The sequence below is a fragment of the Lepidochelys kempii genome, chromosome 14 (assembly GCF_965140285.1).
Source record: "Lepidochelys kempii isolate rLepKem1 chromosome 14, rLepKem1.hap1, whole genome shotgun sequence".
In the NCBI taxonomy this organism is placed as follows: Eukaryota; Metazoa; Chordata; order Testudines; family Cheloniidae; genus Lepidochelys; species Lepidochelys kempii.
The window spans coordinates 31,531,650-31,674,904 of record NC_136393.1 but is presented as its reverse complement, the minus strand read 5'-3'; the positions used below and the strand labels follow the sequence as shown (position 1 = coordinate 31,674,904).

Below are 143,255 nucleotides of genomic sequence, written 5' to 3'. Positions count from 1 at the left end.
TAATGTAATGACTGTCACGGAGTGTGGGGGAGTCCAGGCCCTGCACCCCTCTTCCTAGGATTCACTGAGACTCTCAGCCAGCCAGTAAAACAGAAGGTTTATTGGACAACAGGAACACAGTCCAAAACAGAGCTTGTGAGTGCACCCAGGACCCCTCAGTCAAGTCCTTCTGGGGGAGCAGGGAGCTTAGACCCCAGCCCTGGGGTTCCCTGCCTTCCTCCACCCAGCCCCAAACTGAAAAAACTAAACCCACGCAGCAGGTTCCCTGCTGCAGCCTCCGTCCACATTCCTGGGCAGAGGTGTCACCTCCCCCACCCCTTCCCGGCTCAGGTTACAGGCTCTCAGGTCTTCCATCCCCAGGGCATATTCCCAGGTCAACACTCCCCCCTCCCTGCTGCAGCACATCCTCACATCTCTCCCCCCTTCAAGACTGAACTGAGCCGGGTCACGCTGACCAGTGACCTGGGGAAGTTCAGGGCCCCTCTCCGGGACAGCGCATCCGCTATCAGGTTGGCACTTCCCTTCACATGGACCACGTCCATGTCGTAATCCTGCAGGAGCAGGCTCCATCTCAGGAGCTTGGCGTTGGCTCCTTTCATCGGGTGTAGCCAGGTCAGGGGAGAGTGGTCGGTGTACACGGTGAAGTGTCGCCCGAAGAGATAGGACTCTAATTTCTTGAGGGCCCACATCATGGCCAGGCACTTCTTCTCAATGGCCGCGTAGTGTTGCTCCCGGGGTAGCAACTTCTTGCTCAGGTACACGATGGGGTGTCTCTCCCCCTTTTCATCCTCCTGCATTAACACCGCCCCCAGTCCCGTGTCTGAGGCGTCGGTGAACACCACAAAGGGCTTGTCAAAGTCTGGGTTTGCCAGAACTGGGCCACTGACCAGAGCCTCCTTCAGCTCCCGGAAAGCCTCCTGGCACTGCTCGGTCCAGAACACATTGGCTGGCTTCCCCTTCTTGCATAGCTCAGTGATGGGGGTGGCTATGGCGCTAAAGTGGGGCACAAATCTTCGGTAGTATCCTGCCATCCCAATAAAGGCTTGGACCTGCTTTTGATGTGGGGAGTGGGCCAGTCTCTGATCACCTCCACCTTGTCTGGTTCTGGTTTTAGGCGGCCGCTCCCCACCCGATGGCCCAGGTAAGATACTTCAGCCATCCCCACCTTGCACTTCTCCGCTTTTATAGTCAGCCCAGCCCCCTGGAGTCGGTCCAGCACTTGTCTAACCTGGGACACGTGGTCCTCCCAGGTCTGGCTAAAGACACAGATGTCATCAATATACGCCACGGCAAAACTCTCCATCTCCCTCAGTAGCTGGTCCACCAGGCGTTGGAAGGTGGCCGGCGCTCCCTTGAGGCCGAAAGGCAGGGTCAGGAACTCATAGAGCCCCAGAGGGGTGATAAAGGCTGATTTCAGCCGGGCATCTGCATCCAGCGGCACTTGCCAGTAGCCTTTGTAAGGTCCATGGTGGTAAAGTACCGAGCTCCTCCCAGCTTGTCTAGGAGCTCGTCAGGCCTGGGCATGGGGTAGGCATCAGATACTGTGATGGCATTGAGCTTCTGATAGTCCACACAGAACCGGACCGACCCATCCTTTTTGGAGTCCAGCACCACCAGCGAGGCCCAAGGGCTGGCAGATGGCTGGATCACCCCCAAAACCAGCATGTCCCGGACCTCTCTTTCCAGGTCCTGAGCAGTTTTCCCTGTGACTCAGAAGGGGGAGCATCTTATCGGTGGGTGCGACCCTGTCTGCACCCGGTGGACAGTCAGATTAGTGCATCCAGGCTGGCTGGAAAACAGCTGTCGGTACAGATGCAGCACCCCCTGATCTCAGCTTGCTGGGCAGAGGTTAGCTGATCCGAGAGGGGAATTGTTTCCAGGGGGGAACCAGGTCTGGTCCCAGAGAATAGATCTACTAAAAGGTCATCTCCCTGCTCCTCCCACTGTCCACACACGGCCAACACCACATTCCCCCTGGCATAATATGGCTTCATCATATTCACATGATACACCCGGCGGTGGTGCGCACGGTTCGACAGCTCCACCACATAGTTTACCTCATTGAGCTGCTTGACAACCTTGAAAGGGCCCTCCCGGGTGGCCTGTAGTTTGTTCTTTCTCACCGGGATGAGAACCATCACCTGATCCCCGGTGGTGTAGGCAGGGCCCACGCCGTGCAGTCATACCAGACCTTCTGCTTCTTCTGGGCTCTGGCCAGATTCTCCCTGGCCAGGCCCATGAGTTCAGCAAGTCTCTCTCGGAAGATCAGGATATACTCCACCACTGACTCTCCATCGGGAGTGGCCTTCCCCTCCCACTCGTCTCTCATCAGGTCCAGGGGGCCCCTTACTCTCCTTCCATATAACAGTTCGAAAGGCGAAAATCCGGTAGACTCCTGGGGCACCTCCCTGTATGCGAACAGCAGGTGAGGTAAGTACTTGTCCCAATCCTGCGGGTGCTGGTTCATAAAGGTTTTCAGCATCATCTTTAGCGTCCCATTGAACCTCTCCACCAGCCCATTGGACTGGGGGTGATAAGCTGAGGTCCAGTTGTGCTGGATCCCACATTTCTCCCACAAGCACCGGAGCAGGGCCGACATGAAGTTGGACCCTTGGTCTGTCAAGACTTCCTTGGGGAAACCCACAAGGCTGAAAATGGTCAGGAGCGCATCTGCCACAGAGTCTGCTTCAATGGAAGCTAAGGGCACTGCCTCGGGGTAGCGGGTGGCAAAATCTACCACCACCAGAATGTATTCTGATGAGGTTCAATAAGGATAAGTGCAGGGTCCTGCACTTAGGACGGAAGAACCCAATGCACAGCTACAGACTAGGGACCGAATGGCTAGGCAGCAGTTCTGCGGAAAAGGACCTAGGGGTGACAGTGGATGAGAAGCTGGATATGAGTCAGCAGTGTGCCCTTGTTGCCAAGAAGGCCAATGGCATTTTGGGATGTATAAGTAGGGGCATTGCCAGCAGATCGAGGGACGTGATCATTCCCCTCTATTCGACATTGGTGAGTACTCCTCATCTGGAGTACTGTGTCCAGTTTTGGGCCCCACACTTCAAGAAGGATGTGGATAAACTGGAGAGAGTCCAGCGAAGGGCAACAAAAATGATTAGGGGTCTGGAACACATGACTTATGAGGAGAGGCTGAGGGAGCTGGGATTGTTTAGCCTGCAGAAGAGAAGAATGAGGGGGGATTTGATAGCTGCTTTCAACTACCTGAAAGGGGGTTCCAAAGAGGATGGCTCTAAACTGTTCTCAATGGTAGCAGATGACAGAACGAGGAGTAATGGTCTCAAGTTGCAGTGGGGGAGGTTTAGATTGGATATTAGGAAAAACTTTTTCACTAAGAGGGTGGTGAAACACTGGAATGCGTTACCTAGGGAGGTGGTAGAATCTCCTTCCTTAGAGGTTTTTAAGGTCAGGCTTGACAAAGCCCTGGCTGGGATGATTTAACTGGGAATTGGTCCTGCTTTGAGCAGGGGGTTGGACTAGATGACCTAGATGACTAGGTTTTTTGGTACATAATTCTAAATTTGTAAGTCAACTTTCTTGATAAAGAGATTGCACTACAGTACTTGTATTAGGTGAATTGAAAAATACTATTTCTTTTGTATTTTTACAGAGCAAATACTTGTAATAAAAAATAAATATAAAGTGAGCACTGTACACTTTGTATTCTGTGTTGTAACTGAAATCAATATATTTGAAAATGTAGGAAACATTCAAAAATATTTAAATAAATGGTGTTCTATTATTGTTTAACACTGTGATTAATCACAATTATTTTTTAATCGCTTGACAGCCCTACTCTGAACCCCTCTGCACTTGCGCAACTTTTCCCACCCCCAGTATGCTCAAAATGGCATCTGCACCAGAGACTTTAAGGTCCAAAGGGTTTATTTCCCCTAAGTATCAAGTCTCACAACCATCAGCCAAACATGCCCTCTTATGTGTCACATGTTATTCCCTTCCCCGTCCCCCTTGCCTGCAGCCCCTCTTGCTCCCAGTTAAGATGGAGACACTGAGGTTAAAGTCCAGCAGGTTGCAGGGCAGGTCTGTTTATTGCACTGGCAGTTACAAGAGGAAAAGCAACAGAGAAAGTCCTTTGGTTCACAGTGTGATCAGGGCCCTGAGCTTTTAGCTTCCTTTACATTTCTAAATGCTTGCTGTCAGCAGGGGTGCTAGAACAATTTCTATAGTGAGGGTGCTGCTGAGGGAGACAATTGATTTGGTGTTTTTTATTACTACTTCAAGCCAGGGGGTGCAACAGCACCCGCAGTTCCAGCACCTCTAACTGTCAGAGGTGATAATTGCCCAAATGAGGCTACAGAGCCATTTCATATTGCATACAGATAATAAGGCATTTGTGGCTACATTGTTAACCTCTTGGGCTCAGACCAATTGCTGCAAAAGTCCATTCATTATGCGTTGCTCTTACTGCTGATCTGTAGGGATAAGGAAAGAGCATTTAAGGCACAGAGAAGAGTGCTCTTATTTGGCATGCACATTGCCAGGCCATACTGTTGTACCTTAGGTACTGTGCTATATAATTGATTATGTTTTGTTATACACATTGCATGTTTTGTAGTAAGGGGTAAGGTATTAGAATTAATGAATAGAATAGTTGATATTAGTATTAGCCATTTTCTTTTTATTCATGCCTTGTAAGTAAAAAGACAGGACCTATGTTAGTTAGATTAGAGGAATTTTGAAGGTCCAGGCCCCAATGGAAGGCAAGATAGTTAAAAGATTTAGTAAAATTTAATTTACTATGCCTTTCTTGTTCAACATAAAACACTGTTATTCGTATACCTTTGAAGGTCCCTGTAAAGAACTGTTTGTGTGAATGAAGAATGTATGCATCAGGAAAGGATAAGGTGTGAAGGCCATTGTTAGAGTCGGATGGTCAAGGGAGGAGGAGTGAAGATGCTTAAGAACACCAGAAAACCATCAACGCGCATCCATGATTGAGGAAGGGCAGATTGACGACCCTGAGTTGGAGGCTAGCATCCCTAAACACAAGATAATTGATTGAATCGAAACCAGGACAGGATGACCCTCCCGGAGGTGTTTTGGAATGCTAACCATCAAAACATAACACCGACTGAGGAGTAACCAGTCATAAAATGACACAGCAAAATCCATAGACTTCAACTAAGAGAAAGGATTATACGACCAGGGTGCTTTGCCATGGGACTTTGGGTTAGTCTTGCCAACAATCCTAGGAGCCTCGGATCACAACCGACAGAGCCCAGCTCCCCTCTGTGACCAATCTGGCTGGCCACTAGATTGTGGTTTTCATCCTGGAGCTTTAGATGGCGTTTTAGATATCCTAGGCCCTGGACATGGAGATAAGGACTGAGATCTTGAACTTGATTTGATGTTCTATGGCCTGATGTATCTGCGATAGCCTGTGTTGCTGAGCAGACAAGCTGCAGTGTTCTGTAGTAGTTGGAATTTCCTACATGCTGATGGGTTCATGCCTGTCTGCAGGGTCAACCCTGTGCATCTCACAGGCATTCTCAAAGGCCGTCAGGAAGCTATGTATGTCCTCCCCCTCCTTTTGCTGGGCCAGGAAGCACTTATGAAAGCTCCTTGCAGTCTTGGGTCCCCCCCACTCACCGCAGCCAGGGCCCCACTGCTCCTCAGCCTGGCCAGCTCCAGTTCATGCTGTCTTTGTTTCTCCTTCTCCTGACGTTCCCTCTCCTTCTCCTCCTGCTCATGCCTACGTTGCCTCTCCTTCTCCTGACGTTCCCGCTCCTTCTCCTCCTGCTCATGCTTACGTTGTTTCTCATGATCCTCCAGCTCCCTCATTTTCATCTCCCTCTCCCATTCCAGCCGCATCCGCTCCAGGGATGGGGAGCTCCGCCGGGAGGATCCCCTGCTGGTTGCCAGGGTCAGGCTGCCCTCGGTATTCACCAGGCTTCCCCCAACCCCTCCCCCAGGCATAGGTAGGAGGGGTCTTGGGATGTCCTCAGCAGCAGTCTGACCCCTCCCAGCCCGGTCAGGCCCCAGGGCCCAAGCTGCGTCTGCCAGGCGGCTTCCCTCAGGGACAGGGATCGGGTCATCCAAGTGATCCCTCTCCTCCAACTGGGCAATCAGCTGTTCCTTGGTGGACCTCCCGATGCGCAGCCCCCTCTGCCTGCACAGCTCCACCAGGTCGCTCTTAAGGCGTTTAGCGTACATCTCCCTGCTGGCCACTCACAGGCCTGGGCAGCTGTCCACGGTTTCCAGGAAAAACCCCTAGTGTGCCAGTCCTTCTTGAGGTCACCACCTCTTTGCCAGGGTCAAGCTGCAGTCTCGTCCACCCCTGGGACCGCACGCTGCAATCCCCCGGGGGACCCTGTTGTTGCCGGCACCCAGTGCCGAGAGGCTGAACAACACCTGGAGTGGTTCGTTACCCGGTGTGCTACACCCAATAATCACAACGGGGTGGAGAAGCAGAAAAATTTATTTGCAGCTGCAAAAAGGTACAGGGAGAATAAAATCTCAAATCCTGCACAACAGAGCAGGAAGTTACACAGGCTTTTATACATCCTTTTTCCCAGCATACTTATCCAATAGCAAGCTGCTCCAAGTATCCATATAGCCAGCCAATCCAGTTCCCAGCTAGTTCCCTGATTCTCTGTATCATTTGTTAAACTATACATAAAGCTGCTTTATTCAGCATTGTTCTTCCATATCTCCCCTGTTTGGCCTTGCTTAGTTTCAGGCAGTCTGACTCTGCAACATACTGTTGCAGATTCTCAGCATAACTGCTGTGTGTGCCTCCAGGCGGGGGGGCCAAGGACATTTGGGCCTAGCACACAGAGCTGCTGCGAGTGCCTCCAGGCAGGAGGGGGGGCCAAGGACACCGGGGCCTAGTGCGAGGGGGCTTCATCGACACTCGTGGTCTTCCATCCCCTCGAGTTACCTAGTGGCCATGCCCCAGTGTTCCCAACAACTCCCCCCTTTGAGAACACTCAACAGCCTTGGCTCTGAGTTTTCTCACTTGGGCTTGCTACATTGGAGATATTAACTGGACGGCAAGTTACATTTTCAAACCCCTTTTTTGTGGTAAGATTATTTGTAAGTGTTTCCCTAAAAGGGGAGGAACCATTACACCCACACCGTTGGCCTCCCCTGTTGGTCTTTATTCAATACCCATTAGCCCACTGTGTAATAACACAGGAGCTCTTTCCCACAGGATGCCCATAGTGATCAGATTGGTTTCGGGTAAAACATAACACTCCCTCAGTGAGTACTGCAACTGAATACTCCTGGTCCTGATAGGTGGCCTGCTGTAAAGAGGTCTTGTTCCAGAACGGTGAGTCCGTTCTTTCCTGCTCTTTGGTGGTGGCTAATTCTGCTAGGGTCAAGGGCAGCATGTCAAGGGGCATTCCCGTTTTGGGGGATAGTGGAGTTGGAGCACACACCCAGCAATCAGTCTGGTTTGTTAAAGTAGCAACATGGTGCGCAAGCAAAACAAAGGAGTTATGCTCCCGATATGCACAATTTGGAAATATTAATACAAAGAATATCAATGTTACCCAATTAATTATTACCAGAGTCTTCCCAACCCAGGGTCTCCAGTACCTGGGTGGGCCCATTTTAGCATTAAGGTGCCCGCTATTTGTGTCTTTTAAACAGTAGCTTTAGCCCGAGATCGTCACTAGATGAGGAGTCAGCAGGTTGGACGGTCCACTGTTCTGCTGACGAGGGGGCAGGTACTGCCTTCAGACGAGAGTGATGGATCCAGTTCTTGTGTCTCTCGATCTTTGCCGCTGTATGGGAGATCAGCAGGACGGTATAGGGTCCTTTCCACTTTTCCTGGAAAGGCTCGTCTTTCCAGGTCCGAACAAGCACGGAGTCACCGGGCTGTAAGGAGTGAACGGGAGAGTCCAAGGGGAGAGGCTGGGAATCCTTGGTATACCTGTGAAGAGACAAGAGAACAGCAGACAGGGAACACATATACTGTGACAAAAAAACATTACCCAACTCCCATTCCCCTGACAGAACCGGGGTGCCATTCATGGGCCATGCCCTTCCAAACATAATTTCAAAGGGACTGAGCCCTAATCTACCCTTTGGGAGAACGCGGATACGGAGTAGGACAAGGGGCAAAGCATCAGGCCATCGCAGTGAGGCTTCTTGGCACACTTTTGAGAGATGCCGTTTAAGGGTCTGATTGGTACGCTCCACTACCCCACTGGCTTGCGGTCTCCAGGGCGTATGGAGTTTCCAGGGGATCTGTAAGGCATGTGAGATGCTTTGAATGATTTTTGACGTGAAGTGTGTCCCGTTGTCAGATTCCATCCACAGGGGGAGTCCAAAGCGAGGAACGATCTCCTTAACAAACTTGAGGGCCACTGTTCTGGCAGTGCAGTTACAGCATGGGAAGGCTTCTGGCCATCCGCTGAACCGATCCACTATGACAAGGAGATATTTGAACCCTTGGGTCCAGGGAAACTCAGTAAAGTCTATTTGCCACACTTGTCCGGGGCCCGGAGTGGGTTCTAGGGCAGCTGGTGGCACAGGATGTCCCGGTCGGGGGTTATTCTTTTGGCAGACTAAGCAGTCCGCTTGTACTTGGGCAGCCAGGGGTCGGAGTCCGGAAGTGATAAAGTATTTTCCGATTAGCTGGTGCTTCCCTGCCAGCATGAGTGGTTTGATGTAGTTTCTGCAGCACTGGCCGGATTAGGCCCTTTGGTAAGAGGACCTTTCCTTCCGGGGAATGGAGCCATTCCTCCTTTTCCCGGAGACTGAGTTTGTCAGTTAGCTGTCTCTCCTCCCCAGAGTACTGAGGGGTTGGAAGCTCCCCTACTGATGGGATAAGGGCATGCATATGGGCATTCTTAGTCTGAGGGGATGGCAGGGTGGCAGCATGCTTAGCCTCTCTATCTGCTCGGGCGTTACCTCTGGCCACATCTTGATCCTCCCTTTGATGGGCTTTACAGTGTACCACCGCCACTTCCGAGGGGAGTTGTACAGCTTCTAGGAGCCGGAGGATTTGGGGCCCGTACTTGACTGGGGAGCCTTGGGCTGTCAGCATTCCCCTTTGCTTCCATAGGCCAGCATGAGCATGCAACACACCAAAAGCATACTTTGAATCAGTAAAAATGTTGACCCGCTTTCCTTTTGACAGTTCAAGTGCACGGGTCAGGGCTATTAGTTCGGCAAGCTGGGCAGAGGTCCCAGCAGGCAAACCTTCAGCTTCCACAGTGTCATGGAGGGTCACAACAGCATAACCCGCCCTCCTTTGCCCATCTATTACAGTACTGCTACCATCAGTGTACCACTCATAATCTGCATTTGGGAGAGGTACATCCTTTAAATCCGGACGGCTGGAGTACTGGACATCTATGATCTCTAAACAGTCATGTTTCTGTTCCTCTGTTTCTTGCAAGAGGGTGGCTGGGTTAAGGGAGGGGCAAGGCTGTAAGGTGACTTCAGAGTTCTCTAACAGCTTAGCCTGGTACCGAGCAATCCGAGCCTGGGTGAGCCAAAGCCCTCCCTTTGCATCCAATAAGGCTCGGACCATATGGGGAGTATAGATTTGCATAACCCCTCCCAATGTTAGCTTCTCAGCTTCCTCAAGCAATAGGGCAGTAGCTGCGACCGCCCGTAAACATGCCGGCCAACCCTTTGCAACCTGATCCAATTGCTTAGAAAAATAAGCCACAGGACGCTTCCATGCTCCTAACAGCTGTGTGAGCACTCCTAGGGCCACCCCCCTTTGTTCATGTACATACAACTGAAATGGCTTAGAGAGATCTGGCAGGCCCAGAGCCGGGGCTTCCATCAATTTTCTTTTCAGGATTTTAAATGCCCTGTCAGCCTCTGGGGTCCAATAGAAGGGGTCATGATCTGCTCCTTTTACACAGTCGTACAGGGGTTTAGCCCACAGTCCAAACTCTGGGATCCATATCCTGCAAAAGCCTGCCATACCCAGAAATGCCCTGAGCTGCTTACAATTATTTGGAGAGGAACTTGACAGATAGATTTCTTCCTTTTTTTCGCTTGAACGCTGACGCTCCCCTTGCCTTAGCTGTAACCTGATCCCTTTCCACCTCAGACAACAGGGTTCTCAGGAGGATATTACAGTCGTCTCAACCGGCTTGTGACTACTGAGGCACCCCTTAAAGACAGATATAAACCTGCTTGGGTTCGTTGAGAATTCCCCAGCCTGTGTTTTAAAAGCTGCTAAGTCTATTGGATTGAATGGCACATGGATGTAAACTTGCATAGTGGTAGCCTGACGTCCGTCTGCCCCTGGGCAAGCCACAACAGTCTCGGTAAGCAAAGGATAGAGTACCACTGAGGGGGCAATCTCTGTAACCCGAGGCATCCCACCCTTATATGGTGGGAGTGTGGGGGCCAAAGGGGACACCGGCTCTGCCATTACAGTGGGGGTGGGGGTCTGGGACTAACATTAGCTGCTACCAAACCAGTTGGAGTCAGATTACAGCGCTGTAAAATATCTGGTCGAGTACATAAAGTCAGAAACAAATGCGCATACATATGTTTATTCCATTTCCTTGTTCTCTGACAGAACAGGAGTAACTGAAGGATCGTGTTGTAATTAATTGACCCTCCTGGTGGCCACCACTCCTGGTCCTCTAGTTGATATTGAGGCCAGTCAACTGTACAGAATCGTTTTAATTGGCTCTTAGTCATCGGATCCGCACCAAATACCTTCCAGTTTGCTAGAATGCACTCTAGGGGCGTACACCGTGCCCTAACCTCTGAGCTCTGTCCCTGTCCCATACCTACAGGGTAACTCTGGGCGTCCCCAGGTTCCAACAGAGCATATAATCCGGATTTTAAAAGGATCCTACCTGATCCAAGGGACCGGTTCTTCACCGTGGCCCTGCAGCTGCTCCTCCCCCACGTCTAAGGGACCGGTTCTTCACCGTGGTCCACAACAGCTTCTCCACTATATGAGTGCGTTGCACCGTTGTGCCCTCTGGGGTCGATCAAATCGCGTCTCCTCCGAGGCCCCGATGAACTCACCGGTGCGCGCTGGGCGTCGGTTCTCGCCGCAATCCTCGACCTCCAGGAGGGGTCCGGGCAAGGCTAAATTGCAGCCTCGAGCCCACCCAGGGACGCCAAAAGCTGTTGCCGGCACCCAGTGCCGAGAGGCTGAACAACACCTGGAGTGGTTCGTTACCCGGTGTGCTACACCCAATAATCACAACGGGGTGGAGAAGCAGAAAAATTTATTTGCAGCTGCAAAAAGGTACAGGGAGAATAAAATCTCAAATCCTGCACAACAGAGCAGGAAGTTACACAGGCTTTTATACATCCTTTTTCCCAGCATACTTATCCAATAGCAAGCTGCTCCAAGTATCCATATAGCCAGCCAATCCAGTTCCCAGCTAGTTCCCTGATTCTCTGTATCATTTGTTAAACTATACATAAAGCTGCTTTATTCAGCATTGTTCTTCCATATCTCCCCTGTTTGGCCTTGCTTAGTTTCAGGCAGTCTGACTCTGCAACATACTGTTGCAGATTCTCAGCATAACTGCTGTGTGTGCCTCCAGGCGGGGGGGCCAAGGACACTTGGGCCTAGCACACAGAGCTGCTGCGAGTGCCTCCAGGCAGGAGGGGGGGCCAAGGACACCAGGGCCTAGTGCGAGGGGGCTTCATCGACACTCGTGGTCTTCCATCCCCTCGAGTTACCTAGTGGCCATGCCCCAGTGTTCCCAACACTGTTACTGAAAAAGTCCTTCTCTCTGGTCACACACTCCCAGGGGTTAACCGCCCCCTGAAACTGTCTCTCTCTGAATCTTCAGCACGCCTGGTCCCCGTCAATCCCCCCCCTTCGTTTTACTGCTCCCCAGTCACTTACCACAGGAAGCGCCGTTCACAGGGTGCAGTACATCCCACCGCTACCACCAGTTGTCACAGAGAGTGGGGGAGTCCAGGCCCTGCACCCCTCTTCCTGGGATTCACTGAGACTCTCAGCCAGCTAGTAAAACAGAAGGTTTATTGGACAACAGGAACACAGTCCAAAACAGAGCTTGTGGGTGCACCCAGGACCCCTCAGTCGAGTCCTTCTGGGGGAGCAGGGAGCTTAGACCCCAGCCCTGGGGTTCCCTGCGTTCCTCCACCCAGCCCCAAACTGAAAAAACTAAACCCAGGCAGCAGGTTCCCTGCTGCAGCCTCCGTCCACATTCCTGGGCAGAGGTGTCACCGCCCCCTCCTCCTCTCCCTCCTGGCTCAGGTTACAGGCTCTCAGGTCTCCCATCCCCAGGGCACATTCCCAGATCAACACTCCCCCCTCCCTGCTGCGTCACATCGTCACAATGACTTTTGGGTGCATAACATGATTTTTTGAATTCTTGACAATTTTTTGTCAGTCTATCTTGGGGTTGTAGATCTATATTAACTAAAAATTATAGCAGAAATTTACCTTTGAGAAGGTTTCCATACAAGATAGTTTAATGCCTTTAGGGCCAGATTTTTAAAGGGATGTAGGTGACTAGTGGGATTTTCAAAAGCAACCTTTAAAAATCTGGTCTGTGGCAAATATTTGGGAGCCACGTTCTACACAGAAGTGGTGCCACTTTCTTTAAGCACTAGAATGTTGGATAGAGAGACAAGATAGCAGTTGACAAAGGTAATCCCCATTAGCAGATCAAAGGAAACTGAAGAAGTTTTGACAACAACCCAGAAAATCAGTCAGCCTTAGCATGATATGAACCCCTAGAACAAACTTGTGTATGAAAACAAAACAAAAATTTTGAATTAAAAAATCCCAATCCAAACAGGAAGTGCTCTCCTAGAAGCACAGTGAGAAGTGAGCGCTTAAGCGGCTAGCAGCTATTAATATTTTCAATGATTATTTGCTATTAAAATATAAATTCAAAGGCACTGGGGCCTCCATCTACACAATGTTAATGAAGGTAAAGGATGAAGTGCTAAGAGTAATAAAAATAATTAACAAAATAATTTAATGCCACAAAACTACAGTTACAGTGGATTACAAGACAAAGGCAGTCCAGTTATTTTTGCAACCACTGCAGATGGCTCAGCCCATCTGAGGTACCTGTTGCCCGCTCTGCCCCTCCAATCATGGGGTTTTCCCCTCTCCCCCTACCCTGCAGAGCCTCTACCCTAGGGGTCGGCAACCTTTCAGAAGTGACAGGTTTCAGAGTAACAGCCGTGTTAGTCTGTATTCACAAAAAGAAAAGGAGTACTTGTGGCACCTTAGAGACTAACCAATTTATTTGAGCATGAGCTTTCATGAGCTACAGCTCACTTCATCGGATGCATACCGTGGAAACTGCAGAAGACATTATATACACACAGAGACCATGAAACAATACCTCCTCCCACCCCACTGTCCTGCTGGTAATAGCTTATCTAAAGTGATCACCAAGTTGGGCCATTTCCAGCACAAATCCAGGTTTTCTCACCCTCCGCCCCCTCCCCCCCACACACACAAACTCACTCTTCTGCTGGTGATAGCCCATCCAAAGTGACCACTCTCTTTAAAATGTGTATGATAATCAAGGTGGACCATTTCCAGCACAAATCCAGGTTTTCTCACCCCTCCACCCCCCTCCAAAAACCACACACACAAACTCACTCTCCTGCTGGTAATAGCTCATCCAAAGCGACCACTCTCCCTACAATGTGCATGATAATCAAGGTGGGCCATTTCCAGCACAAATACAGGTTTTCTCACCCCCCACCCCCATACACACACAAACTCACTCTCCTGCTGGCAATAGCTCATCCAAACTGACCACTCTCCTTACAATGTGCATGATAATCAAGGTGGGCCATTTCCAGCATAAATCCAAGTTTAACCAGAATGTTGGGGGGGGGGGAGGGGGTAGAAAAAAACAAGGGGAAATAGGCTACCTTGCATAATGACTTAGCCACTCCCAGTCTCTATTTAAGCCTAAATTAATAGTATCCAATTTGCAAATGAATTCCAATTCAGCAGTTTCTCGCTGGAGTCTGGATTTGAAGTTTTTTTGTCATAAGATAGCGACCTTCATGTCTGTGATTGCGTGACCAGAGAGATTGAAATGTTCTCCGACTGGTTTATGAATGTTATAATTCTTGACATCTGATTTGTGTCCATTTATTCTTTTACGTAGAGACTGTCCAGTTTGACCAATGTACATGGCAGAGGGGCATTGCTGGCACATGATGGCATGTATCACATTGGTGGATGTGCAGGTGAACGAGCCTCTGATAGTGTGGCTGATGTTATTAGGCCCTTTGATGGTGTCCCCTGAATAGATATGTGGGCACAGTTGGCAACGGTACAGACAGCCCCCCCAACCTGAAGCAAATACTCACCAATAACCACATACCACACAACAGAACCACTAACCCAGGAACCTATCCTTGCAACAAAGCCCGTTGCCAACTGTGCCCAGCAGTGGCTTCAATACAGGTTACTGAGCATGCTTCGTTTTCAGAGTAGCAGCCGTGTTAGTCTGTATTCACAAAAAGAAAAGGAGTACTTATGGCACCTTAGAGACTAACCAATTTATTTGAGCATAAGCTTTCGTGAGTTACAGCTCACTTTAGTTCCCATAATGCGCATGCTCAGACAGAGCAAAGTATCAAATGGGTTTCGTATTACACTGGAGAAAGACCTGCATTAACTCGACTCTGTGCCCAGCTGAGGGGATTTTCGCCGGGGCTCTGCCGACACCAGCCCCTGAGCCGGAGCCTGCAGGTGAGGGGAGAGAGACCCAGGGAAAGGGCTGGGGCCGGGCAGGAAAGTGACTCTGCACCAACGGCCCCTCCTTGCCCCAGCTCTGCTCCCGGGGGGGCGGGGATCTGCGAGTCCCAGAGCTGCTGCCCTCCCTGACCCCCCCAGGCTCTGCCCCCCTGAGCGCCTGCAGGAGCTGAGCCAGCACTGGGAGAGCGACCGCCCCGCCCCGGGCCAGGCCAGGGACCGAGTCTCCCAGCCCGAGGGGGGGGCAGGGGCAGGAGGGAGTCCGGCGCAGAGACTGGCAGGGGCAGCAGGAGCAATCAGTGGGGAGGGAGGTTCCCGGCTCCCAGCCCTGCCCAGCCCCATTCCCTGCAGCACCCCGGGCAGATTGACTTCCTTGGGACAAGGGGAGGCACAGGGAGAGGAAAAGCCAGTTCCTGCCTCTGCCTGGTCCCCGCGCTGCAGGGGGGATGTGCTGCCCTGGGGACAGTGTAGGGGGAGCCCCCAAAGCGGCTCCTTTGGTTCTGCTCTTTCCGTATAGCTGGAGCGTACAGTGACACTGACAGTGTTGGCTGCACAATTTCATTCTAAAAGGACCTTTTTGGTTGCTTATAAAATGTTCAAAGTTACTAGATGGACTACGTGTCCAATCCATTTTGGCAATTCTTATTTTCATCTTTAGGGCTGAAATTCTCTTTCCACGCTGAATTTATTTTATGAACTTTCAGAAGAACCACTTAGCCCGTTTTTGTTAGAAGGGGATGAAGAGCTCTAGCACCTTAACCAGTTTTTCTAGACGTTTTACAGTTGATGGAAAGAATTTCAAATGTCAGACACTGTCATCTCTGTCATCTGGTAAAAATGTGTTACGTGTGTTAGGAGGGCTGAATAACGCTCTGTTGTGCATACTCACTGGTTTTGTTTTCATTCAATATGATTTTTTTTACTCAGGGATAGCTCAGTGGTTTGAGCATTGGCCTGCTAAACCCAGGGTTGTGAGTTCAATCCTTGAGGGGGCCATTTGGGATCTGGGGCAAAAATTGGGGATTGGTCCTGCTTTGAGCAGGGGGTTGGACTAGATGACCTCCTGAGGTCCCTTCCAACCCTGATATTCTATGATTCTACCAGCATTTACACACCTGCTTGCCTTTGAACATGTGAGTGGTCTTGCTGACTTCGTTTCTTTCTGTTACTGGGAGGGCTTAACAGTGTCTCAGTAGACTTAATCCTTGTGGGAAGGGCTGTCTGGCTCTGCCCTGCAATAGAACCATAGGACTGGAAGGGACCTCGAGAGGTCATCTAGTCCAGTCCTGTGCACTCATGGCAGGACTAAATATGATCTAGAGACCATTCCTGACAGATGTTTTTCTAACCTGCTCTTAAAAATCTCCAATGATGGAGATTCCACAATAAAGAGACCAAGGCCAAGATCTTTAAATAGAGGAGTCTAAAATTAAGTTTTTTATATTCAGGCACCTGTTTGCAAAATTGCTGGGCACTCAGAATTGAACCCCAATGTTACATGCTCACATTCTTAAAAATCAAGCAACTTACTGAGATGAATGAATATGGATTTAAGAGCTTAATTTTTAGGTTGCTCTTTTTTAATATCTTGGCTCCAGTATTTGTCCTGGCAGAGTCTAGAACTTGTCTTTAGAGAAAGAACCTATTGGGAATCAGAGTGTGAAATAGATTAAAGCCCCTTCTGAAACTTCCCTAGTCACCCTGCTCTCGTGGATAAATGTGAATGTTATTTTGCAGCCTGACTCTAGATTGTCCCATGATTCTGGGGGATGGAGAAAGGAAATGGCTGAAGTGGAGCTGGTGACCTTTGAAGAGGTGGCTGAGTATTTCACCTAGAGAGTGAGTGAGCTTCACCAGACCCCAGTCAGAGAGCCTGCTACAGGATCATTATGCAAGAGAATTATGAGATTGCAACCTTGCTGGGTAAGGATTCCTGTTCCCCCGGGCATTACAAGCTGGGAGGTCTCTGAAGCATCTGGGTCAGCTTCTGTGCAGAGTTCTTCACTCATCCGTCATATGTCAGGGGGATCAGCCCCTATATCCCTCAGATTCTGTGTGCAAGAGACTGTCCCCATGAGACAGTCGATTCAGGGGCATCATGATAGTGCTACTTTTCCTGATGACAAAGGCTTTGACATGGGACAAACTCATCATCTTCCCGACCACCACTTCCCTGAGCAGGTTCCATCCTCTGGGGCCTATGACGCTTCTTCTGTCTCGTAGATGGGCAACTGGCTCATGACTCAGCTCTGCTTAAGTCCCCAGTGGCCAGATTGTCAGATGTTCTTCACCTTCATCTTATCTGTGATCTGCCACAGCCAGCTGCGTTAGCGAAAGGCCCCAGATGTTCGATTCTCTTTCACCACCCAGGAAGGACATAGATCAAAGTCACAGGGCTGGAACTGGTTGCTGTTAGCTCTTCCAGGGCTACCTCTTCTGCCCATATGCTTAGGGTGACCATATGTCCCATTTTGGCCGGGACAGTCCCTTTTTTTAAGCCCTATTCTGGCCGTCACGACTTTTTTGGGAAAAGTGGGTATTTGTCCCATTTGCTCTTGCCAACTTGATCAGTTGATAAGAGCAAATTGGGCAAATGCCCACTTTTGTCAAAAAAGTGGGGTGCGGATGAACCTGCAGACAGGCAGTGCTCGGGAAAGCAGCAACGCCAGCCCCAGCCTCACACAGGGGGCAGACAGGACTTGGGCGAGCAACAACGCAAACCCCACACGGGGAGTGGGAGTGGGCAGGGTTCAGGTGAGTAGCTCAGGCCAGCCCCATGCAGGGGGGTGGAGGGGAGGGCTTGGGCCAGCCCCACAGAGTGTCCCATTTTCCCTTTGGGAAATATGGTCACACTATGCTGAACTCTTGGAAGGAGGTATGCTTTCCTGGCCGTGGTTTATCTTTGTGAAATAGTTCCTCACAGTGAAAGGGGCTGGGTTCTGGGGGAGAGTTTATGAAGTAATTTATGGACTGGAGGAATTCTGTGGGATGTACTAATACAGTAGGAAAACAAGTGAGAAAGGTTGGTCTTGTGATTCAGGCACTGCACTGGGCCCTGTGGGAGTCTTGTGCTCAAACTTCTGCTTCTATCTAGAACTCCCAGTCTGAGCTCTTATAAGTCACTGAAGGCTTATGTTCCCGAAGGGTCCCAAATGAGTGAGGTGTCCATCTTCCAGTGACTTGGGTGTCAGGACTTTTTCAAAAGTCCCTGTTGTAAGCCATCTAGGCCTCAGTTCTCTCTCTCTGAAGTGGAGAGAACAATCCACCCTTTGGCTGTCTTGACTGCTTAGTTTAAAAGCTCTTTTGAGAAGGGTCTCTCTCTCACTAGGAGTATCTGGTACCTTGTAGAAGAGAAAAGATGATCCAGTGGGTAGGGATGTCAACTGAAACTTGGGAGATGTGGGTTCAATTTCCTGCTATAGAATCATAGAAAATGTAAGGCTAGAAGGATCTTGAGAGGCCATAAAGTCCAGTCTCCTGCACTGAGGCAGGACCAAGTAAACTTAGACCATCCCTGACAGGTGTTTGTCCAACGTGTTCTTAAAAACCTCCAATGATGGGGATTCCACAGCCTCCTGTGGAAGCTTGTTCCAGAGCTTAATTACCCTGACAGTTAGTTTTTTCCTGCAAGGTTCCTTCCCAACGCTGAACTCTAGGGTACAGATGTGGGGACCTGCATGAAAGACTCCCTAAGCTTATTCTTAGCAGCTTAGGTTAAAAACTTCCCCAAGGTAGAAACTTTGCCTTATCCTTGAACAGTATGCTGCCACCACCAAGCGTTTTAAACAAAGAACAGGGAAAGAGCCCACTTGGAGATGTCTTTCCCCAAAATATCCCCCCAAGCCCTACACCCCCTTTCCTGGGCAAGGCTTGATGATAATCCTCACCAATTTGTACAGGTGAACACAGACCCAAACTCTTGGATCTTAAAAACAATGAAAAATCAATCAGGTTCTTAAAAGAAGAATTTCAATTAAAGAAAAGGTAAAAGAATCACCTCTGTAAAATCAGGATGGTAAATACCTTACAGGGTAATCAGATTCAAAACATAGAGAATCCCTCTAGGCAAAACCTTTAGTTATAAAAAGACACAAAAACAGGAATATACATTCCCTCCAGCACAGCTTATTTTACAAGCCATTAAACAAAAGAAAATCTAACACATTTTCTAGCTAGATTACTTACTAACTTTACAGGAGTTGTAAGGCTGCATTCCTGATCTGTTCCTGGCAAAAGCATCACACAGACAGACCAAACCCTTTGTTCCCTCCCCCTCCCGATTTGAAATTATCTTGTCCCCTCATTGGTCATTTTGGGTGAGGTGCCAGTGAGGTTATCTTAACTTCTTAACCCTTGTACAGGTGAAAGTGTTTTGCTTCTGGCCAGGAGGGATTTTATAGCACTGTATACAGAAAGGTGGTTATCCTTCCCTTTATATTTGACACATACAAAGAAGGTGGAAGTTGCCATACAAACTGTAAGAGGCTAATTAATTAAGATGAGCTATTATCAGCAGGAGAAAAAAAAACTTCTGTAGTGATAATCAAGATGGTCCATTTAGACAGTTGACAAGAAGGTGTGAGGATACTTAACATAGGGAAATATTCAATATGTGTAATGACCCATTCACTCCCGGTCTCTATTCAAACCCAAGTTAATGGTATCTAGCTTGCATATTAATTCGAGCTCAGCAGTTTCTCACTGGAGTCTGTTTTTGAAGCTTTTCTGTTGCAATATTGCCACCCTTAAATCTTTTACTGAGTGGCCAGAGAGGTTGAAGTGTTCTCCTACCGGTTTTTGGTAGATGTGCAGGTGAACGAGCCCCTGATGGAGTGGCTAATGTTGTTAGGTCCTGTGATGGTGTCACTTGAATAAATATGTGGACAGAGTTGGCATAGGGCTTTGTTGCAAGGATAGGTTCCTGGGTTAGTGTTTTTGTTGTGTGGTATGTGGTTGCTAGAGAGTATTTGCTTCAGGTTGGGGAGCTGTCTGTAAGCAAGGACCTAATTACATTAGCCATTCCATCAGGGGCTCGTTCACCTGCACATCTACCAATGTGATATATGCCATCATGTGCCAGCAATGCCCCTCTGCCATGTACATTGGCCAAACTGGACAGTCTCTAAGCAAAAGAATAAATGGACAGAAATCTGACATCAGGAATCATAACATTCAAAAACCGGTAGGAGAACACTTCAACCTCTATTTCCCTATGTTAAGTATCCTCACACCTTCTTCTCAACTGTCTAAATGGGCCATCTTGATTATCACTACAGAAGTTTTTTTTTTCTCCTGCTGATAATAGCTCATCTTAATTAGCTTCTTACAGTTTGTATGGTAACTTCCACCTTCTCTGTGTGTGTGTGTGTGTGTGTGTGTGTGTGTATATACTATATACTATACTATATGTTCCATTCTAAGCATCTGATGATGTGGGCTGTAGCCCATGAAAGCTTATGCTCTAATAAATTTGTTAGTCTCTAAAGTGCCACAAGTACTCCTGTTCTTTTTGCGGATAGAGACTAACAAGGCTGCTACTCTGAAATCAGTTCATGGTATGGCCATCCGCAAATGTGGAAATGGACATTGTCTATGAGAAATCAGAGGAGAGATTTTGTGCTGTTGTGTCTGAGGAATTCTCTGTGGTCAAAGACTGCCAACAAAGTCAGCCTTATGTATCACCACTGGGGACAACTTCTTGTTTTAGAAGGTGGGGGAAGTAAGCATGGGTCAGCCATTTGAGAGATGATTCTAACAGGGAGGAACTTGGTTGTGAATCTGATCATGAAATGATCTAAGAAAAGGAAGGAGTGAGCAGCAGAGTAAGGACAATGGACTTAAAAATAAAGCAGACTTTAACAAACTCAGAACTGGAAGGAAGAGTCCCCTGGGAAGAAAATCAAAGGGAAAAAAGTAGTTCAGGAGAGCTGGCAGTTTCTCAAGGAGACAATATTAAAGGCACAACAAACTATCCCAACATGAAAGATAGGAAGATAGTAGGAGGCCAATTTGGCTGTATCAGGAGCTCTTTAATGATCTGAAGAATTCTACAAAAAGTGGAAACAAAATTTTGTTTTGAAGAAGGTCAGGGAAAGTGTGGGACCCTTGCTGAATGGGGGAGGCAACCTAGTGACAGGTGATGTGGAAAAAGCTGAAGTACTCAATAAATTTTTTGCCTCAATCTTCACAGACAAGGTCAGCTCCCAGGCTGCTGCACTGGGCAACACAGCATGGGGAGGAGGTGAGCAGCCCTCAGTGGTGAAATAACAGGTTAAGGACGATTTAGAAAACCTGGACGCATCGTGCACAAGTCCATGGGTTTGGATCTAATGCATCCAAGGGTGCTGAGGGAGTTGATTGCTGTGATTGCAGAGCCATTGGCCATTATCTTTGAAAATTAGTGGCGATCAGGGGAAGTCCCGGATGACTGGAAAAAGGCTAATGGAGTGCCCATCTTTAAAAAAGGGAAGGAGGAGGATCCGGGGAACTACAGGCCAGTCAGCCTCACCTCAGTCCCTGGAAAAATCATGGAGCAGGTCCTCAAGGAATCCATTCTGAAGCACTTCGAGGAGAGGAAGATGATCAGGAACAGTCAACATGAATTCACCAAGGGCAAGTCATGCCTGACCAGACTGATTGCCTTCTATGATGAGATAACTGGTTCTGTGGATATGAGAAAAGCGGTGGATGGGATATATCTTGACTTTGGCAAAGCTTTTGATATGCTCTCCTACAGTATTCTTGCCAGCAAGTTAAAAAAGTATGGACTGGATGAATGGACTATAAGGTGGATAGAAAACTCGCTAGATTGTCGGGCTCAATGGGTAGTGATCAATGGCTTGATGTCTAGTTTGCAGCCAGTATCAAGCAGAGTGCCCCAGGGGTTGGTTCTGGGGCTTGTTTTGTTCAACATCTTTATTAATGATCTGGATGATGGGATTAATTGCACCCTCAGGAAGTTTGTAGATGACACTAAGCTGGGGGGGAGAGGTAGATACGCTGGAGGGTAAGGATAGGGTCCAGAGTGACCTAGACGAATTGGAGGATTGGGCCAAAAGAAATCTGATGAGGTTCAACAAGGACAAGTGCAGAGTCCTGCACTTAGGAAGGAAGAATCCCAAGCACCACTACAGGCTGGGGACCGACCGGCTAAGCAGCAGTTCTACAGAAAAGGACCTGGGGATTACAGTTGATGAGAAGCTGGATAGGAGTCAGTACTGTGCCCTCGTTGCCAAGAAGGCCAATGGCATATTGGGCTGTGTTAGTAGGCGCATTGGCAGCAGATCGAGGGAAGTGATTATTCCCCTCTATTCGGCACTGGTGAGGCCACACTTGGTGTATTGCTTCCAGTTTTGGTCCCCCCACTACAGAAGAGATGTGGACAAATTGAAGAGAGTCCAGTGGAGGGCAGCAAAAATTATTAGGGGGCTGGGGCACATGACTTACGAGGAGAGGCTGAGGGAACTGGGATTATTTAGGCTGCAGAAGAGAAGAGTGAGGAGGTATTTGATAGCAGCCTTCAATTACCTGAAGGAGGGTTCCAAAGAAGATGGAGCTAGGCTGTTCTCAGTGGTGGCAGATGACAGAACAAGAAGCAGTGGTCTCAAGTTGCAGTGGGGGAGGTCTAGGTTGGATATTAGGAAACACTATTTCACTAGGAGGGTGGTGAAGCACTGGAATGGGTTACCTAGGGAGGTGGTGGAATCTCCATCTTTAGAGGTTTTTAAGGCCTGACTTGACAAAACCTTGGCTGGGATGACTTAGTTGGTGTTGGTCCTGCTTTGAGCAGGGGATTGGAATTGATAACCTCCTGAGGTCTTTTCCAACCCTAATATTTTATGATTCTATAAATTGCTAACAATGAATGTAAAAGAATAGCACAAGCATGTAGGGACAAAATCAGAAAGTCTAAGGCACAATGAGTTACATCTAGCAGGAAATGTAAAAGACAATACGAAGAGTTTCTATAAATACATTAGGAGCAAAATTAAAATAAAGGGAAGCGTAGGACCAGACTACAGGAAAAAGGCAAATGTTGTACCTATCTTTAAAACACGTAACAAGGAGCACCCAGGAAAAATATAGCCAGTCAGACTAACTTTGATACCTGGAAAGATAGTGGAACACATTATTAAACAATCATGTGGTAATCATTGAGAGGATAACAGAATGATAAATAATAGCCTAACTCCTTATGTGTGTCCAGGCCTTTGTGGACAATTTGGAGAGAGTCCAGAAGAGAGCAGCAAAAATTTATAATTGTTTTAAAAAACCTGAATTATGAGTAAAGGTTAAAAAACTGGGTATTTTTAATCTTAAACAAAGGAGATTGAGTGAGAGCCTGATAATGGTCTTCAAATATTTTAAGGGTTGTTTTAAAGAGGACAGCAATCATAGAATCATAGAATATCAGGGTTGGAAGGGACCTCAGGAGGTCATCTAGTCCAACCGCCTGCTCAAAGCAGGACAAATCCCCAACTAAATCATCCCAGCCAGGACTTTGTCAAGCCTGACCTTAAAAACTCCTAAGGAAGGAGATTCCACCACCTCCCTAGGTAACGCATTCCAGTGTTTCACCACCCTCCTAGTGAAAAAGTTTTTTTCCTAATATCCAACCTAAACCTCCCCCACTGCAACTTGAGACCACTACTTCTCGTTCTGTCATCTGCTAGCACTGAGAACAGTCTAGATCCATCCTCTTTGGAACCCACTTTCAGGTAGTTGAAAGCAGCTATCAAATGCCCCCTCATTCTTCTCTTCTGCAGACTAAATAATCCCCCTTCCCTCAGCCTCTCCTCATAAATCATGTGTTCCAGTCCCCTAATCATTTTTGTTGCCCTCCGCTGGACGTTTTCCAATTTTTCCACATCCTTCTTATAGTGTGGGGCCCAAAACTGGACACAGTACTCCAGATGAGGTCTCACCAATGTCGAATAGAGGGGAACGATCACGTCCCTCGATCTGCTGGCAATGCCCCTACTTATACATCCCAAAATGCCATTGGACTTCTTGGCAACAAGGGCACACTGTTGACTCATATCCAGCTTCTCATCCACTGTAATCCCTAGGTCCTTTTTCTGCAGAACTGCTGCCTAGGCATTCGGTCCCTAGTCAGTAGTGGTACATGGGATTCTTCCATCCTAAATGAAGGACTCTGCACTTGTCCTTGTTGAACCTCATCAGATTTCTTTTGGCCCAATCCCCTAATTTGTCTAGGTCCTTCTGTATCCTATCCCTACCCTCCAGCATATCTATCTCTCCTCCCAGTTTAGTGTCATCTGCTAACTTGCTGAGGGTGCAATCCACACCATCCTCCAGATCATTAATGAAGATATTGAACAAAATCGGCCCCAGGACCAACACTTGGGGCACTCCAGTTGATACCGGCTGCCAACTAGACATGGAGCCATTGATCACTACCTGTTGAGCCCAACAATCTAGCCAGCTTTCTGTCCACCTTATCGTCCATTCTTCCAGCCCATACTTCTTTAACTTACTGACAAGAATACTGTGGGAGACCATGTCAAAAGCTTTGCTAAAATCAAGGAATAACACGTCCAATGCTTTCCCCTCATCCACAGAGCCAGTTCTCTCACCATAGAAGGAAATTAGATTAGTCAGGCATGACTTGCCCTTGATGAATCCATGCTGACTGTTCCTGATCACTTTACTCTCCTCGAAATGCTTCAGAATTGATCCCTTGAGGACCTGCTCCATGATTTTTCCAGGGACTGAGGTGAGGCTGACTGGCCTGTAGTTCCCAGGATCCTTCTTCTTCCCTTTTTTAAAGATGGGCACTACATTAGCCTTTTTCCAGTCGTCAGGGACCTTCCCCCACTCGCCATGAGTTTTCAAAGATAATGGCCAATGGCTCTGCAATCACATCTGCCAACTCCTTTAGATCAGCTGTTCTTCCTGTCCACCTAAGGTAAGACAAATAGAAACAGGCTTAATCTGCAACAGTGGACGTTTAAGGTAGATATTAGGAGAAACTTTATAGCTAAAAGGATAGTAAAATATTGAAATAGGTTTCCACAGTAGGTTTGATTAACCATTTCTATGTTTCAGAGTAACAGCCGTGTTAGTCTGTATTCGCAAAAAGAAAAGGAGTACTTGTGGCACCTTAGAGACTAACCAATTTATTTGAGCATGAGCTTTCGTGAGCTACAGCTCACTTCATCACTACATCTGATGAAGTGAGCTGTAGCTCACGAAAGCTCATTTCTATGTTATACACTGGTATGGCTTCTAACCCAATACTAGCTGTAGTAAGGAAGTCCTCTCTGGCTGGCTGGTTTGGTTTGCCTTGGTGTGCATAGAAACCGCAGCCTTGGGCTGTAACTACCCTGCTTGAAGCTATTTGCCCTGAATTGGCACTCTCATTTGGGTCCCACCAGAACCAGCATCGTTACAGGGGGTCATGATGGAAACTAACAATATGAGCTTCCAGTAGGATGCTGTAGGTATGACAGCAACTTGCCAACTTGCCAGCTTCTCTGAGGAAGCTCATAGTAGGAAGGTGATATGGAAGGGAGGGGGGTTCAGCTGTTGTGACCTGCACTGGATGTGCCATGTTTGTCTTTCTTCCACAGGACAGAAGCGACTTTGTCTGTACAAAGTGCAAGCTGGTCTCCATATTGGAAGAGAAGATTGAAAGTCTGGAGCAACAGATAACCCTGCGTTGCATACGAGAAACTGAGGATTTTCTGGACAAAAGTCAGGATATGCTTCTACGGGCACAAAGCTCTAAAGATTTAGAGCAGGTTGCACAGCGGAGCCAAGAAGCCAGTGAAGAAGCTTGGCAACATGTGACCTCCAGAAGAAGAAGGGGGAATGTCCGGGTTCCAGCAACGTGGACACAAGTAACTAACCGCTTTCATGTTCTCTCCACAGGTACCTTTGCGGAGGGTGGACCAGATGATATGTCTGGCGGGAGAAAGCAGAAGGAGACTCCGCTGGTTGGAAGGCATGAGATGCGCTGTCCTGAGATGGGGGGGTTCCACAACCACCACTCCCAAGAGAAGGAGGCGGGTGGTGGTGGTCAGGGACTCTCTGCTACGGGGGACTGAGTCATCTATCTGCCGCCCTGACTGGGAAAACCGAGAAGTCTGCTGCTTGCCAGGGGCTAAGATTCGCGATGTGACGGAGAGACTGCCGAGACTCATCAAGTCCTCGGATCGCTACCCCTTTCTGCTTCTCCACGTGGACACCAATGATACTGCCAAGAATGACCTTGAGCAGATCACTGCGGACTACGTGGCTTTGGGAAGAAGGATAAAGGAGTTTGAGGCGCAAGTGGTGTTCTCGTCCATCCTCCCCGTGGAAGGAAAAGGCCGGGGCAGGGACCGTCGAATCGTGGAAGTCAATGAATGGCTACGCAGGTGGTGTCGGAGAGAAGGCTTTGGATTCTTTGACCATGGGATGGTGTTCCATGAAGGAGGAGTGCTGGGCAGAGACGGGCTCCATCTTACAAAGAGAGGGAAGAGCATCTTTGCAAGCAGGCTGGCTAACCTAGTGAGGAGGGCTTTAAACTAGGTTCACCGGGGGAAGGAGACCAAAGCCCTGAGGTAAGTGGGAAAGCAGGATAGTGGGAGGAAGCACAGGCAGGAACGTCTGTGAGGGGAGGGCTCCTGCCTCATACTGAGAATGAGGGGCGATCAGCAGGTTATCTCAAGTGCTTATATACGAATGCACAAAGCCTTGGAAACAAGCAGGGAGAACTGGAAGTCCTGGTGATGTCAAGGAATTATGACGTGATTAGAATAACGGAGACTTGGTGGGATAACTCACATGACTGGAGTACTGTCATGGATGGTTATAAACTGTTCAGGAAGGACAGGCAGGGCAGAAAAGGTGGGGGAGTAGCACTGTATGTAAGGGAGCAGTATGACTGCTCAGAGCTCCGGTACGAAGCTGCAGAAAAACCTGAGTGTCTCTGGATTAAGTTTAGAAGTGTGAGCAACAAGAGTGATGTAGTGGTGGGAGTCTGTTATAGACCACCGGACCAGGTGGATGAGGCTTTCTTCCGGCAACTCACAGAAGCTACTAGATCACATGCCCTGGTTCTCATGGGTGACTTTAATTTTCCTGATATCTGCTGGGAGAGCAATACAGCAATGCACAGACAATCCAGGAAGTTTTTGGAAAGAGTAGGGGACAATTTCCTGGTGCAAGTGCTAGACAAGCCAACTAGGGGGGAGCTTTTCTTGACCTGCTGCTGACAAACAGGGAAGAATTAGTGGGGGAAACAAAAGTGGATGGGAATCTGGGAGTCAGTGACCATGAGTTGGTTGAGTTCAGCATCCTGACACAGGGAAGAAAGGTAAGCAGCAGGATAAGGACCCTGGACTTCAGGAAAGCAGACTTCGACTCCCTCAGGGAACGGATGGGTAGGATCCCCTGGGGGACTAACATGAAGGGGAAAGGAGTCCAGGAGAGCTGGCTGTATTTCAAGGAATCCCTGTTGAGGTTACAGGGACAAACCATCCCGATGAGTCGAAAGAATAGTAAATATGGCAGGCGACCAGCTTGGCTTAATGGTGAAATCCTAGCAGATCTTAAACATAAAAAAGAAGCTTACAAGAAGTGGAAGTTTGGACATATGACCAGGGAAGAGTATAAAAATATTGCTTGGGCATGTAGGAATGAAATCAGGAGGGCCAAATTGCACCTGGAGCTGCAGCTAGCAAGAGATGTCAAGAGTAACAAGAAGGGTTTCTTCAGGTATGTTGGCAACAAGAAGAAAGCCAAGGAAAGTGTGGGCCCCTTACTGAATGAGGGAGGCAACCTAGTGACAGAGGATGTGGAAAAAGCAAATGTGCAAAATGCTTTTTTTGCCTCTGTCTTCGCTAACAAGGTCAGCTCCCAGACTGCTGTGCTGGGCATCACAACATGGGGAGTAGATGGCCAGCCCTCTGTGGAGAAAGAGGTGGTTAGGGACTATTAAGAAAAGCTGGACGTGCACAAGTCCATGGGGCCGGACGAGTTGCATCCGAGAGTGCTAAAGGAATTGTCGGCTGTGATTGCAGAGCCATTGGCCATTATCTTTGAAAACTCGTGGAGAATGGGGGAAGTCCCGGATGACTGGAAAAAGGCTAATGTAGTGCCAATCTTTAAAAAAAGGGAAGAAGGAGGATCCTGGGAACTACAGGCCAGTCAGCCTCACCTCAGTCCCCAGAAAAATCATGGAGCAGGTCCTCAAAGAATCAATCCTGAAGCACTTACATGAGAGGAAAGTGATCAGGAACAGTCAGCATGGATTCACCAAGGGAAGGTCATGCCTGACTAATCTAATCGCCTTCTCTGATGAGATTACTGGTTCTGTGGATGAAGGGAAAGCAGTGGATATATTGTTTCTTGACTTTAGCAAAGCTTTTGACACGGTCTCCCACAGTATTCTTGTCAGCAAGTTAAGGAAGTATGGGCTGGATGAATGCACTATAAGGTAGGTAGAAAGTTGGCTAGATTGTCAGGCTCAACGGGTAGTGATCAATGGCTCCATGTCTAGTTGGCAGCCGGTGTCAAGTGGAGTGCCCCAGGGGTCGGTCCTGGGGCCGGTTTTGTTCAATATCTTCATAAATGATCTGGAGGATGGTGTGGATTGCACTCTCAGCAAATTTGCGGATGATACTAAACTGGGAGGAGTGGTAGATATGCTGGAGGGCAGGGATAGGATACAGAGGGACCTAGACAAATTGGAGGATTGGGCCAAAAGAAATCTGATGAGGTTCAATAAGGATAAGTGCAGGGTCCTGCACTTAGGACGGAAGAACCCAATGCACAGCTACAGACTAGGGACCGAATGGCTAGGCAGCAGTTCTGTGGAAAAGGACCTAGGGGTGACAGTGGATGAGAAGCTGGATATGAGTCAGCAGTGTGCCCTTGTTGCCAAGAAGGCCAATGGCATTTTGGGATGTATAAGTAGGGGCATAGCGAGCAGATCGAGGGACGTGATCGTTCCCCTCTATTCGACATTGGTGAGGCCTCATCTGGAGTACTGTGTCCAGTTTTGGGTCCCACGCTACAAGAAGGATGTGGATAAATTGGAGAGAGTCCAGCGAAGGGCAACAAAAATGATTAGGGGTCTGGAGCACATGACTTATGAGGAGAGGCTGAGGGAATTAGGATTGCTTAGTCTGCAGAAGAGAAGAATGAGGGGGGATTTGATAGCTGCTTTCAACTACCTGAGAGGTGGTTCCAGAGAGGATGGTTCTAGACTATTCTCAGTGGTAGAAGAGGACAGGACAAGGAGTAATGGTCTCAAGTTGCAGTGGGGAAGGTTTAGGTTGGATATTAGGAAAAACTTTTTCACTAGGAGGGTGGTGAAACACTGGAATGCGTTACCTAGGGAGGTGGTAGAATCTCCTTCCTTAGAAGTTTTTAAGGTCAGACTTGACAAAGCCATGGCTGGGATGATTTAATTGGGGATTGGTCCTGCTTTGAGCAGGGGGTTGGACTAGATGACCTCCTGAGGTCTCGTCCAACCCTGATATTCTATGATTCTATGATTCAGCTAACATGAGCCATGGAAGTATAAGCAGAGGAATGTCAAGTAGGAATAGGGAGGTGGTAGTACTTCACTATACAGCATTAAGGAGACCATTACTGGACATTGTGTCAAAAAAGAGATGCTGATAAATTCGATGTGGTTTGGTTAAGAGAATGATGGGAGGCTGAGAAATCCTGCTTTGTAACGAGAGACTTAAGAAGCTCAATCTATTTATCTTATCAAAGAGGAGGTTAAGAAGTGACTGGATCATAGTGAGTAGATTTCTGAGAGCAGAAGGTTGTTTAAGCTAGTAAACAAAAGCAGGAAGATGCCCAGTGGCTGGAAAGTTTGTCTAGATATATTCAGGTTGTAAATATGTTTAACAGTCATTGTGGTAATTAATCACTGCAGTAAATTTCGCAGGGATATGGTGGACTCTCCATCATTTGAGGTCTTCAAATCAACACTGGATGCCTTTTTCAAAAAAATCCACACAGTCTAACTCAGCCACAAGACACAGGTTGATACAGGAATTATTGGGTGAGGTTCTCTTATGAAGGAGATCAGACTAGATGATATTGGTCCCTTTTGGCCTTTAAATCTATTAATCTTTGCGGGTGTCTACATTAGCCAGATACCCAGTTAATTGTGTCTCTGGACTCGGGACCAAGTTCAGCAAACCATGCCTATTCAGCAAAACACTGAAACAGAAGGGGGGGTTAATTGGCAGTGATGGAGACTTAGTTGTACCTCAGATACCTAGAGAGGGTAGCAACTCTGCTCTACTTCCCAGGGGAGTAAGTCAGGGCCATTCCCTAGACAGAGTGGATGAACCCTTGCTCCAGATCAGTGCATCAAGTGAACTTGTATAATTTATAGCTCAGTCCCTGTAGTCTGGGGTTGGGAAGAGTAAGGATCCTTTCAGGGTAGGCTACTCAGACGCTCGCTCTGGAAGCAGTAACAGCACTGAGCTTAATGAACAAGATCAAACACTTGTTCCCTTCAACCCCGTGCAGGATTTCCATTTTTCAAACCTGACCTGATCTCCCAGCTGGAATGAGGGCAGAAGTCATGGGTCCTCAACACAGGTGCCAATTCCATGGGTGCTCCAGGGTTGGAGCATCCACGGAGAAAAATCAGCAGGTGCTCAATACCCACCAGCAGCCAAGCTCCCCCCTCCTGCCCACAGGCAGCCCTGCCAATCAACTCCTCCCCCTCCCTTCCAGTGCCTCCTGGACACTGCGTAACAGCTGTTCCACGGCATGCAGGAGGCACTGGGAGGGAGGGGAGAGGCATGGGGAGGGGGTAGAAAGAGGGCGGGGTGGGGGTGAAGCCTTGAGGGAAGGGGTGGAGTAGGGTGGGACAGGAAGAGGCAGGTCAGGGATTGGACCGTGGGGGAAAGGGCTAGGGCTAAGTGGGGGTTGAGCACCCCCAGGGAAAATCAGAAGCCAGTGCCTGTGGTTCCCAATCTCCAGGGCTACAAGGAAAAGGATCTCAAAAGGCACCCAAACAGGAGAGGAATTGGTGAAACTGACTCAAAAAGAATTTAGTTATATCCCCTTGGCAGACATCACTGAGTTTTCACCAATCTTCAGCTATATTCAGATAGGATAGGAGGTTGAATTGGTCCCTTCCTCTTCCTCCTTTGAAATAAAGTTGGGGTGGGGGGGATTTTTCCTCCTGATGTCTTTTAAGTCCCCAGTAATTAGTTTTTTACCCTCCCTTTGCTATTCCCCTTCCCCTCAGCACAGTGAATGATTCCTGTCTGGATTCTTTCTCTACCCCAGCAGGGGACGGGACGGTGAGGGAGAACAAGAAGGAAGATTCTGAGCAGGTAGGACCAAAGGTGAATTTATCGGGTAGAGCCACAGGGAAAGGTTTCCAGAGCACTGAACAGGGAGAAGCCCGTCAGGGTCAGCGTAGGCCAGAGAGGCAGCTGCGAAACCAAGCAGGGGAGATCCAGCATGAATCCACTCACAGGAGCAGAGCGTTCAAAGAAACCAAAGAGCCTGTACTACAGAGAATCGCCTCTGGAGAGGAACTGAACTTATGCAGTGACTGTGAGAGAAGCTTCCTTTGGAAATCAGCCCTTATTACTCACCAGCGAATCCACAAAGGAGAGAAACCCTATAAGTGTCTAGACTGTGAGAAAAGCTTCAACTGCAGCTTATTCACACCTTATTTCACATCAGAGAACCCACACAGAGGAGAAACCATATAGATGCTCTGAGTGTGGAAAAAGCTTCAATCAGCAGTCCAATCTTCTTATACACCAGAGAATCCACACAGGAGAGCGGCCCTATAAATGCCCCGACTGTGGGAAAAGCTTCAGTTACAACTCAGTCCTTATGACACATCAGAAAATGCACACTGCAGAGAAGCCCTATAAGTGTCTTGACTGTGAGAAAATCTCTAGCCAGAGCTCAGACCTCACTAAACACCAGAGAACCCACACCGGGAGAGACCCTACAAATGCAACGAGTGTGGAAAAAGCTTTAGTCTGAGCTCCCACCTTATTTCACATAAAAAAACCCATAAGGGGGAGAGACCCTATATATGCCCCAACTGTGGGAAAAGCTTCAGTGACAGCTCAAACCTTATTACGTGTAACCCTTCTGCCCGTCAGAGTTGGCAGCAACAAGGGCCGGGTTCAATATCTAGGGGATCCATTCCAATAACACAATGCAAACTGGCTCGAGCCCCTACCCAGTGACCTGGGACAAATATATACCACTCCCGCTGGGCGCCTCCAAGAGGCAATACTTCCCCTCTCGCAAGCACCTAGTCTGAGTGTAGCAAAAAGCCTTTTAATAACAGAGAGAAACAATGTGGGGAAACACCACCAAGAAGATTCATAACACAACCCATGAGCAAAAAAACCCACCCAAAGCAAATTGGGGCATGCCCTTTCCCTTTGGTTCTTGAGTCCAGCAACCCCAAATCACCCATAGTCCCAGAAGTCCAATGACCTAAAAGTCTCTGTCCCTAGTCAGGGCAGCCCCAGAGTTCAAAAGTTTATCTACAGAGCTTTACCTCCCAACCTGGGTGGAGATGGGGGCGGGGGTAAAAGGCATCTTACATGATCTGAAGTTGACCGCTCCACAACTCCATAGGCCTTCACTCCACTCCACCAGCCACCCCACAAACTGCTTTGCTCAGATCTGCAGCCCACCAGCAGCTCCCGACGGCCCACGAACTGCTTCACGTCCCACCAGCAGCTCCTGCCATCCTATGAACTGCTCTACCAGCCTGTCCACAAGGCACTCCAGCTGTGCCACAAACTGCTCCACAATATATCTTCAGGCTCCCCCGCTACTTAACACAACACTCAGTGATGTCAGCTCTGCTCTTTGATGAATTCAGCTTGTAGTATGGGAGCCTCCGTGCTGGTGCATCATTAGCCCAAAGTGAGCTCAGCAGCCTGTAACTAGACTCCTAATGAAATCAAAGTTAGCTCTGACATTCCACAATGGAGAGAGGAGGAAGTGCAATTAGCATGTAAGGCCCTCACCACCAAGTATTAATACTTATCCCCATCCTCTCTCAATTCACAGAGTTTTGGAACCCATGACCCTTGCCTAGTGAGTGCTACTTAGATGATGGTGAGTCCCTCCATCATAACAAAAGGCCAAGTACAGTTCCAAGCACAGTTCCCATAATCAGGGTAATAACAATTTATTCTTCCTGCCCCAATAACAGAGACAGTGGGGATCCCACAGCAGCCAAAGTGACCATTTGGGCAGCTATGGCTTCATTCTAGGCGGGGTGGGTGTGCCTATGCAAATGAGATCAGCCCCTGAAGTTCTTTTCCACAACTTGCCACACCTTACCACCAGATGTCAGGGTGGAGCTCATCCTGACACTGCTTACATCCTCTCCCCAGCCGAGAATTTGTCGTCCCAACAAATCACACTCCCTTTATACCAACTCATTGGTTTCCTCCAAAGGGCCTCAGGAAGCCCACTTTAGCTTCCACAAGCCTGTATGCTAAATGTATTGGCTCCTCACTAGTCACCCCAGGTGCATCATAAGTTAACCGTTTTACTGGTCTTATCACCCTGTCTCGTCTATTGAGAATCTCTGTTGCCGAGGTAGGGGGAACATCCTCTTGAGTGACGGATGGAGAGGCTTCCTTTGAGGGTCCCTTGACTACTGGCATAGGCCCCTGCACTCCTAGTTCTAACGCTGGAGGGTCCAAGGTGCCCAGGACATCCTCTACCTGTGTGTCTCCACTGTCCAATAACCTGTGTGTGTCATCACAGGGGGGTCTCATCAGGGGCACAGGGGTGTCAGAAATGGGCCTAAATAATTCCGCCATGGGGTTTAGGGTGGAAGAGGGAAAACTCTCGTTTGGTTCAGCTGATCGAGACTGAAATCTTGTCTCCATCCCAGAATACACCAGGGTTGTGTCTTCCTCCTCAGACTCACTCTCAGATGTGCAGAATAGGGGTAAGTTAGCAGCACAGGGCCTGCTGTCTATGTTGGATGCTGGCTTTGGTCTAGCACCTCTGTTCTGCCCGGCTGCCCTGTCGTGGCCCATCTCATAAGGGGTGCTTACCAATTCCCCCACAGGGAGCAAAAGGTTTCTATGCACCATCTTTATTTGCCCTGGACCGTCTTCAGGTTTGATCTTGTAGATTGGCAGATCTCCCAGCTTTTCCATGGCCAGGTAAGGTATTGCCTTCCATCTGTCAGCTATCTTGTGTTTGCCAGCAATACCCAAATTTTGCAGCAGGACTCTGTCCCCCAGCTGGAGCTCCTGCAAATGCACTCTGGCATCATATTGATGTTTGTTGCGGTCTGCGTTCTTCCAAGCCGCAGCGGTAGCTAAGTGATAAGCATCCCGCAGCTTTTCTCTTAGTCGGGATACTTATTGCTGATGAGTTTCATAGCTATCTCCATCCTCTGATACACCAAAGCACAAGTCTATGGGTAATCTTGGTTCTCGCCCAAACATCAAGAGATATGGGGTGACTCCCGTAGCATCGTTCTTTGTGGCATTGTAGGCATGCACCAGAAATGCAACATGCTGGCTCCAGGTTGCCTTCTGCTCTGGTCGCAAAGTTCCCAACATATCTAATAAGGTTCGGTTGAATCTCTCTGGCTGAGGATCACCTTGGGGGTGATCATAGAATCATAGAATATCAGGGTTGGAAGGGACCCCAGAAGGTCATCTAGTCCAACCCCCTGCTCGAAGCAGGACCAATTCCCAGTTAAATCATCCCAGCCAGGGCTTTGTCAAGCCTGACCTTAAAAACTTCTAAGGAAGGAGATTCTACCACCTCCCTAGGTAACGCATTCCAGTATTTCACCACCCTCTTAGTGAAAAAGTTTTTCCTAATATCCAATCTAAACCTCCCCCACTGCAACTTGAGACCATTACTCCTCGTTCTGTCATCTGCTACCATTGAGAACAGTCTAGAGCCATCCTCTTTGGAACCCCCTTTCAGGTAGTTGAAAGCAGCTATCAAATCCCCCCCCATTCTTCTCTTCTGCAGGCTAAACAATCCCCGCTCCCTCAGCCTCTCCTCATAACTCATGTGTTCCAGTCCCCTAATCATTTTTGTTGCCCTTCGCTGGACTCTCTCCAATTTATCCACATCCTTCTTGAAGTGTGGGGCCCAAAACTGGACACAGTACTCCAGATGAGGCCTCACCAATGTCGAATAGAGGGGAACGATCACGTCCCTCGATCTGCTCGCTATGCCCCTACTTATACATCCCAAAATGCCATTGGCCTTCTTGGCAACAAGGGCACACTGCTGACGCATATCCAGCTTCTCGTCCACTGTCACCCCTAGGTCCTTTTCCGCAGAACTGCTGCCTAGCCATTCGGTCCCTAGTCTGTAGCTGTGCATTGGGTTCTTCCGTCCTAAGTGCAGGACCCTGCACTTATCCTTATTGAACCTCATCAGATTTCTTTTGGCCCAATCCTCCAATTTGTCTAGGTCCTTCTGTATCCTATCCCTCCCCTCCAGCGTATCTACCACTCCTCCCAGTTTAGTATCATCCGCAAATTTGCTGAGAGTGCAATCCACACCATCCTTCAGATCATTTATGAAGATATTGAACAAAACCGGCCCCAGGACCGACCCTTGGGGCACTCCACTTGACACCGGCTGCCAACTAGACATGGAGCCATTGATCACTACCCGTTGAGCCCGACAATCTAGCCAGCTTTCTACCCACCTTATAGTGCATTCATCCAGCCCATACTTCCTTAACTTGCTGACAAGAATACTGTGGGAGACCGTTTCAAAAGCTTTGCTAAAGTCTAGAAACAATACATCCACTCTTTTCCCTTCATACACAGAACCAGTAATCTCATCATAAAAGGCGATTAGATTAGTCAGGCATGACCTTCCCTTGGTGAATCCATGCTGGCTGTTCCTGATCACTTTCCTCTCATGCAAGTGCTTCAGGATTGATTCTTTGAGGACCTGCTCCATGATTTTTCCAGGGACTGAGGTGATAAGGCGTTGTCCTAGACTTTTTAATTCCTGCTATCTTCAGCACCTCCTTCAGAAGGTGACTCTCAAAATCCCGCCCCTGATCAGAGTGTATCCGAGCCGGGAATCCATAGTCTGAGAAATATTTGTCCCACAATATTCGAGCGACGGTGGTGGCCCTCTGATCACGTGTGGGATATGCCTGTGCATACCGTGTAAAATGGTCAGTCACTACTAGAATGTTCCCAACATTCCTCTTATCTACCTCTACAGACAAGAAATCAATGCATACCAATTCCAAAGGTTTGTTGCTGGTGATGTTCTTGAGATATGCAGCCCCCGTGGGCAGAGTTTTCCTTTGAACACATCGAGCGCAAGTCTCACATTTCCTGCGAACATCTTCAGTATTTGGGGCCAATAGAACCTACTACGAATAAGTTCCAGGGTCCTCTCCATCCCTAAATGCCCAAAGTCATCATGCAGGGCCCTCATGGCCAGGGCTCTGTACTTTTTTGGCAGTACTAGTTGTGCTCGTTGTTTTTGTAAAGGATCGGTGGTCATTCGGTGTAGCACTCCCTGAATCAGTTTTAGTTTGGTCCATTCTCTCAATAGTAGTTTACCCTCCGGGTTAGGTGGGACAACCACAGCTGGGCTTCACCCCTTCGTTTTGGCAAGTAGTGTATCATGAATGTCAATATCTTGCCGCTGGGCTTCTTGCCAGTCAGCCGCATTGAGCATGGGCAAAGGAGATTGGTCCAATGCAATATAGTTCACTGAAGCAGAAGGCATGCATTCAGGGGGCCCAAAGCTTCTGCAACACATCCCTGAAGGCTCTCACGGGCCTCTGGCTCTCGGCGACTCACACTGCAAATAGCTCTCACTCTATTTGTGGGTATCACAGCAACTTCTGGAGCCTGCGGACGCCTGGACAATGCATCTGCATCTACATTGCTTCTCCCTGATCGGTACTGAATGCTGAACTCATAGATAGCCAAGGCGGCCACCCATCTCTGCCCTGTAGCATCCAGCTTAGCACTTGTTAACACATAAGTCAGTGGATTGTTGTCTGTCCACACCTGGAACTGAGCACCATACAAGTAGTCTCAAAATTTCTCAGTGATGGCCCATTTCAAGGCCAAGAATTCCAGCTTGTGGGTGGGATAGCGAGTTTCACTATCAGACAATTCTTGGCTGGCAAAGGCTACAGGTTTACGTTTGCCTTCCACTTCCTGGTACAGGACTGCTCCCAGACCCTCCAAACTGGTATCAGTATGCAGGATAAATGGTTTGCTTGGGTCAGCAAAAACTAGGACTGGAGCATGAGTTAGGCAAGTCATGATTTCTTGAAAAGCCCTTTCACATCTCTCATCCCACCGTGGCCCAAATGGTTCAAAGGGGCCATAGTGTCTCTACACAGGAGGCTTTGGGGAGCTCCCCTTATTCTTGGTCTTAGATTTGTTCTTGCTGGACTGATGTCCCCTGGTACGATCGTTCAGAGGCTTTACAATCGTAGCATAGTTTTTCGCAAATCTGCAGTAGTAGCCACCAAATCCAAGAAAGGTCTTGCGTTCTCTGTAGTTACTTGGACACGGCCATGTAGTGAGTGCTTCTATTTTATCAGGATCAGTACTCACACCCTCTTGGGACACGATGTGACCCACATACTTCACTGAGGTTCTGCAGAACTGGCATTTGTCAATTGAAAGCTTCAGACCATAATCCTCCAACCTATCAAGCACTTTAAGAAGTCTTTATTCATGCTCCTCTAAGGTTCTTACAAACACAATCAGGTCATCCAAATAAACTAACACTTGCAGTAAATTCATGTCTCCCACAACTTTCTCCATGAGACGTTGAAAGTTGGCAGGTGCTCCAGAAATCCCTTGGGGCATGTGTTCGAACTGATAAAACCCTAATGGGCAGATGAAGGCTGTCTTCTCCTTATCTTCTCCTCCCAGAGGGATCTGGTAGTATCCACTTTGAAGATCCAACACAGAGAACCACTGGCTTCCCAGCAAACAGTCTAAGGCATCTTGCACTCGAGGCATAGTGAACTGGTCGACCACAGTACGGCTGTTTAGGGTGCGGTAGTCAATACACATCCGGATTTTCCCATTCTTTTTATGGACTACCACAATAGGTGAGGCGTATGGGCTGCGGGACTCTGTAATGATGCCATTCGCAGCCAGCTCCTGAAGATGATGTCACACATCTTCCATCTCAGAGAAAGCAATCTTCCTAGATCTCTCCCTGAAAGGTCGAGAGTCATGTAGTCTGATATTGTGCTCTACTCCTTTTGCACATCCCACATCCCACTCATGCAGTGAGAACACCTTGGATCTTTCACAAAGTTTCTTCCTCAGGCGAGCTTTCCAGTCCTTGGACACTGGTGAATCTCCAAAGTCAAACTTAGCTGAGTCTATTGTCAGAACTTGAGTTTCACACTGGGGTTTTACAATCGACTCAGGCTCAAAGAGGTCTGCTATCTTTTGTCCTTGCTTCACAACAACATCACTACTCATTTCATTAGCAATCAGTATAGTCACCCTTTTCTGGGCTTCAGCAGGTAGGGTTATGACTCCACTGGGGACCAGCACTCCTTCAGGGAGCTCTCCTCCCATTGGCTGCTCTATCATTGCTAATGTCCGTTTACTGCCTTTCAGCCAGGTACTCATGACAAGCACTTCTTGCTCCGTCCTTGGAGGCACTACTAAGGGGGTCGTGCCCGCATACTTCAGTGCCCCAAGCAGTAGCTCAGATGCGTCCCTTTTAGCGCTCTCAATTTTCCTATAGGCTTCAGCACAAAGCATATGAATCATCAGGGTATTCAGGTACTGGTCCCCAGCCCGCCTTCTGCAGTAATCTGCAAGTACCTTGAAGAGACTGGAGTTGGTCCCTATCAGCACAGACACATCAGAAGTCCCTTTAGGGTCAGGGCATATTAAGACAGCTGTGTCTACCTCTTCTCTTACCCCAGCAACCTCCTCTGTGAATTCCAGGTGCACTATGACATACCCTTTGTAGGGGTATTCATCCATGCTGAGGCCACACAGGCCAACACCAGTCAGTGGCTGTATAGGCAGGTGCCTAAGCATCTGTTGGTAGAATGACTGAAATATAATAGTCATTTGAGATCCAGTGTCAAGCAGTGCTTTACTCTCCACCCCTTCAATCCTCACTGTGACTTCTGCTTGAGGCCCTATCAGTCCTGTGGGGATCTTCAAATTCTGCAGACCTGGGGGGTCCCCGTCCCCAGATCCTCTGGCACCTACCGGATCTCTCCCACAAACTGCTCTGCGTCCCACCAGCAGCTCCCACGGTCCCATAAACTGCTCCACCAGCTTGTCCACAAGGCACTCCAGCTGTCCCACAAACTGCTCCACAATATAACTTCAGGCTCCCCCACTACTTAACACAACACTCAGTGATTTCAGCTCTTAGTCAGTTCAGCTCTCTGGTGAATTCAGCTTGTAGTAGGGGGAGTCTCAGTGCTGGTGCACTGTTAACCCAAAGTGAGCTCAGCAGCCTGTAACTAGACTCCAAATGAAATCAAAATTAGCTCTGATGTTCCACAGTGGAGAGAGGAGGAAGTGCAATTAGCATGTAAGGCCCTCACCAAGGGACCCACACCACCAGGTATTAATACTTGTCCACAGCCTCTCTCAATTGACAGAATTTTGGAACCCATGACCCTTGCCTAGCGAGTGCTACTTAGATGATGGTGAGTCCCTCCATCATAACAAAAGACCAAGTACAGTTCCAAGCACAGTTCCCATAATCAGGGTAATAACCATTTATTCTTTCTGCCCCAATAACAGAGACACTGGGGATCCCACAGCAGCCAAAGTGACCATTTGGGCAACTATGGCTTCATTCTAGGCGGGGTGGGTGTGCCTATGCAAATGAGATCGGCCCCTGAAGTTCTTTTCCACAACTTGCCACACCTCACCACCAGATGTCAGGGTGGAGCTCATCCTGACACTGCTTACATACACATCAAAGCATCCACACAGGAGAGAAGCCCTACAAATGCCCTGAGTGCAGGAAAAGCTTCGGTCGTCTCTCACACCTTAATAGACACCAAACAATCCACACAGGAGAGAGACCCTTTAAATGCTTGGACTGTGGGAACAGCTTTCGTGACAGCTCATCCCTCATCAGGCATCAGAGAATCCACACAGAAGAGAAACTCTAGAAGATGGGTGAAGTGAACAACAATACAGCTGATTCCAATGAATATCAGAGGGTCGGGTAAGACAGTACTGGCCATCTAATGAGGACATGTTATTAAAGTAGATAATGAAATCACATTCCTAGAACAGAGGCATGCAGAGCAAGAGGCAGAGATAAGATTCCCATGTTGTGAAGAGATTTGATTATTATGTCTCAAGAAGCTCTGAACGTCCTCTGATTAGCTCCTGCTCTGAAGTTTGTTGATACAGACCTAGAACCATCTTTATCTTACGTGGTGTGACTATGATTTATTCTTGATACTGTTTTAGTTAATTGATACATTCAGGAGCAGAGATGGATTCAGGTCAGAAATGCAGTGATACTTCGGCTCTGGGCACTGAGTTGGGATGATGGTTTATTTGTGACTTTCTTGCTTTGAATGAAGAGGAGTAAAGTGGGTCCCAGTTTCTCAAACTCTGAGACCTTTATCTGGAGATGTCAAGAATGTGAAGATGGGTCACTGTGTAATGAAATAGGGTCTCTGGGAAAGTCTCTTTAAAGGTTTATTTTATATTGTATAATCTAGCCAGTATAATTACACTGGGGTTCTGCTTTTTACTCCCTGTACTTATCATGAATTCATAGATATAAAATGTCTAACTAGATGACTGAATTATTGATTATTACCAGTGGAGTTACATGCTTTCATTGCTATGGGTCTGCAGTTGTCCTTTCTGATATATGTATCCACTACAAAAGTCCTATATTAAAGTGGTAAAATCCCTGACCCAATTACTTGTGCTTAATCCTTCTACATTTAGAATCTAGGTTTATTAAATACACTGTATTTATGAAATTAGTTTCATATTTCATTTTTAGACAACAGGCACTTAGCACAAAACTATCAAAAAGTTTACTTCAGAATCATGAGTGTAAATACACTGAAACTAATACCCTGGAATCTGGGGTACACATGTGGGGACCCACATGAAAGACCCCCAAGCTTATTTCTATCAGCTTAGGTTAAAAACTTCTCCAAGACACAAATCCTTTCCTTGCCCTTGGACGGTATTGCTGCCACCACCAAGTGATTTAGACAAAGATTCAGGAAAAAGACAACGTGGAGTCCCTATTTCCCCAAAATATGTCCCAAAGCCCCTTCACCCCCTTTCCTGGGGAGGCTTGAGAATAATATACTAACCAGTAGGTTAACAAAGTGAGCACAGACCAAACCCTTTGGTTTTTAGGACACTAAAAATCAATCAGGTTCTTAAAAGAAGAACTTCATTATAAAGAAAAAAGTAAAAGAATCACACCTGCAAAATCAGGATGGAAGGTAACTTCACAGGGTAATAAAAGATTTAAAACACAGAGGACTCCCCTCTGCACTCAACTTCATAGTTACAAAAAACAGGAATAAACCTCCCTCTTAGCATAGGGAAAATTCACAAACTAAAACAAAAGATAATCTAACGCATTTCCTTGCCTTTACTTACAATTTCTGTAATTTTAGATGACAGCCAGGAACTGTTTCTCACCCTGGACCTGGAGCCAGTACCCCCTGAACCCACCCAAGGCTGCCTCCTGGACCCAGCAGGCGGAGAAGGGACCTCCGGTGAGTGTACCTTTTAAAATACTATACATGTGAAAGGATTACTTTGCCCTGGCATTCGCGGCTCTCCTGGATGTACTCCCAAAGCCTTTGCAAAAGGTTTCTGGGGAGGGCAGCCTTATTGTGTCCTTCATGGTAGGACACTTTACCACTCCAGGCCAGTAACACGTACTCGGGAATCATTGTACAACAAAACATTGCAGTGTATGTTTGCTGGCATTCAAACAACATCCGTTCTTTATCTCTCTGTGTTATCCTCAGGAGAGTGAGATATAATTCATGGTCACCTGGTTGAAATAGAGTGCTTTTCTTCAGGGGTCACTCAGAGGAGCCCGTTCCTGCTGGGCTGTTTGCCTGTGGCTAAACAGAAATGTTCCCCACTGTTAGCCACAGGGAGGGGGGAAGGTTGAGGGGGTAGCCACGCAGTGGGGAGAGGCAAAATGCGACCTTGTAACAAAAGCACATGTGCTATGTATGTAATGTTAACAGCAAGGATTACCCTGAAAGAGTGTAGCCACTGTTTTATAAGATGTGTCTTTTTAAATACCGCTGTCCCTTTTTTTTTCTCCACCAGCTGCATGTGTTTCAATGATCACAGGATCTTCTCCTTCCCAGAGGCTAGTGAAGCTTAGAAAGAAAAAAAAAACGCACTCGCGATGAAATGTTCTCTGAGCTCATGCTGTTCTCCCACACTGACAGAGAACAGACGAATGCGTGGAGGCAAATAATGTCAGAGTGCAGGAAAGCACAAAATGACCGGGAGGAGAGGTGGCGGGCTGAAGAGAGTAAGTGGCGGGCTGAAGAGAGGGCTGAAGCTCAAATGTGGCGGTAGAGTGATGAGAGGAGGCAGGATTCAATGCTGAGGCTGCTGGAGGACCAAACCAGTATGCTCCAGTGTATGGTTGAGCTGCAGCAAAGGCAGCTGGAGCACAGACTGCCACTACTGCCCCTGTGTAACCAACTGCCCTCCTCCCCAAGTTCCATAGTCTCCACACCTAGACACCCAAGAACGCGGTGGGGGGGCCTCTGGCCAACCAGCCACTCCACCACAGAGGATTGCCCCCACCAAAAAAGGCTGTCATTCAATAAATTTTAAAGTTGTAAACTTTTAAAGTGCTGTGTGGCATTTTCCTTCCCTCCTCCATCACCCCTCCTGGGCTACCTTGGTAGTCATCCCCCTATTTGTGTGATGAATGAATAAAGAATGCATGAATGTGAAACAACAATGACTTTATTGCCTCTGCAAGCGGTGATTGAAGGGAGGAGGAGCGGGTGGTTAGCTTACAGGGAAGTAGAGTGAACCAAGGGGCGGGGGGTTTCATCAAGGAGAAACAAAGAGAACTTTCACACCGTAGCCTGGCCAGTCATGAAACTGGTTTTCAAAGCTTCTCTGATGCGTACCGCGCCCTCCTGTGCTCTTCTAACCGCCCTGGTGTCTGGCTGCGCGTAACCAGCAGCCAGGCGATTTGCCTCAACCTCCCACCCCGCCATAAACGTCTCCCCCTTACTCTCACAGATATTGTGGAGCACACAGCAAGCAGTAATAACAGTGGGAATATTGGTTTCGCTGAGGTCTAAGCGACTCAGTAAACTGCGCCAGCGCGCCTTTAAACATCCAAATGCACATTCTACCGCCATTCTGCACTTGCTCAGCCTGTAGTTGAACAGCTCCTGACTACTGTCCAGGCTGCCTGTGTACGGCTTCATGAGCCATGGCATTAAGGGGTAGGCTGGGTCCCCAAGGATAACTATAGGCATTTCAACATCCCCAACAGTTATTTTCTGGTCTGGGAGTAAAGTCCCTTCCTGCAGCTTTTGAAACAGACCAGAGTTCCTGAAGATGCGAGCGTCATGCACCTTTCCTGGCCATCCCACGTTGATGTTGGTGAAACGTCCCTTGTGATCCACCAGAGCTTGCAGCACTATCGAAAAGTACCCCTTGCGGTTTATGTACTCGCCGGCTTGGTGCTCCGGTGCCAAGATAGGGATATGGGTTCCGTCTATGGCCCCACCACGGTTAGGAAATCCCATTGCAGCAAAGCCATCCACTATGACCTACACATTTCCCAGGGTCACTACACTTGATATCAGCAGGTCTTTGATTGCGTGGGCTACTTGCATCACAGCAGCCCCAACAGTAGATTTGCCCACTCCAAATTGATTCCCAACTGACCGGTAGCTGTCTGGCATTGCAAGCTTCCACAGAGCTATCGCCACTCGCTTCTCAACTGTGAGGGCTGCTCTCATCTTGGTATTCATGCGCCTCAGGGCAGGGGAAAGCAAGTCACAAAATTCCATGAAAGTGCCCTTACGCATGCGAAAGTTTCGCAGCCACTGGGAATCGTCCCAGACCTGCAACACTATGCGGTCCCACCAGTCTGTGCTTGTTTCAGGCAGGACTTCAAGGAGGGTTCCAATAAGAAATGGTGCACCTAAGTTACCGTTCTTATTGGAACAAGGAGGTTAGCCTGGCCTCTTATTGATACATGGCTAGATTTACCTCGCTGCACCTTCTCTGTGAGTGACTGCAGTGTGACCTAGAGGAATGAGTCCCCTAGACAGGGGAGGGGGGGAAGCAAATGAGTACAAAACAAATCTGGTCTATTTCTTGTTTTGATCCACTCCATCTATCTTTTACATCTTTGGCTGGCAGCAGACGGTGCAGAAGGACTGCATGCCATCCACATCTCATGGCTGCTCGGCAGAAGATGGTACAATACGACTGCTAGCCATCCTCATCTCTTGCCTGCCTGGCAGAAGATGGTACAGTACGACTGCTAGCAATCCGTATCGCCTGCCTGCTCACCATAAGACGGTTCAATAGGACTGACTGCAGGACTAAAGAGAATGACCTGGTCAAGTCACTCCAAATTTAGTCCCTGTGCCCATGTCTGACCAGGCGCTCCCAGCCGACATGGCCAGGAGCACCTCGGACACGACGAGGACGGCTACCAGTCGTATTGCACCGTCTGCTGTCAAAAGGCAATGGGTTACTGCTACTGTGTAGCAATGCCGTACCGCGTCTGCCAGCACCCAGGAGACATAGGGTGACAGTTACCTGAGATGGGCTCCATGCTTGCCGTGGTATGGAGTCTGCACAGGTAACTCAGGAAAAAAGGCGCGAAACGATTGTCTGCCCTTGCTTTCATGAAGGGAGGGAGGGAACGGGGGCCTGACGATATGTACCCAGAACCACCTGCGACAATGTTTTAGCCCCATCAGGCATTGGGATCTCAACCCAGAATTCCAATGGGCAGCGGAGACTGCGGGAACTGTGGGATAGCTATCCACGGTGCAATGCTCCAGAAGTCGTCTCTAGCCTCGGTACTGTGGAAGCACTCCGCCGAGTTAATGCACTTAATGCACTTAGAGCATTTTCTGTGGGGACACACACACTCGAATATATAAAACCGATTTCTAAAAAACCAACTTCTATAAATTCGACCTTATTCCGTAGTGTAGATATACCCACAGACAAACAAGTTAGTTTACATTTGCAGGAGATAATGCTGCCTACTTCTTGTTTACAATCTCACCTGAAAATGAGAACAGGCATTCGCATGCCACTGTTGTAGCCAGAGTCACAAGCTATTTACGTGCCAGATATGGTAAAGATTCATATGTCCCTTCATGCTTCGCCCACCATTCCATGCTGATGAAGGGTTCTGCTCAATAACAATCCAAAGCAGTGTGGACTGATGCACGTTCATTTTCATCATCTGAGTCAGATGCCACCAACAAAAGATAGATTTTCTTTTTTGGTGGTTCGGGTTTTGTAGTTTCTGCATCGGAGTGTTGCTCTTTTATGACTTCTGCATACATGCTCCACACCTCGTCCCTCTCAGATTTTGGAAGGCACTTAAGATTCTTAAAACTTGGGTCAAGTGGTGTAGCTATCTTTAGAAATCTCACAATGGTACCTTCTTTGCATTTTGTCAGATCTGCAGTGAAAGTGTTCTTAAATCGAACAACATGTGCTGGGTCGTCATCCAAGACTGCCATAACATAAAATATATGGCAGAATGCAGATAAAACAGAGCAGGAGACATACAATTCTCCCCCAAGGAGTTCAGTCACAAATTTAATTAATGCATTTTTTTTTTACGAGCATCATTGGCATGGAAGCATGGCCTCTGGAATGGTAGCCAAAGCATGAAGGTGCATACAAATGTTTAGCATATCTGGCACATAAATACCTAGCAATGTCTGCTACAATGGTGCCATGCGAACACCTGTTCTCACTTTCAGGTCACAATGTAAATAAGACGTGGGCAACATTATCTTCTGCAAATGTAAACAAACTTGTTTGTCTTAATGATTAGCTGAACAAGAAGTAGGACTGAGTGGACTTGTAGGCACTAACGTTTTACATTGTTTTGTTGTTTTGTTTTTGAGTGCAGTTATGTAACAAAAAAAATCTACATTTGTAAGTTGCACTTTCACGATAGAGATTACAGTACATACTTGTGTGAGGTGAATTGAAAAATACTATTTCCTCTGTTTATCATTTTTACAGTGCAAATATTTGTAATAAAAATATAAAGTGAGCCCTATACACTTTGTATTCTGTATTGTAAATTGAAATCAAATATTTGAAAATGTAGAAAAACATCCCAAATATTTAATACATTTCAATTGGTTTTCTATTGTTTAACAGTGTGATTAAAATTGTGATTAATCACGATTAATTTTTTTGAGTTAATAGTGTGAGTTAACTTCAGTTAATCGACAGTCCTAGATTAAACTAATCCAAAGAAAGGCACTCTTATATTGTAATAAGAGTGTCCATATGGGGAATTTTTTTGGTATAGATACACTTGTATAACTGGTCAAACTTTCTAGCAGAGACAAGCCCTAAGGTGCTGGAGAGAGAGAGGCAAAATAATAGCTGAGAAAGGCAGTCCTCCTTGGTGGGTCAAAAGAAATGGAAGAACTTTTTGGTGGCAGCCTTGAAGTCATAAGATAGCAAAGAAAAAAAAACTTGCTACTGGAAGAACAAACATTTTGAAATCAAAATTGTACATTAAAAAAAATCACAATAAGAGCATAGGCAATGTTGTACTAGAAACCATTATGTGATGTGAAGGCTTAGCTACTAGCATCAGTTATTGTTTTCTGTGATTATTTACTATAAAACTATACATATACTGTAGCATGGTTAGCACAATGGTAACCAAGGTAAATGATGGCATGACAAGAAAAATAAGAGTAATGAAAATACCATTCTAAAAATAAATAAATGGAGGAGTGAAACTACATTTACTGTAGATTACAGGAGGTTGCGTGCCATTTAGGCAATCAAAATAGCAGAATAAGACCCACTTGTGAGCTGCAATGAGGCCTTGTGCAGACATACACCTTTCTAAACTGGCAAGGAATTTTAAACTCCAGTAGCATATGAACAAATTTAGGAGGCTGAGTCAAATATTTCACTGAATCAAATCTCCTTTGACAGCTCAAGACATTGTTACAGATCAAGAAGCACTGTCTTGTCTAGGCATTGGGGTACTCTGCACCTTTAACACCACAGCCCTGCCGGAGAGGGGAGGCTGAGATGAACAATCCAGTGAGGAACATAAGCCCCTCTGCCACCTACACCCTATCTCGGCAACCACTGCAGACAGATCACCAAATCTGTGGCAGTATTGCCAACCCCAAATGTTCAAAACGCAAATATTATGAGGCAGCTTCATCAAAAAATCATTAGATTGGCTTTTGTAACTTTCATCTCCTCTGCTTCTCCTTATCCTGAGGTTTCACCCTCTGGCACTGTCTACCAGTGCATCTCCCTCCCCCTGGCTTTCTGAACTCCACCTCCTGCACTCTGTCCCCAATTTAACCTGTCTGACCCTCTCCTCCGCTCCTGCCACCTGTTTCACCCTCCTCCCAATACATTTTGCCCCCTGCATAAATTCCGCTGATCCTACCCCTCCAAGTGGTAGCGTGACCAATTTTGGCTGGACATACAGTAGAATGTCAGAGTTATGAACTGACTGGCCAACCCCACACCGCATTTGGAACTGAAATTACATGATCAGGCAGCAGCAGAATCCTCCCCAAAAGCAAATACAGTACAATACTCTGTTAAACATAAACTACTAGCCAGGATGGGCAGGGATGGTGTCCCTAGACTCTGTTTGCCAGAAGCTGGGAATGGGCACCTGTTCCCTTCATTCCTTCTGGGACACCTGGGATTGGCCACTGTTGGAAGACTGGATACTGGACTAGGTGGACCTTTGGCCGTTCTTATGTACTAAAAAAATTAAGGGAAAGTTTTTTTAAAAATTAACACGGTAAAGAAACTTTCTGTGCTTGTTTCATTTAAATTAAGATGGTAAAAAGAATTTGTCTTCTGCAGAGTAAAGTTTGAAAACTGTATTAAGTCCATGTTCAGTTATAAACTTTGGAAAGAACAACCATAATGTTTCATTCAGAAAAAAGAAAAGGAGTACTTGTGGCACCTTAGAGACTAACCAATTTATTTGAGCATGAGCTTTCGTGAGCTACAGCTCACTTCATCGGATGCATACCGTGGAAACTGCAGCAGACTTTATATACACACAGAGAATATGAAACAATACCTCCTCCCAGCCCACTGTCCTGCTGGTAATAGCTTATCTAAAGTGATCATCAGGTTGGGCCATTTCCAGTACAAATCCAGGTTTTCTCACCCTCCACCCCCCCACACAAATTCACTCTCCTGCTGGTGATAGCCCATCCAAAGTGACAACTCTTTAGTACAAATCCAGGTTTTCTCACCCTCCACCCCCCCACACAATTCACAAAGAGTTGTCACTTTGGATGGGCTATCACCAGCAGGAGAGTGAATTTGTGTGGGGGGGTGGAGGGTGAGAAAACCTGGATTTGTACTGGAAATGGCCCAACCTGATGATCACTTTAGATAAGCTATTACCAGCAGGACAGTGGGCTGGGAGGAGGTATTGTTTCATATTCTCTGTGTGTATATAAAGTCTGCTGCAGTTTCCACGGTATGCATCCGATGAAGTGAGCTGTAGCTCACGAAAGCTCATGCTCAAATAAATTGGTTAGTCTCTAAGGTGCCACAAGTACTCCTTTTCTTTTTGCGAATACAGACTAACACGGCTGTTACTCTGAAACGTTTCATTCAGAGTTATGAACGTTTCAGAGTTATGAACAGACGGTTCCTGAGGGGTTCGTAACTCTGAGTTTCTACTGTATTCCTGGAGGTTTCATCACATGACCTACTCTTTAATTAAAGAGTAATCTTTAATTCCTGGAGAGTCCCGGACAATCCTGGAGGGTTGGCAACCCTTCCAGCTTGCCCCCTCTTCTCCGTTTAGCCCTTGTTTATAGCAGGAAGCAGAGTTCCATGATAATAAGGGCAGAGTGAGGGCAGAGGCTTCAGCAGCTGTTACTGAGCATCCTCAGCTCACCGGAGCCTGCTCACTAACAGCAAAGTAGAGAATGCAGACGGGAAGCAGGTTTTGAAGGTAATTCTGGGCTCTGCCGGAGCATTGACCCCTCAACTGGGGACTTCTGGTAATAGAGAAAGTGCTGGGAACGGATAGGAAAGTGACTCTGCACAAAGGGCCCCCCAGGAACCTCAGCTCCCTTTAGAAATCTGCTCCCTTGTGGATGTATCTAGGGTCGGAGCTGAGCTGCAAGGAAGCAAGTGCTTCCTGTTGGGAACTGCTTAGGGGTAAAACCGTGGTAGGCTGTACGGGTTAGCTAGAAAGGGGACTACAAGGGCGCTATGATCAGGCCCCAGGGCGGGTCCCCTTTTTCTGTGCGGGCGGGGAGGGAGCATCAGGAAGGGGAAGAAGAGGAAAAATAAAAAACGGAGAAGAATGGGGCGGGAGAGGAGAGGCAGCATGAGATGTAGCATATTTATCCATTTGCGCAGTTAGGGGAGAGGAAACAGTGGGTGGGGGGAGGCTAATTCATTTAATAATCTGACCCCATTACCGCTCCCTCCCACACCCACAGAGACAAGCCCTGGGGCCCCCTCAGATTCCAGAGTGAGAAGTAGATCTCAATATTAAAGTGAGAACAGAGATGTGTTTGTTTCATCAGGCACATCAAGTCTAAGAGGTCTTAGTCTTAGATCCTGAGTCTTTATAGGCGCACTTCCACACTGCCAGGTAAATAGGCTTGGCAGACTTCGATTTTTATTTTATTATAGTTTTTTGCAGATAGTATCTATGTTTATTTTAAAGCTTTTTATTTTTATTGATTTAAATTGTCCTAGCTGCGGGAAATTATTGGAGGAGGGGCGGGCAATCGTGGAATCAGGCAATTATGTGGTGACAGTAGGTGCTGAAATTCAAAATGTTAAAGCTTCATAACTGTTCAAACTAAAAATTGTCAGCAGCACATGTCAAAATCTAGACAAAGTAAATATCTATAAATCAAACTCTAATAAGTTCTCAGGCAGCATTTTTCTTAGTTTGCCTATTTGTTAATTTGGATTATCGATGGAAATATTTTTTGTGGGTTTGCCTGTACGGTGAAATTGACGTTTACAGATGTTAACTGATAAAAATCTAATCTTTCTAAACCTACTTGTAGATAACCTAACAGCACCCTCTCCCTCTTTTTAGGGAACTGTGGGTTAAGACTCAAGACAAATGGGTTCTATTCCTGGCTCTGCTGCTGGGTGCCCTCGGGCATGTCACTGCCCCACTCTGTGCCTCAGTTTCCCCCCTCAAAATGGGGCTAATGATACTGACTCCTTCTGTAAAGTACTTTGAGAGCCACTGATGAACAGGATGATGAAAGCTAGGTATATAATTAATGACCCACTCTGACCCTTTTGCAAGATTGTGGCCACTGTTATTTATTTAGCTAATTTTAGTAATTTGATGATTTGTTATTGATGGCTCTAGCCACATCCAGCTAACATTCAGCTTCTTTTCATACATTTTGCACTTCCAAATAAGTCTCTTTTTAAAAAATAAATGTTAGTTTAACATGATTTCATAACATCTTTGAAAAGAGTTGTTTTCCAGAAATGCCTGTCATATTTAATCCAAATATTGGATTACATGTTGGATTGGATTAAGTGTCCCTGTGATGGGGGCTGCTGTACTCACCACTGGAGGGCACCGCCTCCTGGCAGTTCTGGGGATTTGCTTGGTCAGACTGGTGCCCCTTTCAGTGGTTGCACGCCATCCCTCAGTGGCTCTCTCAGGTCTGCAGCCCTTCTCTCATTCCAGGAAGCACAGCCTCTTCTTCGTGATTCAACCCTCTGGGCTAGGTCACTCAGCATTTCCCCCCTTCCTGGGTATAGTCCCCTTCAATTCTCTGTCACTACTACAGTGACCCAGGCAGTCCTCCCATTCACTGACCCACACTTGGTCTATGCCATGCCCATGGTGACTGGTGGGGGAACCCGGGCCCATCCTCTACTCCAGGTTCCAGTCCAGGGACCCTACACCCAGCAGTTCTGGGCTTTCCCCTCCCGGCCCTCACTGCTCCTTTCCTGCTCCTAGATAGGAAGCCCAAAACTGTAATCAATGCCGGGAAGATTGGAGCCAAATGGATGGAGGTGGTGGAGAAGAAGAAAGCTAGTAGCAGTTGGTGCAGATACCAGAAGGGGCAACCCAAGACAACACCCCATCATTGGGGTCAGCCCAAAGCCCCACCTCACAAGGAGGAGCCCTCCACACAGCCAGGGAGACCCAAGATGCCCTCTCCTCCCACCACCCCACTCTCCAACCACCCACCTCGCCCCAGCACACAGTCAGCTGCATGATGCTTTAAATGTAATGAGCTGAGGCATGTGAAGGCCAACTATCCCAAGAGCACCAGCCAACTGCAACTCATCACCATGGGGTCCCACTGACAGCCTTTAGGCCGAGATGCCTCGCACATACCCCCAGAGCAAAGGTAAACTATGAGTGTGGGAGGGAGGAAGATTACTGCGTGGAGAGAAACTGGAGCACAGGTGTCAGCTATCCACCAATCCCTGGTGGACCCCAAATTGATTGACCCAGAGGCCCAGGTGACGGTGGAACCCTTTAAGGCCAACTCTTTTAACTTGCGTACAGCCAGGTTGCCTGTCCAGTACAAGGGCTTGTCAGGAATATGGACTATGATGATTATCCCATTCCCATGCTGCTGGGAGAAGACTTAGCAAATCATGTGAGGTGAACAAAACAGGTGGGGATGGTAATCCGCAGCCAGGCTAAACAGGCCTCCACACCTAACTCCATTTCTGAGCCTCCTACAGGGACCCAGCCAGAGGTGGGAAAACCAGACCCCAGAGCAGAGTCTCTGGGTATGTCTACACTACAGAATAAGGTTGAATTTATAGAAGTTGGTTTTTTAGAAATCGGTTTTATATATTCGAGTGTGTGTGTCCCCACAGAAAATGCTCTAAGTGCATTAAGTGCATTAACTCGGGGGAGTGCTTCCACAGTACCGAGGCTAGAGTCGACTTCTGGAGCGTTGCACTGTGGGTAGCTATCCCACAGTTCCCGCAGTCTCCGCTGCCCATTGGAATTCTGGGTTGAGATCCCAATGCCTGATGGGGCTAAAACATTGTCGTGGGTGGTTCTGGGTACATATCGTCAGGCCCCCGTTCCCTCCCTCCCTCCGTGAAAGCAAGGGCAGACAATCGTTTCGCGCCTTTTTTCCTGAGTTACCTGTGCAGACGCCATACCATGGCAAGCATTGAGCCCGCTCAGGTAACCATCACCCTATGTCTTCTGGGTGCTGGCAGATGCGGTACGGCTTTGCTACACAGTAGCAGCAGCAACCCCTTGCTTTGTGGCAGCAGACGGTACAGTACGACTGGTAGCCGTCATCGTCATGTCCGAGGTGCTCCTGGCCACGTCGGCTGGGAACGCCTGGACAGACATGGGCGCAGGGACTTAATTTAGAGTGACTTGACCAGGTCATTCTCTTTAGTCCTGCAGTCAGTCCTATTGAACCGTCTTATGGTGAGCAGGCAGGCGATACGGATTGCTAGCAGTCGTACTGTGCCATCTTCTGCCAGGCAGGCAAGAGATGAGGATTGCTAGCAGTCGTATTGTACCATCTTCTGCTGGGCAGGCAAGAGATGAGGATGGCTAGCAGTCATACTGTACCATCTTCTGCCGAGCAGCCATGAGATGTGGATGGCATGCAGTCCTTCTGCACCGTCTGCTGCCAGCCAAAGATGTAAAAGATAGATGGAGTGGATCAAAACAAGAAATAGACCAGATTTGTTTTGTACTCATTTGCTTCCCCCCCTCCCCTGTCTAGGGGACTCATTCCTCTAGGTCACACTGCAGTCACTCACAGAGAAGGTGCAACGAGGTAAATCTAGCCATGTAACAATCAGAGGCCAGGCTAACCTCCTTGTTCCAATAAGAACGATAACTTAGGTGCACCATTTCTTATTGGAACCCTCCGTGAAGTCCTGCCTGAAATACTCTTTGATGTAAAGACACCCCCTTTGTTGATTTTAGCTCCCTGAAGCCAACCCTGTAAGCCGTGTCGTCAGTCGCCCCTCCCTCCGTCAGAGCAACGGCAGACAATCGTTCCACGCCTTTTTTCTGTGCGGAAGCCATACCAAGGCAAGCATGGAGGCCGCTCAGCTCACTTTGGCAATTAGGAGCACATTAAACACCACACGCATTATCCAGCAGTATATGCAGCACCGGAACCTGGCAAAGCGATACCGGGCGAGGAGGCGACGTCAGCGCGGTCACGTGAGTGATCAGGACATGGACACAGATTTCTCTGAAAGCATGGGCCCTGCCAATGCATGCATCATGGTGCTAATGGGGCAGGTTCATGCTGTGGAACGCCGATTCTGGGCTCGGGAAACAAGCACAGACTGGTGGGACCGCATACTGTTGCAGGTCTGGGACGATTCCCAGTGGCTGCAAAACTTTCGCATGCGTAAGGGCACTTTCATAGAACTTTGTGACTTGCTTTCCCCTGCCCTGAGGCGCATGAATACCAAGATGAGAGCAACCCTCACAGTTGAGAAGCGAGTGGCGATAGCCCTGTGCAAGCTTGCAACGCCAGACAGCTACTTGTCAGTTGGGAATCAATTTGGAGTGGGCAAATCTACTGTGGGGGCTGCTGTGATGCAAGTAGCCCACGCAATCAAAGATCTGCTGATATCAAGGGTAGTGACCCTGGGAAATGTGCAGGTCATAGTGGATGGCTTTGCTGCAATGGGATTTCCTAACTGTGGTGGGGCCATAGACGGAACCTATATCCCTATCTTGGCACCGGAGCACCAAGCCGGCGAGTACTTAAACCGCAAGGGGTACTTTTCGATAGTGCTGCAAGCTCTGGTGGATCACAAGGGACGTTTCACCAACATTATCGTGGGATGGCCGGGAAAGGTCCATGACGCTCGCATCTTCAGGAACTCTGGTCTGTTTCAAAAGCTGCAGGAAGGGACTTTATTCCCAGACCAGAAAATAACTGTTGGGGATGTTGAAATGCCTATATGTACCCTTGGGGACCCAGCCTACCCCTTAATGCCATGGCTCATGAAGCCGTACACAGGCAGCCTGGACAGTAGTCAGGAGCTGTTCAACTACAGGCTGAGCAAGTGCAGAATGGCGGTAGAATGTGCATTTGGACGTTTAAAGGCACGCTTGCGCAGTTTACTGACTCGCTTAGACCTCAGCGAAACCAATATTCCCACTGTTATTACTGCTTGCTGTGTGCTCCACAATATCTGTGAGAGTAAGGGGGAGACGTTTATGGCGGGGTGGGAGGTTGAGGCAAATCGCCTGGCTGTTGGTTACGCGCAGCCAGACACCAGGGCGGTTAGAAGAGCACAGGAGGGCGCGGTACGCATCAGAGAAGCTTTGAAAACCAGTTTCATGACTGGCCAGGCTACGGTGTGAAAGTTCTCTTTGTTTCTCCTTGATGAAACCCCCCGCCCCTTGGTTCACTCTACTTCCCTGTAAGCTAACCACCTGCCCCTCCTCCCTTCAATCACCGCTTGCAGAGTCAATAAAGTCATTGTTGCTTCACATTCATGCATTTTTTATTCATTCATCACACAAATAGGGGGATGACTACCAAGGTAGCCCAGGAGGGGTGATGGAGGAGGGAAGGAAAATGCCACACAGCACTTTAAAAGTTTACAACTTTAAAATTTATTGAATGACAGCCTTTTGGGGGGGGGCAATCCTCTGTGGTGGAGTGGCTAGTTGGCCGGAGGCCCCCCCACCGCGTTCTTGGGCGTCTGGATGTGGAGGCTATGGAACTTGGGGAGGAGGGTGGTTGGTTACACAGAGGCTGTAGTGGCAGTCTGTGCTCCAGCTGCCTTTGCTGCAGCTCAACCATACACTGGAGCATACTGGTTTGGTCCTCCAGCAGCCTCAGCATTGAATCCTGCCTCCTCTCATCACGCTGCCGCCACATTTGAGCTTCAGCCCTCTCTTCAGCCCGCCACTTACTCTCTTCAGCCCGCCACCTCCCCTCCCGGTCATTTTGTGCTTTCCTGCACTCTGACATTATTTGCCTCCACGCATTCGTCTGTGCTCTGTCAGTGTGGGAGGACAGCATGAGCTCGGAGAACATTTCATCGCGAGTGCATTTTTTTTCTTTCTAAGCTTCACTAGCCTCTGGGAAGGAGAAGATCCTGTGATCATTGAAACACATGCAGCTGGTGGAGAAAAAAAAAAGGGACAGTGGTGTTTAAAAAGACACATTTTATAAAACAGTGGCTACAGTCTTTCAGGGTAATCCTTGCTGTTAACATTACATACATAGCACATGTGCTTTTGTTACAAGGTCGCATTTTGCCTCCCCCCACCGCGTGGCTACCCCCTCAGCCCTCCCCCCTCCCCGTGGCTAACAGCGGGGAACATTTCTGTTCAGCCACAGGCAAACAGCCCAGCAGGAACGGGCTTCTCTGAGTGTCCCCTGAAGAAAAGCACTCTATTTCAACCAGGTGACCATGAATTATATCTCACTCTCCTGAGGATAACACAGAGAGATAAAGAACGGATGTTGTTTGAATGCCAGCAAACATACACTGCAATGCTTTGTTCTAGAATGATTCCCGAGTACGTGTTACTGGCCTGGAGTGGTAAAGTGTCCTACCATGAAGGACGCAATAAGGCTGCCCTCCCCAGAAACCTTTTACAAAGGCTTTAGGAGTACATCTAGGAGAACCGCGAATGCCAGGGCAAAGTAATCCTTTCACATGCTTGCTTTTAAACCATGTATAGTATTTTAAAAGGTACACTCACCAGAGGTCCCTTCTCCACCTGCTGGGTCCAGGAGGCAGCCTTGGGTGGGTTCGGGGGGTACTGGCTCTACGTCCAGGGTGAGAAACAGTTCCTGGCTGTCGGGAAAACTGGTTTCTCCGCTTGCTTGCTGTGAGCTATCTACAACCTCATCATCATCATCATCTTCTTCGTCCCCAAAACCTGCTTCCGTATTGCCTCCATCTCCATTGAAGGAGTCAAACAACACGGCTGGGGTAATGGTGGCTGAACCCCCTAAAATGGCATGCAGCTCATCATAGAAGCGGCATGTTTGGGGCTCTGACCCGGAGCGGCCGTTCGCCTGTCTGGTTTTCTGGTAGGCTTGCCTCAGCTCCTTAATTTTCACGCGGCACTGCTTCTGGTCCCTGTTATGGCCTCTGTCCTTCATGCCCTGGGAGATTTTGACAAAGGTTTTGGCATTTCGAAAACTGGAACGGAGTTCTGATAGCACGGATTCCTCTCCCCAAACAGCGATCAGATCCCGTACCTCCCGTTCGGTCCATGCTGGAGCTCTTTTGCGATTCTGGGACTCCATCATGGTCACCTGTGCTGATGAGCTCTGCATGGTCACCTGCAGCTTGCCATGCTGGCCAAACAGGAAATGAGATTCAAAAGTTCGCAGTTCTTTCCCTGTCTACCGGGCCAGTGCATCTGAGTTGAGGGTGCTGTCCAGAGCGGTCACAATGGAGCACTCTGGGATAGCTGCCGGAGGCCAATACCATCGAACTGTGTCCACAGTACCCCAAATTCGAGCCGGCAAGGTCGATTTAAGCGCTAATCCACTTGTCAGGGGTGGAGTAAGGAAATCGATTTTAAGAGCCCTTTAAGTCGAAATAAAGGGCTTCATTGTGTGGACGGGTGCAGGTTTACATCGATTTAACGCTGCTAAATTCGACCTAAAGTCCTAGTGTAGACCAGGGCTATGACAACAGTTGTAGATCCAGTTCCTGGGACCCAGTCAGAACCAGCCTAAAGATCGGAACTGGCGGAGCAGTCAGCACCAGAGCCTGTACTTGCAACCCCACCAAAGTCAGAGGAGTCAGCACCAAAGGGCGCCACAGAGCCTACACCTGCAGCAGCAGCTACATTGGCGCAAGAAGCTCAACTGGAGCCTGAAATACAACCCAGTGCACTAGTGGAGAGTGGTTCACAGTCAGTGGAGACACCCCCGTCACCTGTATCGCTTCTAGTGGGACCAAGCCCAAGTCCACAACCCAGCAAGGAACTAATGTCTCCAGCATCAATGGAGCAGTTCCAGGCAAAGCAGGAAGCAGATGAAAGCCTCAAGGGAGCTTGGACAGTGGCACGGAGTGACCCACCACCTCTCAGCTCTTCCAGTAGGTCCAGGTTTATTGTAAAAGGAGGACTCTTGTACAAGGAAACCCTTTCTGGTGGGAACAAGGAGAACTGGCATCCTCAGAGACAGTTGGTAGTTCCAAGTAAGTTTAGGAAAAAGCTCTTGAGCTTAGCCCATGATCACCCTAGTGCCCATCCTGGGGTGAACAAGACCAAAGACCATTTGGGGAAGTCATTTCACTGTGAGGGAATGGGCAAGGATGTTTCTACCTATGTCCGGTCTTGTGAGGTGTACTAGAGGCTGGGAAAGCCCCAAGACCAGGTCAAGGCTCTTGACTCTTGTTTCTTGACTTTAGCAAAGCTTTTGACACGGTCTCCCATAGTATTCTTGTCAGCAAGTTAAGGAAGTATGGGCTGGATGAATGCACTATAAGGTGGGTAGAAAGCTGGCTAAATTGTCGGGCTCAACGGGTAGTGATCAATGGCTCCATGTCTAGTTGGCAGCCGGTATCAAGTGGAGTGCCCCAAGGGTCGGTCCTGGGGCCGGTTTTATTCAATATCTTCATAAATGATCTGGAGGATGGTGTGGATTGCACTCTCAGCAAATTTGCGGATGATACTAAACTGGGAGGAGTGGTAGATACGCTGGAGGGGAGGGATAGGATACAGAAGGACCTAGACCAATTGGAAGATTGGGCCAAAAGGAATCTGATGAGGTTCAATAAGGATAAGTGCAGGGTCCTGCACTTAGGACGGAAGAACCCAATGCACAGCTACAGACTAGGGACCGAATGGCTAGGCAGCAGTTCTGCAGAAAAGGACCTAGGGGTGACAGTGGACGAGAAGCTGGATATGAGTCAGCAGTGTGCCCTTGTTGCCAAGAAGGCCAATGGCATTTTGGGATGTATAAGTAGGGGCATAGCGAGCAGATCGAGGGACGTGATCGTTCCCCTCTATTCGACATTGGTGAGGCCTCATCTGGAGTACTGTGTCCAGTTTTGGGCCCCACACTTCAAGAAGGATGTGGATAAATTGGAGAGAGTCCAGCGAAGGGCAACAAAAATGATTAGGGGACTGGAACACATGAGTTATGAGGAGAGGCTGAGGGAGCTGGGATTGTTTAGCCTGCAGAAGAGAAGAATGAGGGGGGATTTGATAGCTGCTTTCAACTACCTGAAAGGGGGTTCCAAAGAGGATGGCTCTAGACTGTTCTCAATGGTAGCAGATGACAGAACGAGGAGTAATGGTCTCAAGTTGCAGTGGGGGAGGTTTAGATTGGATATTAGGAAAAACTTTTTCACTAAGAGGGTGGTGAAACACTGGAATGCGTTACCTAGGGAGGTGGTAGAATCTCCTTCCTTAGAGGTTTTTAAGGTCAGGCTTGACAAAGCCCTGGCTGGGATGATTTAACTGGGAATTGGTCCTGCTTTGAGCAGGGGGTTGGACTAGATGACCTTCTGGGGTCCCTTCCAACCCTGATATTCTATGATTCTATGATTCTAAGGCCTCTCTTCAGCCTCTCCCCATAATTCAGGAGAAATATATGATCATAATTCATAATTCCCCATCCATTTCAGCATGTAGCTGTAGATATTCTGGGTCCTTTCCCTAAGAAGACATCCAGAGGAAAGCTATACATACTGACCTTCATGGATTTTGCGACCCGATGGCTGGAAGCAGTAGCTCTAAGCAACACCAGGGCTAAAAGCATAAGGCAGGCATTGGAAAAAATTTTTGCCAGGGTAGGTCGGCTCTCAGACATCCTTATGGATTTGGGAACTAACTTTCTGGCAGGGATCATGAAACATCTTTGGGAAGCTCATGGAGTAAACCACTTGGTTGCCACCCCTTACCACCATCAAACAAATGGCCTAGTGGAGAAGTTTAATGGGACTTTGGGGGCCATGATATGTAAATTCATGAATGAGCACTCCAATGATTGGGACCTAGTGTAGCAGCAGTTACTCTTTGCCTACAGGGCTGTACCACATCCCAGTTTGGGGTTTTCACCCTTTGAACTCGTTTGTGGCCATGAAGTTAAGTGGCCATTACACTTGGTGAAACAGCAATGGGAGGGGGTTACATCTTCTCCAGGAACTAACATTTTGGACTTTGCAACCAACCTGCAAAACACCCTCAAAGACACTCCAGCCCTTGCTCGAGAAAACTTACGGGATGCTCAACAAGAGCAAAAGGCCTGGTATGATAAACATGCCAGAGAGTGTTCCTTCAAAGTAGGTGACCAAGTCATGGTCCTGAAACCGCTCCAGGCCAATAAGATGGAAGTGTCGTGGGAGGGGGTATTTACGGTCCAAGAGTGCCTGGGAGCTGTTAATTACCTCATAGTGTTCCCAGCCCCTATCCTAAAACCTAAAGCAGGGGTCCCAAACTCAATTTACCTCAGGGCCAGTGCCAGTCCTCAAATTCTCCTAGCGGGCCAATAATGTCACTGAAGATGGTGTTCAGAAAAGAAAACATTTATATTGTATTTTTATTTCGAATTTCTTAGAAATAATAAAACTGTCATACAACTTTGTACAATTCTTCGCCTGCCAGAGAGTTTTAAGTATTTGCCAGACACCTGGCAATGTTTCAGTTCTGTGAGTTTGTTGGTGTGATAACTGGTTCTGTTGATGAAGGGAAAGCAGTGGACGTGTTATTCCTCGACTTTAGCAAAGCTTTTGACACAGGTCTCCCACAGTATTCCTGTCAGCAAATTAAAGAAGTATGGGCTGGATGGATGCACTACAAGGTGGGTAGAAAGTTGGCTAGATTGTCGGGCTCAACGGGTAGTGATCAATGGCTCCATGTCTAGCTGGCAGCCGGTATCTAGCAGAGTGCCCCAAGGGTCGGTCCTGGGGCCGGTTTTGTTCAATATCTTCATTAATGATCTGGAGGATGGTGTGGATTGCACCCTCAGCAAGTTTGCAGATGACACTAAACTGGGAGGAGTGGTAGATACGCTGGACCTAGACAAATTGGAGGATTGGGCCAAAAGAAATCTGATGAGGTTCCACAAGGACAACTGCAGAGTCCTGCACTTAGGACAGAAGAATCCAATGCACCGCTACAGACTAGGGATGGAACGGCTAGGCAGCAGTTCTGCAGAGAAGGACCTAGGGGTGACAGTGGACGAGAAGCTGGATATGAGTCAACAGTGTGCCCTTGTTGCCAAGAAGGCCAATGGCATTTTGGGATGTATAAGTAGGGACATTGCCAGCAGATCGAGGGACGTGATCATTCCCCTCTATTCGACATTGGTGAGGCCTCATCTGGAGTACTGTGTCCAGTTTTCTCCACACTACAAAAAGGATGTGGAGAAATTCGAGAGACGTTCTTGGGGCGCAGATGGCTCGCGGGCTGGGACTTTGAGACCCCTGACCTAAAGTATACCTTGTTAATTCTCTAAAGCCCTTTTATTCCCGAGAAATCAAGGTTCTCCAGTTTACAGCCCAGGAGAGAGATGACACTGAGTGGCCTGAAGGAGTCTACTATGAAGGGAAAAGCAACGGTGGTTTTGAAGAGATGAGCCTTTCCATCACCCTTGGGCATAAGCAGCAACAGCAAATCCAGGAGCTGTGCACCAGCTTCACGCCAATGTTTTCAGCCATCCCAGGACGGACAGAACAGGCGTACCACTCCATTGACACAGGTGATGCTCGCCCAATTAGAGCCCAACCCTACCGGATGGCTCCTCAAGCCAAAACAGCAATAGAACGGGAGATCAAGGACATGTTACAGATGGGTGTAATCCGCCCCTCTGAGAGTCCATGGGCCTCTCCAGTGGTTCTGGTTCCCAAACCAGATGGGGAAATCCAGTTTTGTGTGGACTACCATAAGCTAAATCCTGTAACTCACCCAGACAACTATCCAATGCCACGCACAGATGAGCTATTGGAAAAACTGGGACGTGCCCAGTTCATCTCCAGCTTAGACTTAACCAAGGGTGTAGGGAGCCAGGGTGGCTTCCCTCCAAACCAGACGGTAAACAGCCACTCTCTCAGCCTGAGTGGGCGGGGTCAGACCAAGCCCTTAGCCCACTATTTGCACCAGGGAGGGAGACAGACACAGGCTGCTGGCTGTTCCCTCCAGACCCTGCTGCCGAGCCAGGGAAGGCCCTGGGCCAGGAGAAACCTGATCTGGAGGAAGGACTGGGGCTACCAGGACTTCCAGCTGCCGAGTACCCAGAGGAACTGGAGGAACCAGGCAGTAACCCGGGCCAGCGTGAGCCACAGACTCTTGCCGGCGCTCCCCCTGCCTGAGGGGCGTGCCACAGACTCTTGCCGGCGCTCCCCCTGCCTGAGGGGCATGCTACAGACTCTTGCCGGCGCTCCCCCTGCCTGAGGGGCGCGCCACTGACTCTGGCTGGCACACCTCCCTCTGCTAATTCCCTAGTGACAGAAAGGTGTGACCAAGGCCTGTCAGTGAGTCAGTAGCTCCCCACCGCCCTCCAGCAGCTTGGTGGACCAACTGAAACCTGTCACAAAGGGGTACTGGCACGTACTGCTAGATGAATCCGCCAAGGAAAGGTCAGCCTTCATTACCCATGTAGGGTTGTATGAATTTAATGTGCTCCCTTTTGGACTGCAAAATGCACCTGCCACCTTCCAGAGACTGGTAAATAATCTTCTGGCTGGATTTGGGGAATTTGCAGTAGCCTACCTTGACGATGTGGCCATATTCTCAGATTCATTGGCAGAACACCTCCAAACTGTCTTCCAGCGCATAAGGGAGGCAGGATTAACCATTAAGGCCAAGAAGTGTCAATAGGCCTAAACAGAGTAATGTTCCTTGGACACCAGGTGGGTCAAGGAACTATCAACCCTCTACAGGCTAAAGTAAATGCTATCCAATATTGGCCTGTCCCTAAGTCAAAGAAGCAGGTCCAATTCTTCTTGGGCTTGGACGGGTATTACAGACGATTTATACCACAATACAGCCAAATTGCCACTCCACTGACAGACCTAACCAGGAAAAAACAATCAAATGCAGTTCAGTGGTGTGAGCAGTGTCAGAAAGCCTTTAACCAGCCCTTACGACTAACCCTGTACTAAAGGCCCCGAACTATGACCAACCGTTCGTCATAACCACAGATGTGTCTGAGTGTCTGTGTAGGAGCAATTTTAACACAGGAAGGACAAGATCAACAATTCCATCCTGTTGTGTTTCTCAGCAAAAAACTTTCTGAGAGGGAAAGCCACTGGTCAGTCTCAGAAAAAGAATGTTACGCCATTGTGTACGCTCTGGAGAAGCTACTCCCATACATTTGGGGATGGCGGTTCCACCTATGGGCTGACCATGCTGCACTGAAGTGGCTTCACACAGTCAAAGAAACTAACAAAAAACTTCTTCAGTGGAGTTTAGCTCTTCAAAACTTTGATTTTGAAATACAACTCATTTCAGGAGCCTCTAACAAAGTGGCTGATGCACTCTCCTGGGAAGGTTTCCCAGAATCAGCCAGGTAAAAATGTCCCTGCATTCTAAGTCATTGTAGTCCTTGAAATGTAAAAAAAAAAAATACTGTTTAGTTCTTCATATAATTATTAGTGAAATTAGAGGTGCATGTAACTTATTAACTCTGTTTCCTAACCCTCCAGGAAAAATCACAGCCCGTGTGGACCTGACCTAAACCAGGCTGGCCAACACCATCTGTGGTTTGGGGGGCGTGTAATAAATGAATTGGCGGAGTAGCTTCCTTTTATGGACACCCACCTAGCCACTTAGCTATAAAATCCCTCTTGGAGCTGTTCTCTACGTACTTTACCTGTAAAGGGTTAACAAGCCCACAGGTAAAAGGAAAGGAGTGGGCACCTAACCAAAAGAGCCAATGGGAGGGCTAGAACTTTTTAAAATGGGGGGAAAAACTTTCCTTTGTCTGTGTGTTGTTCTCCGGGAAAGGGGGGAACAGGGAGCAGTTATGCTGTGAGAAGCTGAAGGCCAGGTATGAAAATCATCAGCTCATGTCTAGAACAACTTATTTAAGAAGCCAGATATGTAAAGAGATCAGGAATGTTTAGAAAGACGCGATTAGGTTTATTTCTGTTTATTTCTTACTGGCTTGTGGACTCCTCTGTGCTAACCCCAAATGTTTTTTGTTTTGCTTGTAACCTTTAAGCTGGACCTCAAGAAGGTTATTCTTGATGTTTAATTTTTGTAAGTGGGTTTTTTAAATCTAGCAAAAGCCTACGTTCCAGGTGTATTTCCTTTCTTTTTGTTTTTTTAATAAAATTTACCTTTTTTAAGAACAGGATTGGATTTTTGGTGTCCTAAGAGGTTTGTGCATATGTTGTTTAATTAGCTGGGGGAAACAGCTAATTTCCTTTGTTTTCTTTCTCAGCTCTTCCCCGGAGTGGGGGTGAAACGGCTTGAGGTTACCGCACAGAAAGGAATTCCCAAGTGCGTCTTCCTGGGTTCCAAGAGGTTTGCATTTGGGTGGTGGCAGCATCTCCCATCCAAGGTCAGGGAAAAGCTGTAACCTTGGGAGGTTAATACAAGCCTGGAGTGGCCACTATTAATTTTTAGAAGAATTGCGGACCCCCACCATCTGCACTTGAAGTGCCAGAGTGGGAAATCAGCCTTGACACAAGGTGAGACAGCTGAAACAGAAGAGACCTACCCCAGACTATCCCATAGCCCACTGGCTAGGGTTCCCAGCCAATGGGAGCTGCGAAGCCAGTGCTCTGGGTAGAGGCAACATTCAGAACTGCCTGGCCACACCTCTGCCTAGCAGCTGAGCGAGGGGGATGTCGCTGCTTCTGGGGAGCCCCCAGGTAACCACCGCTCAGAGCCCACTTCACCCCATCCCGTACCCCAACCCCCTGCCCCCCTCCCTCACCCAAACTCTGCTGCTGCTGTGAGGGAGGCGCAGTCAGGTAGGGAGCCTGCTGGCCCTGCCAATCCCCGCCCCGCAGCACTAGTGCGGGTCCCGGGCCACACAGTGCCACCCATGCCCCCCTAGCACCAGCAGTGATCCCAGGCCATGCGCCACTGCCCGTGCTGCCCTGCAGCACCTGGGCCACCCTCCCCCAGCACCCATAGTGCCCCCCCTTCCCTCCCCAAGTTTTAGTCACTGGTATTTTTAGTAAAAGTCATGGACAGATCATGGGCCATGAATTTTTGTTTACTGCCCGTGACCTGTCTGTGACTTTTACTAAAAATACCTGTGACTAAAATGAAGCCTTAATTATCTGTCCTGCACTGCCTCTACCTGTCCCCTGGTATGTGTCCACTTTAAAAGACCCATTTGTTTTTGGTCAAAACAGCGGCATACTTATTTTGTTCATTCTCCAAACATAACAGTTCATTATAAAATTGTCTTGATTGGGGAGGTTTCATGGCTATTTTTCTTCTTTCTTATGAATAAAAAAGGACCAAATAGTTACTTTATTCATTTATATTTTTTTCTCCTCTTTTCATATGGTAGAAATTTTGGACTTATAGTCCACAATAATTTTTGTAAAAGATTCTGTGGAGAACTGGACAAACTAGTAGGTTTATAACATTCCCCAGAGGGATAGCAGATGAAATCAAATGAGACCAGCCTCTCCCCTCCTTCAGGGATACAGAAACAAGAAGAGATTGCCAAACCCACCAAAGAAATTGCAGAACTTAGAAGTGCTACCAGTCACTTAGACCAGCCACAACAAGTAGGCTGTCCCCTCCTCCAGGACTAAGAAGAAGTGCTGAGAGTTCATTTCAGAGACTAAATTTCTCTCTGTGTTCTTAATATAAACAACTGAAAGTTACTTAGGGCATGGCTACACTTGCAGATGTAGAGTGCTTTGAGTTAAACCAGCCTTCGGAGAGCGCAGTAGGGAAAGAGCTGCAGTCTGTCCACACTGACAGTTTAAAGCGCACTGACATGGCCACATTTGTGGCCCTTGCAGTGGAATTGGGAGCGGTGCATTGTGGGCAGCTATCCCAGCATGCAAGTGATCGCAACGTGCTTTTCAAATGTGGGGTGGGGTGGGGTGGGGTGTGACAGGGAGTGTGTTGTGTGTATGTGGGGGGAGAGAGCATGTCAGCATGCTGTCTTGTAAGTTCAGACAGCAGCAGACCCCCTTTCTCCCCCTTCCCCCCCCCACCTCTCTATATCACACACAGCATTCCACACTAATGGCTTGCTTTGTCTCAGAGCAGATAAGCAGCCGGCTGTCAGAAACGGAGCTTTCAAAGGGCATATCCACATTCCTGCAGCGATTCAAAAACAATGACAAGAGTGGCCACTTGACTTAAGGGGATTATGGGATGTTTCCGGAGGCTGATCAGAGCGCAGTAATGCAACACCTCGTCCACACTGGCGCCGCGGTGCTCCAGCGGGGGCGCAGCAAACGTTATTCCACTCGCCGAGGTGGAGTACCAGCAGTGCTGTAGTTGCAGAGTCAGAGCGCTCTACATGCCTTGCCAGTGTGGACAGGGAGTGAGCTAGTGTGCCTGGGGCTCCTTTATTGCGCTGTAACTCGCAAGTGTAGCCAAGCCCTAAATTGAGTCTCCAGCCTTTTTGGTGAGACCTCAAGGAACCATATTTTAGATTTTAACTAAATAATGCTATATGCGTGTTTCTTCTTTGTGAGTCCAAGTAAATTGGCCTCAGAGAGCCTCAAACAATAACTTTAAGTAACTGCTTTTGATATTTTCACAGAGTCATAGAAATGCAGGGCTAGAAAGGATCTCATTAGGTCAACTAGTCCAGCCCACCTAGGCTGAGGCAGGATTAGGTATACCCTAGACCATCCCTGACAGGTGTTTGTCTAACCTGTTCTTAAAACCCTCCAATGATGGAGATTCCACAGGCTCCCTAGGTAGCCTGTTCCAGTGCTTAACTCTCCAGACTGCTGCGCTGGGCATCACAAAATGGGGAAGAGATGGCCAGCCCTCTGTGGAGATAGAGGTGGTTAGGGACTATTTAGAAAAGCTGGACATGCACAAGTCCATGGGGCCGGACGAGTTGCATCCGAGAGTGCTGAAGGAATTGGCGGCTGTGATTCCAGAGCCATTGGCCATTATCTTTGAAAACTCGTGGCGAACCGGGGAAGTCCCAGATGACTGGAAAAAGGCTAATGTAGTGCCAATCTTTAAAAAAGGGAAGAAGGAGGATCCTGGGAACTACAGGCCAGTCAGCCTCACTTCAGTCCCTGGAAAAATCATGGAGCAGGTCCTCAAAGAATCAATCCTGAAGCACTTGCATGAGAGGAAAGTGATCAGGAACAGCCAGCATGGATTCACCAAGGGAAGGTCATGCCTGACTAATCTAATCGCCTTTTATGATGAGATTACTGGTTCTGTGGATGAAGGGAAAGCAGTGGATGTATTGTTTCTTGACTTTAGCAAAGCTTTTGACACGGTCTCCCACAGTATTCTTGTCAGCAAGTTAAGGAAGTATGGGCTGGATGAATGCACTACAAGGTGGGTAGAAAGCTGGCTAGATTGTCGGGCTCAACGGGTAGTGATCAATGGCTCCATATCTAGTTGGCAGCCGGTATCAAGTGGAGTACCCCAAGGGTCGGTCCTGGGGCCGGTTTTGTTCAATATCTTCATAAATGATCTGGAGGATGGTGTGGATTGCACTCTCAGCAAATTTGCGGATGATACTAAACTGGGAGGAGTGGTAGATACGCTGGAGGGCAGGGATAGGATACAGAAAGACCTAGACAAATTGGAGGATTGGGCCAAAAGAAATCTGATGAGGTTCAATAAGGATAAGTGCAGGGTCCTGCACTTAGGACGGAAGAACCCAATGCACAGCTACAGACTAGGGACCGAATGGCTAGGCAGCAGTTCTGCGGAAAAGGACCTAGGGGTGACAGTGGACGAGAAGCTGGATATGAGTCAGCAGTGTGCCCTTGTTGCCAAGAAGGCCAATGGCATTTTGGGATGTATAAGTAGGGGCATAGCGAGCAGATCGAGGGACGTGATCGTTCCCCTCTATTCGACATTGGTGAGGCCTCATCTGGAGTACTGTGTCCAGTTTTGGGCCCCACACTTCAAGAAGGATGTGGATAAATTGGAGAGAGTCCAGCGAAGGGCAACAAAAATGATTAGGGGACTGGAACACATGAGTTATGAGGAGAGGCTGAGGGAGCTGGGATTGTTTAGCCTGCAGAAGAGAAGAATGAGGGGGGATTTGATAGCTGCTTTCAACTACCTGAAAGGGAGTTCCAAAGAAGATGGCTCTAGACTGTTCTCAATGGTAGCAGATGACAGAACGAGGAGTAATGGTCTCAAGTTGCAGTGGGGGAGGTTTAGATTGGATATTAGGAAAAACTTTTTCACTAAGAGGGTGGTGAAACACTGGAATGCGTTACCTAGGGAGGTGGTAGAATCTCCTTCCTTAGAGGTTTTTAAGGTCAGGCTTGACAAAGCCCTGGCTGGGATGATTTAACTGGGAATTGGTCCTGCTTCGAGCAGGGGGTTGGACTAGATGACCTTCTGGGATCCCTTCCAACCCTGATATTCTATGATTCTATGATTCTATGATTCCTCATAGTTAGAAAGGTTTTTATAATATCTAACCTCAATCTCCATCACTGCAGACTAAGACGATTCTTTCTTATCCTACCCTTGCTGGATATTGATCATTGTCCTCTTTATAACAGCCTTTTAAATATTTGAAAGCTGTTATCATGTCCCCTCCTCAGCCTTCTCTTCTCTAGACGAAACATGCCCGGTTCTTTCAATCTTCATTCAGAGATCAGGTTTTCTAAACTCTTATCATTTGTGTTCCTCTCCAGTTTGTTCACGTTGTTCTTACAGCGTGGTGCTCAAAACTGGACACAGTACTCCTTCTGAGGCTTTTCCAGTGTTGAGTAGAGTGGAACAGTTACCTCCTGTGTCTTATATACAACACTCCTGTTTCTTCATAATGTATGTGCAAAGTGCCTCAGGTGGCACGTGACCAGGATTCATCACTGAATTTGCTCTGCTGGATGGATCATTAGCTTCCCTGACCTATCCCAGAATTACATTTGCCTTTTTTTTAACAGTGCCTCACTTTTAAACTAGTCCCTTTCAGGCCAAACACTATAAATAGCAGGGATCACATCCTTAAAAGTGCCTTAAGAAAAAAGGCATCCTTACTCCATGGAGAATTACAGTGTGATAAACGTATTAGAAATTCTGAAGAATAGATAAGTGATATGAGATAATCTAATCAGAGATCTTGGAGATTTGTATTGTTCTATGGTATAAGTGCTTGGCCTCCATGCATCTGGAGGGGCTTCCAAAGTAGCGCACAGCAGTATGGCATGCACACAAACAATAGCCTGCACTAATTCAATTCAATCCAACTTAGTACACTTTGAAAGAGGATTCCAGAATTTGCACCAAATAGGCAGTTAGAATGTTTTATGGGTTTGCACCATAGGTGCACAGGCCTTTTCCATCTGCACTAAATCGAGGTAGCACAGACTATCACCCCCAACGCTCCAAGAAGACAAGCCCCAGAGACAGTCCCTGCCTGCGGATAGTGTGGGGGCAGAGTGAGGGCAGCTGACTTCAGCACTGTTACTGAGCATGCTCAGTCCGTGTGAGCATGTTCAGTAGAAGCCAAACAGCAAATCTAGAGGGCACGTGACCCTGCGTGCAGTATTTTGCATTCAGGACATGCCTGGAATATCTGATATCCAAGCTTAATGTATAAAACAGTTGGCTACATTCCTATGAGAGTCTTGGTGAATTAATAAACTTGTTGATTAATAACTATCCTGATTTGAGAAGTACTGTCCAAGGTAAAAGTAAACCTGAGAAAAACCTAGCATTGAAATTAGTGAACTAATGCTCTTGGGTTCTGCTCCAACCTCTGCCACTTGCCTGCCAGGTAACCTTGGACAAGTCACTTCACCGCTCTGTGACTCAGTTTCCTCATCTGTAAAATCGGGATAATGACCCTGCCTTCCTTTTAAAAAGTACTTTGACATCTACTGATGAAAAGTGCTAGACAAAAGCTTGGCATTATTATTATGATGAATAATGATTTCCCTTTCTTAGGGTTTTGAAAATCTCACTCGGCACCTACATATCTTAAAAAATGTGGCCCTATATTCTTGTCCAAGAGGGGACGTAATTTTTATTCACACACTTCAAACCTATTTGTATTGGTTTATTGCTCTAATATCCATTTAAATCCAAACACTTGACGGAAAAGATCAATTTAAGTGAAGTGAAACTTGGGGGTATACAAGACAAATCAGACTCCTGAAAGGGGTACAGTACTCTGGAAAGGTAGAGAATCATTGGTCTAGCAGACCAGCATTCCTACGTTGGTAAAGCGCTCCTAGTGTAGACTTTAGCTGTAGGTGCTTCTGAAAATGTTAAACTTGGTGCAAGTTATCTGGACCAACTGAATTTAAAATATCTCACTTTAGTATAATAGTGTGTTGCTGTGTATAATTCTTCAGTGATGAATGTTTGGCTGTATTATTTTCCCAACAGAGCTGTTAATAGTTCAGTTTCCGCAGTAGGAGAGTGTCCAGAAACTGTGATTTAGAAATGGTCTGGGTTTAAAAACATGAAATATTTTTGTAGCAAGTATTCCCTAATAGTGAGACTTATTTTCACCATTTTCCCCCCAGCACAGGATTTTCCATTCCCAAACCTGATGTGATCTTCCTGATGGAGCAAGCGTGGGTCCCAGTTCTCCAAGGCTCTGAGGAAAGGGGCAGCCTGAGCAGCACTGACACAGGTGAGGATTTGGTGAAATGGACTCCAATACTATCTTTGAGTGAAAGGAACAGCTGGGATTTCCACAAAGGGCTTGTGAGCTCCCCAGCTTCTAGCTCATCTTGCCCGAGACAGGATGGCCCCCAGCAGGTGTCATATCCTCTTGGCAGATGTCACTTATTGCTGCCCACCCACCCTGATGGACACCTGCCTGTAGCTCTTTCCCCCTGAGTGTTTGGATGGGATGTGGAGACAGAACTCGCCTCCTTTTCTCTTTCCTCTGGGGAAGGGTTTGGGGATTCAGCTCCTGATATTTCTACCAGGGTTGGAAGGGAGGTTAGGAGGTCATCTAGTCCAACCCCCTGCTCAAAGCAGGACCAATCCCCAATTTTTGCCCCAGATCCCTAAATGGCCCCCTCAAGGATTGAACTCACAATCCTGGGTTTAGCAGGCCAATGCTCAAACCACTGAGCTATCCCTCCCCCCAGGTAACTTTGGTTTCCCACTTTCCTGTTCCCCTTTCTGAGGTTCCCTGTCCCCCGGCCCAGGGAGTGACTCCTGCCTGGATTCTCTCTGTCCCAGCAGGTGATGGGACGGGGAGTGAGAACCAGGAGGAGACCCCTCAGCAGGAAGGTCCTGAGCGAGTGCAACCACAGGGGACGGTATCAGGACTATCGAACAGGAACATCTCCCAGAGATCTGGGAGGAGAGACACCTGTGAGGGTCAGAGCAGGCCAGAGAGACAGCAGAGAAACCAGCCAAGGAAAATGAAAGGTAAATCCACTCCTGTTGGGGGAGATTTCACGGAATCCATTGATACCACAATTCAGCAGAGAATCAATATGGGAGCAAAACCTCACACGTGCCACATCTGTGGAAAAATATACAGGTCGAACTCATCCTTTACTAAACATTGGAGACTGCACACAGGAGAGAAACGTTATAAATGTACCGACTGTGGGAAAAGCTTCATTCAGAGCTCGCACCTTATGCAACATCAGAGAATCCACACCAGCGAGAAACCCTACAATTGCAATGACTGTGGGAAAGGCTTCAGTGACAGCTCGCATCTTATTAAACATCAGAGAACCCACACAGGACAGAAGCCCTATAAATGCCCCGAATGCGGGAAAAGCGTCTGTGACAGCTCAACGCTCACTAAACACCGGAGAATCCACACAGGAGAGAAGCCCTACAAATGCCCCGATTGCAGGAAAAGCTTTGGTCGGAGCTCAGACCTTATTATCCACCAAAGAATCCACACGGGAGAGCGGCCCTATAAATGCAATGACTGTGGGAAAAGCTTCACTGATCGATCAACCTTTATTAAACATCAGCGAATCCACACGGGAGAGAAACCGTATGAGTGCCCCGAGTGTGGGAAAAGCTTCAGTGACAACTCAGCCTTTATTCGGCATCAGAGAATCCACACGTGAGAGAGCCTTGTGCCAATGAGGGCTAGGCAAAAGGAATAAAACCACTGCCATTTGCCACAGATCTCAGAAAGCCTGGCAAGGCTGGAGTGGCCCTCTCATGAGGCACACAACAGCCTTATTAAAGCAAACAATGAAATTATTTCCTGGAACAGAGCACAGCAAGAGGCTAAGATAAGTTTCCCATGCTGCAATGGGATTTGATTATTACTTCTCAAGAAGAACATTACATAAGAATGGCCATACTCATAGAATCATAGGATATCAAGGTTGGAAGGGACCTCAGGAGGTCATCTAGTCCAACCCCCTGCTCAAAGCAGGACCAATCCCCAACTAAATCATCCCAGCCAGGACTTTGTCAAGCATGACCTTGAAAACCTCAAAGGAAGCAGATTCCACCACCTCCCTAGGTAACCCATTCCAGTGCTTCACCACCCTTCTAGTGAAAAACGTCCAACGTCCTACTAAACTAAACTAAACGTCCAACGTCCTAACTTTTCCTAACGTCCAACTTAAACCTCCCCCACTGCAACTTGAGACCATTACTCCTTGTTCTGCCAAAGGTCCATTCAGCCCAGTATCCTGTCTATCGACAGTTGCCAATGCCAGGTGCCCCAGAGGGAGTGAACCTAACAGGTAATGATCAAGTGATCTCTCTCCTGCCATCCATTTCCACCCTCTGACAAATAGAGGCTAGGGACACCATTCCTTACCCATCCTGGCTAATAGCCATTGATGGACTTAAACTCCATGAATTTATCTAGTTCTCTTTTAAACCCTGTTATAGTCCTAGCCTTCACAACCACCTCAGGCAAGGAGTTCCACAGGTTGATTGTGCGCTGTGTGAAGAAGAACTTACTTTTATTTGTTTTAAACCTGCTGCCCATTCATTTCATTTGGTGGCCCCTCGTTCTTATATTATGGGAACAAGGATATAACTTTTCCTTATTCACTTTCTTCACACCACTCATGGTTTTATATACCTCTATCATATCCCCCCTTAGTCTCCTCTTTTCCAAGCTGAAAAGTCCTAGCCTCTTTAATCTCTCCTCATATGGGACCCATTCCAAACCCCTAATCATTTTAGTTGCCTTTTTCTGAACCTTTTCTAATGCCAGTATATCTTTTTTGAGATAAGGGGACTACATCTGTACCCAGTATTCAAGATGTGGGCATACCATAGATTTATATAAGGGCAATAAGATATTCTCCGTCTTATTCTCTATCCCTTTTTTAATGATTCCTAAGATCCCATTTGCTTTTTTGACTGCCGCTGCACAGTGCGTGGACGTCTTCAGAGAACTATCCACAATGACTCCAAGATCTTTCTCCTGATTAGTTGTAGCTACATTAGCCCCCATCATATTGTATGTATAGTTGGGGTTATTTTTTCCAATGTGCATTACTTTACATTTATCCGCATTAAATTTCATTTGACATTTTGTTGCCCAATCACTTAGTTTTATGAGATCTTTTTGAAGTTCTTCACAGTCTGCTTTGGTCTTAACTATCTTGAGCCGTTTAGTATCATCTGCAAACTTTGCCACCTCACTGTTTACCCCTTTCTCCAGATCATTTATGAATAAGTTGAATAGGATTGATTCTAGGACTGACTCTTGGGGAACACCACTAGTTACCCCTCTCCATTCTGAAAATTTACCATTTATTCCTACCCTTTGTTCCCTGTCTTTTAACCAGTTCTCAATCCATGAAAGGATCTTCCCTCTTATCCCATGACAACTTAATTTACATAAGAGCCTTTGGAGAGGGACCTTGTCAAAGGCTTTCTGGAAATCTAAGTACACTATGTCCACTGGATCCCCCTTGTCCACGTTTGTTGACCCCTTCAAAGAACTCTAATAGATTAGTAAGACATGATTTCCCTTTACAGAAACCATGTTGACTTTTGCCCAACAATTTATGTTCTTCTATGTGTCTGACAATTTTATTCTTTACTACTGTTTCAACTAATTTGCCCGGTACTGACGTTAGACTTACCGGTCTGTAATTGCCGGGATCACCTCTAGAGCACTTTTTAAATATTGGCATTACATTAGCTATCTTCCAGTCATACTAGAACATCTTCTCTTCCGGGCATATGCTCTGCTGCTGCTGTCCACTAACCTTCTTCATCTTAATTAGTTTTGATGTCTGATTTATTCCTGATAGTGTTTTCATTAATGAAATTAATTCGAGTGCTTAGAGGAGGTTGGGGGAGAGGAGGAGGAACGCTGTTTCTCACCCAATTTGTATTTCATAGAATCATAGAATATCAGGGTTGGAAGGGACCTCAGGAGGTCATCTAGTCCTACCCCCTGCTCAAAGCAGGACCAGCTTGTTACCGGCTGCCAACTAGATATGGAGCCATTGATCACTACCCGTTGAGCCCGACAATCTAGGCAGCTTTCTATTCACCTTATAGTCCATTCATCCAGCCCATACTTCTTTAACTTGCTGGCAAGAATACTGTGGGAGACCATGTCAAAAGCTTTGCTAAAGTCAAGGATCAACACGTTCACTGCTTTCCCCTCATCCACAGAGACAGTTATCTCATCATAGAAGGAAATTAGATTAGTCAGGCATGACTTTCCCTTGGTGAATCCATGTTGACTGTTCCTGATCACTTTCCTTTCCTTGAAGTGCTTCAGAATTGATTCCTTGAGGACATGCTCCATGATTTTTCCAGGGACTGAGGTGAGGCTGATTAGCCTGTAGTTCCCAGTATCCTCCTTCTTCCCTTTTTTAAAAATGGGCACTACATTAGCCTTTTTCCAGTCATCCGGGACCTCCTCCGATCGCAATGAGTTTTCAAAGATAATGGCCAATGGCTTTGTAATCACATCCACCAACTCCTTTAGCACTCTCAGATGCAGCGCATCTGGCCCCATGGACTTGTGCTCATCCAGCTTTTCTAAATAGAGATTGGGCAAGCAGGGGGCCCACTACTCATGGATTCAGCATACTCTGATCCGGTTCCAACAGTGGACATGAAGGAAGCATGGCCTCCTTCGTTAAGTGGGCTTTCCATTGGTAGTCCCTGTGCTTTTTTGTTCTAAGGGGAAGGAAGTGCAATTCCCTCACATGCCCTCCCCCTAGGTAGATCAAACAGCTTGTTTGCCTGTTCGTGACAGGGAACAGAGTCCTGCATGTGTTTAAAACCCAAGAAATGTTTCATAATAAATCCACAGGACTTACGCTAAAGTCTATAGCTAAACTATACAAATGCTGAGAACTAATTAAACTAACACCACTATAGAACTATTTACAGAATTAAGACTGTAAGCCTGGCTAACCATTAGCAAAGCTATAGGGAGCTCCGATTCTCTCCAAGAACGGTGAGAAGGAACTGAGAGGGAGGTGGTGGACATGTGCCTTTTATGCCCCAGCTGGGCACGAGGGATGAGGGGCAGATATCACCCAGTGTTACTGCTGGCAAAAGTCTCAGATTCAAGTGCATTGGGTGCACGTGCACCTAAAGTGGAGTGTGTGCATGCATGGTTACTCGAAGGAGAAGGGATATTTCTCTAGCTCTCTCTTTCTTACCTTGCTTTTTTCCTCTGATCAGGAGTCAAGGATTGAGTATCCCAGATCATTTCTCCGGCTCCCTCCATGGTGATCTGGAGCCAGGACTGAGCAGCTGCTGCTCCCCAGTGGGGTCTGTGTTGGGTAGAGACCTTCATTAAACCTCCTATGTGCTCAGCCCAGGGAGGACTTTCTGCAGTGGCTGGAACCGGCTCCTGGGGAAGGCATGGGCTCTGCTGACACCAGCTCCTGAGTCAGTTGTTTGAGAGAGAACTCAGTGAAAATGCTGGAGTAGGGAAGGAAAGTGATTCCCCTGCACAAGTGGCCCCTCCTCACTCCCACGTGTCTGTGAGTTCCAGAGCTGCTGCTTTTACTGAACACTCACCCTGTATAGCCTCAGATCTCACAGCCCTGCAGAATTTGCTCACTTGATAACATAGTTCTCGTTCCTCTCACCAGCATATTAACAACCAAGAAGGCACAACACCTTGCTCAGATCCAGCAGGCATCTGGTAGGGGAGCAAACCCCCGGGGGGGGCGGGTGGCTCAGATACAGGGAAGAAGTGGGGAAGAAGGGGCAGAGATGATTCAGAGGGTTTTCTCTCAGAGCTTGTGTGTGTGTTGGGGGTTTTATGAAAGGAAGGGTGAAAATTAACATGGAGATGGAGGAAAAGGAGGGAGGTGATGGGAGAGACAGCCTGAAGTGTGTGAGATTTAACCATTCCTGCACAGTCAGAGAAATCACTGAGTGCAGGTTTTATTCTTTGTTTAAAAGTCTAACCAATCTTCCCTATATCCAGGTAAGCCATGGAACACTCTCCAATTCTGCAATGACTGTTAAATCTATGCTAGGGTAATATTAATAATAATGATGAATAATTAATAATCAACAGCAGCATTTAAGTACTGTCATGGATGCATTTGCCCCATACAGAACATCAGGCCTTACAGGACTTGAATTCCCCAGGCAAAATGGGTGAGGTAATATTTTTTATTGGACCAACTTCTCTTAGTGAGAAAGATGAGCTTTTGAACCACATGGAGAAAGCTTGCCTCTCTCTCACTGACAGAAGTTGGTCCAATAAAAGATATCACCTCCCTGACCTTGTCTCTCTAGTATCCTGGGACCGACATGGCTACTACTACACTACATCCCACAACGGTATTCCACAAACATTTCCACACACACTGTTTTGTTGTAACACCCGTTTCTCCTTGCACTGTTGGGGCCCACAGTGTTTTGGCTAATTTTAATCAAGGGTCCAGCTACATGCAGAGGGGGATCCTCAACATTCAACGCCGCTCGGGGAAGTGATGTTACTAAAGTGGGCCTAGAGAGGCACTTATGTCAGTACTTGTGGCACCTTAGAGACTAACCAATTTATTTGAGCATGAACTTTCGTGAGCTACAGCTCACTTCATCGGATGCATACCATGGAAACTGCAGCAGACTTTATATACACACAGAGATCATGAATATATAAAGTATATAAAGATCATATACAGAGATCATGTATATATAAAGTATATAAAGTCTGCTGCAGTTTCCACGGTATGCATCCAATGAAGTGAGCTGTAGCTCACGAAAGCTCATGCTCAGATAAATTGGTTAGTCTCTAAGGTGCCACAAGTACTCCTTTTCTTTTTGCGAATACAGACTAACACGGCTGTTACTCTGAAACCTGTCACTTATGTCAGTGGGAGCCAGATTTAAGTGAAGACACTTTCGCACCTAGGTCAACGCCAGGCAGCTTACTTCGACCTAACCCTGTAGCGTAGGCCAGGTCTTATATTGGACTTGGAGATTTTGGGGGAAATGGAGGGTAGGAAGTGACCTAGGAGGGCAACACCTGCGGCGCACTCCAGAATGCTTGACTTTGTGGTCTCTCGTAAGGCCCTGGGTCAAAGCCTGGTGGAGCAGGAGGGCTCCGGCTCAGCTACTAACTATCCTCGTTGCAGAAGGGGCATAACCCTCTAGAAAGGAGAGTAAAGACATTGAAAACCCTTATGTGAGGATAAGCCACAAATAAGGGTTAGAAAGTAGATGGAAGGCCCTTCCTGCTGGGATGCAAGAGACTGGAATCAGGGTATGCTAACTACTAAGCCATCTGAGGACTGTACTCCACAATCTAAAATCCCTTTTGGAAAAGATGCACAAAACTATTCACACATGAACAACACACACTGATCAGCCTGGTGTATGAGTCCATATTCACTTTAAATCCAAACAAATATATTGTAAGTTACTTAAAGTATATCTTCTGCAGGAGGCACAAGTAAATTCATTCCTGTTCTAAAGATGTTAGCACTTCGTGCCACATTCCCCATTTTACATATGGTTATGGCCATATCTCTAAAATCAGAGTGAACTAGGTAAGTATATGCTCTGTAACAAAAAAAACAGGGAAATGTACAGCTAAGCCACAGAACTGAATGAATAATGGATTTTTTGGTGAGGGTGATGAACCGAAAACTAAGAAAGAAAAAGATAGGTCAAATAAAGAACTCAGAAATGTTTCATTTTGAATCAACCAAAATATTTCAAATCAACTTAAAAAAAATCTTGTTTTTTTTTTTAAACAACTTTTTTCTTAAGTTTTCCATTTTGATTCAGCTATTTCAGGTGTCTTTCCGATTTGTATGTGTTTGGGTTTGTTTGTTTGTTTTTAATTGACCAAATTTTGTATCAAAATATCATTTTGAATAAAAAAATCAAAATGAAACATTCTGATTCTTTCAAAAACTTATTTTTCAACTGGAACCATTAGCCAACTTGAATTTGACAAATGGTGTCATGTTCCGCAAAATGCAATTTTTCAACAAAAATAAAATGAATTGAAAAAAGTTTGCCCAACTCTACTAAAACATTGGCAAACAGCCTCCCAAAAGAAATATCAAATATTATGTTTACATTGCACAGAGTACATACATGCCCAGTGCCACAGCTCCATAATGTGACTACACAGAAATTACAGCCTTACTGCCCAACTTTCGTATCACTTTTCAAATGTACACTTCATTGCACTGAAAATTATCAAGCCAACACCCCAGATTCAAACACTTGCCATTTATTTTCTTTTTTAATAACCTTCATTTCGCTGATGGAGAATGACAGAAAGAAGGAAATATGTGATCCCTTGAACAGACCAAGAATGGGAGGAGAGGACCCCGCATACACAGTGTAGGAGGAGGGGACATGTGCATCTTGCAACACAACACAATGCAGGTCATAATCTGTTTTCCAAAGGACCGCATAGTCCACAGTTAAGCTTGGGAGAGGAGAATTCACTTAGTGGAAGTCTAAGGAGGTGAATTCACCTGAATGGAAGTCTGCCTTCCTATCCCTAATCCCCCATCCATAGAGACTGAGAGAAAAGATGCTTGGACCAGATTCCATGCTCCTTCCAGTGACGTGTCCCCACTTTTCCTCAGCACCTGAATTAATCTTCCCTACTTACTTAGAGCTGTTCACTGTTGGGAGGGCTGCCCAAAGGTTACAGAAAGTGGAGAAAGCTAGGCCCTGGGCCAACCACCTCTGGAGCCCCTGCTGGTAATATGGAAAGGGACTGGAGTTTCACTAATAAGATCTATGATAGTTGCAAGGAAAAATTTGGAATGCTAGTGATGGTTCGGAGTTCAGAGACCTTGCAAATTCTCTTCCACAGATGAGCAGAGCTCAGGGCTTCTGTGACAAAGTAGGAGTTTTCTGTGATATTTTTATGATGTCTGTGCATGCCTCAGTTTCCCTCTATGCTTTGCATTGCTATCCATTGGGTGCAAAAGGGCAGCTCAGAGGACAGGAGGTGAGCGTGTCACCTAGCTGTTGGGTGGAATGAATAGATTGTTGAAGAACAGGTTGAAACTGACCCATATTACTGGAGGATCTAGAGAGACAATGAGAACTCCAAGGACTAGACAATTGATACCAATAGCATAGGAAAACTCCAGCAGGCATGCGTTCCAAAATCATCCACTGACTGTCCATACTAAAACCCAAATCACTTCCCAATCTTTCCCCTGGGGAGGCTGTCCCGCAGCTCCACAGATCTTACTGACAGAACATTTCCCCTACCCTCATTGGATTAAAATCTGCTAGGTACCAATGTGATGGTGGGGGGCGAGGGGGAACCCTCAAGAATAAAGTGTTTAGGGAGGTCGGGCAGTGTTATATCTTCAGTTTTCTATTAGGCAAAAATCCCTTGATCTCATGATTTGATCTTTAGGATTTCCAAGCTGAAGCCTCTCTTCATTCTGCTGCCCCATAGAAATTCCACCTGGAAGTTGGTCTGGCTTCAGGATTCCGAGGTGCTTGCACCTGTTTGTGTCTCGTGCCCGGGCAAAGTTTCAAGAGGGGTGGTTTCCATTTTAGGGGGAGCTGAATACAGTAGAACCTCATAGTTAGGAACCCCTCAGGAAGGGAGTTTGTTGGTAACTCTGAAATGTTTGGTTTCAGAGTAGCGGCCGTGTTAGTCTGTATCCATAAAAAGAAAAGGAGTACTTGTGGCACCTTAGAGACTAACAAATTTATTAGAGCATAAGCTTTCGTCAGCTACAGCTCACTTCATCGGATGCATCGGATGAAGTGAGCTGTAGCTCACGGAAGCTTATGCTCTAATAAATTTGTTAGTCTCTAAGGTGCCACAAGTACTCCTTTTCTTTTTTCTGAAATGTTTGTAACTCTGAAAAAAGAAAAGGAGGACTTGTGGCACCTTAGAGACTAACCAATTTATTAGAGCATAAGCTTTCGTGAGCTACAGCTCACTTCCTCATCTGAGGAAGTGAGCTGTAGCTCACGAAAGCTTATGCTCTAATAAATTGGTTAGTCTCTAAGGTGCCACAAGTCCTCCTTTTCTTTTTGCGAATACAGACTAACACGGCTGCTACTCTAAAACCTGTAACTCTGAAGAAAATGTTATGGCTGTTCTTTCCAAAGTTTACAACTGAACATTGGATTAATGCAGCTTTGACACTTTACTATGCAGAAGAAAAATGCTGCTTACCCTTTATTTTTTTTTAATAGTTTACATTTAACACAGTACTGTCCTGTATTTAGAATCATAGGCCTGGTTAGGTTACACTACGGTGTTAGGTCGAATTTAGCCACGTTAGGTCAATTTTAAAATGAATGCGTCCACACAACCAACCCCATTCCATCGACTTAAAGGGCTCTTAAAATCAACTTCTGTACTCCTCCCCGGCAAGGGGAGTAGCACTAAAATCGACCTTGCTGGGTCGAATTTGGGGTAGTGTGGACGCAAATTGATGGTATTGGCCTCCGGGAGCTATCCCAGAGTGCTCCATTGTGACAGCTCTGGACAGCGCTTTGAACTCCGATGCACTAGTCAGGAGAGAGCGAGAGGGGAGGGCCCCTGCCCCATACTAAGAAAGCAGGACAAACAGCAAGTTATCTCAAGTGCCTATACACAAATGCAAGAAGCCTGGGAAACAAGCAGGGAGAACTGGAAGTCCTGGCACAGTCAAGGAATTATGATGTGATTGGAATAACAGAGACTTGGTGGGATAACTCACATGACTGGAGTACTGTCATGGATGGATATAAACTGTTCAGGAAGGACAGGCAGGGCAGAAAAGGTGGGGGAGTTGCATTGTATGTAAGAGAGCAGGATGACTGCTCAGAGCTCCGGTATGAAACTGCAGAAAAACCTGAGTGTCTCTGGATTAAGTTTAGAAGTGTGAGCACCAAGGGTGATGTCGTGGTGGGAGTCTGCTATAGACCACTGGACCAGGGGGATGAGGTGGACGAAGCTTTCTTCTGGCAACTAACAGAAGTTACTAGATCGCAGGCCCTGGTTCTCATGGGAGACTTCAATCACCCTGATATCTGCTGGGAGAGCAATACAGCGGTGCACAGACAATACAGGAAGTTTTTGGAAAATGTAGGGGATAATTTCCTGGTGCAAGTGCTGGAGGAACCAACTAGGGGCAGAGCTCTTCTTGACCTGCTGCTCACAAACAGGGAAGAATTAGTAGGGGAAGCAAGAGTGATGGGAACCTGGGAGGCAGTGACCATGAGATGGTCGAGTTCAGGATCCTGACACAAGGAAGAAAGCAAAGCAGCAGAATACAGACCCTGGACTTCAGAAAAGCAGACTTTGACAACCTCAGGGAACTGATGGGAAGGATCCCCTGGGAGAATAACATGACGGGGAAAGGAGTCCAGGAGAGCTGGCTGTATTTTAAAGAATCCTTATTGAGGTTGCAGGGACAAACCATCCCGATGTGTAGAAAGAATAGTAAATATGACAGGCGACCAGCTTGGCTTAACAGTGAAATCCTTGCTGATCTTAAACACAAAAAAGAAGCTTACAAGAAGTGGAAGATTGGACAAATGACCAGGGAAGAGCATAAAAATATTGCTCGGGCATGCAGGAGTGAAATCATGAAGGCAAAATCACACCTGGAGTTGCAGCTAGCAAGAGATGTTCAGAGTAACAAGAAGGGTTTCTTCAGGTATGTTGGCAACAAGAAGAAAGTCAAGAAAAGTGTGGGCCCCTTAATGAATGAGGGAGGCAACCTAGTGATAAAGGATATGGAAAAAGCTAATATACTCAATGCTTTTTTTGCCTCTGTTTTCACGAACAAGGTCAGCTCCCAGACTACTGCACTGGGCAGCACAGCATGGGGAAGAGGTGACCAGCCCTCTGTGGAGAAAGAAGTGATTCAGGATTATTTAGAAAAACTGGACGAGCACAAGTCCATGAGGCCGGATGCGCTGCATCTGAGAGTGCTAAAGGAGTTGGCGGATGTGATTGCAGAGCCATTGGCCATTATCTTTGAAAACTCATGGCGATCGGGGGAGGTCCCGGATGACTGGAAAAAGGCTAATGTAGTGCCCATCTTTAAAAAAGGGAAGAAGGAGGATCTGGGTAGCTACAGGCTAGTCAGCCTCACCTCAGTCCCCGGAAAAATCATGGAGCAGGTCCTCAAGAAATCAATTCTGAAGCACTTCGAGGAGAGGAAAGTGATCAGGAACAGTCAGCATGGATTCACCAAGGGAAAGTCATGCCTGACTAATCTAATTGCCTTCTATGATGAGATAACTGTCTCTGTGGATGAGGGGAAAGCAGTGGACGTGTTGATCCTTGACTTTAGCAAAGCTTTTGACATGGTCTTCCACAGTATCTTCACGGTCTTCCAGATCATTTATGAAGATATTGAACAAAACCGGCCCCAGGACCGACCCTTGGGGCACTCCACTTGATACCGGCTGCCAACTAGACATGGAGCCATTGATCACTACCCGTTGAGCCCGACAATCTAGCCAGCTTTCTACCCACCTTATAGTGCATTCATCCAGCCCATACTTCCTTAACTTGCTGACAAGAATACTGTGGGAGACCGTGTCAAAAGCTTTGCTAAAGTCTAGAAACAATACATTCACTGCTTTCCCTTCATCCACAGAACCAGTAATCTCATCATAAAAGGCGATTAGATTAGTCAGGCATGACCTTCCCTTGGTGAATCCATGCTGGCTGTTCCTGATCACTTTCCTCTCATGCAAGTGCTTCAGGATTGATTCTTTGAGGACCTGCTCCATGATTTTTCCAGGGACTGAGGTGAGGCTGACTGGCCTGTAGTTCCCAGGATCCTCCTTCTTCCCTTTTTTAAAGATTGGCACTACATTAGCCTTTTTCCAGTCATCCGGGACTTCCCCGGTTCGCCACGAGTTTTCAAAGATAATGGCCAATGGCTCTGCAATCACAGCCGCCAATTCCTTCAGCACTCTCGGATGCAACTCATCCGGCCCCATGGACTTGTGCACGTCCAGCTTTTGTAAATAGTCCCTAACCACCTCTATCTCCACAAAGGGCTGGCCATCTCTTCCCCATTTTGTGATGCCCAGCGCAGCAGTCTGGGAGCTGACCTTGTTAGTGAAAACAGAGGCAAAAAAAGCATTGAGTACATTAGCTTTTTCCACATCCTCTGTCACTAGGTTGCCTCCCTCATTCAGTAAGGGGCCCACACATTCCTTGGCTTTCTTCTTGTTGCCAACATACCTGAAGAAACCCTTCTTGTTACTCTTGACATCTCTGGTTAGCTGCAGCTCCAGGTGCGATTTGGCCCTCCTGATATCATTCCTACATGCCCGAGCAATATTTTTATACTCTTCCCTGGTCATAAGTCCAACCTTCCACTTCTTGTAAGCTTCTTTTTTATGTTTAAGATCCGCTAGGATTTCACCATTAAGCCAAGCTGGTCGCCTGCCATATTTACTATTCTTTCGACTCATTGGGATGGTTTGTCCCTGTAACCTCAACAGGGATTCCTTGAAATACAGCCAGCTCTCCTGGACTCCTTTCCCCTTCAAGTTAGTCCCCCAGGGGATCCTGGCCATCCGTTCCCTGAGGGAGTCGAAGTCTGCTTTCCTGAAGTCCAGGGTCCATATCCTGCTGCTTACCTTTCTTCCCTGTGTCAGGATCCTGAACTCAACCAACTCATGGTCACTGCCTCCCAGATTCCCATCCACTTTTGCTTCCCCCACTAATTCTACCCGGTTTGTGAGCAGCAGGTCAAGAAAAGCACCCCCCCCCCAGTTGGCTCCTCTAGCACTTGCGCCAGGAAATTGTCCCCTACGCTTTCCAAAAACTTCCTGGATTGTCTATGCACCGCTGTATTGCTCTCCCAGCAGATATCAGGAAAATTAAAGTCACCCATGAGAATCAGGGTGATACGCTGGAGGGTAGGGATAGGATACAGAGGGACCTAGACAAATTAGAGGATTGGGCCAAAAGAAATCTGATGAGGTTCAACAAGGACAAGTGCAGAGTCCTGCACTTAGGACAGAAGAATCCCATTCACCACTACAGACTAGGAACCGAATGGCTAGGTAGCACTTCTGCAGAAAAGGACCTAGGGGTTACCGTGGACGAGAAGCTGGAAATGAGTCAACAGTGTGCTGTTGTTGCCAAGAAGGCCAATGGCATTTTGGGATGTATAAGTAGGGGCATAGCGAGCAATCAAGGACGTGATCGTTCCCCTCTATTTGACATTGGTGAGGCCTCATCTGGAGCACTGTGTCCAGTTTTGGGCACCACACTTCAAGAAGGATGAGGAAAAACTGGAAAGAGTCCAGCAGAGGGCAACAAAAATTATTAGGGGACTGGAACACATGACTTATGAGGAGAGGCTGAGGGAACTGAGATTGTTTAGTCTGCGGAAGAGAAGAATGAGGGGGGATTTGATAGCTGCTTTCAACTCCCTGAAAGGGGGTTCCAAAGAGGATGGCTCTAGACTGTTCTCAGTGGTAGCAGATGACAGAACAAGGAGTAATGGTCTCAAGTTGCAGTGGGGGAGGTTTAGGTTGGATATTAGGAAAAACTTTTTCACTAGGAGGGTGGTAAAACACTGGAATGCGTTACCTCGGGAGGTGGTGGAATCTCCTTCCTTAGAAGTTTTTAAGGTCAGGCTTGACAAAGCCCGGGCTGGGATGATTTAGTTGGGGATTGGTCCTGCTTTGAGCAGGAGGTTGGACTAGATGACCTCCTGAGGTCCCTTCCAACCCTGATATTCTATGATTCTATGATGTCCCAATTGCCACAGCCCATGCTTTCAGGAACGTCTGTGTCCATGTCCTCATTAAAATTGTCCTCGTGCTGGCGTCTCTTAGCCCAGTTTTGCATATACTGCAGGATAATGCACGAGGTGTTTACAATGCTCACAACAGCAGTGGTGAGCTGAGCGGGCTCCATGCTTGCCGTGGTATGGCGTCTGCAGGAGAGCAGAAGAGCAGAGTTGCAGCGGAAGCGGTGGATCACAACGGATACCACGAGAATAGATATAAAGAATGACGAGAGGACCTGCGAGGTGGCTTCATGGCACCAGGAGAACAGAGTTCCAGCGGAAACGGTGGATGATGATGGATGCCACGAGAATAGATATTTATAAAGAACGACGAGAGGACCTGCGAGGTGGATTCATGGCACCAGGAGAGCAGAGTTGCAGCAGAAGCGGTGGATGATGAGGGTTAGTAGTCATACTGCACTGTCTGCTGCCAGCAGCACCCAGGACACAACAGCAGCGGTCACAGTGAGCTGAGCTGAGCGGGCTCCATGCTTGCCATGGTATGGCGTCTGCACGGAAAAAAGGCGCGAAACAATTGTCTGCCATTGCTTTCACGGAGGGAGGGGCGACTGATGACATGTACCCAAAACCACCAGTGACAATGTTTTTGCCCCATCAGGCATTGGGAGCTTAACCCAGAATTCCAATGGGTGGCGGAGACTGCGGGAACTGTGAGATAGCTACCCACAGTGCACTGCTCCGTAAGTTGATGCTAGCCATGGTAGTGAGGACGCACTCCGCCGACTTAATGCGCTTAGTGTGGACATATACAATTGACTGTATAAATCGATTTTCTAAAAATCAACTTCTATAAAATCGACTTAATTTCGTAGTGTAGACATACCCATAATAGAATCATAGAATATCAGGGTTGAAAGGGACCTCAGAAGGTCATCTAGTCCAACCCCTTGCTCAAAGCAGGACCAATCCCAACTGAATCATCCCAGCCAGGGTTTTGTCAAGCCTGACCTTAAAAACCTAAGGAAGAAGATTCCATCACCTCTCTAAGTAACCCATTCCAGTGCTTCACCACCCTCCTGTGAAAAAGTTTTTCCTAATATCCAACCTAAACCTCCTCCACTGCCATTTGAGACCATTACTTCTTGTTCTGTCATCTGCTACCACTGAGAACAGTCTAGATCCATCTTTGGAACCCCCTTTCAGGTAGTTGAAAGCAGCTTTCAAATCACTCGTTATTCTTCTCTTCTGCATACTAAATAATCCCAGTTCCCTCAGCCTCTTCTCATAAGTCATGTGCTTCAGCCCCCTAATCATTTTTGTTGCCCTCCCCTGGACTCTTTCCAATTTTTCCACATCCAAAACTGGACGCAGTACTCCAGATGAGGCCTCACCAATGCTGAATAGAGGGGAATGATCACGTCCCTCGATCTGCTGGCAATGCTCCTACTTATACAGCCCAAAATGCCGTTCTTTGCAACAAGCAGTACCGGATTTACCATGGTGCCGGGCCCACGGTCCAAAGGGGCCCTGGTCTGCTCTTCTCCCCCCTCCCGCCCCCACTGCTCTCTCTTGCGGAGGCAGAAGCTTGGTGCTGCCGGCTCCTGGAGCTCCTGCTGCAGCAGGACAGGCTCTACTGGCAGCCAAGTTTCTCCCCCACCTCTTCCCCGGAGGGTGCTACGTTCTCTCCCCTCCCCCCTCCCTGCTGCCAATCAGCTGTTTGCCGGCAGGAGGGAGGGGGAAGAGCGGAGCTCCGGGGGCGGGGGAGGAGGAGAAGAGGCAGGGGTGGGGCCTTGGGGAAAGGGCTGGAATCGGGGCATACTCCCTCCAGCCCCCTGCCGTGAGCACCCCCACAACCCTAGCCCTCTGCCCACCCTGAACCCTGCATCGCCCTCTCAACTCCCCAGCCCTGACTCCTGCACCCCCCTCACACACCACCAGCCCCCTGTCCTGCCCCTGCACCCCCTCATACGTCCCCAGCCCCCTGCCCTGACTTTCACCCCACACACATACCCAGCCCCCCCACACTCCATGCTCTGACTCCTGCACCCCCCCACACATCCTCACCCCCACCCTGAGCACCTGCTTTGAGCAGGGGGTTGGACTAGATGACCTCCTGAGGTCCCTTCCAACCCTGATATTCTATGATTCTATGATTCTAAATGGGAGCTCCTGCACCCCCCGCCCACCATTCCCACCTGCACCCCTCACACCAAACAGGAGCTGCCCCAGGTAAGCGCTCCACACCCCAACCTCCTGCCCCAACCCTGAGCCCCCTCCCTCAGCCTAGCTCCTGGCCAACTTTTTTTACAATATTTGGAAAGATCATTAAGTGTCCATTGAGATCCTCCGTGATTTTCAAGTGGTCTGTGGAAAAATAAGTTAAACTACAAGAACAATCAAGAACAATCAAGGTACGTCACTTTATTGTCATTTACTTGCTATTACTTATAAGGAGGAGGATGAAGAAAAAAAGAATGAAAAACTGGGGCGGCGGGAGATCAGAGAGAATGTTCTTTTTCTTGGTTGGGTCCCAAGGAGGGGCCCCAAAAATGAAGCTGAGCACAGGGCCGCACTGACTCTAAATCCACCACTGGCTGTCATGTTACCTGTGCTGGGGATACTGTGTCAGCTGATCCCCACAGTCTCCAACCTACCTGGGCAGTACAGCAGACATGGCGCTGCCCACTAGCTCCTCTCCACTCCCTAGCCCACCCACCGCTTGCTTCCCCCACCCCACATTAAGGCTTAGCCCTCCCACTTTTAGCCCTGGTCTACACTAGGACTTTAGGTCAAATTTAGCAGCGTTAAATCGATGTAAACCTGCACCCGTCCACATGATGAAGCCCTTTTTTTCGCCTTAAAGGCTCTTAAAATCGATTTCCTTACTCCACCCCTGACAAGTGGATTAGCGCTTAAATCAGCCTTGCCGGCTTGAATTTGGGGTACTGTGGACACAATTCGACAGTATTGGCCTCCGGGAGCTATCCCAGAGTGCTCCATTGTGACCGCTCTGGACAGCACTCTCAACTCAGATGCTCTGGCCAGGTAGACAGGAAAAGAACTGCGAACTTTTGAATCTCATTTCCTGTTTGGCCAGCGTGGCAAGCTGTAGGTGACCATGCAGAGCTCATCAGCACAGGTGACCATGATGGAGTCCCAGAATCGCAATAGAGCTCCAGCATGGACCGAACGGGAGGTACGGGATCCGATCGCTGTATGGGGAGAGGAATCCGTGCTATCAGAACTCCGTTCCAGTTTTCGAAATGCCAAAACCTTTGTCAAAATCTCCCAGGGCATGAAGGACAGAGGCCATAACAGAGACCAGAAGCAGTGCCGTGTGAAACTTAAGGAGCTGAGGCAAGACTACCAGAAAACCAGAGAGGCGAACGGCCGCTCCGGGTCAGAGCCCCAAACATGCCGCTTCTGTGATGAGCTGCATGCCATTTTAGGGGGTTCAGCCACCATTACCCCAGCCATGTTGTTTGACTCCTTCAATGGAGATGGAGGCAACACGGAAGCAGGTTTTGGGGACGAAGAAGATGATGATGATGATGATGAGTTTGTAGACAGCTCACAGCAAGCAAGCGGAGAAACCGGTTTTCCCAACAGCCAGGAACTGTTTCTCACCCTGGACCTGGAGCCAGTACCCCCTGAACCCACCCAAGGCTGCCTCCTGGACCCGGCAGGCGGAGAAGGGACCTCCGGTGAGTGTACCTTTTAAAATACTATACATGTGAAAGGATTACTTTGCCCTGGCATTCGCGGCTCTCCTGGATGTACTCCCAAAGCCTTTGCAAAAGGTTTCTGGGGAGGGCAGCCTTATTGCGTCCTTCATGGTAGGACACTTTACCACTCCAGGCCAGTAATACGTACTCGGGAATCATTGTACAACAAAGCATTGCAGTGTATGTTTGCTGGCGTTCAAACAACATCCGTTCTTTATCTCTTTGTGTTATCCTCAGGAGAGTGAGATATCATTCATGGTCACCTGGTTGAAATAGAGTGTTTTTCTTCAGGGGACACTCACAGGAGCCCGTTCCTGCTGGGCTGTTTGCCTGTGGCTGAACAGAAATGTTCCCCGCTGTTAGCCACGGGGAGGGGGGAGGGTTGAGGGGGTAGCCACGTGGTGGGGGGAGGCAAAATGCGAACTTGTAACGAAAGCACATGTGCTATGTATGTAATGTTAACAGCAAGGTTTACCCTGAAAGAGTGTAGCCACTGTTTTATAAAATTTGTCTTTTTAAATACCGCTGTCCTTTTTTTTTCTCCACCAGCTGCATGTGTTTCAATGATCACAGGATCTTCTCCTTCCCAGAGGCTAGTGAAGCTTAGAAAGAAAAAAAAACGCACTCGTGATGAAATGTTCTCTGAGCTCATGCTGTCCTCCCACACTGACAGAGCACAGACGAATGTGTGGAGGCAAATAATGTCAGAGTGCAGGAAAGCACAAAATGACCGGGAGGAGAGGTGGCGAGCCGAAGACAGTAAGTGGTGGGCTGAAGACAGGGCTGAAGCTCAAATGTGACGGCAGCGTGATGAGAGGAGGCAGGATTCAATGCTGAGGCTGCTGGAGGACCAAACCAGTATGCTCCAGTGTATGGTTAAGCTGCAGCAAAGGCAGCTGGAGCCTACAGACTGCCACTACAGCCCCTGTGTAACCAACCACCCTCCTCCCCAAGTTCCATAGCCTCCACACCCAGACGCCCAAGAACGCGGTGGGGGGGCCACCGGCCAACCAGCCACTCCGCCACAGAGGATTGCCCAAAAATCAGAAGGCTGTCATTCAATAAATTTTAAAGTTGTAAACTTTTAAAGTGCTGTGTGGCATTTTCCTTCCCTCCTTCACCACCCCTCCTGGGCTACCTTGGTAGTCATCCCCCTATTTGTGTGATGAATGAATAAAGAATGCATGAATGTGAAGCAACAATGACTTTATTGCCTCTGCAAGCGGTGATTGAAGGGAGGAGGGGCGGGTGATTAGCTTACAGGGAAGTAGAGTGAACCAAGGGGCGGGGGGTTTCATCAAGGAGAAACAAAGAGAACTTTCACACCGTAGCCTGGCCAGTCATTAAACTGGTTTTCAAAGCTTCTCTGATGCGTACCGCGCCCTCCTGTGCTCTTCTAACCGCCCTGGTGTCTAGCAGGCGATTTGCCTCAACCTCCCACCCCGCCATAAACGTCTCCCCCTTACTCTCACAGATATTGTGGAGCATACAGCAAGCAGTAATAACAGTGGGAATATTGGTTTCGCTGAGGTCTAAGCGAGTCAGTAAACTGCGCCAGCGCGCCTTTAAACATCCAAATGCACATTCTATCACCATTCTGCACTTGCTCAGCCTGTAGTTGAACAGCTCCTGACTACTGTCCAGGCTGCCTGTGTACGGCTTCATGAGCCATGGCATTAAGGGGTAGGCTGGGTCCCCAAGGATACCTATAGGCATTTCAACATCCCCAACAGTTATTTTCTGGTCTGGGAATAAAGTCCCTTCCTGCAGCTTTTGAAACAGACCAGAGTTCCTGAAGGTGCGAGCGTCATGCACCTTTCCCGGCCATCCCACGTTGATGTTGGTGAAACGTCCCTTGTGATCCACCAGAGCTTGCAGCACTATTGAAAAGTACCCCTTGCGGTTTATGTACTCGCCAGCTTGGTGCTCCGGTGCCAAGATAGGGATATGGGTTCCGTCTATGGCCCCACCACAGTTAGGGAATCCCATTGCAGCAAAGCCATCCACTATGACCTGCACATTTCTTAGGGTCACTACCCTTGATATCAGCAGATCTTTGATTGCGTGGGCTACTTGCATCACAGCAGCCCCCACAGTAGATTTGCCCACTCCAAATTGATTCCCAACTGACCGATAGCTGTCTGGCGTTGCAAGCTTCCACAGGGCTATCGCCACTCGCTTCTCAACTGTGAGGGCTGCTCTCATCTTGGTATTCATGCGCTTCAGGGCAGGGGAAAGCAAGTCACAAAGTTCCATGAAAGTGCCCTTATGCATGCAAAAGTTTTCGCAGCCACTGGGAATCGTCCCAGACGTGCAACACTATGCAGTCCCACCATCTTTGGCTGGCAGCAGACGGTGCAGAAGGACTGCATGCCATCCACATCTCATGGCTGCTCGGCAGAAGATGGTACAATATGACTGCTAGCCATCCTCATCTCTTGCCTGCCCGGCAGAAGATAGTACAATACGACTGCTAGCCATCCTCATCTCTTGCCTGCCCGGCAGAAGATAGTACAGTACAACTGCTAGCAATCCGTATCGCCTGCCTGCTCATCATAAGACAGTTCAGTAGGACTGACTGCAGGACTAAAGAGAATGACCTGGTCATGACCTGCGTGTCCTGTTACCAGTGCTGACTGGAAACTAAAAGTCTGGTTATAGGAGTAACCACATTAGCTTCTGCTCCTCCCACTCCCAGCACCCACCCCAGAGGGCTGGAAGAGAACCGGTCCTGATGCTGCTGGAGGAGGGGCAGCTCAGTGCAGAGAGAGACGAAGAGAATGGGCTAGAACCAGGTAAGTACCCGCTCTATGTGGGCAGGAGTGGGAGGCAGGGACCTTGTTTACCCCCACCCCAGCCCTGCTGCGCTTGCAGTTTACCCCTGGCCCCTCCCTTGCTCCAGGGACCAACCCTAGCTTCTGCCCCACTGTGCTTTTACCCCCAGCCCCTTTTACAATCATTCCCCGGGGGACCCACAAATATGTTTGGCCCACAAAAAGTTTATCCGGCCCTGGCAACAAGGGCACACTATTGACTCATATCCAGCTTCTCGTCCACTGTAACCCCTAGGTCTTTTTCCGCAGAACTGCTGCCTCACCACTCGGTCCCTAGTCTGTAGTGGTACATGGGATTCTTCTGTCCTAAGTGCAGGACTCTACACTTGTCCTTGTTGAACCTCATCAGATTTCTTTTGGCCCAATCCACTAATTTGTCTAGGTCCCTCTGTATCCTATCCCTGCCTTCCAGCTTATCTACCACTCCTCCCGGTTTAGTGTCATCTGCAACTTGCAGAGGGTGCAATGTTTGTTTGTTGCTGTTTGATTGCCTACTTCCAGTTCCAAATGAGGTGTGTGGTTACCAGTCAGTTCCTAGCTCTGGTGTTGGTAACTGTGAGGTTCTACTGTACAGTGGGGGAAACGAGGGGCTATCTCCTGCCACCAGAGGGCTCTGATTATTGCTAACAGAGGACGGGATGGTGCTCGCTTGCTCTCTCTCTGCTCAGCATGTAAATGGCTGAGCTTCCTGGGTCATTCGCTGTGCACCGGCAGTACTGCTGCTCCCTATCCGGGTCTGTGTAGGGGAGAGACCTGCATTAACACCGCTCTGCGCCCAGCGGGGTGGGGCGGAGGGGACTTTCTGCGGTGGCTGGACCCAGCCCCGGGCTCTGCCGACACCAGCCCCTGAGCTGGAGCCTGCAGGTGACGGGGGAGACCCGGGCGAAAGGGCTGGGGCCAGGCAGGGAAGTGCAGTGCAGATCTGAGCGAACGGTAATGAAGCCCCTGCCTTTGCTTGGCCATCAGCTGCTGCCAGAGCTTTGCTCCAAGAGCTAAACGCAGAGAATTCGGGGGAGGAGGAGGAAGTTTCAGGTTGGCAGTGGGAGGGTCTCCCCTTTTGTCTCTTTGGGGCAGGGCATGTGTAGTGTGAAAAACTGCTCTCTGTCTTAATGTGCTACTTAGGGTGCATCTGCCTTCACCCTGCCCTTACTTGGTCTCAGATTCTGCGGACTACTTTTGACAGGGGTTGAAAATGGGCAAATCGGAGGAGGAGGGTGGTCAGGGTCTGAGGAGGGGCCCGAAATTGACTGGTCAGGAGGGTCAAGTTGCTGGAGGCAGGGTTAGGATAGGTGCTGAAGGGCAAAAGCAGAGATGGGGGGGGGGAGAGACGGAGTTATGCCCGGGGGTGAGGCGCTGCCAGAGGGTAACAGCGGATAAAACCCCGGCAGAGGCACAGGGGGTAACAGTTACCCCGGTGGACTGAGACACCAGTGCTTGCAAAAGATGGGGGGGGGACTTTATTTCCCCTCCCACAGGACAGCACCTCTCCACATGGGCTTCCCAGGGCTGGGTTTGTAAAGGCGCAGGCATCCCAATGCCCAGTCACTGCAGCTCCTGATATAACCTGCTGAGGTGCTGCAGGAGACTTGAGTCAGTGAAATATTTTACGTACACCCCTTCAGAAACAAAGAATCCCTTATCAGTGTATCTGACTGTATGGAGTCTCATAGCAGTTAACCAGTTTGTCTTATCTGCTGCTGGGAGGCATGTCATTGTGCTATTTATATTATATTTTAATAACAAATAATGAAAGTATGCATGTTAGTATTTGCTAGTAGTTTTAGCAATGACATCTGGGTTTCTAGTATTGCACTTGCTATGTTTTTTTACTGTGATTTCTAATTTGGAATTTTTAATTCTAACTTTTTCTTCTGTACTAGAAGGGGAAAGGTGAGAGGTAGCAAATTAGGACAAGTTAGCAAATAAGAACAACCTTAAGTATCAGTAACTGCTACTGGTTACAATTCACTACCCATATTCCAATAGCAGATTAGGGCAGATAGCAGTTTAATATCAGTAACTGCTAGTGATAGCAAATTGCATCAGTTGGCAGTTTTTTTTACAATACCTTATGTATCAGTAACTGCTGCTGGTAGCAAATTAAGACAGATAGCCATTTTTAACACTACAAAGAGAAGTGTGTGTGTTATTTCTTCATTTAAAAATCTACCCTCGTTACTGCTCTCCCTTCCCCTGGAGATAATCCACAGAGATGATTTTATGTCCCCAAGGACATGTTGGTTCTATCAGACATGGTGGGTTTAAAAGGATTTAGCACAGGTCTACACTACTGCATAAAGAAAAGGAGTACTTGTGGCACCTTAGAGACTAACCAGTTTATTTGAGCATAAGCTTTCATGAGCTACAGCTCACTTCATCGGATGCATACTGTGGAAAGTGTAGAAGATCTTTTATACACACAAAGCATGAAAAAATACCTCCCCCAACCCTACTCTCCTGCTGGCAATTGCTTATCTAAAGTGATCACTCTCCTTACAATGTATATGATAATCAAGGTGGGCCAGCTCACGAAAGCTTATGCTCAAATAAATTGGTTAGTCTCTAAGGTGCCACAAGTCCTCCTTTTCTTTTTGCGAATACAGACTAACACGGCTGTTACTCTGGAACTACTGCATAAGTCAATCTCACTTAACGTCACTCAGCGATGTGAAAAAGACACCCCCTGGCCGACGCAAGTTACAGCAACCTAAGCACTGTCTGAACCAGTGCTACATCCGCAGATTGCTCACGGAGATGAAGTATGGGAGAGACTTTATAAAGCAGGTCAATGTTTTGGCCATTTATATATTGTCTTTTGCTTCTAATTTATTAATTGTCTTCCCTCCAGGACACTCCTTCTCCCCCCATGGTAGCTTTGTAAAATCTCTCCCCTTAGCCCCCTTGACTGTGTAGATGGACAAGTCCTTCCTCCTCCTCCTCAACATATCCCACAATGCCTGACTTTGAATTCAAACTCATCCCCCTTCTGGGTGGGCTGGGAAACCATGTTCGTGGTGAATGTGTGGCAGAATTTGTCGCCAGCAGAGATGTGGATAGTTAAATTCTCCCATTAGCAGAGTGGCCTGCAGCTCTGATTCAATGGAGAGCTGGCCCAGAGATTTGCATGTGTTAAAATGGCCTGCGTTAATAATCATGGAACACTTCTCGTAATGAATACTCCACAAATATCGATGTCCCGTTTTCTTTTCTTAGTGTGTCCAATTTCCAAACCTAATGTGATCTCGCAGATGGAACGAAGAGAAGAGTTGGAGGAGCTGGATCTCCGAGGCTCTGAGGAGAGGGAGATCCTGAAACACAGCTGCCCAGGTGTGGAACCAGATAAACTGAGTCAGAAAAGATTGGTGGGTAAAGTAAAATGCTGGGATTCCCACAAAGCCCCAGTTCTGCCTCCTCCCATCCCATTCAGGATCCTTGTGGCAGTTGTCACTCATGGCTTTCCAGCACACCTGGTGGTACCTCCCACTCCCCTGAGTGTGTGGATGGGATGTGGAGCTAGAATTGATCCCCAGTTCTCTGTCCTCTGGGGAAGGTTTGGGGAGTGATTGGAAGGAGGAATTGTCTCATTATTTATTTTTATCTGCTCTGCAGTTAATTGGATTAGTTACTCCCTTTGCCTTTCCCCTTTCTGCATTCCCTTTCCCCCAGCACATGGAACAACTCCTGTCTGGATTCTCTCTGTCCCAGCAGGAGATTGGACAGTGAGCAAGAAGGAGAATTCACAGAAATGCAAGGCTGGAAGGAACCTCAAGAAATCCTCCAGTCCAGCCCCTCACGTTGAGGCAGGACAAGTACACCTACACCATCTCTTAAAGGTGTTTGTCTAACCTGTGCTTAAAAACCTCCAGTGATGGGGATTCCACTACCTCCCTTGGAAGCCTGTTCCTTATCATTGAAAACTTTCACCTAAAACCTAACCTTAATCTCCAGTGCTGCAGATTAAGCCAATGACTTATCCTGCCCTCACTGGACATGGAGAACAATCATAGAATATTAGGGTTGGAAGAGACCTCAGGAGGTCATCCAGTCCAATCCCCTGCTCAAAGCAGGACCAACGCCCACTAAATCATCCCAGCCAGGGCTTTGTCAAGCCGAGCCTTAAAAACCTCTAAGGATGGAGATTCCACCACCTCCCTAGATAACCCATTCCAGGGCTTCACCACCCTCCTAGTGAAATAGTGTTTCCTGATATCCAACCTAGACCTCCCCCACTGAAACTTGAGACCATTGCTTCTTGTTCTGTCATCTGCCACCACTGAGAACAGCCTAGTTCCATCCTCTTTGGAACCCCCCTTCAGATAATTGAAGGCTGCTATCAAATCTCCCCTCACTCTTCTCTTTTGTAGACTAAATAACCTCAGCTCCCTCTGCCTCTCCTCGTAAGCCATGTGCCCCAGCCCCCTAATCATTTTTGTTGCCCTCCGCTGGACTCTCTCTAATTTGTCCACATCCCTTCTGTAGTGGGGGGACCAAAACTGGACGCAGTACTCCAGGTGTGACCTCACCAGTGCCGAATAGAGGGAAATAATCACTTCCTTGATCTGCTGGCAATGCTCCTACTAACACAGCCCAATATGCCATTGGCCTTCTTGGCAACGAGGGCACACTGTTGACTCCTATCTAGCTTCTCATCCACTGTAATTCCCCAGGTCCTTTTCTGCAGAACTGCTGCCTAGACACTTGGTCTCCAGCCTGTAGCGGTGCTTGGGATTCTTCCTTCCTAAGTGCAGGACTCTGCACTTGTCCTTGTTGAACCTCATCAGATTTCTTTTGGCCCAATCCTCCAATTTGTCTAGGTCACTCTGGACCCTATCCCTACCCCTACCCTCCAGCATATCTACCTCTCCCCCCAGCTTAGTGACATCTGCAAAATTCCTGAGGGTGCAATGAATCCCATCATCCAGATCATTGATAATGATGTTGAACAAAACCGTCCCCAGGACCGACTCCTAGGGCACTCCACTTGATACCGGCTGCCAACTAGATATCGGAGCTGTTGATCACCAGCCGTTGAGCCCAACAATCTAGCGAGCTTTCTATCCACCTTATAGTCCATCCAATCCATACTTGCTGGCAAGAATACTGTGGGAGACCATATTAAAAGCTTTGCCAAAGTCAAGATATATCGCATCCACAGCTTTCCCCATATCCACAGTGCCAGTTATCTTATCACAGAAGGCAATCAGGTTGGTCAGGCATGACTTGCCCTTGGTGAATCCAGGTTGACTGTTCCTGATCACCTTCCTCTCCTCCAAGTGCTTCAAAATGGATTCCTTGAGGACTTGCTCCATGATTTTGCCGGGGACTGAAGCGAGTCTGTAATTCACTGGGTTCTCTTTCTTCCCTTTTTTAAATATGGGCACTATATTTGCCTTTTTCCAATCGTCCGGGACCTCCCCAGATCGCCACGAGTTTTCAAAGATAATGGCCAATGGCTCTGCAGTCACATCAGCCAACTCCCTCAGCACCCTTGGATGCATTAGATCCGGACCCATGGACTTGTGCATGTCCAGCTTTTCTAAATAGTCCTGAACCTGTTCTTTCACCACTGAGGGCTGCTCACCTCCTCCCCATACTGTATTGCCCAGTGCAGCAGTCTGGGACCTGACCTTGTCGGTGAAGACCGAGGCAAAAAAAGTATTGAGTACTTCAGCTTTTTCCACATCATCTGTCACTATGTTGCCTCCCCCATTCAGAAAGGGTCCCACACTTTCCCTGACCTTCTTCTTGTTGCTAACATACCTGTAGAAACCCTTCTTGTTACCCTTCACATCCCTTGCTAGCTGCAACTCCAATTGTGCCTTGGCCTTCCTGATTACACCCCTGCATTCTCGAGCAATATTTTTATACTCCTCTCTAATCATCTGTCCAAATATCCACTTCTTGTAAGCTTCCTTTTTGAGTTTAAGCTCCCCGAAGATTTCACTGTTAAGCCAAGCTGGTCGCCTGCCATATTTGCTATTCTTTCTGCACTTTGGGATGGTTTGTTCCTGCGTCCTCAATAAGGTTTCTTTAAAATACAGCCAACTCTCCTGGACTCCTTTCCCCCTCATATTAGCCTCCCAGGGGATCCTGCCCATCAGTTCCCTAAGGAAGTCTAAGTCTGCTTTTCTGAAGTCCAGGGTATGTATTTTGCTACTCTCCTTTCTTCCTTTTTGTCAGGATCCTGAACTCAGCCATCTCATGGTCACTGCTGCCTAGGTTGCCACCCACTTCTACTTCCCCTACCAATTCTTCCCTGTTTGTAAGCAGCAGGTCAAGAGGAGCACAGTCCCTAGTCTGTTCCTCCAGCACTTGTACCAGGAAGTTGTCCCCAACACTCTCCAAAAACTTTCTGGATTGTCTATGCATTGCTATATTGCTCTCCCGGCAGATGTCGGGGTGATTGAAGTCCCTCATTAGAACCAGGGCCTGTGATCTGGAAACTTTAGTTAGTTGTCCAAAGAAAGCCTCATCTATGTCATCTTTCTGATCCGCTTGTCTATAGCACACACCCACCACAACATCACCCTTGTTGCTCTCGCCTCTAAACTTAACCCAGAGACTCTCAACAGGCTTTTCTCCAGTTTCAAACTGGAGCTCTGAGCAATCATACCGCTGTCTTACATACAATCATAGAATATCAGAGTTGGAAGGGACTTCAGGAGGTCATCTAGTCCAACCCCCTGCTCAAAGCAGGACCGATCCCCAATTAAATCATCCCAGCCAGGGCTTTGTCAAGCCTGACCTTAAAAACTTCTAAGGAAGGAGATTCCACCACCTACCTAGGTAACTCATTCCAGTGTTTCACCACCCTCATAGTGAAAAAGTTTTTCCTAATATCCAACCTAAACTTCCCCCACTGCAACTTGAGACCATTACTCCTTGTTCTGTCATCTGCTACCACTGAGAACAGTCTAGAACCATCCTCTTTGGAACCCCCTTTCAGGTAGTTGAAAGCAGCTATCAAATCCCCCCTCAGTCTTCTCTTCCGTAGACTAAACATCCCCAGTTCCCTCAGCCTCTCCTCATAACTCATGTGTTCCAGTCCCCTAATCATTTTTGTTGCCCTCCGCTGGACGTTTTCCAATTTTTCCACATCCTTCTTGTAGTGTAGGGCCCAAAACTGGACACAGTACTCCAGATGAGGCCTCACCAATGTCGAATAGAGGGGAACGATCACGTCCCTCGATCTGCTGGCAATGCCCCTACTTATACATCCCAAAATGCCATTGGCCTTCTTGGCAACAAGGGCACACTGTTGACTCAGTGCAACTCCTCCACCTTTCCTCCCCTACCTGTCCTTCCTGAACAGTTTATACCCATCCATGACAGTGCTCCAGTCATGTGAACTGCCCCACCAAGTTTCTGTTATTCCAAACACATCATAGTTCCTTGATTGTGCCAGGACTTCTAGTTCTTCCTGCTTGTTTCCCAGGCTTCTTGCGTTCGTGTACATGCACCTAAGATAACTAGCCAATTACCCTACTTTCTCAGTATGAATGAGGAGGCTTCCCATCTTGTACCCTCCTCCCTTTTGTTTCCTCCCAGTATCCCACTCTTCCAGTTACCTCTGGGCTTAGGTCACCATCCCCTGGCAAACCTAGTTTAAAGCCCTCCTCACTAGGTTAGCAAATCTCTTCCTAGCAATCCTTCCTGAAACAGCATCCCATGGTTGAAGAATCCAAAGCCCTCTTTCTGACACCACCTGTGTAACCATGCATTCACCTCCACAATTCGACAGTCCCTACCTGGGCCTTTTCCTTCAACAGGGAGGATGGATGAGAACACGACTTGCACCTCAAACTCCTTTATCCTTCTTCCCAGAGCCACGTAGTCTGCAGTGATCCACTCAAGGTCATTCTTGGCAGTATCATTGGTGCCCACGTGGAGAAGTAGGAAGGGGTAGCGGTCCGAGGTCTTGTTCAGTCTCGACAAACGCTCCGTCACATCCTGGATTCTAGCTCCAGGCAAGCAGCATACTTCTCGAGTCTCCTGGTCTGGTCAGCAGATGGATGACTCCGTTCCTCTTAGGAGGGAGTCCTTGACCACCACTACTCATCTCCTCTTGGGAGTGGTGATCATGGAACCCCCCCATCCCTAGGACAATGCATCCCATGCCTTCCGGCCGATGGGGTCTCCTTCTGATTCCTTCCCCCAGAGGGCTCTTCCAAATCCTTCTCCGCAGTAGTACCTGTGCAGAGGGCCTGAAAACGGTTTCACATCTCTATCTGTGTATTGGGGGTTCACAGCTTCTCCTCTTTCTTCCTCTGGAGGTCACACGCTGCCAATATTGTTCCCCGTTCTGCACTGCCCTCTCTGATTCTTCATCATGGTGTACTTCCAGAACTAAACACTGACTTCTATCCAGAAAACCTTCATTTTTTTTCTGATGCAACACAGGGTTGATACTTGGTTCTCTAGTCCTTTAACCTTCTCTTCCAGTATGCAGACCAGCTTTCACTTCATACAGGCGAAGTCACTTCTGTCCTCTGGTAGAAAGACAAACATGGCACATTCTGAGCAGGTCACATCAGCTGACCGTTCACTTTCCATGTCTTCCTTTGGAGAGGCTCCTCAGATGTTGCTCACAGGAGCCTGAAAGGCAAAAAACACTGAACGAACTCCCCGCAGGCAAACTCCCTCTGTTTTGCCTGTCCTCTGTTCGCTGCTCACTCAGTTTGCAACTGGCTGCCTTTTTATAAGGCTGCTGGCTCGAAGCAGGTGGCCCGCTTTATAACAGCCCTTAACGTATTTAACGACTGTTAACAGGGCCCATCTCCAAGTTTTTCCTCTTTCTCTTCAACCTTTCCTCGCGGGGCAAGTTTTTTTTAAAACCTTTGATCATTTTTGTGTTTCCCCTCTTGACTCTCCAATTTGCCCATGTCTGCCTGGATACCCCAAAAGAGTTTAGGCACCTAAATTCTTATATTACGCTCCACTGCGATGCACCAAACTCCCGCGCACTCACTCAGTGCCTACGTTTGGCAGGCAAAGTTCCTTACGCACCTACGTTTCTTCCTCTGGGTGTGCACACTGCTGCCTCCCTCTAAGAATCTGGATACTTATTTCCCACCTAAGCCCCAGAGTGACTTACAAACCAGGGAAAGACAGGCATGGAGCTGCCTCAGTTGTGTGCAGGTGTTGAGCCAGTCATCGTGCTCAGAGGCCGCCTACCGGATCAGGCCCCTCAAGCAACTTTACACAAAACAGTCAGTGGTGGGGGAGAGGAGAACCTCACTAAAAACCTTAGCCCAGTGTACTTAGCCTTAGGGTATTCACTTTGGACATAGGAAAGACCCGGTTCAAGGCCCCTTCCATCTGAAGCAGAGAAGGGATTTGCAAGGAGATCTCAGGTGAGTGCTCTAACCACTGAGCTATGCGATAGTCCCTCACTCTTGTGGAAGCTGTTGCACCGTGGATAAATAATTTAAAAAGTCACTTGGAGCAGGGGGACTGGATCCTGGGCTAAAAGTTATGAGGAGCTCCTCCCACCCCTCCACCTGCCTCTTGCAAAAATGGCATAGGAACCCAACTGCAAAGATGGTTCCCGGCACTGCTCTGCAACCTGGACTTAAGTGCCTATCTCTGTGAGAGGGGTGAGGCTTCACACTTTGGGTAGCATAGCTAGCTCCCTACCTACCATGCTGGGTTTTGTCAACTGCAGTCTAAGGCACCTGTCTCTCCCCATGAATTGTTTCGGAGCTTAGGCACGTAAGTCAGGCATTATGATGTTCAGCGTCTCGGCATTTAATTTTTAGGTGCCCAAACAGTTACTGCGATTCCAAGCCTATTTGCATTTTTATGTCCATGCCATCTTTCTTAAAGTGAGGCACCTAATAACTGGACATAACACTCCAACTGAGGCCTTACCAGTGCTCAATTACTTGCTGTGTCTGTCTTAGGACACTCCTGTTAATATACCCCAAAATGATTTTAGCCTTTTTTTTTTTTTTTTTTTGCAACTGCATGACATTGTTGGGTCGTACTGAATTTGTGATTCCCTTATAACACCCAGATCCTCTAGGCAGCAGTACCGCTGAAGTCAGTTATTCCCCATTTTTGTATCTGTGCATTTGATTATTTCCCTCCACTCCCGTCTTTACTGAATTTCATCTAGCTGATTTGAGACCAATTCATTAAGGTAATTTTGAATTCTAAACCTGTCCTGCAAAGTACATGCCCCCACTCCCACCCAGCTTGGTGTCATCCCTAAATTTTATAAGCATACTCTCCATTCCATTATCCAAGTCATTAATGAAAATGTTGAATAGTACTGCACCCAGGACAGATCCATGCAGGACTCCACTAGATACATCCCCCAGTTTGACAGTGAGCCATTGATAACTACTCCTTTGAATATGATCTTTCAATCAATTATGCACCCACCTTATAGTAATTTCATCTAGACCACATTTCCCTAGTTTGCTTATGAAAATATCACGTGGAACTGTGTCAAAAGCCTTACTAAAATCAAGATATATCACATCTACTGCTTTCCCCCTATTCACAAGGCCAGTAACCCTGTCCAAAAAAAAAATTAGGTTGTTTTGGCATGATTTGTTCTTGACAAATCCCGTGTTGGCTACTACTTATTGCCCTATTATCTTACAGGTGCTCCTCCGGAAGATCCTGAGCAAGTGGACCAAAATGGGACATTTTCAGAAAGAGCCAAAGGAATTGTTTCCCAGAGTCCTGAGCAGAGTCAGCACATATCAGAGAGGGAGGAGGGAAACCACAAAGGGGGGAGAGAGGAAAAATCTAGTGCCTACCAGGGAGGTTTCAATGTTCTTAATGAAACCACGAGCCAGCTCAGAGCCCACATGGGGGAGAGATCCTACGGGTGTGCTGAATGTGGGAAAGCCTTTAGTTGGAGATCACACCTTACTGCCCATGAGAGAATCCATACAGGAGAAAAACCCTATAAATGTCTGGACTGTGGGAAAAGTTTTAGTCAGAGATCCCACCTTACTACACATGAGAGAATCCACACTGGTGAGAAGCCCTATAAATGCCCCGACTGCAAGAAAAACTTCCGTCGCAACTCACAGCTTATTAATCATCTGAAATCGCACACGGGCCAGAAGCCATATAAGTGTCCCGACTCTGGGAAAAGCCTCCGGGGGGTTTCACACCTTACTGTGAACAGTAGAGAGATGCCTTACAAATGCCCGGACTGTGAGAAAAGCTTCAGTCAAATGTCTCACCTTGTTAGACATCAAAGGTTCCACACAGGAGAGAAGCCTTATAAGTGTCTGGAGTGTGGGAAAAGCTTCTGTCAGAGCTCAGACCTTATTACACACCAGAGAACCCATACAGGGGAGAAATCCTACACATGCTCTGAGTGTGGGAAAAGCCTCAATAGAATCTCACACCTTGTTGCACATCATCGATCCCACACTGGAGAGGCACCTTACCAATGCCCCGACTGCGAGAAAAGCTTCAGTCAGATGTCGCACCTCATTAGACATCAGAGGTTCCACAAGGGAGAGAAACCCTACAAGTGCCTGGACTGTGGGAAAAGCTTCTGTCAGAGCTCAGACCTTATTACACATCAGAGAATCCACACAGGAGAGAAGCCCTATAAATGCCCCGAGTGCGGGAAAGGATTCAGTCGGAGCTCAAACCTTATTGCCCACCAGAGAACCCACACAGGAGAGAAACTCTATCAGTGCTCCCACTGTGGGAAGAGCATGACCCGGAGTTCAAACCTTGTTCGACATCAGAGAACTCACACCAGAGGAAAACTCTGTATAAAAAAAGCCTGGCTCCAACCTAGCCATGGTGAATAATACCCTGGCCTTTTCCCGTTAACAATGGCTGTGTTTGGACCCGGTTCCTCAAAGGTAGTGAGGCTCCTAATTTCTGTTGAAATCAATAGACGTCAGGAGCATAAATAGCTTTTGAGAATCTGGGCTTTGGCTCCAGTGTATGCCTGGGGTCAAGAGATAGCAGCAGGGAGGATAGGAACCAGAGAGGATGGTTCTGGAGGGCACAGTTGCTTGGGAGTTGTGACACAGATGATGAACATAGGCATATCTTCAAAGACCATTATACTGAGAGAGATCATGCACATGAATCTGCAGAATGTTCATAGTACTTTGTATCGATGCAGGCATGTGTTTTCATGCGTTCTTCAACCCTGTAGGGAGTGATTTAATGCAAAACTCCCAAACCTGGCTATATAGATGTCAAATCTTTGAAGTCTGACCTCCTGGACCATAGGGGGAGTTATTAAAACTGGTAACTAACTCAGCTTCCCTAAACAGAAGATTCACTCATAGCGATCAGGTTGATTATTGTATTGAATTAACTGGATTTGACTATTACTTTCAGCAAACTGAATATTCTCTGTTAAGCTCTTACATTTACCTTTCTTATTTTGCTTTTCCTTTTTATCTAGAACCATCTTTCTTTTGTTTGCTGCAGTTTCTGATTTATTCTTAACCGTATTCTAGTTAAGAAAACTGATACATTCAGGAGCACTGGTGGAGTGGTTTGGGTTTGCAATGTCCTGAACTGGACATGTGGGACAGAATGGGGATGATGTGGTTTTTTCTTACTTGAAATGCAGAGGAATAAAATGTAACTGAGTTTCCTAAACTCTGAGTCTTACAACACAAGTGAAAATGGGGTGAGATTGGGGCCTGTGGGAAAGTCTGTTGATAACACTGTCCTAGCACTGCAAATCTGTGTATATCTGCATCCATGAATATCGACCATGCTTGCGGATGGATACGGATCCAAATTTTATACCCAGAGCCCTGAAAATCTGCGGATATCCACTTGGTATCTGCAGATCATGTTTGCAGACCACAGATCGGATACAGATACAAATTTTGTATCTGCCCAAGGCTCTAGTGCCTGTAATTACATCAGAGGTCTGCTTTTTGATATAGTCACCCTCACAGAACCATCAATACGTTACTATTGCCCATTTAGTTTCATTCTTAATGCATTACACTATAATAGCTCTGACATATACATATGCCACGGTAGCCAAACTTACTGACCCTCTGAGCTGTATACGACAATCTTCGGTAGTTCGAGAGATGCAGCGCACCTGTGCTTCTGCTGAAGCTCCGAGCCCTGGCCAGCGTGCCCTGTGAGGCCGAAACCCCTAGCCCTACCACCTGGCTGAAGGGCAGAAGCCCTCTCCCCACTACAGCGCAGAAGCCCTAAGCTCTCCCTGCCTCCAATCTGGTAGGCAGAGAATAGGAGGGTGTCGGGGGCTCCATGGGCTGCACTTTAATTGTAGAAGAGCTGCATGTGGCTCACGAGCTGTGGTTTGGCTACCCCTGACATATACCCATTAAAAAATCCTATGACTAAGATAGCTCCATGGCTGAATTCCTTATACCTGCCCTAGTTAGAATCTGAGTTATCACATGTGCTGTATTTCTCCTGTCACGACTCGCTTTATTTTCAATGTCATTTATTCTTCTAGGAGCAAGTATCAAAGAGTTAATCCCAGCATAAGGCAGGTGTAAATAATTATTAATTTAGGTGGAGTGTAAAATACCTGGGTTCAGTATAAAACTACATAACAAGAGAATCAACTGAGGAATTAATCTGCTCCTTGTATGAGTTAGCAGTACTGACAGGGTATCTACATTGAAATTGCAGTTCCTGGATTATAAATTCCCAGTTTACTTAATTTGAAATGGAGTATAATAAAATAAGCAAAGTTAGAAGTGGAAAATGTCCATTTGCTCCCATCCTTTCTGTTTCCCTCAGCAAAGCGGGGGTGTTCTGCAGGTTGTCTGCAATTTTGTGGCTGTGGCATTAACAGCCGAATCCACCCCACTCCCACCCCTTGCTGCAGAATTTTGTTCCAGAACCTAAATATAGAGCTGCTCCTATGCACTGTGGTGATACAAATAAATAATCAGGTTTTTAAAGAAAAAAATGTCCAGCCCTTATGACTGCAAATAAAACATTTAAAATGTGCTTATCAACGCCTGTGGATATTGTGCATGAGGATGGGACACCTGGCTTGTACTAGTGTTGCTGGGTTGGAAAACTGCGACTTGAAACACCACCCATCCCTCACCCTTTCCAAAAATCAGGTCGCTTGTGACTACACATTCGTTCCAAAACCTTCAACTGACTGTCCGTGCTAAAACCCGGGCTTCCCACTCTTTCCACTGGGGAGACTGTTCCCCAGATCTCATTGCCAGAGCATGTCCCCTGCCCTGATATGCAATTTAAAAATGATTAGGCATGGAGAAGAGGGGATACCACTCAAGATTGAAGTGGCCTATTGAGATGTAAATTTTGAGTTCCCTTCTCAGCAAAATGACAGGTTTCAGAGTAACAGCCATGTTAGTCTGTATTCGCAAAAAGAAAAGGAGTACTTGTGGCACCTTAGAGACTAACCAATTTATTTGAGCATGAGCTTTCGTGAGCTACAGTCGAAGTGAGCTGTAGCTCACGAAAGCTCATGCTCAAATAAATTGGTTAGTCTCTAAGGTGCCACAAGTACTCCTTTTCTTCTCAGCAAAGGTCCCTTGATCTCAGGATTTGGCCTGTAGCGATTCCAAGCTGAAGTCTCTCTTTCTTCTGCTGCCCCACAGAAATTTCATCTGGAAGTTGGTCATACCTCAACTTTAGGAGATGCTTGTATCTGTTTATGTCTGATGCACAAGTTTTCAAAAGTGGATTGCTTTGCTTTAGGGTAGCTGGGTTGGAGCTGAGTGAATTTTTTATTTTTTGCAGTGAATAGTAAATTGACCGAAAATGTGTTTTGGGGGGTATTGAAACTACTTAAGAATTCAAGTTGATTTTGGAAACAGTCTGGCTGAAAACAAAACAAAAACTTCAGCAATGTCAATATTTTGAATCCACATTTTATTTCAACCTGTTTTTGTTTGTTTTTTGTGAGGGAAAAGTCACTTTCAGTCTGAAACTAACCAAATTTTTTTCAATTTGGCCATCACACAACTCTGTATCTGAATACAGTGAGGTTTGGAGGGGGCTTAATTAGCTCCAAGCACTAGTGGCTCTGGTAATTGCTATGGAGGGGGCGTGTCTTGTTCCCTCCACTCCAGTATCAGCTGAGCTTCTGGGTCACATGCAGAGAGTAGCAGCAATAGCAACAACATCCAGAAGTTGGACCTGCAGCTTCCCAAGTGGGATCTGGGCCATGGACAGACCTTCATTAAATCTGCCTCTGTGCCTACCAGAGTGGGGCACTTTCTCCGGTGGCTGGAACTAGCCCACAAGGGCAGCTCTGGGCTCAGCTGGCATCAGCTCCTGAGGCAGAGCCTCCATGTGCGTGAGAGAGAAAATGCTGGGGAAGAGCAGGAAAGTGATGCTCAATCCTGGGTGTCAGAAGTCTCACAGCTCTTTGGAATCTGCTCACCTATTTTTAATGCCCAGGAAAGAGCAGTTTCAGGGAACCATGAAATGGTCACAGTTTTAGGTTCCCCTTTGTCTCTCTGGAGGTGACATTGCAATGAAGGGAAGGGGTGAATCATAATGAAATGGAGGGAGGGAGATGGAGTTATGTCAACCTAACTTTGTAGTATAGACCAGGCCATGGTCTTCTATGTGCAGTTAAGGACATCACAGGGAGAGGTGAAAAGTGGGGGTGGGTAGGAATAGCCCATCAAATCTTCATTTTAAAATCTAACCTCATTACTGCTCCCCTTTGGGCTCCCCTCAAATTCCACAGTGATTATTAGATCTGCCCAAGGACTGAGACATGTTTGCTCCATCAGATATGGCAGGTTTTTAAAAAAACTTGGACTGTGTACATTTCTAAGAACTTTTCTACAGAACCCTCTTCCTTTTAAGTTATGTGAAACCTCCTGAAATTATCCCTGTAGGTCTTTTAGGGATTGGCACCTTCAAAATCTTTGCTAATCTTAGTGAATTCCCCACAGGCTGTGGGGAATCCTTCTTTCAGGTATTTGTGCTTCAAAAATTGTTATTTCATTGAAATAATAATCTCTCTCAACATTCCCATGACTTCATGGTAGTCTATAAAAGTACGTTCAGCTGGTGAGAAAAGCTCTGTCAGATTTTATCCAAAAAGGTATAAACTTCAGATCCTCCTGTTAGCACTTTTCCCTTCCTATCACTATTTCATTTATTAGTAGAATAAAACAGTAGCAGAGAGCAAAGGTGAGCGCATAATGGATTTTTTGGTTTTAATGAAACTGAGAAACTCAAACACATTTTGTTTCAAATCTTCCAAAACATTTTGATCGACTAGAAATCTTTGGTTTGGTTTTTCATTTAGTTTTGAGTCAACCACAATGTTTCTGTCAAGTTGAAATAATTTTGTTTTCAAGTTCTTTGTTTTCATCTGGCTATTTTCAAGTACCACTATACTTGCCACCAGCCTGTCTCCTACTTCCTGTCATGTGATCAACACATGGCTTGGGTGGCAGGATGCTGTAGGTAGGAGTATGCGCACAGAATGGGTGAATAAATGATTCCTTAACCCTTTATTTTTAATTTTTAACTTTAATTTTAGCCAAATTGGCTCAATTTACTTTATCCTGGGACTTTGTAGGGAGTCAAGGGGAGCCCCTTATGACAAGAACGAGCTGTCATTTGCTAAAAATCCCCACAGAAGACAAAAGGCCCCTGTTAGAGACCTAGCCTTGGATAAAAAGAAAAGGAGTGCAACTGATGAAGTGAGCTGTAGCTCACGAAAGCTTATGCTTAAATAAATTGGTTAGTCTCTAAGGTGCCACTTGTACTCCTTTTCTTTTTGCGAATACAGACTAACACGGCTGCTACTCTGAAACCAGCCTTGGATAAGGGATTCCTGTGCTCTGGTTTTAAAGGGTAGGTGGAGGAGGAAAGAGGAGAGGAAGGCGGTAGAAAGTTGCAAAATAAGTTAAATAAAGCTTTAAAAAGTAATGCCAGCCTGGAAGAGTGAACACAATGTCAGAGGGGGAAAAGCAGTTAGGCATGCAAATAAAATAAGGGGTGAAATTAAGGACTGTATCAAGGCACACACCTCAACTAGGCTGCATAGAGCCAGGTGATGCAAGCCTCTGGGCTGGAAAATAAAGTTCCTCCCAAAATCTATTCAGCAAAAGGGTAAAAAGCAAACCGACTCTTAAGTTTAAGCACGGAGTGGCTTTACAAACGATGAGTCTTAAGTCTGAAAATGTTTGCCTTTCGCTTTTTATGCAACTTCTCTGCTCCCTTTGGGGTGTAGTTCACTCATTTTAATAGAATCCATCCATTATATATTTTCCTTTCACCCAACTGTGCAGCCTTCCTTAGGGGTAATTCAGGGTACAGGACAGCTAACTATGAAGCTCAGTGAGGTGTGAATTTTGGCGGTCTATATAGGCCAGTAATTTTTTACTCTTACTCTGTACTCTTACATGCCATCTGTCGTACACTGTCTAAGTAGGGTTTACTGTGGTGTTAGGGAAAGGGCATGCTCTTCTGTACATAACTTCCATAATATGATGAATGTGGGGGCTTTGGTAATATTTTTATGATTCCTGTGTGTGCCTCAGTTTCCCTCTGGGCTTTGCATTGCCGTGGTATAACTACATTACTAAGGGGTGTGTGAAAATCTACACCTGTGAACGACGCAGAATTCTCCCATCCACCTAGCTACTGCCTCTCAGGGAGGAAGCATACCTACGCTGATGGGAGAAGCCCTCCTGTCAGCATAGGTAGTGTCTTCAATGAAGCACTACAGTGGTGCAAGCCACACAGCAGCGTTTTAAGTGTAGACAAGCCTTGAGTGTAAAGCGAAGGGAATGAGCTGTTAACTCAGCAGGAAACCAGAATCATTAACAAACTAAATAAAGTCTACACATGTGAATGTAAACCCCAGTGGTCGGGACAGTAACACCTAGCAACTAACAGCCAAGAGGAAGGAGATTTCCCACACTGCTCGGCTTCCCTGCAGAGAGAAGGTCTCCCAGCTGGAGAAGAAAGAGGAGAGGTAGTAGAGAGACCAGCTTCTGTTGGTGAGAGAGACAAGCTTTGGAGGGGAAAAGTGTCAGGTGTTAAGAGTTAGGACACAGCGCACGCGCGCGCACACACACACGCTTAAAAAGAAAAGGAGGACTTATGGCACCTTAGAGACTAACAAATGTATTTGAATGTAAGCTTTCATGAGCTACAGCTCACTTCATTGGATGCATTCAGTGGAAAATACAGTGGGGAGATTTTGTATACACAGAGAACATGAAACAATGGGTGTTACCATACACACTGTAACAAAAATTGGGGATTGGCACTGCTTTGAGCAGGGGGTTGGACTAGATGACCTCCTGAGGTCCCTTCCAACCTTGAGATTCTATGAAATGATTCTAAGAGTGATCAGGTAAGGTGAGCTATTACCAGCAGGAGAGCCGGGGGGGGAGGGGGAGGAGGGGGAATAACCCACCACAGTGGTGCCCTTAACCCACCTAGCAATATTGTTAATCTATCCAACTATACTCTTAGCCCAGCAGAAGAATCTGTCCTATCTCGGGGCCTCTCCTTCTGCCCCTCCACCCCCACGAACATGATACAGTTCTGTGGTGACCTAGAATCCTCTTTTCGATGTCTCCGACGCAAGGAATATTTCCAACACACCTCTGAATAACATACTAACCCACAGAGACCTTCCTACCAACACTACAAAAAGAAGGATTCTGGGTGGACTCCTCCTGAAGGTTGAAACAACAGACTGGACTTCTACAGAGAGTGCTTCCGCCGACGTGCACAGGCTGAAATTGTGGAAAAGCAGCATCACTTGCCCCATAACCTCAGCTGTGCAGAACACAACGCCATCCACAGCCTCAGAAACAACTCTGACATCATAATCAAAAAGGCTGACAAAGGAGGTGCTGTCGTCATCATGAATAGGTTGGAATATGAACAAGAGGCTGCTCGGCAGCTCTCCAACACCACTTTCTGCAAGCCATTACCCTCTGATCCCACTGAGGATTACCAAAAGAAACTACACCATCTGCTCAGGAAACTCCCTGAAAAAGCACAAGAACAAATCTGCACAGACACACCCCTAGAATACCCCTGGTCGAGGTTCTATCTGCTACCCAAGATCCATAAACCTGGAAATCCTGGACGCCCCATCATCTCAGGCATTGGCACCCTGACAGCAGGATTGTCTGGCTATGTAGACTCCCTCCTCGGGCCCTACACTACCAGCACCCCCAGCTATCTTAGAGACACCACTGACTTCCTGAGGAAACTACAATCCATCGGTGATCTTCCTAAAAACACCATCCTGGCCACTATGGATGTAGAAGCCCTCTACACCAACATTCCACACAAAGATGGACTACAAGCCATCAGAAACTGAATCCCCGATAATGTCACGGCAAACCTGGTGGCTGAACTTTGTGACTTTGTCCTCACCCATAACTATTTCACGTTTGGGGACAATGTATACCTTCAAATCAACAGCACTGCTATCGGCATACTGTAGAGCCATGCGGATACCAACATTTTTATGGCTGACTTAGAACAACGCTTCCTCAGCTCTTGTCCCCTAATGCTCCTACTCTACTTGCGCTACATTGATGACATCTTCTCATCTGGACCCATGGAAAAGAAGCCCTTGAGGAATTCCACCATGATTTCAACAATTTCCATCCCACCATCAAGCTCAGCCTGGACCAGTCCACCCAAGAGATCCACTTCCTGGACACTACGGTGCTAATAAGCGATGGTCATATAAACACCACCCTATACCGGAAACCTACTGACTGGTATTCCTACCTACATGCCTCCAGCTTGCATCCAGACCACACCACACGATCCATTGTCTACAGCCAAGCTCTACGATACAACTGCATTTGCTCCAACCTCTCAGTCAGAGACAAACACCTACAAGATCTCTATCAAGTGTTCTTACAACTACAATCCCCACCTGCTGAAGTGAAGAAACAGATTGACAGAGCCAGAAGAGTACCCAGAAGTTACCTACTACAGGACAGGCCCAACAAAGAAAATAACAGAACGCCACTAGCCATCACCTTCAGCCCCCAACTAAAACCTCTCCAGCACATCATCAAGAATCTACAACCAGATGAGCTTGGTATCCTGAAGGACGACCCATCACTCTCACAGATCTTGGGAGACAGACCAGTCCTTGGTTCCAGTCAGCCCCCCAACCTGAAGCAAATACTCACCAGCAACCACACACCACACAACAGAACCACTAACCCAGGAACCTATCCTTGCAACAAAGCCTGTTGCCAACTGTGTCCACATATCTATTCAGGGGACACCATCATAGGGCCTAATCACATCAGCCACACTATCAGAGGCTCGTTCACCTGCACATCTGCCAGTGATATATGCCATCATGTGCCAGCAATGCCCCTCTGCCATGTATATTGGTCAAACTGGACAGTCTCTACGTAAAAGAATAAATGGACACAAATCAGACATCAAGAATTATAACATTGAAAAGCCAGTTGGAGAACACTTCAATCTCTTTTGGTCACTCGATTACAGACCTAAAAGTGGCAATTCTTCAACACAAAAACTGCAAAAACAGACTCCAATGAGAGACTGCTGAATTGGAATTAATTTGCAAACTGGATACAATTAACTTAGGCCTGAATAGAGACTGGGAGTGGATGGGTCATTACACAAAGTAAAACTATTTCCCCATGTTTATTCCCCCCCGCCCCCTCACTGTTCCTCAGACTTTCTTGTCAACTGCTGGAAATGGCCCACCTTGATTATCACTACAAAAGGTACCCCCCCCTCTCCTGCTGGTAATAGCTCACCTTACCTGATCACTCTTGTTACAGTGTGTATGGTAACACCCATTGTTTCATGTTCTCTGTGTATATAAAATCTCCCCACTGTATTTTCCACTGAATGCATCCGATGAAGTGAGCTGTAGCTCACGAAAGCTCATGCTCAAATAAATTGGTTAGTCTCTAAGGTGCCACAAGTCCTCCTTTTCTTTTTGCGGATACAGACTAACATGGCTGCTCCTCTGAAACACATATACTTGGAACCACAGACACAGGCACTGAGACAGAGCCCAAATGGATTTTACAGCAGCTTGTGGGTAGAGCCCTGACATGGGCCAGACCAAATTCTGTCTTCACCTTTTTTTCCTTCTATGCAACCTAAGGACTTTCAGATTCTGTGAGCCAGCTGACTAATAAATTGTTACCTTGTTTTGAAAAGGCTTCCTGGTGTCGCTGCAAATACTTTACAGCGAACATTGCACTTTGGAGGAGTACAGGACAAGTCTCTCACAGGAGACTGGCTCCGCTGGACTTGCTGCAGGGAGCCATGGAGAGAGACCAGGATCGCCAAAATTCTTGGGACCTGGCAGTCTATTGGAGTCACTCCTCAGGATTACAGCTGGACCTAAACCAGACCCTGTGGATGCATGACACACAGAGGACATCTCTTGCATGGATGTCTTATAAATATACAGCAGAGAACAATGCTGCAATTGTTACAAAAAGGTACCTTGGATGTGACCTCATAGAACTTGTTTATATGCTTTTAAGCTTCTTTAAAACATCCCAGCTGTACTCTCTTTGGGCCAGAACCTCAGCTGGAATAAATCAGCATCGCTCTATGTTGCTATGTAGCAGCTGAGGACCAGGCCTCCATGAACAGCGAGCAAAACCAACATTCACACAAGGACTGACAAATGCACTCAAAGAAAAAGGATATTTAACAAAATGACAAGTATCAAAGCAGCACTGAGATGATATAACTGATATCAGGGATTATGGCAAATGCATCTCCAGCTTCTCCAGTGGCTGTGCTGATGTCCCCCAGACTGCCAGCCTGATTTGGGGGAAGACATTCTGCACAGAAATATATTTTAATTTCCACTGAAAAAAATCATTCCTCTGGTAAAATGCTGCTGTATTTCCTACCTCACTGAATCTGCCAAGAAAGCAACACCATTAATACAGGAAGCCTTATAGGAACCAGTGGGGAAACACACACTTGTGGAGTACATATCCTCCCACTGTAACAACAGAGTTCTTAGCAGAGAGTAAGAGGAGATAATAAACCATTAAATGCCATGGGTACGTCTACACAGCAAAAATATCTCAGTGAGGCACAGAGCCTGTGTCTACAGTCTGGGGCTTGCGGGGCTCATGCTACCATGTAGACTTTCCAGCTCAGGCTGGGTTTCAGAGCTCGAGCTCCAGCCCAAGCCACAACATGGACACAGCTTTTTAGCTTCCTAGTGTGAGCCCTGCAAGCCTGAGTCTGTAGACCCGGGCTCATAAACTCACCACCATGGGTTTTACTTTTCCCATTTTGTAGACGCACCCCATCTGGCCACATTCCACTCTATCCTACACCAGGATCGATCCAGAGTGACTCCACTGAGTCTGCTGGGGCCACTCAGTATTCAACCTAGCATCACTGAGAGTAGAATCTAGATCCTTTTCCAGTGTTTGTTGTGGGTATTTTATCTGAACAGCCCCTTTCAGCTCACTTTCTATCAACATTCCCACCCCCAACAAACATGGACCATTGAACTGTCCCTAGCGCTGTTTCCACCACGGAGAGCGGCTGATGCTGCTGTACAGTGACGGACTCAGCTAAGTCTGAGTCATTGTCACCACTGGCTAGCTAACGCTGACCTTTGGGAAAGCAGCAAGGAAGGGGTTAAGATTTGAACCGACCTGAAGAAGCCTGTGAGATCACTGAGAAGATATCCATGCATTTCCACTGTTGGAACACAAGGGGAGGGGGGGAACTTACTCCACAAAGTTCCAGAAACCAGAGAGCCCCAGGACTTCTCTGTGTGGGGAAAGTTTTGCCAGTGATACCAGCATAAGAGTGCCGTATTCAGTTTGCTTAATTCCTGTGGCTAAACTATATAAACTAAACTGGAAAAAGACCACTATTATATTGGAATAAAAGCTTCCACATGGGGCTGGGGGTTAAACAGGGATAACTAGATCAGTTTAAATTCACACCTTAACTTTCCTGTGTAGACAAGGCCTCAGCCGCCATGAGGGAACTCAGGCCTCCAGGAAAAGAACCAAGGAAGTACTGAGGGGAGGAAAGTGTACTAGGATTCAGGAAAAGGCTAGACATTTATATGGATAATAAAATCATCATTCGCAGTCACACCAGCCCAGGGTCACAGCTGTCTCTTGCCATGAGGAGTGTATGGCCAGGCAACGAGTGCCAAAAACCCTCAGGCCAGCTGGCCAAGGTATCATTGGCTTAGTCCATCACTTTGATGCAGCAGGCAGGAAAGGCCGCTCTCCCATGTGGACTCTCCGGTGTCTATTCAGGATTGAGCTCTGAGTGAAGCTTTTCCCACAGTCCCAGCACCGGTAAGGTCTCTCCCCGGTGTGGATCCGCTGGTGCCTGACCAGGTTGGAGCTGCGGCCAAAGCCTTTCCCACAATCGGAGCACTTGAAGGGCTTCTCTCCACTGTGGATCCTCTGGTGCGTAGACAGGGTGGATCTCACGCTGAAGCTTTGCCCGCACTCAGGGCACTCGTAGGGCTTCACTGTGACATGGATTCTCTGGTGCAAGGCAAGGCTTGAGCTCACGCTAAAGTTTTTCCCACAGTCCGGGCATTTGTAGGGCTTCTCTCCATTGTGGATCCTCTGATGTTTGACCAGGTCTGAGCTCTGCCTGAAGCTTTTCCCGCAGTCAGTGCATTTGTAGGGCCGGTCACCCATGTGCGTGCGCTGGTGTTTGATGAGGTCAGAGCTCTGGCCAAAGCTCTTCCCACAGTTGGAGCACATGTAGGGCCGGTCACCCATGTGGGCCCTCCGGTGCCTGTGCAGGTTGGAGCTCTCGCTGAAACTCTTTCCGCACTCAGTGCATGTGAACGGCTTGTGCCCAGCGTGGATTCTCTGGTGTTTAATGAGATCCGAGCTGCGCACAAAGCCTTTTCTGCACTCGGGGCATTTGTAGGGCTTCTCTCCCACATGGGCTCTCTGGTGTTTCACAAAGTTGGAGCCGTCAATAAAGCTCTCCCCACAGTCCCCACAGCTGTAGGGTCTGTCCCCGAGGTGGATCCTCTGGTGCAGGATGAGGAGTGACCTACGTCCAAAGCCTTTACTGCAGTCGGGGCATTTGTAGGGCTTTTCCTGGCTGTGGATTCTCTGGTGTAGGACCAGGGTGGAGCTCCGGCTGAAGCTCTCCCCGCAGCTGGGGCAGGTGAAGGGCCTCTCACCAGTGTGAGTTCTCTGGTGGGAGAGGAGTTCTGAGCTCACGCTGAAGCTTTTCCCACACTCAGTGCATCTGAAGGGCCTCTCGCCCATGTGGGTTCTCTGGTGTCTAACGAGGTGCGAGCTCTGGCGGAAGCTTTTCCCGCAGTCAGGGCATCCGTAGGGTCTCTGCCCCATGTGGGTCCTCTGGTGGGCAGTGAGGTCTGAGCTCTGGCTGAAGCTCTTCCCGCACTCCGAGCAAGGATAAGGCCTCTCTCCTGTGTGGGTCCGTCGATGCTTAGTGAGATGGGAGCTCACGCGGAAGCTTTTCCCACACTTAGGGCATTTATAAGGTTTCACTCCCGTGTGGACTCTCTGGTGCGTCAGGAGCCGAGAGCGCCGACTGAAGCTTTTCCCGCATGCATCGCATCCGTAGGGTCTCTCCCCTGTGTGGATTCGCTGGTGTTTAGTGAGGTCTGAGCTCTGGCTGAACTTTTTATCACAGTGAGGGCACTTATAGGGTTTCTCTCCTGTGTGAATTCTCCGATGGGTTGTGAGGTTTGATCTCACGCTGAAGCTTTTCCCACAGTCGGGGCAGTGATAGGGTTTTTCTCCCGTATGGATTCTCTGATGCGTAATCAGGTTCGAGCTCCCACAAAAGCGTTTCCCACACTCAGCACATTTATGGGGTTTGTCTCCCCACTGGGCTGTCTGACGTTGTCCCAGGCCTGAGTGCAGACCAGAGGCTTCCCCACACTCCGTATCCAGGTGTATATTCTCTCCAGTGGGGTAGTTCTGGGGGACATTCTTGCCCTTGAATCCTTTGTCACTCGGAAGGGATTGAACCTCTCTCTTTCCTGAGCAGTTTCTCTGCTGCCTTTCTGAGCTGCTGTCAGTCCCACAAGCTTCTCCATGGTCAAGCCCCTGCAGCCCCAGCTTGTTAGGGACGTTCTGCTGGGGATTGTCCTCCACATCCTCATTTACCATCCCCTCTGCAACTGCAATAAATGGAGAGAATCCGGACACAAGTCCTTGCCTCTGCCAGGGAGAACAAGAGTCTCAGGAACGGGAACTGCAAAGAGAGTGAAATAATCATGAGGGATGAAAAACAGGAATCATATCCCCCACAAACCCTCCAACTCACCCAGAGGAGAGAGAAGAGGAGCCAATCCTGCCAATTCAGACTATCTGAACCCCCAGAGAAAGGAAGGGGGAAGGGAGGGAGCTTATGACAAAGGTGAGTAGGAAGCCATGAACAGCATCTGCCAGGAGGATACAATACCTGATGGAGACCTGGGGTGAGATCAGGCAGAACTGGGGGAACTCCGGGGCTTTGGCGGGAATCCTAGCTTTTTAATTCATGCACCTGAGGGCTTCTGAGTTGCTTGAATGAGTTCCCCACTGGCGCACGTGCCTCCTGGGATCTCCTGTCCCTCAAATCCTTGGAGATCTGGGACCCACAGCTCCTCCCCTTGTTCCATCCAGGAGATCACAGACAGTGAATCAGAAATCCTGCAGAGGGAAGGAAAACATGTAAGATCAGGGTCTGTTACACATTCTTTGTGTCTTTCCAACAAAGAACGTTCCAGGATTTTACACCCAGTTTATTACTTTGAGAATGGGGCATCTCACATTAGCTGCACAACTGAGTTACAAAAGGAGTATAGCTGCGTTTCGCAAACTTAGAGTCCCAACCCAAAAGGGGGTCACAAAACTATTGCAGGGGAGTCGTGAGATCACAAAAAATATTGTGATAACCTTTATATCCTTTGCTAGGGTTACCATATTTCAAATTCCCGGATGGCGGAAAGGAGAACTGGAGTGGGAGGGGGGAATATAGCAGCCGCCGCTCTCCGGCTACCCAGCTCTGAAGTGCAGAAGTAAGGGTGGCACTACCATACTGTTGCTTTACACTATTTGAAAGGCTTCAGTGCTTTTGACTGCAGAGATGATGATTACATGCTTTGCTTAGTGCTCCTATGAGTATCTACAGTAATTTGCCATCACTTTTTTCTGGGAGTGGGGGGGTGTTGTCACAGCCTGAAATATTTTCAAAGGGGGGCCCAGCAAAAAAAACCCTGGAGCATAGGGTACATGCAGTTGTAAGAGTCACAATCTGAATGACCTGCTGGCCAAGAATAAAGAAGGAAATCTGTAATCCTCCTGAATACAGCTGAGAATGCTGCTATCTGTTTGCAGGCATGTCACAAAGAGGAAAAACAACTGCAAAGAGTAGACAATCTGATATTAATCGCTATTTTCTAGATATTTCAATCACTTATCTGACCACCATCACCCTAGTTTCTCAGCACCTCATAATTCATCATCTATTTATCCTCAAAGCACCCATGTGAGATAGGGAAGACCTATTATTATTACTTAGACTGAAAACTCCTTGGGACAGAAACTGTCTTTTTGTTCAGTTTGTACAGTGCCTAGCACAGCAGGGTCCTGCTCCACAACAGCAGCTCCTAGGCAAATTAAAAAAAATTCTAATTTTACAGGTGGCGAATTAGGGCCCAGGAAACACTTTGTACAGCATCACAGATAGAATCTGGAGCAGAGTAGGAAATTCACGTTGAATCTCAAGAGTACCAGGCTAGTTCCCTGGCTCACATTTCCTCTCCAGAGAAAATTCACCTCTGTCAGATTGGAACTTGCAGGCACCGGCACACAAAGCACACTATTCACAGCATCACTAAGCTACTGCATCATTACCCCTCAGCAATTATAGAGGCCCTTTGGGGAAGCTTCCTAGTGAGAGACACGTTGCACCCCCTGTAGGGGATTCTGGCATCTCTGGACAATGCAGGACATGACTCAATCACTGCCCAGACCTACAGCAAGGGAAATGATGTCACCAAATATCCAGAAGATAACAGTCCCCTCAGCAGTAAGCAACAATTTGGGGATTTGGGAAGAACAGACTTTGCAGACAAATTTTTTGCATTCCATAAATAGAAACATTCCTTCTCTTATGCCAGTGACAGAAAAAGATGCACTGGGAACCCTCCATCTCAGAATCCATCCTTTGGACATGTCCTTCCATACCACAGAGCACGGCAGCTGGTTCTCCCTCATACTTTGGAATCTACTCCTCATCCCACCTGGGTCCAAAATAACCCACATCTGTTCAGAGGATTCAGCAGGGTTGAGGTATTGACCTGGTTTTGAGGAGGGAGGGCTAGCATCTATGGGGGATGGGGCACTCGTTGGGTTCTGCTGGCGCTGGCTTTAAGTGGCATTAATTTAATTTGTCTCAAAGGCAAATTTTCGGTGCCCATTAACCAAAACAATAATACACAAATTGCTGTCAGCAGAAAAGCTGAGTCAAGAGACTGTGCCTGTGCCATATGCTCTTTACAATGACAAATGAATCCAGCTTCATCCTCAGGTCTTGGTACTTCTGTTTCTCTGGCCTGGTCTATTTTGGGAGCTGGGGGGCCGCGTCTGGGCTTGGGCTTGGGCAGGACTGGGAGTTTGTGAGAACTTCCCTGGAGTTACTCGGACAGTTGTCCTATCTAGCTATTTCTGATACACTCATTTCTTTATTTTTAGGCTCTGGATTTTCACCCCACTGGGACCAGAAACTATTTCCAGAAGCCCCTGCCCAATCCATCTATGAGCACTTCAGGGCTTTGGTTTCTGAATGCAGAGTTCAGGGAATTCCCACCCCATCCCAAACAGTTTGTTCCTAAAAAGAAAAGGCCTCATTTTAAGCAATTCACAAGTCTTTACTACTATCCTGCCCCCACCCCACCATGAACCCTTCTTCCTCCTCCACCGCCACCCCCACCCCCCCAAACAGCTACCTGACAATCCCGTACCTGAGCTGGCTCCCCTGAAGACATTTCCCTTCCCCGTCCCCTAGGATGATGGGACCATCTGGGGTGAAACTAGGATGTTATTCTGTAGCCTGTCGGGGTGAGAAGGGTGACCGAGGAGGTTTTTGAAGGGGCTTTAGGCCCTTTCATACCCCGATTCCCCCCAGGCTCTTTTCCTGCAGACAGATACTCTAGACTTTGCCACACTGGAAAAATGCTTGTTCACTTTATTATGGAGCAGATCCGGCTGATCCCACCAATATGAAATGCACAAAAACATTTTTAAGCACTCTCCAGTAACAAAGTCTCTGAATCAAATGCCAGAGAAGAGTGGACTCTAAGGAGCTGCTTTGGGTATAGCTACGTGGCATTATAAACCCAGATTCAGACTCAGGTTTGAGCCCAAACCCCTTCTACCGTCCTCGCACAAATCTTTCTGATTTGGGTCAGTAAATCCTCAGGACCCAAATCCTAGGACCCACCAGGGATGTTGGGTCTGAGTCCAAGTCCCACTGGGATTCAGGTCCAAGTGCTATCATTTTGCAGTCTGGACATAGATCAAGCCCGAGTCACCAAACTCAAGTCTGGAAAGTCTGCCGACGCTTTCCTGAAATCTCATGGGCCAATATTTCTCAGCCCTGCTATCCCAACACTACCCACTTGACTCCCAAGCACCAGAAGCAACCCCCCTTGGTTCCCATCCAGCTGCTCAGCATTTAACCCTTCCCTTTTATTCTGACTGCTGAACTATAAGCACAGTTTACCATCTTCTACATTAGTTATGGCCAGTAAGAAGATATCCTAGGCCATGTTTCCACCAAGCGCATTGCTAGCTGGTCACAGGAACAAAGCCAGATTCTGGTTACGCTCTGATGTGAGGCAACCAAGATGCTTGACTTCAGCAAGAGTACCAGATAAGAGCTTGTGTACCAGGACATATCGGAGAAGCTGGCAGTGTCGGAGATTGACCGGACCATTGCTCAATGCAGAGAAAGAATCTGGTGGCTTGAGACCAACTACTTGGAGTCAGGGATGACAACCACATTTCTGTTTACCTGCCTCTTAGACAAGGAATTCAGCCTAGTACTGGGAACTGCAGCAAGCTCTGAGTCCACAGCAGCACATGACAATTTCCTGGCAGCACCCCAGGAGAGCCAGGAGCCTTTGGATCAAGCTCAGGAAGTGACTCTGACACTCACGCAGGTCGCTGGGGAGGCTTTGCTGCTGGAAAAGCTGCAACACATCCTGGGTCCATACTCAGAGGAGCTGTTTGAGCATGCCCCGAGGAGTAGCCTGCAGCCGAATGGGCAGAAGAGCTAGAAGTAGCACCAGAACCTGTTAAGCTTCTGCCTCCACATTTGTTGTTATTAAAACACAGCTGGGATGGATTTCCAGCTTACGGCCGAATTAAATTATTATTACAAGCTGGCAGAACACACACCAGTACCTTGGCATCACCCCTCCCACCACCCCTACCACTGTGTGAAATTCAAAAAGGATACTGAGAAGGGAAAAGAAAAGTTAAACATGCAGCTATGGTGAAATTTGTACTAGACACGCACACGTTGTTTTGTTGGGGTGCTAAAATTAAGAATCTTACATTGCCCTCCCCAACAGTATGCCGCACCATGCGACTTGGTCATACCAGACCATCCTGAGCTACCTGACCAATTACTCAAGACTGTTATGGTCTGGGGGAAGGGGAGTATGTAATCCATGGATGCCATATGAACTGTCTGAAATAAACCGGGAGGTTATATGTGATCCACAGGTCCTGTACTATGAGTCCATAAATGTTCCAGGGATGGAGTGCTTTGTAATCCTTTGTTACAGAAGTATGATCAGGGCCAGTGTTGTGAGCCCAAGCTGTCCTTAGGTCACTGCATTATTTCAGGGAGCATTCAGGGAGGCTGCAATACATCTGCAGGCAAACACAACATCCTACTGATTTCCCCATGAATTTTCAACCAATCCTGATGATTGCCAACTTTTCTCAGTACAGGAACTGCAGGTGGGTGGTCACATTTTGCAGCAGGGCATACTTTCTAGGGCCTCCTTTGAAAGTCACTAGCCCCCTCCAATCATATATGTGCTGGTCAGTCACTATAAGCCTGAAAAGCTCTTTAGCAAGCATTTGGATGACTTGCTCCAGGCATCTTGGAATAGAAGATCCCTTTGCCATTCAGGAATCTCCAGAACTGTTATGTCCTCCAGAAAGTGGACTACCTAAAAGGATTGTAAACCCATAGGTAGTAAACTGAAGGTGTAATTAAATCTTTTATCAGGCCTTCTGAGATCAGAGCACATTTTCATAAGCCATGGCAAAAGAGGGTATGTGGGGTCCCCTAGAACAGTGGTTCTCAACCAGGAGTTTGGGGTCCCTGCAGAGCTGCAAGCAGGTTTCACGGGGTCTGCCAAAATAAACCAGAGAGCAGGGCCAGCATTAGATTCACTGGGGTCCAGGGCAGAAAGCTGATGCCCATTATCAGTGGATGAAGATGAAGCCTGAGCCCTGCCACCTGGAGCTGAAACCAAAGCCTGAGTAATTTAGCTTTGTGGGGACCCCTGTGGCATGGGGGCCCAGGCACTTGCCCTGCTTGCTACCCCCTAATGCCGGCCCTGTCTTTTAATTTACTCTACTGGATACGCAGAAAAACAGTTGTTGTGGCACAGGTGAGCTGTGGAGTTGGGGGAGGAAGGGAGGGCTCAGAAAGAAAAAGTCTGAGAACCCCTGGGGACAGTTACTCCATTAACAACAATGTTATTTGGTGGGAATACTGTCCCAGACTGTCTGAAGGTAAAGTCCTGATCTGCGGAAAACCCAGCATCACACACTTTGCCAGGGAAGCCAACATTAGCGTCCGTCAATAGGCATGTGATCGACGAGGGCCTGCACAATCATGGAGTAGTACCCTTAGTGGTCTATGTATTCACGTGCTTCTTGAAGAGGGCAAACTACAGGCAGGGGAGTCCCACTGATGGCCCCAGCACAATTTGTAAAGCCTGTTCTCTCAAAACCAGCAATTATTTCAGAGACAATGTTTATGCCCACCACCTTTGGGTAAATCACAGTCCTGATGGCCTCACACACCTCCACTCCCACAGTACCCACACCAAACTGGTTAGCAATGGACCTGTAGCAGCCAGGAGTATCATAGAATCATAGAATATCACGGTTGGAAGTGACCTCAGGAGGTCATCTAGTCCAACCCCCTGCTCAAAGCAGGACCAATCCCCAACTAAATCATCCCAGCCAGGGCTTTGTCAAGCCTGACCTTAAAAACCTCAAAGGAAGGAGATTCTACCACCTCCCTAGGTAACACATTCCAGTGCTTCCAGTCTACTGCCATCAGGATGGCTATAGCCACCTGCTTCTGGACCGGCATGACCTCCCTCATGGGTGAGTCCTGACCCGGGAGGGTTGGGGCAAGCTGATCACACAGCTCCAGGAACCTCTGCTTCTCCATGAGAAAGTTCTGGATCAACTCCTGGTCCTCCCAGGTCCACAAAACAACGTGGTCCCACCAGTCCATACGTATGGCCCTGCTCCAGAAGCGCAGGTCTACATATGGAGAATCTGCGGCAACAGCAAGTCATGAGCAGCTTCTGCCAGTTGGAGTCTGGAATATCTGTACCTCCTTCCGAGAGGTGTCTTCAGAAAGTCAGAAAACACCACTGCAACATGCACAGTATCTCAGGGATGCTCCACCTCTTTCCTGAAACAGGAGTAAAAGTGCAAGCTGGACCAGTTCAATAGATACCTACATCCCAAGGCTGGAAAGGACCATTGTGATCATCTAGCCTGACCTTCTGTGTAATACAGACCACAGACAAACCCGGTCATCAGCGAGCAGGAGCAAACCTGGGACCTCTGGAGCTAAATGCACGAGTCTCTACTGCATGAGCTAAAAGTCATGTGGCCCTTAACTAAGGCTATAGTAGTCTCATTAAACTCGAAGTGGTCTCAGTGCCACTAGAGGGGACAGAACACCACACCCAGATGGTGTGTGGATTACACTAGCACTGGCTGCAGGGAGCGTGACTACAGCTCAGCAAGAGGCTGGACGTGTTGGCAGGCTAAGGCAACTTCTGGTCAAGTGCCGCAAAATGGACAGTCAAGTTTTCCCACAGTGCGCCGAGATCTAGAGCAGCAACAGCTAGGGAGGGTGCTAGGAATCCTGGCATAGGCTGGATTATGCCCCCAGAATCAGAAGTTTTGACTTGGGTCAGCAAGGTTGTGAGGCTCAGATCCAGAAATCATAAACCCAGGTATACCATACAGTGTGCACGCAAAAACGTGGACTTAGGAACACCAAGTCTGCAGACTCGGGTCCCACAGACCTGGGTTTACAATGCAGGATAGATATACCTATGGGGGTCCCCCTGACACTGTCCCCACGGCAGCGCATCCCCCCAGCAGGGTGGGGACCAGGCAGAGGCAGGAACTGGCTTTTCCTCTCCCTGCTCCTCCCCAGGGAAGTCAATCTGCCCGGGGTGCTGCAGGGAATGGGGCTGGGCAGGGCTGGGAGCCGGGAACCTCCCTCCCCACTGATTGCTCCTGCTGCCCCTGCCAGTCTCTGCCCCTGTCTCCCTCCTGCCCCCTCGGGCTGGGAGACTCGGTCCCTGGCCCAGCCCGTTCGCTCTCCCGGCGCTGGCTCGGCTCCTGCAGGCGCTCAGGGGGGCAGAGCCTGGGGGGGTCAGGGAGGGCAGCAGCTCCGGGACTCGCAGACCCCCGCCCCCGGGAGCAGAGTTGGGGCGAGGAGGGGCCGTTGGTGCAGAGTCACTTTCCTGCCCGGCCCCAGCCCTTCCCCGGGTCTCTCCCCTCACCTGCAGGCTCCGGCTCAGGGGCTGGTGTCGGCAGAGTCCGGGGCTGCCCAGGGGCTGGTTCCAGCTACCGCAGAAAGTGCCCCCCGGTCTGGGCAGAGAGAGGGGTTAATTACGAAGGGATGCATCAGTGTCCTGTGACCCAGGAAGTTCAGCCTCTTATCATCAGGCTCTGGGCTGAAAAAGCCATGGAGGTAGCAGCCTCCCTCCCTTAACAATAACCAGAGCCCTCTGGTGGCCACAGCTCCCTAATCAAAATTTCCTTCTCTCCCCTCCCCACCGGAGACAGAAAGGCAGCACAGGAACGAATCAGGTCGACAGATGTATATTCTGGAGCAATGCTGGTCTCTCCATAGCTATATAGCTGAAACTATAACCTTCCATTGTAAGCCAGGTATAGAACCCTGCACTCAGTAAAAGTAAAGCAACCCACCTGAAATCTCACAAGCCAGATATCTTTCTGGCAGGTCTGTGGGAAATCAGAGTAGGTATATGGGAGACTTGAGGGCTCAAACAGCTCAAGTAGCAATTAATTAATAAAGGAGGGATCTCTTATCCAAATTCTGTTTGGGACCATTACTCTAGTTACAAGTAATCCACTCCTTGGAATTGTGTTTCCATCCTGCCTTGTGGCTGCCCCCCAGAGATATTCAATTCCTTTAAAAAGACAAAGGAATACATTATAAAATAGTTTAACCAGTTAAAGTGAATAGGCAGCAGGTTTAAAACAATCAAAAACAAGTATTTTTTCACACAACACACAGACAACCTGTGGAACCGGTTGCCAGAGGATGTTGTGAAGGCCAAGTCTATAACAGGGTTCAAAAAAGAACTAGATAAATTCATGGAGGATAGGTCTATCAATGGCTGTTAACCAGGATGGACAGGGATGTTTCTATCGGCTCTGTTTGCCAGAAGCTGGGAATGGGCCACAGGGGATGGATCACTTGATGATCAAGAGGGCCAAATCTAGCTGCAGCTAGCGAGAGATGTCAAGAGTAACAAGAAGGGTTTCTTCAGGTATGTTGGCAACAAGAAGAAAGCCAAGGAAAGTGTGGGCCCCTTAATGAATGAGGGAAGCAACCTAGTGACAGAGGAAGTGGAAAAAGCTAATGTACTCAATGCTTTTTTTGCCTCTGTCTTCACGAACAAGGTCAGCTCCCAGACTGCTGCGCTGGGCATCACAACATGGGGAATAGATGGCCAGACCTCTGTGGAGAAAGAGGTGGTTAGGGACTATTTAGAAAAGCTGGACATGCACAAGTCCATGGGGCTGGACGAGTTGCATCCGAGAGTGCTAAAGGAATTGGTGGCCGTGATTGCAGAGCCATTGGCCATTATCTTTGAAAACTCGTGGCGAATGGGGGAAGTCCCGGATGACTGGAAAAAGGCTAATGTAGTGCCAATCTTTAAAAAAGGGAAGAAGGAGGATCCTGGGAACTACACGCCAGTCAGCCTCACCTCAGTCCCTGGAAAAATCATGGAGCAGGTCCTCAAAGAATCAATCCTGAAGCACTTACATAAGAGGAAAGTGATCAGGAACAGTCAGCATGGATTCACCAAGGGAAGGTCATGCCTGACTAATCTAATCGCCTTCTATGATGAGATTACTGGTTCTGTGGATGAAGGGAAAGCAGTGGATGTATTGTTTCTTGACTTTAGCAAAGCTTTTGACATGGTCTCCCACAGTATTCTTGTCAGCAAGTTAAAAAAGTATGGGCTGGATGAATGCACTATAAGGTGGGTAGAAAATTGCCTAGATTGTCGGGCTCAACGGGTAGTGATCAATGGCTCCATGTCTAGTTGGCAGCCGGTGTCAAGTGGAGTGCCCCAGGGGTCGGTCCTGGGGCCGGTTGTGTTCAATATCTTCATAAATGATCTGGAGGATGGTGTGGATTGCACTCTCAGCAAATTTGCGGATGATACTAAACTGGGAGGAGTGGTAGATACACTGGAGGGCAGGAATAGGATACAGAGGGACCTAGACAAATTGGAGGATTGGGCCAAAAGAAATCTGATGAGGTTCAATAAGGATAAGTGTAGGGTCCTGCACTTAGGACGGAAGAACCCAATGCACAGCAACAGACTAGGGACCGAATGGCTAGGCAGCAGTTCTGCAGAAAAGGACCTAGAGGTGACAGTGGACGAGAAGCTGGATATGAGTCAGCAGTGTGCCCTTGTTGCCAAGAAGGCCAATGGCATTTTGGGATGTATAAGTAGGGGCAGAGCGAGCAGATAGAGGGACATGATCGTCCCCCTCTATTCGACATTGGTGAGGCCTCATCTGGAGTACTGTGTCCAGTTTTGGGCCCCACACTACAAGAAGGATGTGGATAAATTGGAGAGAGTCCAGTGAAGGGCAACAAAAATGATTAGGGGACTGGAACACATGACTTATGAGGACAGGCTGAGGGAACTGGGATTGTTTAGTCTGCAGAAGAGAAGAATGAGGGGGGATTTGATAGCTGCTTTCAACTACCTGAGAGGTGGTTCCAGAGAGGGTGGTTCTAGACTATTCTCAGTGGTAGAAGAGGACAGGACAAGGAGTAATGGTCTCAAGTTGCAGTGGGGGAGGTTTAGGTTGGATATTAGGAAAAACTTTTTCACTAAGAGGGTGGTGAAACACTGGAATGCGTTACCTAGGGAGGTGGTAGAATCTCCTTCCTTAGAAGTTTTTAAGGTCAGGCTTGACAAAGCCCTGGCTGGGATGATTTAGCTGGGGATTGGTCCTGCTTTGAGCAGGGGGTTGGACTAGATGACCTCCTGAGGTCCCTTCCAACCCTGATATTCTATGATTCTATGATTACCTGTTCTGTTCATTCCCTCTGGGGCACCTGGTATTGGTCACTGTCGGAAGACAGGATACTGGGCTAGATGGACCTTTGGTCTGACCCAGTATGGCCGTTCTTATGTTCTTAAAGTTGCCAAGTCACATTTTCCTGGTCTATCCCACCATTTACAAACTCCCAACAAAGCAATGAAAATCAAGAATATCCTGCATCCTACACTGCCTATTTAGGGAAGGTTAGTGAACAACTAATATCTGATTTTATTGACATAAGGGAAGAAAGCATTGATTTCCATATGTGAGGGGAAAGTTGATCAGAGAGGATGGGCTTTCACCCCATCTGGTCCCGCTACCACCACCATACACATATACACAGCTCCAGAGAATATTTTCCCTCCAAAACCAGAAGTTTCCAAAATTAAGAGGGGGATCAAATCTCAGGGGATATTTTTATCAATAAGAAAAATTATAAAATGGCCCTGCCATTGACACAGGCACCAGGGAGCCCTGGGTGATGCCACGTTAGCATGAGTGGGAGATGGAGTCAAAAGGTCCTGGGACAGTCGGGAGGGGGGAAGGGCAGGTGATTGTCCCCTCATAGCTGGGGAAAGCTGGGTTGGGTTGTGGGGGTAAGGTAAATATCAGTCAGTCTGCTGCCCCATTAGCTGCTGGGAGACACCATTCCCTCAGTTGGGGGATGCTCCTGGCTTTGATGTTTATTAAATGAGGCAAGTCACATTCATCAGCAAACATATAAATTTTCACTGACATAACAGGGGAAACAACTCGGTTCCCAAAACATGCAGTGGAAAGCTTATCACTGGAAGTTTAAACCCACTCTGCGCCTGCCCTGGTTGGAAATTTCCCTCCAAAACAAGGGGAAGCTGGTGCAGCCCGAAAGGAGAGGAAAACACCACATCAGAGAAGCAGATTCAGGGCCAATCCCTCCCCTCAGCCAACATGGTGATTTTAATGACCATAAAGAGCAAAATGTATACCTTATTTCCAAACTGAATCTCTCTAGCTTCAACTTCCAGCCTCTGGATCTTGTTATACCTTTGTCTGCTACACTGAACAGCCCATTATTAAATATTTGTTCCCCACAAAGGCACATATAGAGAGTTATCAAATCACCCCTAGCCTTCTCTTTGTTCAGCTAAATGGATGGAGCTCCTGGAGTCTATCACTATAAGGCATATTTTCTAATCCTTTAATCATTCTCATGGCTCCACTCTGAGTCCTGTCCTGTTTATCAACTTCCTTCTTGAATTATGGACACCAGAACGGGACACAGTATTCCAGCAGCAGTTGCACCAGTGCGAAATAGTATAAAATAACCTCTCACTTCCTACTCGAGATTCCCCTTGTGACGGTGCACTCCATATGATGTTATGAAAATATGCTAATGAGTGTGAATATAATGTAACTGGAATATGCTTCATGCAAAAGGTCTCTTGTAAGGTATCATTACAAAGCTTATAATCTACTGAGTGTGTTCATCCTATTTGTATAAATGTATCACTCTTGTATCTGAAACTAGAAATAAGAAATATACCTCTGAGGTCCTATTGTAATTATGTAAAGTGTGGACTATTAATGATGGCTTGGAATCTTCATGGCTCCCATTAACCAGGACAATTGGTTGTAAATGGCTCTGTTTACTTGTAAGTCTTCCTGTATACCTGTGTGCTGGCAAGTCGGTAATGAAGTCTTACAGTGACATGTGATCATGTCACCTGAACTGGAATCCATCTTTAACCTGGTGCTTTTCCATTTAGAAGGAGGGGTGGAAACCCAGAGAGGGACAAAGGATTCCCACCTTGTGCAAAAGATATATAAAGGGGAGGAACAGAACAAAGGGGGCGACAGTCATGAGAAATCCCCCAGCTATTACCTGAGCTGGAACAAGGACTGTACCAGGGGAAAGGATTGGGCCCAGATTAGGAAGGCGACCAGTCTGTGAAAGAAGCTTATTGAAACATCTCTGAGGGTGAGATTTTATCTGTATTCAGTTTTCTACCGTATTAGGCTTAGACTTGCTTGTTTTATTTTATTTTGCTTGGTAATTTACTTTGTTCTGTCTGTTATTACTTGGAACCACTTAAATCTGACTTTTTATATTTAATAAAATCACTTTTTACTTATTGATTAACCCAGAGCAAGTATTAATTCCTGGGGGAGCAAACAGCTGTGCATATCTCTCTATCAGTATTATAGAGGGCAAACAATTTATGAGTTTACCCTGTATAAGCTTTGTACAGGGTAAAACAGATTTACTGGGGATTTGGACCCCATTGGGAGCTGGGTATCTGAGTGCTGGAGACAGGAGCACTTCTTAAGCTGTTTTCATGGAATATCATAATGGGAAGGGATCTCAAGAGATCATCTAGTCCAACCCCCTGCTCAAAGCAGGACCAATCCCCAATTTTTTTTGCCCCAGATCCCTAAATGGCCCCCTTAAGGATTGAACTCACAATCCTGGGTTTAGCAGGCCAGTGCAACCCTCCCCCCTTCCCCTGTCCCCCTTCAGGCAGCTGGGGTGGGGTGTGGGGAAGAAATCAATTTCTAGTTATTTATTGAATATTGGTATAAAACCACCTGGGATTTTACCCTATTTCCCTCTAATTATCAAATATTGATAGGAACCTTAATTTCTTCTTCAGATTTTACCGTTTCTGTCTAGTTCATGACTATTAACAGAAAATCCCCTAGGCTATCATCCTTTTCTCCCCCTAATTATCATACACTGATCAAATCCCTTGGATTTCCTCCTCTCTTTCTCGTTATTGAATTTTGATCTAAAATCCCCTCAGATTTCACCCCTTCATGCTATTTATCAAATATTAATATTAGGTCTCCTCAGGCTTTGCCCTATTCTGTTTCATTGTCAAATGCTGTTATTGACCTCAAAACACCCTCAGATTTGGGGGGGGGGTCCCACCTTCTTTAACTGCAGCAATTTGTCTTTGTTTGGGAGGGAAATAATCCATTGCCCTGAGTCATTACCTCAGCTCCCCCCAGCCAACATGAATCATGTGCCTGCCACTCAGCTGCTGCCTCCCGATTTCCACCAGAGCTTCTGGCTAAATTTCCCCTCAGATTTTGCCCCCTTTCTCTCATATTATCAAATATTGAGATAAAATCCCCTCACATTTCAGATTTTCAACCCTCTCCTCCCCCATCCTTTTGAACTGTAGCAGCTTCTCCAGGTTTTGGAGGGAAACTGTTGCCTAGAGTCATGGGTGTGTGTTAGTGGAGGGTTAAACTCCCAAATGAGATGAACTTGCTCCTTCCCATTTGAGAGTCAAATTTTTAACAGTGAGAGTAATTAACCACTGGAACAATTTACCAAGAGGTCATGATGAATTCTCCATCACTGACAACTTTTAAATCAAGAGTGGGTGTTTTTCTAAAAGATCTGTTCTAGGAATTATTTTGGGGAAGTTGTATGGCCTGTGTTATACAGGAGTGTAGTGGGGCAGCTGCCCCACTCCATGAGAAAAAGGGCTGGAGCAGGCCAGAGAGGCTGTGCAGACCTGCAGCCAGTCACAAAGACCTGTGGAGAGCCAATCAGAGCAAAGAAAGAGCCAGTTAATCAGGGCCAGGCTGTACCCTATGTAAAGGCTGCCTAGCAAAGGAGAGGGTAGTCTCTCCCTGACTAGCAAGGGAGAAGGACAGGCTCCTGAGGTAAGGAGGTAACACCTGGGACAAAGCAGTGCTGGGCAGGCTAAGGGAAGCAGAGAGAGGGTGCCTGCCAGTGACCTACCAGGCTGTGGTCCTTCACTAGAAGGGCTGAGAAGGTACAAGGGGCCAAAGGGGAAGTGGCCCAGGGAAGATAGTTGGACAAGGGGAGAGGAGGGCAGAGAGAGGCTGCAGCTGGAGGGTTCCTGGGCCAGGACCCAGAGTAGCAGATGGGCCTGGGTCCCTGCCCTTGCACTGCACCTGGTTGTGGAGGAGTGTGGCCGATACAGACTGCAACTTGCCCTGAAGTGAGGGGCTAGACTTTGGGTTGTGGTTGTCACTGAGGCAGGTGCAAGCCAAAGGACTGCTGTGACCCCTGGAATGGGAGAGAACTGAGTGGGGCACAGCTGGAGGGCTGTGTTCAGAAGAGGATGCTGCAAGCCAGGGAGCAATGTGGGTCCTGGACAGCACAACAGAGCAGGCAACGGGTGGGACACCACCTGCTGAGGGTGCTCCACAGCTAGGACAGAGCTAATTTCCAGAGCAACCAGCAGGAGGTGCTGTGGTGGTGAGTCTGCACCCCATCACAAGGAGGTCAGACTAGATTATCACAATGGTCCCTTCCGCCCTTGGAATCTATGGGGGAAATAATCAGAAGGAATATAGGCAGCCCCATGTGAGAATATCCCATAGGTCAGTGACTGGAGCACTCTCCTAGCAGGAGGGACACCCCTATTTAAGTCCTTGCTGGCAGAAAGGGGGGAATTGAACTTGAGCCTCCCATATTTCTAACCACTGGGCTAAAAGTTATAAGGTACACAGTAGCAGAAGCACGATTCTCACCTCTTCTTTCTTCCCCCATATTGTATGGGGCAAGGCAGGCACCTGCTTCATTCCTGCAAGAAATAGATTAGGCAACTAAGCCGCCTGACTCTAGAAGAGGGGTTCCCTTTCATGAATTGAAGAGAGATAGGCACATCCCTTGTGCCTGGACTTAAGCGCCCATCTCTGAGAAAGGGATGGGATTTAGCCAACACCCTCTTTGTCGGCATCTCTGGCTAGTTTAGGTGGCTCCTCACCTACCATGCTGGCTTTTGTTAGACTCCTATGTCTCCCTATTCATTGTATAGGAGCCTGGATACCTAATTTAGGATTTGTGGATTCTTGTTCCTGAACTTTTCTAGGCGCCTAAAAGTTAAGTGCTTACTGTTACAACTCACTGTTGCAATGCTGACGTCCCTTCATGGATTCCACCAAAGTCTCTAATCTTAAAAAGAAAGGAAATAAAATACTTTACAGACCTTTCTTGTAATTTAAAAAAAAAAGCAAAAATGCTCACAAAACCAAAAACCTATATATTTCTTTTATAGGTCATCTTTAAAAATTCTGAATCACTGGCTTATCTAAAGCTTTGCAGCTGTCAGGATTAGGCTGAAAGCAGAAGGATTTGGGCAAAGGTAAGTGTTTGAGAAAGTTCTAATCACAATTCTCTGCCACTTTAATTTAATAAATAAAATATTGCTGGGAAGGGGAAAGTGCTAATACCAGGACCTGAAATGTGCCCTGGAAACCTGACCGGGCTTTTCTCATGAGTTGAACCTGCTGTTTTTTTTTAAAACTGCCACAAAGTGAGGAGAGATGTTTATTTCTTTAAAATAATCATCTCTCCTCAGTTTTTGAGGCACAAAAGTTTGAAACACAGATTTCCTTCTGCTGTGCCCAGAGCCTTTGAGAAAGATTAGCAAAAAATTTGAGGGTGCTAAGTGCCAGTGGACCCACATGGATCATTTCAGGAATTTTCACATGATTTACAAGGAAGGGGTGGAGTGTCAAAGTTTTTAAACCTATACAGTCCAAGCCTTGTTAAACCTTCAATGTCTGACGGAGAAAACATGCCCCTGTCCTTGGAGAGATCTCTAACCATCACTGTGGAATTGGAGAGAACCCCATGGCTTATTTTAAAGGGCAAGTGGTCATGAGATTAGACTTTGAAATGAAGAATTAACCCCCCCCCCCATATCTTCTCCCCCCACTGATAGTTCCCTAACTGCACAGACATAGTTAAATCTACCAGCTTTCACACTGCCTATCCCATCTCTCGGTCTCCTTATATTTTTACCCATTTCCTTCATGGTAACTCCATCCCCTGAGAGACAAAGGGGGATCCCCACTGCAACCATTTCATAGTCCCCCAGAACTCCTCTTTCCCTTGCACAGTTCCCTTCCACTTCCTGAATCCTGTTGCTTGGTTCCTGGAGAAGATCCTGGCAGGAGCTGAGGGCAGAATAAGGGCAGTGGTTTCACTGAAGGTAGGGCAGATATTCCTCCTACAGATTCTCACCACACCAACTAACTAAGGAGGAAGGGGATCTCCACACCCAATTTCTTCCACTGTCCTCTGCATATTCACAAACTTGTAGGATGCACCAGCCAGTGAAGTTCACATTGTGGAACCTTTGCAGCAGTGCCTGTCCTAATGCTCACACACCATTCCAGATTGTCGTTATGTGACATAGAATATCAGGGTTGGAAGGGACCTCAGGAGGTCATCTAGTCCAACCCCCTGCTCAAAGCAGGACCAATCCCCAACTAAATCATGCCAGCCAGGGCTTTGTCAAGCCTGACCTTAAAAACCTCGAAGGAAGGAGATTCTACCACCTCCCTAGGTAACCCATTCCAGTGTTTCACCACCCTCCTAGTGAAAAAGTTTTTCCTAATATCCAACCTAAACCTCCCCCACTGCAACTTGAGACCATTACTCCTTGTTCTGTCATCAGCTACCACTGAGAACAGTCTAGATCCATCCTCTTTGGAACCTCCTTTCAGGTAGTTGAAAGCAGCTATCAAATCCCCCCTCATTCTTCTCTTCTGCAGACTAAACAATCCCAGTTCCCTCAGCCTCTCCTCATAAGTCATGTGTTCCAGTCCCCTAATCATTTTTGTTGCCCTCCGCTGGATGCTCTCCAATTTTTTCACATCCTTCTTGTAGTGTGGGACCCAAAACTGGACACAGTACTCCAGATGAGGCCTCACCAGTGTCGAATAGAGGGGAACGATCATGTCCCTCAATCTGCTGGCAATGCCTGTACTTATACAGCCCAAATTGCCATTGGCCTTCTTGGCAACAAGGGCACACTGACTCCTATCCAGCTTCTCATCCACTGTCACCCCTAGGTCCTTCTCTGCAGAACTGCTGCCTAGCCATTTGGTCCCTAGTTTGTAGCAGTGCATAGGATTCTTCTATTCTAAGTGCAGGGCTCTGCATTTGTCCTTGTTGAACCTCATCAGATTTCTTTTGGCTCAATCCTCTAATTTCTCTAGGTCCTTCTGTATCCTATCCCTACCCGCCAGTGTATCTCTCTCTCTCCTCCCAGTTCAGTGTCATCTGCAAACTTGCAGAGGGTGCAATCCATGCCACCCTCCAGATCATTAATGAAGATATTGCCCTTGGTGAATCCATGCTGACTGTTCCTGATCACTTTCCTCTCCTCGAAGTGCTTCAAAATTGATTTCTTGAGGACCTGCTCCACGACTTTTCCAGGGACTGAGGTGAGGCTGACTGGCTTGCAGTTTCCAGGATCCTCCTTCTTCCCTTTTTTAAAGATGGGCACTACATTAGCCTTTTTCCAGTCATCGAGGACCTCCCTCGACTGCCATGAGTTTTCAAAGATAATGGCCAATGGCTCTGCAATCACACCTGCCAACTCCTTTAGCACTCTCAGGTGCAGCTCATCCAGCCCCATGGACTTGTGCATGTCCAGCTTTTCTAAATAGTCCTGAACCACTTATTTCTCCACAGAGGCCTGGTCACCTCCTCCCCATGCTGTGCTGCCCAGTGCAGTAGTCTGGGAGCTGACCTTGTTCGTGAAGACAGAGGCAAAAAAAGCATTGAGTACTTCAGCTCTTTCCACATCCTGTGTCACTATGTTGCCTCCCTCACTCAGTAAGGGGCCCACACTTTCCTTGACTGTAAAACCAGTCTCTGAGTCCATGATTTTTGATGTCTAGCAGAGTTATAAACTTAAGATCCCAGGATCATCTTTTTGAAGGTGTTGTGCAGGTTTCCCGTTAGAATGAGGACTGAGGTCAGATATGGAGTGATCATTTTGTGAAAAGTGATATTTTTATCATTTTTTCAATGCTTTCATTTGAAAGCATGTTGATTAGCTGGTTCCACCCACATTGTTGGGGCATTTGATGCACTGGAGAAAATACACTACATGTTGTGACAGGCAGGTGTAGGACTCATGGATTTTGAAAGGTGTGTTGTGAGGGGAGGGTATTGATCATCACAGCAGAAGAGGAAAAAATGGTTACCTACCCATACAGTAACTGTTGTGCACATATATATTCCACAACTGTCCCACCTTCTCTGCTACTTCAGATGCTACATACAGTGGTGCAAAGGGACAGAGGGAGGCAGTGAACATGCCCCTTTTATTATTTTGTCCGCTGGCAAAAGTCTCCAACTCAAGTGCACATACATTTTCTGCCACAGGTGTATGTGCATAACACATCTCAAAGGACAATAGTCACTGTACAGGTTTCAGAGTAGCAGCCATGTTAGTCTGTATCCACAAAAAGAACAAGAGTACTTGTGGCACCTTAGAGACTAACATTTATTTGAGCATAAGCTTTCATGGGCTACAGCCCACAGTCTGTGTGTCCATTTAGACTTTTACATAGAGACTGTCCGGTTTGGTCAATGTACGTGGCAGAAGGGCATTGCTGGCACATGATGGCATATATCACACTGGTAGATGTGCAGGTGAATGAGCCTCTGATAGTGTGGCTGATGTGATTAGGCCCTACAATGGTGTCCCCTGAATAGATATGTGGACACAGTTGGCAATGGGCTTTGTTGCAAGGATAAGTTTCCTGGGTTAGTGTTTTTGGTGTGTGGTTGCTGGAGAGTATTCCAAGGCAAGGACTGGCCTGTCTCCCAAGATCTGTGAGAGTCATGGGTTATCCTTCAGGATAGGTTGTAGATCCTTGATGATGCGCTGGAGAGGTTTTAGTTGGGGGCTGAAGGTGACGGCTAGTGGTGTTCTATTACTATAGGACAGGCCCAACAAAGAAAGTAGGTGACTTCTGGCTACTCTTCCGGTTCTGTCAATCTGTAGCCCACAAAAGCTTATGCTCCAATAAATTTGTTAGTCTCTAAGGTGCCACAGGTACTCCTGTTTTTGTAGTTACTGTATAGTAACTTCCCCCTTCAGGCTATCTGCAGACTCAAGCAGGCATCACTTCATCAGTTACAGTCTTCAGATTTTAAGGTTTTCTTGGTGGTGGACATGAGCTGAGACTTTCAAAGCATCAATTAGATGCTTTTGAAAGCCCTATATGGGTCTCCAAATCACTGAGTTTTTCAAAGCTGTCTGGGTGTTGGGTTTTTTATATGAAAGTTTTTATTCCAGAGTGTAATTCTGCAGCATTTAGTGGATTCCACTACTGTGAAATCAAGGAAAACACTGACAACTCTACTAATAGGAAACCTTGATGTGGCTGAGGGAGAAGAACAAAATTAGTTTTAACTTTTATATTCCAGTGACTGCAGCTACAGGGAAGGGCTGGGAGTCTGCTCTTTAGACTTTCCATCACCACTAACTCCTAAAGGAGGAAGATTAGGGAATTAAAAGGGGTCATGGAGCTAGTCAATCCAGGTATTTTTTTAGATTCCAGGAACATTAGGTGCAATATATTTTACTGTTATGGCTCTAAAATTCACACTGATACTTTTCATGCTAGAAAAAATGTATCAGAAAATAACTTATTTACAAAACAATTACAATGGAACTAGTATAGACATGGATTCCAAATGTACCTGGATTAATTATTGACCCTCAAGAATAGGCACAAGGAATTCAGTCAGGGAGTTAAGTCAGGGAACAGGACATTTTCTGATTAGTGGGAGGAGTAAGAGGAAGGTTTGGAAGAGCAGCTGGCTGGGTGGGCTTTGTGTAAGGATGATCTCCAAAGTAATTGTAAGGAGTTGGCCATGGGTTATAATGCGACTGAGCAACATCTCATTCAGGAGCATAAAGGCCTCTAGGCAGACAAGCACACCCTAGGAGAAATCTTTGAGGGGCTGGGAGAGGCATAGCTGGACTCAAATGATTGATGTGGTGGAGGATTCAAGGACCTAGGAAGCTCCAAGTTGTAGAGGGAATCTGTTGACCAGAATCCAATCATTTGCCCCATAGCTACTTGTCCATGACACTGAGGCACAGAGATCCTTTTCCTGCAGCAACCATGGAGTCACTTGGCCACTTGTCTCCGTAAATGAATGGAATCACCGGCCATGTGTCCACTCACAGCATGACAGTCCCTGCATGGTTGAATTGCCAGCAGGCTGGGGGGGTCAGTGACATGCTGATAAGGGTGTTGGCTCTGGCTTGCAACAACAACTATATCACCTTGACCTTCCACTGGGTACTAGGTTTGGAGCTAGTGGAGATTAAGAGAAGAGGGACACATGAGAAGGAAATGGAGCACAGCAACCAAAACACTGCTTTTCCCCAGAGCAGAATTGCACAGAGTGCTGGTCACTGTGTCAAATTGACAGCAGAAGGAGTCTGACACACTTCGTAGCTTCATATCCAGGTTTCAGTGGAGGCACTAATCTTTACACAACCTGCTGTCTCTGTGGTCTTGTGGTGTGGTGAACCCACCACTCATGGCTTCAGACTAGGTGCCTCCCCAGGTGTGAGAATTTTATCAGTTAGCCTGCTAGTTATTTCCTAGCATGTTTATATGTCAAAATGTAGAATTTCAGAGCTATTAGTGTCATGAATTAAGTATGAAACTCCAAAGGTAAGAATCCGTAGTTCACCCCTATTCCTTCCAGTTCTGTAAATTCATGGGGAATTACAGGGATCAAACAGCAGAACCACCATGTAACTTATAGGTACTAAATTGTAAACCAAAACCCCCTTATGGAGACTCTCACCCCACTGAAATTCCACTTACACTCCTATTCTCCTCGTATACAGGACTCCAGACTTGAGTCATTTGGCTAACTCAGTTTCACTTTATTTCTCCTGGTTCAAAGCAAGGAAATCACAAATAAGCCACTGTCCTGACTCAGCATCCACTTTGGAACATTCATTCAATACCCAACAAAGCCCATTACTGGCCCCCAGTTCCCAACCACAAAAAAAATAAAAGATTCTCTGGTGATGGGAACATCCAGATCCCAGGGAGAGAGGCTCCTGATCCAATCCAAGGAAATCCAGAGATCTGTCTAGCTGGAGGGAAGGAGTCCAAGCACTAAGCTGTCATCTACTAGCAGCTGCACTTACAGTCAGGGGGCAGGTTCCCACTGGGTCTATCTCCTATCCCAGCTGAAGTTTTTATTTTTCTGGGGATGTCCCTGGTGTCTGTGGTGGGGCGGAGTGTGGCAAACAGTGTATCTGTCACGCACACCCAGGGCAGTGTAGTAGATGGGGGAGAGGGCCCTCAATGTCAGGTTCTTTGTCTCCTTCTGGCCTTGGCAGTAGGGGTCAGCTTGGCTTCATGTCCAGCCAGGGAGTCATCTCCCACAACTTTCTACTCAGCTCTGTGCAGGCTCACCCTCCCAGGTGGGGGACACCTCCTCAGTCCTTGATGAGGTCGTCCTTTGTGTAGCCCTTAAAGTGAGGAATGGCTTCATCTGATTCTCCACCAATCTCAAGATATTTCCAGTCCCTCAAACAGCAAATTCAGTTCTCAGCCTCAGTTGCCTTGCTCTCAAGAGCAAACGCTGCAGTTTCCTAGAGCCTTCTCTCTCTCCTCCTGTCTGTGTATCTCATAATTGTGGGGTACAGGGACTAACTTTCTTTCCCCATTTCAGTCTCTGCAACTCCTATTCTCACACCAGCAGAAATTCTGGAGGCTCCCAGAAAACATGGATTGATGGGATGATTTTATCTTTAACATTTTTTGTACAATTACCACTCCACTATGTTTAAAATGGACTAAAGGAGAAAGAGGAAACTTTAGTGCAGAATCTTTTTTCACAAACCACAGTTTACATAGGAAGATAGGAATTGCCAGACGGGATTTAATCTATGGTCCCTTACGTAGCTGCTTGCCACTTCCCCACTCCCCCACAAAGTGCCCCCCGCCCCGCAGCCATGTCCCTCCTTTCCTCCACCCCCCACCTTCCCTACGAGACTACTCCTGCTCACCACATCCCTTCTCATCCCACTACCCCTGCCAAGTTTTCCCAGAGTAGGTGTTTAGGCATATGAGCAGAAGGAGGTGGAGAGGATTTTATTCATGGGGTCTGGGGATGTTTTGAGGATAGGTAGCAGGCTGGCGACGAAGCACTTAATTTGATACAAGTTATGTTATGTATTTTTTTTTTAATTTATTTGACATCTTCAAGCCAAGCAAATTATGATATACCACCACTCTATTGGAAAAGGTTAAGGCTGAGCAACATTTTTCAAATTTTTCAATGAAAAGTTTTTGCAAAAAATGTGGATTTTTTTTTTTTAAATTCAGCATTTTTTCATTATTACTTTTAGGGCTGTCAAGCAATTAAAAAAATTAATCACAATTAACGCACAGTTAATAATAGAACACCATTTATTTAAATATTTTTGGATGTTTTCTACACTTTCAAATATATTGATTTCAGTTAAAACAAGTACAGTGCCCACTATTTTTATATATATAATATAAAACATGTATTTTGCTCTGTAAAAATACAAAAGAAATAGTATTTTTCAATTCACCTAATACAAGTACTGTAGTGCAATTTCTATCATGAAAGTTCTACTTACAAATGTAGAATTTTATGTGCAAAAAAAACTACATTCAAAAACAAAACAATGTAAAACCTTTAGAGCCTACAAGTCTACTAAGTCCTACTTCTTGTTCAGCCAATCACTCAGACAGGTTCGTTTACATTTGCAGGAGATAATGCTGCCTGAATCATAGAATATCAGGGTTGGAAGGGACCTCAGGAGGTCATCTAGTCCAACCCCCTCCTCAAAGTAGGACCAATCCCCAACTAAATCATCCCAGCCAGGGCTTTGTCAAGCCTGACCTTAGAATATTTTTAAGGAAGGAGATTCCACCACCTCCCTAGGTAACGCATTCCAGTGTTTCACCACCCTCCTAGTGAAAAAGTTTTTCCTAATATCCAACCTAAACCTCCCCCACTGCAACTTGAGACCATTACTCCTTGTTCTGTCATCAGCTACCACTGAGAACAGTCTAGATCCATCCTCTTTGGAACCCCCTTTCAGGTAGTTGAAAGCAGCTATCAAATCCCCCCCCTCATTCTTCTCTTCTGCAGACTAAACAATCCCAGTTCCCTCAGCCTCTCCTCATAAGCCATGTGTTTCAGTCCCCTAATCATTTTTGTTGCCCTCCGCTGGACTCTTTCCAATTTTTCCACATCCTTCTTGTAGTGTGGGGCCTTGGACACAGTACTCCAGATGAGGCCTCACCAATGTCTAATAGAGGGGGACGATCACGTCCCTTGATCTGCTGGCAATGCCTCTACTTATACACCCCAAAATGCCATTGGCCTTCTTGGCAACAACAGAACACTGACTCATATCTAGTTTCTCGTCCACTGTAACCCCTAGGTCCTTTTCTGCTGAACTGCTGCCGAGCCATTTGGTCCCTAGTCTGTAGAGGTGCATGGGATTGTTCCATCCTAAATGCAGGACTCTGCACTTGTCCTTGTTTAACCTCATCAGATTTCTTTTGGCCCAATCCTCTAATTTGTCTAGGGCCCTCTGTATCCAATCCCTACCCTCCAGTGTATCTACCTCTCCTCCCAGTTTAGTGTCATCTGCAAACTTGCTGAGGGTACAATCCACACCATCCTCCAGATCATTTATGAAGATATTGAACAAAACTGTCCCAAGGACCGACCCTTGGGGCACTCCACTTGATACCGGCTGCCAACTAGACATGGAGCCATTGATCACTACCCGCTGAGCCCGACAATCTAGCCAACTTTCTATCCACCTTATAGTCCATTCATCCAGCCCATACTTCTTTAACTTGCTGGCAAGAATACTGTGGGAGACCGTGTCAAAAGCTTTGCCTGCTTCTTGTTTACAATGCCACCTGAAAGTGAGAATAGGCGTTCTCATGCCACTGTTGTAGCCAGCATCACAAGATATTTACAGGCCAGATGTGCTAAAGATTCATACATCCCTTCATGCTTCAGCCACCATTCCAGGGGACATGCATTCAGTAACAAGGACAAGGAGTTCAGTCACAAATTTAATTAACACATTAGTTTCTTAACGAGCGTAATCAGCATGCAAGCATGGCCTCTGGAATGGTGGCCGAAGCATGAAGGGGCATACAAATGTTTAGCATATCTGGCATGTAAATATCTTGCAATGCCAGCTACAAAAGTGCCATGCAAATACCTAGTCTCACTTTCTGATGACCTTGTAAATAAGAAAGCAGCATTATCTCCTGTAAATGTAAACAAACTTGTTTATCTTAGCAATTGGCTGAACAAGAAGTAGGACTAAGTGGGCTTGTAGGCTCTGAAGTTTTATATTTTTGTTTTTTAGTGCAGTTATGTAAGAGGGGGAAAAAAGCTACATTTGTAAGTTGTATTTTCGTGAAAGATTGCACTGCAGTAATTGTATGAGAAATTGAGAAATACTATTTCTTTTTTACAGTGCAAATATTTGTAATATACTTTGATTTCAGTTACAACACAATACAATATATGAAAATATAGAAAAACATCACATTTTTCAATTCTATTTAACAGTGTGATTAAAACTGCAATTAACTTTTTTTACATTAATTGCATTAGTTAACTGAGGGTAATCAGATTCAAAACATAGAGAATCCATCTAGGCAAAACCTTAAGTTACAAAAAGACCACAAAAACAGGAATACACATTTCCCTCCAGCACAGCGAATTTACAAGCCAAAACAAAGAAAAACCAAACGCATTTTCTAGCTAGATTACTTACTAACTTTACAGGAGTTGAAGGGCTTGCATCCTTGATCTGTTACCAGCAAAGGTATCACACAGACAGACAGACAACCCTTTTTGGTGCACCCCCCTCCAGATTTGAAAGTATCTTGTCCCCTCATTGGTCGTTTTGGGTCAGGTGCCAGCGAGGTTACCTTAGCGTCTTAACCCTTTCACCCATAAAGGGTTTGCCTCTGGCCAGGAAGGATTCTCTGTTTTGAATCTGATTACCCTGTAAAGTATTTACCATCCTGATTTTACAGAGGTGATTCTTTTACCTTTTTCTTTAAATAAAATTCTTCTTTTAAGAACCTGATTGATATTTTTTTCATTGCCCTTAAGATCCAAGGGTTTGGGTCTGTGTTCACCTGTACCAATGCATGAGGATATTTATCAAGCCTTCCCAAGCCCTACATCTCCTTTCCTGGGGGGGGAATAGGACTCCAAGTGGTCCCTTCCCTGTTCTTTGTCTAAAACACTTGATGGTGGCAGTGTTTTACCTAATCCAAGGGCAAAGACTTTGTGCCTTGGGGAAGTTTTAACCTAAGCTGGTAGAAATAAGTTTAGGGGGGTCTTTCATGCAGGTCCCCACATCTGTACCCTAGAGTTCAGAGTGGGGAAGGAACCTTGAAATGGTGGCAGAGTGGTGGGATCATTTTTTTTGAACCAGAAGCACAGCAGGATTTTAAAAGGTTTTGTAAAAGGTGATTGCAGCTGCAGATTCTGTCTCTCTGCCTAGGGACAGAGCAGCTCCATAACAAAAGGATTTTTCTATAGGCTGAGAACAGCTATCAGGTTACAGCGCAGCAAAATTTTACAAACCAGTTTTTTTTTTCTTTCTAACTCTCTGGTATAGCAAGGTTAAACATAGAGAGGCTAGGATGACAATGCAATATTCAACAGAAACTGGAATTAGCCAGATTGGAAGCTGAGGAAAGACAGAAGGAACATGAAAGATGGGTAGAACTCAGACAGATAGAGATTGATGCACAAGCGGCCAAAGAAAAAGCCAGAGTGAAGGCAGAAGAGGCTGCCCACCAGAGAGCTATGGAGGAGAGGGAAAAAGAGAGGAAGCATGCACTGGAGATACAGAAGGCAAAGGCTCAGCAGAACATACCAAATAACTCTAATAATCCTTTCCCAACAATCCACAAATGGGAGCAACTATATCCACAGTATGAGGAATAACAGTGATATTACTGAATATTTTCTCACCTTTGAGACTGCACACTCCATAAAATTCCTGAAGCTCACAAGATGACCACATTGGTCACAAAATTGACTGGAAGAGCTCTGGACATATTCAATAAGATGCCTATTGAAGAGGCTTCTAACTATAATTCAAGGATTTGGTTTTAAAAACAATTTCAAGTTACACCTGAAACTTAGAGTAAACTTTAGAGCCCTTAAGAGAGGACCTGGACTAAGTAATGTGGCTTATGTAAACCAGATCTGTTTGATAAACGGCTCAAAGGACAGGATGTAACTAGCTTTGGAGGAATGCAGGATTTGATGATACAGGAGCAATTCCTGAATATGTCCAAGAATGATATAAAACAGTGTTTATGGGATAAGAAATGGACTCAGCAGGAAGTCTTGCTTCTTATGCTGATCAATACAAGGAGTCCCAGACTGCTGGAGAGGAGGGGCAAAACAGAACAAAACGGGTGGAGGGAGGAGAGAAACAACCCTGGTCACAGTTGGAGCAGATACTAGAAGGGACACCCTCAGACCACACACTACTACCAGGGGCAGCTAAGGCCCCAACTACACACCAAAGAACACTCAAGACACCTTATCGTCCCGCCACACCATTCTCCAGCAACCCACCTTGCCCCCGTGACCAGTCAGCTGGATGATGTTTTAAATGTAACAAGCCAGGTCATGTAAAGCCAACTGCCCCAAGAACCCCAACAGATTACAGTTCACTACACCGGGATCCCACCAAAGGTCCTCAGGTCCAGATGCCTCCCAGATATCCTCAGAGCAGAGGGAAACTGAGTGTGGGCAGGAAGAAGGTCACAGTGTGGAGGGACACCGGAGCACAAGTGTTGGCTATCCACACTTCCTTAGTGGACCCCAATTTAATTGACCCAGAGGTCCAAGTGACAGTTCAACCCTTCAAGTCAAACTCTTTTGACTTGCCTACAGTCAAGTTGCTGGTCTAGCACAAGGGCTGGTCAGGAAAGTGGACTTTTGCAGTCTATGATTATCCCATCCCCATCTGTTGGGGGAAGACTTGGCCAATCATGTGAAGCTAGCCAAGAGGGCGGGAATGGTCACCCGCAGACAGGCTAAGCAAGCTGTCACACCAAGCTCTGTTCTGGAGACTTCTACCAGGACCTGGTCAAAGGTGGTGGAACTGGACCCCATGCCAATGTCTGCAACAACAGTAGTGGATCCAATCACAGACACCCAGACAGAGCCAGTCCTAGAACTGGAACCA

The 143,255-nt window shown here is 47.3% G+C and overlaps 3 protein-coding genes and 1 long non-coding RNA gene across 14 annotated transcripts; 3 read left to right on the top strand and 1 right to left on the bottom strand.

Annotated features, from left to right (window-relative positions):
• The first annotated feature begins 30,557 nt into the window (after positions 1–30,557).
• LOC144929431 (uncharacterized) lies at positions 30,558–42,587 on the top strand. The gene is made up of 3 exons (XR_013634662.1): positions 30,558–31,014; positions 41,316–41,417; positions 41,989–42,587. It is a non-coding gene; the product is annotated as an uncharacterized LOC144929431 (long non-coding RNA).
• A 6,249-nt stretch (positions 42,588–48,836) lies between these two features.
• Positions 48,837–104,948, top strand: LOC140898115 (uncharacterized). Of its 8 annotated transcripts, none has more exons than XM_078848824.1 (5): positions 48,837–48,886; positions 63,261–63,510; positions 69,493–69,602; positions 70,163–71,012; positions 101,784–104,948. In XM_078848824.1, the coding sequence occupies exons 3-5, from the start codon at positions 69,533–69,535 to the stop codon at positions 102,424–102,426; spliced, it is 1,563 nt and encodes a 520-aa protein (XP_078704950.1). In that variant the 5' UTR covers positions 48,837–48,886; positions 63,261–63,510; positions 69,493–69,532; the 3' UTR covers positions 102,427–104,948. The 8 variants fall into 8 exon arrangements, 5 of the variants coding, with proteins under 5 accessions (XP_078704950.1, XP_078704947.1, XP_078704946.1 ...); XR_013634621.1 differs by lacking the exons at positions 48,837–48,886; positions 63,261–63,510; positions 69,493–69,602; positions 70,163–71,012; positions 101,784–104,948 and adding exons at positions 91,346–91,570; positions 93,241–93,396; positions 93,851–93,964; positions 94,346–94,470; positions 101,249–101,336; XR_013634620.1 differs by lacking the exons at positions 48,837–48,886; positions 63,261–63,510; positions 69,493–69,602; positions 70,163–71,012; positions 101,784–104,948 and adding exons at positions 91,346–91,570; positions 93,241–93,396; positions 93,851–93,964; positions 94,304–94,470; positions 101,249–101,336.
• Positions 85,876–89,078, top strand: LOC140898242 (uncharacterized). Of its 2 annotated transcripts, XM_073311814.2 has the most exons (3): positions 85,876–87,274; positions 87,371–87,782; positions 88,353–89,078. In XM_073311814.2, exons 1-3 carry the CDS (start codon positions 87,197–87,199, stop codon positions 88,601–88,603), a joined length of 741 nt encoding a protein of 246 aa, XP_073167915.1. In that variant the 5' UTR covers positions 85,876–87,196; the 3' UTR covers positions 88,604–89,078. The 2 variants fall into 2 exon arrangements, with proteins under 2 accessions (XP_073167915.1, XP_078704962.1); XM_078848836.1 differs by having other exon boundaries at positions 85,876–87,782; positions 88,353–89,077.
• A 7,309-nt stretch (positions 104,949–112,257) lies between the features above and the next one.
• On the bottom strand, positions 112,258–123,527 carry LOC140898210 (uncharacterized). Of its 3 annotated transcripts, XM_073311712.1 has the most exons (4): positions 123,396–123,527; positions 122,204–122,284; positions 116,027–116,256; positions 112,258–115,816 (listed from the first exon to the last, which is right to left on the bottom strand). In XM_073311712.1, exon 4 carries the CDS (start codon positions 115,729–115,731, stop codon positions 113,812–113,814), a length of 1,920 nt encoding a protein of 639 aa, XP_073167813.1. In that variant the 5' UTR covers positions 115,732–115,816; positions 116,027–116,256; positions 122,204–122,284; positions 123,396–123,527; the 3' UTR covers positions 112,258–113,811. The 3 variants fall into 3 exon arrangements, with proteins under 3 accessions (XP_073167813.1, XP_073167811.1, XP_073167812.1); XM_073311710.1 differs by lacking the exon at positions 122,204–122,284; XM_073311711.1 differs by lacking the exon at positions 122,204–122,284 and having other exon boundaries at positions 116,111–116,256.
• Between the last annotated feature and the right edge of the window lie 19,728 nt (positions 123,528–143,255).

What these genes read in the sequence shown, in the direction of transcription:
- LOC140898115 (XM_078848824.1), top strand. Translation starts at nt 69,533, where the DNA reads ATGGAGCAAGCGTGGGTCCCAGTTCTCCAAGGCTCTGAGGAAAGGGGC. An exon ending in CCTGAGCAGCACTGACACAG is followed by an intron (nt 69,603 to 70,162) that starts GTGAGGATTTGG and finishes TCTCTGTCCCAG; the next exon opens with CAGGTGATGGGACGGGGAGT. An exon ending in CGGCATCAGAGAATCCACAC is followed by an intron (nt 71,013 to 101,783) that starts GTGAGAGAGCCT and finishes TACTGTGAACAG; the next exon opens with TAGAGAGATGCCTTACAAAT.
- LOC140898242 (XM_078848836.1), top strand. Translation starts at nt 87,197, where the DNA reads ATGCAGAGCTCATCAGCACAGGTGACCATGATGGAGTCCCAGAATCGC. An exon ending in AGGCGGAGAAGGGACCTCCG is followed by an intron (nt 87,783 to 88,352) that starts GTGAGTGTACCT and finishes TTTCTCCACCAG; the next exon opens with CTGCATGTGTTTCAATGATC.
- LOC140898210 (XM_073311712.1), bottom strand. Translation starts at nt 115,731, where the DNA reads ATGGTAAATGAGGATGTGGAGGACAATCCCCAGCAGAACGTCCCTAAC.